This window comes from Ranitomeya imitator, chromosome 2 (genome assembly GCF_032444005.1).
Source record: "Ranitomeya imitator isolate aRanImi1 chromosome 2, aRanImi1.pri, whole genome shotgun sequence".
Lineage (NCBI taxonomy): Eukaryota > Metazoa > Chordata > Amphibia > Anura > Dendrobatidae > Ranitomeya > Ranitomeya imitator.
The window spans coordinates 326,176,339-326,320,517 of record NC_091283.1 but is presented as its reverse complement, the minus strand read 5'-3'; the positions used below and the strand labels follow the sequence as shown (position 1 = coordinate 326,320,517).

Genomic DNA, 144,179 nt, shown 5'->3' with positions numbered 1-144,179 from the left:
AGCTACAACTAATGCAGCTCTAAATGACTCCTTTACAATTTCTAACTAAATGGTATTATTCTCAATGGGTGGAGCCGCAGCACTGAAATGCTCTGAGCTGCTGGGACACTGCGCCTCCACAGTGTATAGACGGGAGGGAACTTGGAGATGACACACAGGTATATACTATACACAGGGGAGAAGACACACAGGTATATACTATATACAGGAGGAGAAGACATACAGGTATATACTATATACAGGATGAGATTACATACAGGTATATACTATATACAGGATGAGATGACATGCAGGTATATACTATATACAGGAGGAGATGACATACAGGTATATATTATATACTGGAGGAGATGACACAGGTATATACTATATACAGGAGGAGATGACATACAGGTATATACTATATACAGGAGGAGATGACATACAGGCAGGGCCGGCTCCAGGTTTTTGAGGGCCCCGGGCGAAAGAGTCTCAGTGGGCCCCCCCCTTTAACACATACCCCGATTTATGATGCACAGATACGGCAGAGAAATGTATAGTACAATGCCAGATTTCACTTCTTACATGAGTGACAGCTATTGTAAATTCTGCAGTGTATATATACAGAACAGGAGGAGTGGTACTGTGCAGTGTATATATACAGGAGGAAAGGTGCTGTGCAGTGTATATATACAGGAGGAAAGGTACTGTGCAGTGTATATATACAGGGGGAGAGGTACTGTGCAGTGTATATATACAGGGGGAGAGGTACTGTGCAGTGTATATTAACAGGGGGAGAGGTGCTGTGCAGTGTATATATACAGGGGGAGAGTGTTGTGAATTCTGTTGTCAAGCTCCCTCCTGTGGTCGTGAATGGTACTTCGGCGAGTTCTGTCTATGGGCTCCCTCTGGTGGCTATGAGTGAAGCTGCGGCTTCTGAGGTTCCTCACACAGGTGACATGGTTTATCCTTTGGTTGGCTGCTCTATTTAACTCCTCTCAGATCGTTACTCCATGCCAGCTGTCAATGTTTTTGCATTTGTTCAGTTCGCTCCTGGATCTCTCTGGTGACCTGCCTTCTCCTGCAGAAGCTAAGTTCCTGATAGTCATTATTTGTTCTTTGTTTTCTTGTCCAGCTGGTTATCATGATTTTGTATTGCTAGCTGGAAGCTCTGGGATGCAGAGTGGTCCCTCCGCACCGTGAGTCGGTGCGGAGGTCTTTTTTTGCACACTCTGCGTGGTCTTTTGTAGGTTTTTGTGCTGATCACAAAGTGACCTTTCCTATCCTCTGTCTATTTAGTAAGTCTGGCCTTCCTTTGCTGAAACCTGTTTCATTTCTGTGTTTGTGACTTTCATCTTTACTCACAGTCAATATATGTGAGGGGCTTCCTTTACCTTTGGGGAATTTCTCTGAGGCAAGGTAGGCTTTATTTTCCATCTCTAGGGCTAGATAGTTCTTAGGCTGTGACGAGGCGCCTAGGTCTGGTCAGGAGCGCTCCACGGCTATTTCTAGTGTGTGTGATAGGATTAGGGCTTGCGGTCAGCAGAGTTCCCACATCCCAGAGCTCGTCCTGTATGAGGTTTAACTATCAGGTCATTCCGGGTGCTCCTAACCACCAGGTCATAACAGGAGAGGTCCTGTGCAGTGTATATATACAGGGGGAGAGGTGCTGTGCAGTGTCGTGAGCAGGGCGTTGTTGTATCAGAAAATCTTTTCTGTTTTGAGTTTTTCTACGAAACAAAGACTTTTCTACATAAACAACGTTGTTTGGTTTTGCGGCCCTAACAGATCTGTGCTACAAAGTAACAGGCGGATCGGGCATTAATGAGGGACCTGATGCTGAATCCTTTCCACAAACCCTAATGACCCAATTAGTGCCCCGTCATTAGAACCTCATTAAACACCTCCCTGTCCTGAGTAGTCATGTACAGTATGGGGGGATCCTGCAGCCCACCCCCTGACTGCTCCATACCATACACTGCCCTCTGTCGCGCTCACTATTATCCTGTGCATTTCTCCTTCATCGTTGCCCCATGTTACACTTGTCACCCCCCACTACAGAGTAGCAGGGCAGCCAATGTCACAGGTCACCCCCTCCCGGATCCTAATGGCAGCAGGAAATGTCTGCTCCTCTATTGGGTTGGAACCTGATTTAATCAAGGAATAATGTGGATTTGTTGCCGGTGGCTGCAGGGGAAGGGTTAAGTGATTCCATGTCCTTGGAGGGAGCAGTGGCAGCTGCTGGGACAGACACAACCAATGTTGCTGTGACTGCACAGTGTGACCTGGAGGAGAGAAGCTAAGACTCCGGAGCAGAAATCACCCACATGCCAGCACTGGGCAGCGTCCCTCCAGTCACCAGCCTGGGGCCACGGGGCCCCAACGTACAGCCCACAGCTCAGTTTTATCCATGGCAGCAGCTCCCCTTCCTCCTGGCATCTGGTTAACCCCATTTATGCGGGTCGGACTGTTATCTTTAAGGTTTAGCAATAACCTTCATACAGATGGGAAGGGGTTAAGCTTCTTCCTACCCCACTGGTGCAGGTTTGGTGCAGCATGCATGTATTCTGGGAGAGCTGGGTGGCTGCAGGTTGCAGGCTGCACCCCACCAGCTGCTCCTCCAGACATCACCCACATTTTTAGGCAGCGGAGACAGACAGCAGCAGACTGAGCCACAAGTCCATCTGCAACCACTGCTGGATACCTTTGCACTCACTCAGTCACTGGTAGGAGCTCCGGAATTTGCCTGATAAACTTCAGCACTGCAGCCAGCCAGGGGCCAGAGCAGGAGAAAGTGCTCTCTCCACCCACAATGTCATACTGGCTGCGTTCTCTTAACCCCTATGTGTGCCTGCCTGGCTGCACTGACTGAGTGAGAAGATGCTTGTGTCAGAGCTGGCACATAGGGGTTAAGAGAACGCAGCCAGCAGTGACTTTGTGGGCGGAGAGAGCATGTTCTCCTGCTTTGCTCTCCCAGCTGTATCTATGACAACGTGAGTGGGCCCCCCTCTCTTCCCAGGGCCCCGGCATTTGCCCAGGTGCGCCGGGTGCTGACGCCGGCCCTGCATACAGGTACAGTTAGGTCCATATATATTTGGACAGAGACAACATTTTTCTAATTTTGGTTATAGACATTACCACAATGAATTTTAAACAAAACAATTCAGATGCAGTTGAAGTTCAGACCTTCAGCTTTCATTTGAGGGTATCTACATTAAAATTGGATGAAGGGTTTAGGAGTTTCAGCTCCTTAACATGTGCCACCCTGTTTTTAAAGGGACCAAAAGTAATTGGACAATTGACTTCAAGGCTATTTCATAGACAGGTGTGGGCAATCCCTTCATTATGTCATTCTCAATTAAGCTGATAAGAGGCCTGGAGTTGATTTGAGGTGTGGTGCTTGCATTTGGAAGGTTTTGCTGTGAAGTAAACATGTGGTCAAAGGAGCTCTCCATGCAGGTGAAACAAGCCATCCTTAAGCTGCGAAAACAGTAAAAAAAACCATTCGAGAAATTGCTACAATATTAGTAGTGGCAAAATCTACAGTTTGGTACATCCTGAGAAAGAAAGAAAGCACTGGTGAACTCATCAATGCAAAAAGACCTGGGCACCCACGGAAGACAACAGTGGTGGATGATTGCAGAATAATCTCCATGGTGAAGAGAAACCCCTTCACAGCAGCCAACCAAGTGACCAACACTCTCCAGGAGGTAGGCGTATCAATATCCAAATCTACCATAAAGAGAAGACTGCATGAAAGTAAATAGAGAGGGTTCACTGCACGGTGCAAGCCACTCATAAGCATTAAGAATAAAAAGGCTAGACTGGACTTTGCTAAAAAAAATCTAAAAAAGCCAGCACAGTTCTGGAAGAACATTCTTTGGACAGATGAAACCAAGATCAACCTCTACCAGAATGATGGAAAGAGAAAAGTATGGCGAAGGCTTGGTACAGCTCATGATCCAAAGCATACCACATCATCTGTAAAACACGGAGGAGGCAGTGTGATGGCTTGGGCATGCATGGCTGCCAGTGGCATTGGGTCACTAGTGTTTATTGATGATGTAATACAGGACAGAAGCAGCCGAAATAATTCTGAGGCATTCAGAGCCATACTGTGTGCTCAGATCCAGCCAAATGCAGCAAAACTGATTGGTCGTCGTTTCATACTACAGATGGACAATGACCCAAAACATAAAGCCAAAGCAACCCAGGAGTTTATTAAAGCAAAGAAGTGGAATATTCTTGAATGGCCAGGTTAGTCACCTGATCTCAACCCAATTGAGCATGCATTTCACTTGTTAAAGACTAAACTTCAGACAGAAAGGCCCACAAACAAGCAATAACTGAAAACCACTGCAGTGAAGGCCTGGAGGAGCATCAAAAAGGAGGAAACACAGCGTCTGGTGATGTCCATGAGTTCAAGACTTCAGGCAGTCATTGCCAACAAAGGGTTTTCAACCAAGTACTAAAAATGAACATTTTATTTAAAATTATTGAATCTGTCCAATTACTTTTGGTCCCTTTAAATACAGGGTGGCACATGTTAAAAGGCTGAAACTCCTAAACCCTTCATCCAATTTTAATGTGGATACCCTCAAATGAAAGCTGAAAGTCTGAACTTCAACTGCATGTGAATTGTTTTGTTTAAAATTCATTGTGGTAATGTCTATAGCCAAAATTAGAAAAATGTTGTCTCTGTCCAAATATATATGGACCTAACTGTATATACTATATGCAGGAGGAGATGACATACAGGTATATACTATATACAGGGGAGATGACACACAGGTATATACTATATACAGAGAAGGGGACACACAGGTATATACTATATACAGGAGGAGATGACATACAGGTATATACTATATACAGGAGGAGATGACTTACAGGTATATGCTATATACAGGAGGAGATGACATACAGGTATCTATAGGCATCTATATAAATAATCGCCAGTTGGGATTTCTGGGTGCTGTTCCTGAATCCCATAAGGCACCGCGCCCACAGAAATCAGTGCAGCCAGGAGCATTGCCCGCCCCTCTCTGTACAGATGAGGCTTCTGGTTACTATGAGACTGCGGATGGGATGCCTCTGCCGCTTGTAATGAGAGGCAGAAGTGCTGACATTACGTGTCCTGCAGCGGGGGCCCGGTAATAGGATGGGCGGTAGGAGCCGTGCGTGTCCTGTCCTCACTGATATCGTATATACCGCACAGTACACAGCACAGACCGCAGGCAGCATTAGCTACCACTACACTGATCTCTGTATACATAGAATAAAATGCTCTGCATTATATACGAGACTTCCCCCAATATCTCCTGTACGCCCCCCAGTGGACAGGTGTTGTCTGGTTACAGGGGAGTAGAGTGGCAACTAATAGCTGACCTTACTAAACCCGCAGAGGCTGCCTCTCCCAGCTTACACCCGCAGAGGCTGCCTCTCCTAGCTTACACCCGCAGAGGCTGCCCCCAGCTTACACCCGCAGAGGCTGCCCCGAGCTTACACCCACAGAGGCTGCCCCCCCAGTTTACACCCGCAGAGGCTGCCTCTCCTAGCATACACCCGCAGAGGCTGCCTCTCAGCTTACACCCACAGAGGCTGCCTCTAGCTTACACCCGCAGAGGCTGCCTCTCCTAGCTTACACCCACAGAGGCTGCCCCCCAGTTTACACCCGCAGAGGATGCCTCTCCTAGCATACACCCGCAGAGGCTGACCCCCCAGTTAACACCTGCAGAGGCTGCCTCTCCTAGTCTACACCCGCAGAGGCTGCCTCTCCCAGCTAACAGCACAGAGGCTGCCCCCAGCTTACACCCGCAGAGGCTGCCCCCCCAGTTTACACCCGCAGAGGCTGCCTCTCCTAGCTTACACCCGCAGAAGCTGCCTCTCCCAGCTAACACCCGCAGAGGCTGTCCCCAGCTTACACCCGCAGAGGCTGCCTCTCCCAGCTAACACACGCAGAGGCTGCCTCTCCTAGCTTACACCCACAGAGGCTGCCTCTCCCAGCTTACACCCGCAGAGGCTGCCCCCAGCTTACACACGCAGAGGCTGACTTTCTCAGCTTACACCCACAGAGGCTGCCCCCCAGTTTACACCCGCAGAGGCTGCCTCTCCCAGCTTACACCCGCAGAGGCTGCCTCTCCTAGCTTACACCCGCAGAGGCTGCCCCCAGCTTACACCCACAGAGGCTGCCCCCCCAGTTTACACCCGCAGAGGCTGCCTCTCCTAGCATACACCCGCAGAGGCTGCCTCTCAGCTTACACCCACAGAGGCTGCCCCTAGCTTACACCCACAGAGGCTGCCTCTCCTAGCTTACACCCACAGAGGCTGCCCCCCAGTTTACACCCGCAGAGGCTGCCTCTCCTAGGATACACCCGCAGAGGCTGACTGTCTCAGCTTACACCCACAGAGGCTGCCCCCCCAGTTTACACCTGCAGAGGCTGCCTCTCCTAGTTTACACCCGCAGAGGCTGCCTCTCCCAGCTAACAGCGCAGAGGCTGCCCCCAGCTTACACCCGCAGAGGCTGCCCCCCCCAGTTTACACCCGCAGAGGCTGCCTCTCCTAGCTTACACCCGCAGAAGCTGCCTCTCCCAGCTAACACCCGCAGAGGCTGCCCCCAGCTTACACCCGCAGAGGCTGCCTCTCCCAGCTAACACACGCAGAGGCTGCCTCTCCTAGCTTACACCCACAGAGGCTGCCTCTCCCAGCTTACACCCGCAGAGGCTGCCCCCAGCTTACACCCGCAGAGGCTGACTTTCTCAGCTTACACCCACAGAGGCTGCACCCCAGTTTACACCCGCAGAGGCTGCCTCTCCTAGCTTACACCCACAGAGGCTGCGTCTCCCAGGTAACACCCGCAGAGGCTTACCCCAGCTTACACCCGCAGAGGCTGCCTCTCCCAGCTAACACCCGCAGAGGCTGCCTCTCCTGGATTACACCCGCAGAGGCTGCCTCTCCCAGCTAACACCCACAGAGGCTGCCTCTCCCGGCTAACACCCGCAGAGGCTGCCTCTCCCGGCTAACACCCACAGAGGCTGCCTCTCCTAGCTTACCTCCACAGAGGCTGCCTCTCCCGGCTAACACCCACAGAGGCTGCATCTCCCAGCTTACACCCGCAGAGGCTGCATCTCCCAGCTTACACCCGCAGAGGCTGCCCCACAGCTTACACCCGCAGAGGCTGCCTCTCCCAGCTTAAACCCACAGAGGCTGCCCACCAGGTAACACCTGCAGAGGCTGCCACCCAGCACACACCCGCAGAGGCTGCCCCCCAGCATACACCCGCAGAGGCTGCCACCCAGCATACACCCGCAGAGGCTGCCACCCAGCATACACCCACAGAGGCTGCCCCAGCATACACCCGCGGAGGCTGCCCCCCCAGCTTACACCCACGGAGACTGCCCCTCAGTCTACTCCCGCAGAGGCCACCTCACCCAGCTGAGACCCGCAGAGGCTGTCCCCCAGCTTATTCCTCCAGTGGCTACTGCCCAGCTTGCTCCCACAGAAACTGCCTCCCCCAGTGACCGCGGCAGTGTCACAAGCGCAGGCCACGATCTGCACCTGTGCAAGTGACAAACACATCTCCGCTATTCCCGTGCATGCGCAGTAACAGCCACAACTGTGCGGTAATGACACGGCTGTTACTTCGCCTGCGTGGGGAATAGCGGTGACGTCTATGTTTTACTTGTGCAGCCGCAGTAACAGCCTTATGGCCACGAACTGCGCCTGCACAAGTGACAGATATACGTCACCGCTATGCCCAGTAACAGCCATAACTGCTCGGTATACCCGCGCATGCTTACTTATGATTTTTTATTACCTCACATGGCACAAACTTCTCCACAGTCCCATACTGTGTATCAATTTTGTCTACTATACTATACACAGGAGGAGATGACATACAGTTATATACTATATACAGAAGGAGATGACACAGGTATATACTATATACAGGAGGAGATGACACAGGTATACACTATATACAGGAGGAGATGACACAGGTATATACTATATACAGGAGGAGATGACATGCAGGTATATACTATATACAGGAGGAGATGACACAGGTATACACTATATACAGGAGGAGATGACACAGGTATATACTATATACAGGAGGAGATGACATACAGGTATATACAGGAGGAGATGACACGCAGGTATATACTATATACAGGAGGAGATGACACAGGTATACACTATATACAGGAGGAGATGACACAAAGGTATATACTTTATACAGGAGGAGATGACACACAGGTATATACTATATACAGGAGGAGATGACATACAAGCATATACTATATACAGGAGATGACATACAGGTATATACTATATACAAGGGGAGATGACATACAGGTATATACTGTATAAGGAGAGATGGCATACAGGTATATACTATATACAGGGGTGATGACATACAGGTATATACTGTAAACAGGAGGAGATGACATACAGGTATATACTATATACAGAAAGAGATGACATACAGGTATATACTATATACAGGAGGAGATGACATATAGGTATATACTATATACAGGGGGAGATGATATACAGGTATATACAGGGGAGATTACATACAGGTATAATAATAATAAATAATAATAATCTTTATTTATATAGCACCAATATATTCCGCAGCGCTTTACAGTTAAACAGTTTCAAACACAACAGTCATAAGTAACAACGTTAACAATACAATAATTAAAGCGAAATAAGACGACCCTGCTCGTGAGAGCTTACAATCTACAATGAGGTGGGGGAGATACAAAGTACAGGTTTGTATTTACAATGATGTATTAAGAATGATGGTCCAGCCATCTTCAGGGGGTGGGGAATAGATGAAGATAGTGAATGGGCTACACACACAAACATAAAATGACTTTGATTACTGAATGTGATAGGCCGCTCTGAACAAATGTGTTTTGAGCGAGCGCCTAAAACTATGCAAATTGTGGATGGTCCTAATATCTTGGGGTAGAGCATTCCAGAGGATTGGCGCAGCACGGGAGAAGTTATGGTGTCGGGAGTGGGAGGTACGGATTAGGGCAGAGGTTAGTTGAAAGTCATTTGCAGAGCGCAGCGGTCGGTTATGCAGATAGACAGAAATGAGGGAGGATATGTATGCGGGTGCCGCACTGTGGAGAGCTTTGTGGGTGAGAACAAGTACTTTGAATTGTATCCTGTAATGAATGGGCAGCCAGTGTAACGACTGGCGAAGAGCGGATGCGTCCGAGTAACAATTAGCCAGATGGACAACCCTGGCGGCTGCATTAAGGATGGACTGGAGAGGGGAAAGTCGAATGAGGGGGAGGCCAATTAATAGAGCGTTACAGTAGTCCAGGCGGGAGTGGATCAGGGCAACAATGAGGGTTTTTGTTGTTTCCATGGTGAGAAAAGGGCGGAGATGTTCTTTAGGTGTAAGCGGCATGAGCGGGCAAGAGATTGTATATGGGAGGTGAAGGAGAGATCGGAGTCAAACATAACACCCAGACAGCACGCCTGCTGTAGGGGTGTTATTATGGTGCCACACACGGAGAGGGAAATGTCAGATTTAGGGAGGTTAGTAGATGGCGGGAGCAGAAGTTGTTCAGTTTTGGAGAGGTTGAGTTTCAGTCAGTGGCGTTCTGTAGTACAGCGGGGGTAAGGTCAAGGGATGATGTGTATAGTTGTGTGTCATCAGCATAATACATCATATACAGGAAGAGATAACATACAGGTACATACTATATACAGGAGGAGATGACACACAGGTATATACTATATACAGGAGGAGATGACACACGTATATACTATATACAGGGGAGAGGACATACAGGTATATACTATATACAGGGGAGATGACATACAGGTATATACTATAGACAGAAGGAGATGACATACAGGTATATACTATATACAGGAGGAGATGACATACAGGCATATACTATATACAGGAGGAGATGACACACGTATATACTATATACAGGGGAGAGGACATACAGGTATATACTATATACAGGAGGAGATGTCATACAGGTATATACTATATACAGAAGGAGATGACATACAGGTATATACTATATACAGGAGGAGATGACATACAGGTATATACAGGGGGAGATGACATACAGGTATATACAGGGGAAATTACATACAGGTATACATCATATACAGGAAGAGATGACATACAGGTACATACTATATACAGGAGATAACACACAGGTATATACTATACACAGGGGAGATGACATACAGGTATATACTATATACAGGAGGAGATGACACACAGGTATATACTATATACAGGGGAGATGACATACAGGTATATGCTATATACAGGAGCAGTGTTATGATCCGGTGACCTTGGAGCCGCATGGAACTTTCTCTGGAGTTGGAGTAAACTGTACTGACCGCAAATCCTGAACTGCGGAGCGGCGTTGGAAGAGAACACACTCACAAGACGACTTCACTGTATTCAAACAAGCAACACTCGCTTTTAAATCTGCACTCACCTCTGCTAAACAGGCCTACTTCACAACCCTCGTATCTTCCCTATCCCACAACCCCAAACAGTTATTCAAAACATCAAAACATTTAACTCCCTCCTCCGCCCCCCACTGCCCCCTCCAACCTCCCTCATCTCTGCTGCGGACTTTGCCACACACTTTAAAAATAAGATCGACCAGACAAGGCAAGACTTTATTGTTCAACCACCACAACCCCTTTGTATACCAGACCAATGCCCAAACCCCATAACCTCCCTATCCAACATCACTGAAGGGGGACTTAATTGTCTCCTCTCCAAATCCCACCTCACCACCTGTGCGCTTGACCCCATCCCATCCCACCTCCTCCCCAACCTCACCACCACACTTATCCCATCCCTAACCCACCTCTTCAACCTATCACTAACTTCTGGCACCTTCCCCTCTGCGTTCAAACATGCCACAATCACGCCTATCCTTAAAAAGCCAACCCTCGATCCAACTGCTATGTCCAGCTATCGCCCAATATCGCTGCTCCCATTTGCTTCCAAACTCCTGGAGCAGCACGTCCATGCTGAACTCTCCTCCCACCTCTCATCTAACTTGTTGTACGACAATCTACAATCTGGTTTCCGCCCCCATCACTCAACTGAGACTGCCCTGACCAAAATCACTAACGACCTACTTACCGCCAAAGCTACTGGACAATACTCTGTACTCCTCCTTCTAGACCTGTCCTCTGCTTTCGACACAGTTGACCACTGCCTCCTACTACAGATCCTCTCCTCCTTTGGCATCAAAGACCTCGCCCTATCCTGGATCGCCTCATACCTTTCCAACCGCACATTCAGCGTTTCCCACTCCCATACTACCTCCTCATCCCACCCTCTCTCTGTTGGAGTCCCCCAAGGCTCTGTTCTAGGACCCCTACTCTTCTCAATCTATACACTTGGCTTGGGACAACTCATAAAGTCCCATGGATTCCAGTACCACCTCTATGCTGACGACACTCAGATCTACCTCTCTGGCCCAGACGTCACCGCTCTGCTGTCCAGAATCCCAGAGTGCCTATCAGCCATATCCTCCTTCTTCTCCTCTCGCTTCCTCAAACTCAATGTGGACAAATCTGAACTCATCATCTTTCCTCCATCCCACAAATCTTCCTTACTTGACCTATCTATCGCAGTCAATGACATCATGCTTTCCCCTGTACCCGAAGTCCGCTGCCTCGGAGTAACCTTCGACTCTGCCCTGTCCTTCAAACCACACATCCAAGCTCTTTCCACCTCCTGTCGCCTCCAGCTCAAAAATATCTCCAGGATCCATCCTTTCCTCAACCCCCAATCTACTAAAATGCTTGTGCACGCCCTCATCATTTCCCGCCTTGACTACTGCAACATCCTTTTCTGTGGCCTCCCTGCTAACACCCTTGCACCTCTCCAGTCCATCCTTAACTCTGCTGCCCGACTAATCCATCTCTCTCCTCGCTACTCCTCCGCTTCCCCCCTCTGCAAATCTCTTCACTGGCTCCCATTCCCTCAGCGTATCCAGTTCAAATTGCTAATACTGACGTACAAAGCCATCCACAACCTGTCTCCTCCATATATCTCTGAACTAATCTCTCGATATCTTCCCTCACGTGACCTCCGGTCCTCCCAAGACCTCCTTCTCTCCTCCACACTTATCCGCTCCTCATCCAATCGCCTCCAAGACTTCTCCCGAATATCCCCCATCCTCTGGAACTCTCTGCCCCAACACGTCCGACTATCAACCACAGTCGGATCCTTCAGACGGAACCTGAAAACTCATCTCTTCAGGAAAGCCTACAGCCTGCACTGACACCGCTGCTGCCTCATCACCAACGAAGCTACCGCCTCACCAACACCGGAGCTACCGCCTCACCAACACCGGAGCTCCTGCAACCCTCAACCTACTGTCTCCTTCCCCATAATCCTGTAGAATGTAAGCCCGCAAGGGCAGGGTCCTCGCCCCTCTGTATCAGTCCGTCATTGTTAGTTTGTTTACTGTATGGGATATTTGTAACTTGTATGTAACCCCTTCTCATGTACAGCACCATGGAATCAATGGTGCTATATAAATAAATAATAATAATAATAATAACTTAACACCGCAACTAGAAGTAGCCGTGGGGTGTGCCTAACAAATCCTAGACACCTCGACACAGCCGGAGGACTAAATACCCCTATAGATGGAAATAGGAATTCTACCTTGCCTCAGAGCAGAACCCCAAAGGATAGGCAGCCCCCCACAAATATTGACTGTGAGTAGTAGAGGAAAAGACACACGCAGGCAGGAAACAGAATTTAGCAAAAGAGGCCACTCTAGCTAAAATAGGAAAGGATAGGACAGAATACTAAGCGGTCAGTATTAAAATCCTTCCAAAAATATCCACAGCAGAAAATACAAAAAACTCCACCACCTAACTAAAGATGTGGAGCGTATATCTGCAACTCCAGAGAATCCAACAAGACTGAGAAAACACTGACACAGTCTAAGCTGGACAAGAGAAAACAATTGAATAGCACAAAATTATTGAGCACACAGCATGTGTGCCACAGAAACAAAAACCAGACACTTATCTTTGCTGAATTGGCAGCAAGGCAGGAGGAACCAGACAAAGATCCAAAACCTCCCAGAACCATGGACAACTGGCAAGGACTAAAGAATCCTGCACACCTAAATACCCCAGTCAGAACTGCAATCAGCAGAAACACCTGACCAGGACTGCAACTCAGGGACAACTGCATTACCACCTACAACCACTGGAGGGAACCCAAAAGCAGAATTCACAACAGAGCAGATGACATACAGGTATCTATATATATATAATTGTCTAAGGGTTTTTCCGTCTGTCTGTCTGTCCTGGAAATCCCGCGTCTCTGATTGGTCGAGGCCGCCAGGTTGCCTCGACCAATCAGCGACGGGCACAGACTGCCGCGAATTCGCCTCGACCAATCAGCGACGGGCACAGTATCAACGTAGATGTCATAATGGTTGCCATGGCGACGATGATGTCATAAAGGTTGCCTCGACCAATCAGCGACGGGCACAGTCTGCCGCGAATTCTGGAATCATCATTGTCCATATACTACGGGGACATGCATATTCTAGAATACCTGATGCGTTAGAATCGGGCCACAATCTAGTATACTATATACAGGAGGAGATTACACACAGGTATAAACTATATACAGGGGAGAGGACACACAGGTATATACTGTGGACAGGAGCAAATGACACAGGTATATACTATATACAGGAGGAGATAACATACAGGTATGTACTATATACAGGGGGGATGACATACAGGTATATGCTATATACAGGAGCAGATGACATACACTACATACCGGAGGAGATGACATACAGCGAGAATTTATGTGCAATGTAATCATTATAATTTTTTATAACTAACCGCAGTTAGTTACTATGCACGAGCAACGCCGGGCTCTTCAGCTAATCAGATTATAAAAGTGTGTTGTGTCAACAGGGTAAAAACTCATTTTATTAATTTGTGGACATGTGGTACGCTTTGAAGCAATCCTTAATTTAAAGACCAGGCTTCTTGAGACAGGTTTCACAATGGTAAGTTGTGTCCATTTGGATTCCCCTCATGGAGCATACTCTGCACCGTTTTTGTGATCTTCCTTTCTTTGCAGTTTGGGGAACCTGTCCTGGAAAATGTTGACCTGGCACAATACGGGCACTATCAGTTTCAGAAGTACCAGAACCATACCTTTCTGAGTGCCAAACATTAGGGCCCTGATGATCTGCAGATCAGAACAGCACAAATACATTGTATGGTGCCATCTATACAATGAGCACAGCCAACTTTTTGTACCATACTTCAGCTTTTTGCTTGGCACTGTATGGTTGGAGGAGCTGATCTGAGAGATCTACACCCCCCATGTACTGATTGTAATCCAGGTTACAATCTGGCTTTGGGACTCTTGTTGTGGTACCACGAACAGTGACAAGGGAGCTGTTGTCACGGTGTATGGTGGTGAAGATAAGGAGATCCCTTTTGTCCTTATACTTGACCACCAGCATGTTGTCGCTGCACTCAGCTCGGCTTTTGCCTTTTCTCTGCATTTGCCCAATTAGTGGCTTAGGGAGGCCTCTCTGATTTTTTCACATGGTGCCGCGTGCAACTGTACTTCTGACAGAGACAGTCTTGAAGAGTGGGATGCTGGTGTGAAAGTTATCAATGTAGAGGTGATAACCCTTATCCAGCAGTGGGTGCAGCAAATCCTACACAATTTTCCCACTCACCCCCCAGGGCAGGGTGGCATCCAGGGGGTTAATCTGGGTGTCCTTTCCCTTGTAGACCCTAAATCTGTGTGTGTACCCTGAGGTACACTCACACAGTTTGTACAGTTTAAATCCGTACCTGGCCCTCTTACTGGGCAGGTATTGTTAAAATTTTAGCCTCCCTTTGAAATTAACCAGAGATTCATCTACAGTGATGTTTCTTTGGAGGTTGTACGCCTCAGCAAATTTTCTGCTGAAGTATTCAACCACTGGCCGAATTTTTTATATAGACGATCAAAGTTCGGATCATTTCGCGGATGCAATCATTTTTAGATCTCTTCAGATCGTGTCCTTGTCATGGCCATACAGAATATCGGTGTACTGTAGAGAATATCAGTATTCCAGTATCGCCAAAGCTCTGGTTTTTGGATTATGCCCAGATGCAGCACAATTCCCCAAAATGTCATCATCTCTGCTGCATTTACAGGGGTCCATCTGGAGTATGATGACGTGCGATTTTTGGTGAAAAATAGATCGGCATAAAAGTTTTTCTGGGCCACCATAAGATTTATTATCTCCTCATTGAAAAATAATTTGAAGAAGTCAATGTCAGTGAGGCCAGTGGTGTCAAACTGGATTCCTGAGCTGCCGATGAAATCCGGAATGACGGGCTGATAATTTTCGGGGGGTGCAATCTATGTGGGATCGATTGTTGGAGGTGTTGCCTGGGTCCTAGGGCGCCTTTCTGGGGGTCCTTCCTAACTAGATGAGGAAGAGGAGGACTAAAGTAATGTGGGATCTTCCTCACTGGCTGAATCCGTGCTGGAGTCAAGGAAAGCGTATGCCTCCTCTGGTGAATAGAGTCTTAACAAATGGGCCATTTTTATTTTATCTTTCAAAACCCTGGGAATGTCTGTGCAAGTGCTGCTTTACACGTGTAATGTGTGGAGCTTGTGTATATCAAGTACCGTATATACTCGAGTATAAGCCGACCCGAGTATAAGTCGACCCCCCTAATTTTGCCACAAAAAACTGGGAAAACTTATTGACTCGAGTATAAGCCTAGGGTGGAAATGCAGCATTTACCGGTGAATTTCAAAAATAAAAATAGATCATTATTTCCCCATAGCTGTGCCCCATATAGTGCTCTGCACCGTTCATTGTGCCCCATAGCTGTGCCATATACGGTGCTCTGCACCGTTCATTGTGCCCCATTGCTGTGCCATATACAGTGCTCTGCACCGTTCATTGTGCCCCATTGCTGTGCCATATACGGTGCTCTGCACCGTTCATTGTGCCCCATTGCTGTGCCATATACAGTGCTCTGCACCGTTCATTGTGCCCCATTGCTGTGCCATATACGGTGCTCTGCACCGTTCATTGTGCCCCATTGCTGTGCCATATACGGTGCTCTGCACCGTTCATTGTGCCCCATTGCTGTGCCATATACGGTGCTTTGCACCGTTCATTGTGCCCCATTGCTGTGCCATATACGGTGCTTTGCACCGTTCATTGTGCCCCATTGCTGTGCCATATACGGTGCTCTGCACCGTTCATTGTGCCCCATAGAAATCTCTGCCGCCGCTGCTGCAATAAAAAAAAAAAACACATACTCACCTCCCTTGATTGCAGCTCCCGGCGTCTCGTTCCGGCGCCTCCATCTTCCCAGCGTCTCTGCTCTGACTGATCAGGCAGAGGGCGCCGCGCACACTGTATGCGTCATCGCGCCCTCTGCCTGAACAGTCAGAGCGCAGACGTCGGGAAGATGGAGGCGCCGGCCGGGAAGATGGAGCGGCGCCCGGCGGCTGGAACGAGGACAGGTGAATATGCTATACTTACCTAGTCCTGGCGATCCTCGCGCTGTCCCTCTGCCTGGTCTTCGGTGCTGCAGCTCTTCCTGTCAGCGGTCACCGGCACCGCTGATTAGAGGAATGAATAGGCGGCTCCGCCCCTATGGGAGGTGGAGCCGCTTATTCATATCTCTAATGAGCGGTCCCACGTGACCGCTGAAGAGGGGAAGAAGCTGCAGCACAGAAGCCCGTGGGACGGCAGGGACAGCGCGAGGATCGCTGGGACTAGGTAAGTATACCTCAGCGCCCTCACCCCCTCAACCGCCGACCCTGCCACCCACATTGACTCGAGTATAAGCCGAGAGGGGCACTTTCAGCCCAAAAATTTGGGCTGAAAATCTCGGCTTATACTCGAGTATATACGATATATCCACAGGTGTCCCTTCTAATTGGGCAGAAACTATCACCTCTAATAATCCTTGGACAGTTCTGACAAACACAGGAAAGTGCCCCTTTATGGAAGTGACAGAAAGTCTGTTTAGTCACTTTAGCTTCATAGTATCAGCTCTAATCCAATGGTGAGAGAGTGATTTACCCTGAAGAGTCACATATTGTGAGGTTGTTATAGAAATGTTATATTTAGGGGGGGGTTTGTGTTGCCTCCTTATAAGAATCACAATGATTTTGTTTCTTTTCAACTTCCTTTTCAAGGAAACTTGTATTACTCTCATAGTCCGGTGCCCCTTTTTTGGCCCCCACACACAGTATAATGTTCTCACAGTACCCCCATCCTCAATATTATTTTTGTTATCAAGATAACGGAATGGAGAAAATCAGCACTCACCCCTTTTAGAAGATACTTCAGTCCTTTTACTGGTCTATGTTCATAGACCAGTAGAACATGGATCAGTAGAAGTGCAAATTAAGTGTCTTTTTTTTGGAAATCACTGCACCTGCCACCACGCTGTTAGCACTTTTTAACTTTTTGTCATTGTGCTGAATCAAATGAAGTACTGAAATATCTTGTAAAAGGGGTGAGTGCTGACTTTCTTCATTCCGTTATCTTGATTATAAATAGTCTCACGTCTATGCACCACCCTGAAGATTTATTATCGTGGATGTTGTAACATTGGTTCAATGTGTCCATACACTGGGTAAAAACTTTTTATTTGGTGCCTCAACACTTCACTATAATTATTTTTGGAATATTTTCACACCTGTTTATTTGGTGTTTTTCATGTAATATATGGAAGCTTACATGGAGACATTGGCCTCATATATCTCCTGTCTTGTTCTTACCAACAATCTCTTATAAAAGCCTCAAAGTTCTGTGTGTGAATCAGACCTGAGATATAACGTGATAGAAGATTACAGTGCGGGGAAGACGGGAAACCTTCATATAGACGGCCGGTGGTGATGGAGTCAGTGACAGACTCTGGACAAATCTGTTTCTAGAGCCGTAGTAGAAGATGAAGATGTCGTCCTCATCATGAAGTAGTTATTTCTCATGTCACGTGTAATGAATATCTCCCGCAGTATTGTTAATGCCGATTCCAGTGTCGGTAAATGAGACGAGAATTAGCGTCATGGAAGATGAGCCTAAGAGACACGTATTCAGCTGCAACTCCGAGGAAATAACTGCTTGCTGTCTGTAGCCTAAATTACAGTTGTGGCCAAAAGTATTGACACCCCTGCAATTCTGTCAGATAATACTCAGCTTCTTCCTGAAAATGATTGCAAACACAAATTCTTTGGTATTATTATCTTCATTTAATTTGTCTTAAAGGGAACCTGTCACCTGAAATTGGGTCATATGGGTGGAGTTTTCGGGTGTTTGATTCACCCTTTCGTTACCCGCTGGCTGCATGCTTGCCTTGCTTGCCTTGCGCAGGCGTGTACTACGGAGGACAGAGAATGAACTTCAATCCAATATTTCGGCCAGCATGCAGCCAGCGGGTAACGAAAGGGTGAATCAAACACCCAAAAACTTCGCCCATATGACCCAAAACCAGTCCCGCCAAATTCAGGTGACAGGTTCCCTTTAAATGAAAAAACACAAAAAGAATTGTCCTAAAGCCAAATTGGATATAATTCCACACCAAACATAAAAAAGGGGGTGGACAAAAGTATTGGCACTGTTCGAAAAATCATGTGATGCTTCTCTAATTTGTGTAATTAACAGCACCTGTAACTTACCTGTGGCACCTAACAGGTGTTGGCAATAACTAAATCACACTTGCTGCCAGTTGACATGGATTAAGGTTGACTCAGCCTCTGTCCTGTGTCCTTGTGTGTACCACATTGAGCATGGAGAAAAGAAAGAAGACCAAAGAACTGTCTGACTTGAGGAACCAAATTGTCAATACTTTTGGCCACAACTGTATATAGATAACCAAAAGAACAACTTCACACTGGGCCAATAAAATTCACCATAAACTTTATTAGGAACAATAAAAACATATGTTAAAAGGTAGGTATATTACCACAAGCACAGGTAAACACGGTGTGTAGCCCAGGACGTAACCCCAAATAAACAATGTGTACATATATAAATAATTTGCTAAAGTTACTCTAGACATAATAGTACTGTGTGACCATGTACAAACAAGCACCAATAATACAAGTCAACAAATATAATAATAATACAAATGTATATCAAAGTAAATAAACATATAATTACCAATGGAGTACTCCTGGGGACCCACCACACCCGACGCGCGTTTCACAATGAAATGCTTCGTCCAGGGGTGGTTAGGTACTGGCCAGAAATGGTATATATACAAACGAGAGCCTATAGGATGAAGGAACCTTAGATTATGCTAATCGGAATCTCCTATGTACAGATAACCTGATTGGACACAATCAAAACTAGCATCACATTCACTCACAAGCAGTCATCACTGATAACCCAGAAGTGAAACAATCACTGCCAGGGCATAGCGCATTGCGCATAACAATCAAAGCCCACGTGGGACCAGTGTTGACATACCGACAGTAGCACAAGAGAGCGCATGTCCTTTATAATGTTAATATCTCTTACGGCAAAGCAAATATTGGTCACCTCGGCAACCATCAGGAACATCCAATAAGAGCAGCGGCCGTAAACCATACAAATAAAGAACTGACATGCACAGTAGATATAACCCACGTGGGACCAACGTTGCTATAACAATGGCAACACGCCGGAGTGCATGTTTCGTCATATCCGGCAACACAAATACTAGTTACCACGGCGACCACCAGGAAGATACGGTAGGTATAGCAACCGAAAAAAACGCTCAAGCGCATTTCCCTAAGGTACTCAGCATAATATCCGACAGCAAGAGTGCCTGTTACTAAGGAGACTGCAGTGACGAATATGAGGCACAAGCCAAAGCTAGAAATCAAAATGAGGATTACAAAAAAAAAAAAAGTGAAAGAATGTGAAAGTGCACAGTGAACCCGAAAAACATATGAAAAAAATAAAAAAGTAATATTGTGAAAGAAATTCAACATTAATGCATACAAATTAGTGACAAGGAACGCTAAGATCCAAATATATATATAAAAAAATGACATTGACACATTATGCCAAAAATAATTGTAAAGGCAATATAGCCACAAATGACCATATTATATTATTAATAAATACATACTGAACATAGTGTAAAAAGTCAATATATATATAAAAAAATGTAACCATAAAGATGCAATATAATATCTTATGAAAAGGTGCAAGAAAAATACATGGACACACAGTCACCAAAAAATATCTCTATGACAATTAGCCAAAACATTCATAATAGTAGAAATCCATTAGCATCACCAAAATGATTCTTGAAATAGTAAGTAGAAATTCCTCTCAGTTCCAAAAAACGATATCCAATAAGGCCCAAAGAGACCGAAAGGTGAAAGACCTTAAAAAAAATAATAAAAGAAAAGTTAAAACAAGCCAGATAAAAAAGCACGAACAAAAAACAGCAGATAAGACAAACCAGTTAAGGCAAGTATGACTCACTGTAAGTGATACCACCAAACCCACATACCCACATATATAAGCACAAATAGTGGGGATACCCAAATCTTGAGAACTCAGAGTATTAAGTGTTATGATCCGGTGACCTTGGAGCAGTATGAGAACTTTCACTGGAGAAGGTGGTCACTATACTGACCGCAATCCTGAACTTAACACCGCAACTAGAAGTAGCCGTGGAGTGTACCTAACAATCCTAGACACCTCGTCACAGCCGGAGGACTAAATACCCCTAAAGATGGAAATAGAAATACTACCTTGCCTCAGAGCAGATCCCCAAAGGATAGACAGCCCCCCCACAAATATTGGTGGTGAGTCGGAGAGGAAAAAACATACACAGGCAGAAAAACAGGATTTAGCACAGGAGGCCACTCTAGCTAAATAGGACAGGATAGGACAGAGTTCTGTGCGGTCAGTATTAAAACCCTTGAAAAATATCCACAGCAGAATATACAAAAACTTCCTACATCTAACAAAAGATGTAGGAGCGTATATCTGCAACTCCAGCGAATCCTACAATCAGAGCAGGAATACAAACAAAAACAAGCACACAGCAGTGTGCCACAGACACAAAAAACCAAACACTTATCTTTGCTGAATTTGGCAGCTAGCAGGAGAAGCCAGAAAGTGATCCAACACTTCACAAGGAATATTGACAACTGGCAAGGGCTAATGAATCCTGCACACCTAAATATCCCACTCAGAATTGTAATCAGCAGATACACCTGGCCAGGACTGCGACTCAGAGACAACTGCATTCCCACCTACAACCACTGGAGGGAACCCAAGAGCAGAATTCACAACACTACCCCCCCTTGAGGAGGGGTCACTGAACCCTCACCAGGGCCCCCAGGACTACCAGGATGAGCCAGATGAAAGGCACGGACCAAATCAGCATCATGGACATCAGAGGCAAAAACCCAAGAATTATCCTCCTGGCCATAACCCTTCCATATGACCAGGTACTGAAGCTTCCGCCTCGAAAAACGGGAATCCAAAATCTTCTCAACAACATATTCCAACTCCCCATCAACCAACACAGGGGCCGGAGGATCAACAGAGGGAACAACGGGCTCCACATATTTCCGCAACAAAGATCTATGGAAGACATTATGGATAGCAAAAGAGGCCGGAAGCGCCAGTCGAAAAGACACCGGATTAATAATCTCAGAAATCCTATAAGGACCAATAAACCGAGGCTTAAACTTAGGAGAAGAAACCTTCATAGGAACATGACGGGAAGACAACCAGAACAGATCCCCAACCCGAAGCCGGGAACCAACACACCGACGACGATTAGCAAAACGTTGAGCCTCCTCTTGAGACAACACCAAATTGTCCGCCACATGAGCCCAAATCTGCTGCAACCTGTCTACCACAGAATCCACACCAGGACAGTCAGAAGGCTCAACCTGCCCAGAAAAAAAATAAGGATGAAAACCAAAATTACAAAAGAAAGGCGAAACCAAAGTAGCCAAACTAGCCCGCCAAAACCTAGAAACAAACTAGGAACCTCTGTCGGACACAATGTTCTCCGGAATACCATGCAAACGAACCACATGCTGAATAAACAACGGAACCAAATCTGAAGAGGAAGGCAATTTAGGCAAAGGCACCAAATGAACCATCTTAGAGAACCGGCCACAAACAACCCAGATAACAGACATCTTCTGGGAGACCCGAAGATCAGAAATAAAATCCATCGAAATATGCGTCCAGGGCCTCTCAGGGACTGGCAATGGCAAAAGCAACCCACTAGCATGGGAACAACAGGGCTTGGCCTGCGCACAAGTCCCACAGGACTGCACCAAAGAACGCACATCATGCGACAATGAAGGCCACCAAAAGGACCTACCATCCAAATCTCTGGTACCAAAAATGCCAGGATGACCAGCCAACACGGAACAGTGAACCTCAGAAATCACTCTACTAGTCCATCTGTCAGGAACAAACAGTTTCCCTACTGGACAGCGGTCAGGTCTGTCAGCCTGAAATTCCTGAAGAACCCGTCGTAAATCAGGGGAAATGGCAGAAAGGACCACCCCCTCTTTCAGAATACCGACCGGCTCTAAGACCTCAGGAGAATCAGGCAAAAAACTCCTAGAGGGCATCAGCCTTAATATTCTTAGAACCCGGAAGGTACGAGACCACAAAATCAAAACGGGAAAAAAACAAAGACCATCGAGCCTGTCTAGGATTCAGCCGTTTAGCAGACTCGAGGTAAATCAAATTCTTATGATCGGTCAAGACCACAATACGGTGCTTAGCTCCCTCAAGCCAATGTCGCCACTCCTCAAACGCCCACTTCATAGCCAACAACTCCCGATTGCCGACATCATAATTGCGTTCAGCAGGCGAAAACTTACGGGAACAGAAGGCACACTGTTTCATCAAGGAACCAACAGGATCCCTCTGATACAAAACGGCCCCTACCCCAATCTTAGAAGCGTCAACCTCAACCTGAAACGGAAGAGAAACATCCGGTTGGCACAACACCGGAGCAGAAGTAAATCGACGTTTAAGCTCCTGAAAGGCAGAGACAGCCGCAGAGGACCAATTCGCCACATCAGCGCCTTTCTTTGTCAAATCGGTCAAACCACGGTTTGACCGATTGGTTTAACCATTGGTTTAACCACGCTGGAAAAATTAGCAATGAAACGGCAATAAAAATTTGCAAAACCCAAAAATTTCTGAAGGCTCTTCACGGATGTGGGCTGAATCCAATCATGAATGGCCTGAACCTTAACCGGATCCATCTCTATAGACGAGGGAGAAAAAATAAAGCCCAAAAAAGAAACCTTCTGCACCCCAAAGAGACACTTAGACCCTTTCACAAACAAAGCATTGTCACAAAGGATCTGAAATACCATCCTGACCTGTTGCACATGAGACTCCCAATCATCGGAAAAAATCAAAATATCGTCCAAATATACAATCAAGAATTTATCAAGATAAGTCCGGAAGATATCATGCATGAAGGACTGAAAAACAGATGGAAAAACAGATGGAGCATTAGAGAGTCCGAATGGCATCACAAGGTATTCAAAATGGCCTTCGGGCGTGTTAAACGCAGTTTTCCATTCATCACCCTGCTTAATACGAACAAGATTATATGCCCCTCGGAGGTCAATCTTCGTAAACCAACTAGCTCCCTTAATCCTAGCAAACAAATCGGAAAGCAAAGGTAAAGGGTATTGAAACTTGACCGTGATCTTATTCAAGAGGCGATAATCTATACAGGGTCTCAAGGAACCATCTTTTTTAGCAACAAAAAAGAACCCCGCTCCCAACGGTGAAGAAGATGGTCGAATATGCCCTTTCTCCAAAGACTCCTTAATATAGCTCCGCATGGCGGTATGTTCAGGCACAGACAGGTTGAAAAGTCGACCCTTAGGAAACTTACAGCCTGGAATCAAGTCAATAGCACAATCGCTGTCCCTGTGCGGTGGAAGGAAACTGGACTTGGGCTCATCGAATACATCCTGAAAATCAGACAAAAACTCTGGAATTTCAGAAGAGGAAGAAGAGGAGATTGACATCAAAGGAACATCATTATGAACCCCCTGACAACCCCAACTAGTCACAGACATGGACTTCCAATCCAACACAGGATTATGTACCTGCAACCATGGAAAACCCAGCACGATAGCATCATGCAAGTTATGCAACACCAGAAATCGACAATCTTCTTGATGGGCTGGCACCATGCGCATGGTCACCTGTGTCCAAAACTGGGGCTTATTTTTAGCCAAGGGTGTAGCATCAATGTCCCTTAAAGGAATAAGGTTCTGCAAAGGCTGCAAGGGAAAATCACAACGCTTGGCAAACTCAAAGTCCATTAAATTCAATCCACAAACGCCATGACAGAAAATGATGACAATGAGCAGATCAAGGACACAGATAACAAAAATTTAGGTTATACAGTACTGATGGTAATTGAACTGGCGATCCTCTTTGTCCGCTTAGGGCAGACAGAAAAGACATGAGAAGCGTCGCCACAATAATAACACAACCTATTTTGACGTCTGAAACCTTGTCGTTCCGTTCTAGACAGAATTCTATCACACTGAATAGGCTCAGGAATTTGCTCTGAGGATAACGCCACAGCGCGCACAGTTCTGCGCTCCCGCCAAAGCATCATTATTCCATTTAGTTAACACAGACCATTTTCTGAATTTCTGACAATACAATTCTGCCGCCTCTTGACCCTGAGACAGGGCCAACAAGGTCTTCTCAGCTTGATCTACAGAATTAGGTTCATCATATAATAATCCCAAAGCCTGAAAAAGGAGTCAATATTAAGCAAAGCCGGATTCCCAGATTCCAGGGAAAACGCCCAATCCTGAGGGTCGCAACGCAGCAGGGAGATTACGATTTTTACCTGCTGAATGGAATCACCAGAGGATCGAGGTCTCAGAGCAAAAAACAGTTTACAGTTGTTTTTAAAACTCAAAAATTTGGACCTGTCACCAGAAAACAAATCAGGAGTAGGAATCTTCGGTTCTAAAGCAGGAGTCTGAACAATATAATCAGAAATACCCTGCACCCTAGCAGCAATCTGGTCTACACGAGAAGCTAATTCCTGAACATTCATGCTTGCACCAGGCTCCTCAGCCACCCAGATATTAAGAGGGAAGAGAACACAAAACAGACTGGAGAAAAAAAAATGGCTCAAGACCTTTCTTCCCTTCTTCTGAGATGCATTTAAGTCATTGTCGGCCAGTTGTCCTGTTATGATCCGGTGACCTTGGAGCAGCATGAGAACTTTCACTGGAGAAGGTGGTCACTTGTTATGATGCGGTGGTTTAGGAGCAACATGGAACGAGCTCTGAAGGAAGTGGTAACTGTACTGACCGCAGTCCCGAAGCTCAACACAACACTAGAAGTAGCCGTGGGATGCTCCTAACACTCCCTAGGCACCTCGTCACCGCCTAAGAGCTAACTACCCCTAAAGATAGCAGCAGGAAAACTATCTTGCCTCAGAGAAAATCCCCAAAGGATAGATTAGCCCCCCCACAAATAATGACTGTGAGTGGAGAGGGAAAAGACATACACAGAATGAAACCAGGATGAGCACAGGAGGCCAGTCTAGCTTGATAGATAGGACAGGATGGAATACTGTGCGGTCAGTATAAAACACTACAAAAATCCACGCAGAGTTTACTAAAAATCTCCACACCTGACTAAAGGTGTGGAGGGTAAATCTGCTTCCCAGAGCTTCCAGCAAGACAGAATTAATTCATACTGATAACGCTGGACAAACATAGAAAGCACAGAACGGATAAGTCCACAATCTGTGAACAGAAAAGAGCAAGCAAAAACTTAGCTTTGCTGAACTGGTCAGAATAACAGGGAAATCCAAAGAGATGTGAATCCAACCAGGAACCATTTACAAGTGGCACTGGCTGAAGGAAGAGCCAGGCATAAATAGCCGAACAGAAAAGACGATCAGTGGAAGCAGCTGAAGACAGCTAACTCCAAGGAGCAGCCATACTACTTGAAACCACAAGAGGGAGCCCAAGAGCAGAACTCACAAAAGTGCCACTTACAACCACCGGAGGGAGCCCAAGAGCGGAATTCACAACAGTACCCCCCCCTTGAGTAGGAGTCACCGAACCCTCACCAGAGCCCCCAGGCCGATCAGGACGAGCCAAGTGAAAAGCACGAACCAAATTGGTGGCATGGAGATCGGAGGCAACAACCCAAGAATTATCCTCCTGACCATAACCCTTCCACTTGACAAGATACTGAAGCCTCCACCTCGAAAAACGAGAATCCAAAATCTTCTCAACCTCATATTCCAACTCTCCCTCAACCATCACCGGGGCAGGAGGGTCAACCGAGGGAACAACGGGCACCACATATCTCCGCAACAAAGATCTATGGAAAACATTATGAATGGCAAAAGAGGCTGGAAGAGCCAAACGAAAAGACACCGGATTAATAATTTCAGAAATTTTATAAGGACCAATAATCCGAGGCTTAAACTTAGGGGACAAAACCTTCATAGGAACATGACGAGAAGACAACCAAACCAAATCCCCCCACACGAAGCCGGGGACCAACACACCGACAGCGGTTAGCAAAACGTTGAGCCCTTTCCTGAGACAACGTCAAATTGTCCACCACATGAGTCCAAATCTGCTGCAGCCTGTCCACCACAGAATCAACACCAGGACAATCAGAAGGCTCAACCTGCCCAGAAGAAAAGCGAGGATGAAAAACAAAATTACAAAAGAAAGGTGAAACCAAAGTAGCCGAAATAGCCCGATTATTAAGGGCAAACTCAGCCAACGGCAAGAAAGACACCCAATCATCCTGATCAGCAGACACAAAGCATCTCAAATGGGTCTCCAAGGTCTGATTAGTTTGCTCAGTTTGGCCATTAGTCTGAGGATGAAACGCCGAAGAAAAAGACAAATCAATGCCCATCCTAGCACAAAAGGCCCGCCAAAATCTAGAGACAAACTGAGAACCTCTGTCAGACACAATATTCTCCGGAATGCCATGCAAACGAACCACATGCTGAAAAAACAATGGAACCAGATCTGAGGAGGAAGGCAACTTAGGCAAAGGTACCAGATGGACCATTTTATAGAACCGGTCACAAACAACCCAGATAACAGACATCTTCTGGGAAACAGGAAGATCCGAAATAAAATCCATGGAAATATGCATCCAGGGCCTCTCAGGGACCGGCAAAGGCAAAAGCAACCCATTAGCGCGGGAACAGCAAGGCTTGGCTCGGGCGCAAGTCCCACAGGACTGCACAAAAGCACGAACATCGAGCGACAAGGAAGGCCACCAAAAGGACCTAGCAACCAAATCTCTGGTACCAAAAATCCCAGGATGACCAGCCAACACTGAACAATGAACCTCAGAAATCACCTTACTCATCCATCTATCAGGAACAAACAGCTTCCCCACAGGACAGCGGTCAGGCCTATCAGCCTGAAATTCCTGAAGCACCCGCCGCAAATCAGGGGAGATGGCAGAAAGAATCACCCCTTCCTTAAGAATGCCAACCGGCTCAAGGACTCCAGGAGAATCAGGCGAAAAACTCCTAGAGAGGGCATCAGCCTTAACATTCTTAGATCCCAGAAGATACAAGACCACAAAATCAAAACAGGAGAAAAACAGAGGCCATCGAGCCTGTCTAGGATTCAGCCGCTTGGCCGACTCGAGGTAAACCAGATTCTTATGATCAGTCAAGACCACAACGCGGTGCTTAGCTCCCTCAAGCCAATGTCGCCACTCCTCAAACGCCCACTTCATAGCCAACAACTCCTGATTGCCGACATCATAATTGCGTTCCGCAGGCGAAAACTTTCTGGAAAAAAAGGCACACGGTTTCATCAAAGAACCATCAGACTCCCTCTGAGACAAAACGGCCCCTGCCCCAATCTCAGAAGCGTCGACCTCAACCTGAAAAGGAAGAGAAACATCCGGCTGACGCAACACAGGGGCAGAAGTAAATCGGCGTTTAAGCTCCTGAAAGGCCTCAACAGCCGCAGAGGACCAATTCGTCACATCAGCGCCTTTCTTCGTCAAATCAGTATGGGGCTTAACCACACTGGAAAAGTTGGCAATGAAACGGCGATAGGAATTAGCAAAGCCCCAAAATTTTTGAAGGCCCTTCACAGATGTGGGTTGAATCCAGTCATAAATAGCTTAGACCTTAACAGGATCCATTTGTATAGACGAGGGAGAAAAAATAAAACCCAAAAAAGAGACCTTCTGAACTCCGAATAGGCACTTAGACCCCTTCACAAACAAAGCATTATCACGAAGGATCTGGAACACCATCCTGACCTGCTTCACATGAGACTCCCAATCATCGGAAAAAATCAAAATATTATCCAAATATACGACCATGAATTTATCAAGATAATTGCGGAAAATATCATGCATGAAAGACTGGAACACAGATGGAGCATTAGAGAGCCCAAATGGCATCACAAGGTATTCAAAATGGCCTTCGGGCGTATTAAATGCAGTTTTCCATTCATCACCCTGTTTAATACGAACAAGATTATATGATCCTCGAAGGTCAATCTTAGTAAACCAACTAGCCCCCTTAATCTGAGCAAACAAATCAGTAAGCAGAGTCAAGGGGTACTGAAATTTAACCATGATCTTATTAAGAAGACGATAATCAATACAGGGTCTCAAGGAGCCATCCTTCTTAGCAACAAAAAAGAAACCCGCTCCCAATGGTGACGAAGAGGGCCGAATTTGCCCCTTCTCCAAAGACTCCTTAACATAACTCCGCATGGCGGCATGCTCTGGCACAGACAGATTGAAAAGTCGGCCCTTAGGGAACTTGCAACCAGGAATCAAGTTAATAGCACAATCACAGTCCCTGTGCGGTGGAAGGGAACTGGACTTGGGCTCATCAAATACATCCGGGAAATCCGACAAAAACTCAGGAACCTCAGAAGAGGGGGAAGGGAAGAGGAAATTGACATCAAAGGAACGTCACTATGTACCCCTTGACAACCCCAACTAGTCACAGTCATAGTTTTCCAATCCAGCACCGGATTATGTTCCTGTAACCATGGAAAACCCAGTACAACAACATTATTATTATTATTATTTATTATTATAGAGCCATTTATTCCATGGCGCTTTACATGTGAGGAGGGGTATACATAGTAAAAACAGGTACAATAATCTTGAACAATACAAGTCACAACTGGTACAGGAGGAGAGAGGACCCTGCCCGCGAGGGCTCACAATCTACAACATCATGCAGGTTATGCAACACCAGAAAACGGCAATCTTCCTGATGTGCTGGGGCCATGTACATAGTCATCTGCGTCCAGTACTGAGGTTTATCCTTGGCCAAGGGTGTAGCATCAATACCCCTCAAAGGAATAGGGCTCTGCAAAGGCTGCAAGGTAAAACCACAGCGCCTGGCGAATTCTAAGTCCATTAAGTTCAGGGCAGCGCCTGAATCCACAAATGCCATGACAGAAAAGGACGACAATGAGCAAATCAGGGTCACAGATAAGAGAAATTTAGGCTGTATAGTACTAATGGTAACAGACCTAGCGACTCTCTTAGTACGCTTAGGGCAATCAGAGATAACATGAGTAGAATCACCACAGTAAAAGCACAGCCTATTCTGACGTCTGAATTCCTGCCGTTCTGTTCTAGTCAAAATCCTATCACATTGCATAGGTTCAGGACTCTGCTCCGAGGACACTGCCATATGGTGCACAGCTTTGCGCTCGCGCAGACGCCGATCAATCTGAATGGCTAGAGACATAGATTCGCTCAAACCAGCATGCATAGGAAAGCCCACCATAACATCTTTAAGGGCTTCAGAAAGACCTTTTCTGAAAATAGCAGCCAGAGCCTCCTCATTCCATTTAGTGAGCACAGACCATTTTCTAAATTTCTGGCAGTATAATTCTGCCGCTTCCTGACCTTGACACAAGGCCAACAGGGTTTTTTCTGCCTGATCCACAGAATTAGGTTCGTCATACAATAATCCGAGCGCTTGAAAAAATGTGTCTACATTCAATAATGCTGGATCCCCTGTTTCAAGAGAAAAAGCCCAGTCTTGAGGGTCACCACGCAACAAGGATATGATGATTTTTACTTGCTGAATGGGATCACCTGAAGAACGGGGTTTTAAAGCAAAAAACAATTTGCAGTTATTTTTAAAGTTCAAAAACTTGGATCTGTCCCCAACAAACAAATCAGGAGTAGGAATTCTAGGCTCTAAAGCCGGGGTCTGGACAACATAGTCCTGGATACTCTGTACTCTTGCAGCAAGTTGATCCACACGAGAAAACAAACCCTGAACATCCATGCCAGAACATATATCCTGAACCACCCAGATATCAAGAGGAAAAAAAAGACAAACCAGAGCACAGAAAAAAATGGTTCAGAACTTTCTTCTCCTTCTTTTGAGATGCATTTAATTCATTTTTGGCCACTTGTACTGTTATGATGCGGTGGTTTAGGAGCAACATGGAACGAGCTCTGAAGGAAGTGGTAACTGTACTGACCGCAGTCCCTAAGCTCAACACAACACTAGAAGTAGCCGTGGAATGCTCCTAACTCTCCCTAGGCACCTCGTCACCGCCTAAGATCTAACTACCCCTAAAGATAGAAGCAGGAAAACTATCTTGCCTCAGAGAAAATCTCCAAAGGATAGATTAGCCCCCCACAAATAATGACTGTGAGTGGAGAGGGAAAAGACATACACAGAATGAAACCAGGATGAGCACAGGAGGCCAGTCTAGCTTGATAGATAGGACAGGATGGAATACTGTGCGGTCAGTATAAAACACTACAAAAATCCACGCAGAGTTTACTAAAAATCTCCACACCTGACTAAAGGTGAGGAGGGTAAATCTTCCCAGAGCTTCCAGCAAGACAGAATTAATTCATACTGATAACGCTGGACAAACATAGAAAGCACAGAACGGATAAGTCCACAATCTGTGAACAGAAAAGAGCAAGCAAAAACTTAGCTTTGCTGAACTGGTCAGGATAACAGGGAAATCCAAAGAGATGTGAATCCAACCAGGAACCATTTACAAGTGGCAATGGCTGAAGGACAGAGCCAGGCATAAATAGCCGAACAGAAAAGACGATCAGTGGAAGCAGCTGAAGACAGCTAACTCCAAGGAGCAGCCATACCACTTGAAACCACAAGAGGGAGCCCAAGAGCAGAACTCACAAAAGTGCCGCTTACAACCACCGGAGGGAGCCCAAGAGCGGAATTCACAACAGTCACTATACTGACCGCAATCCTGAACTTAACACCGCAACTAGAAGTAGCCTTGGAGTGTACCTAACAATCCAAGACACCTCGTCACAGCCGAAGGACTAAATACCCCTAAAGATGGAAATAGGAATACTATCTTGCCTCAGAGCAGATCCCCAAAGGATAGACAGCCCCCCACAAATATTGGCGGTGAGTCGGAGAGGAAAAAACATACACAGGCAGAAAAACAGGATTTAGCACAGGAGGCCACTCTAGCTAAATAGGACAGGATAGGACAGAGTTCTGTGCGGTCAGTATTAAAACCCTTGAAAAATATCCACAGCAGAATATACAAAAACTTCCTACGTCTAACAAAAAATGTAGGAGCGTGTATCTGCAACTCCAGCGAATCCTACAATCAGAGCAGGAATACAAACAAAAACAAGCACACAGCAGTGTGCCACAGACACAAAAAGCCAAACACTTATCTTTGCTGAATTTGGCAGCTAGCAGGAGAAGCCAGAAAGTGATCCAACACTTCACAAGGAACATTGACAACTGGCAAGGGCTAATGAATCCTGCACACCTAAATATCCCAGTCAGAATTGTAATCAGCAGATACACCTGGCCAGGACTGCGACTCAGAGACAACTGCATTTCCACCTACAACCACTGGAGGGAACCCAAGAGCAGAATTCACAACAATTAAGTTGGCAGGAAGGGAACAAAACTATTGTGGTCATTTAGGCCAAATGGTGTAATAGTCTCCATTTTAAAGATCCATCTGGCCTCCCTTTGAGCCAACATCCTTTTCCAGTTACCCCCTCTAAGTCCAATAAAGACTCTATCCCTTTGACAAGTAATCCCCTAGGGTCACACCCATGAAAGGCTTTAAAGTGCCACGGGATTGGTTTAAGGTTATGGAGATCATCTTCTGTAACGGCACCCTCAATAGCTAATACGTGCTCACGCACTCTCCTCTGAAGTTCACGTGTGGTCATTCCAATGTAAATATGACCACAAGGACAGGTAGCATGATACACAACAGCTTTCGTTGTACACGTGATGGTATGTGTAATTTGGTATACCCTGTCTTACCTGGAGTTAGAAAACTAAGTAGCGCTGTACATATTCCGGCAGGCCACGCATTTGCCACAGCTAGTACAGCCCCATTTGGGACTTTTAGATTCAAAGATAAATTTAGGACCAGGTCCTTTATGGTAACTATGAACTAACTGATCCCTCAAATTATATGATCTCCTGAAGGTAATTGTAGGGGTTTTACTGATACATTTAGCGATGGTATTATCCGTCATAAGCACGACCAGTGCTTTGTGATGGCCCTCCTAATCTCGTCACTCCTGGAATTGAAATCCAGGATACAACATACCTGGTCCATTCCTTTATCCGTTTTTTTGTTTCTGCAAAAGAGTATTTCTATCACTTTGGTAGGAACGACAGATTGTTTTCTTCCCGTAACCACGGTCTCTAAATCGTTTGCAAAGGTCCAAAGCCTGTTTCTCTAAAAGATCCTAATTTGAGCATATCCTCTTTGCATGTAGAAACTGTCCTTAAAGGTACCTTCACACTAAGCGACGCTGCAGCGATACCGACAACGATGTCGATCGCTGCAGCGTCGCTGTTTGGTCGCTGGAGAGCTGTCACACAGACAGTTCTCCAGCGACCAACGATGCCGGTAACCAGGGTAAACATCGGGTTACTAAGCGCAGGCCCGCACTTAGTAACCCGATGTTTACCCTGGTTACCATCGTAAAAGTAAAAAAAAACAAACACTACATACTTACCTTCGCTGTCTGTCCCCAGCGCTCTGCTTTCCTGCACTGACAGTGAGCACAGCGGCCGGAAAGCAGAGCAGTGACGTCACCTCTGTGCTTTCCTGCTGGCCGGCGCTCACAGCCAGTGCAGAGAAGCACAGCGCCGGGGACAGACAGCGAAGGTAAGTATGTAGTGTTTGTTTTTTTTTACTTTTACGCTGGTAACCAGGGTAAACATCGGGTTACTAAGCGCGGCCCTGCGCTTAGTAACTCGATGTTTACCCTGGTTACCAGTGAAGACATCGCTGAATCGGCGTCACACACGCCGATTCAGCGATGTCTGCAGGGAGTCCAGCGATGAAATAAAGTGCTGGACTTTCTGCAGTGACCAACGACATCACAGCAGGATCCTGATCGCTGCTGCGTGTCAAACTGAACGATATCGCTAGCCAGGACGCTGCAACGTCACGGATCGCTAGCGATTTCGTTCAGTGTGAAGGTACCTTTAGGCATATTTTTAATCAGATGATGTGGATGATGTGAAGACTCATGTAACAAAGAGTTAACGGACGTGCTCTTACTAAACAAATCTGTCTGTATGACACCTGTTATGATTAGGTAATTCAGTACCACAATGGACATAGAAGTCAGAGCACATACAGTGACCTGACAATAACCCAAAAACATAGAACGAGCTCTGAGACGTGGGAACTCTGCTGACCGCAATCCCTAATCCTCTACAACAACACTAGAGGCAGCCGTGGATTGCGCCTAACGCTCCCTATGCAACTCGGCACAGCCTGAGAAACTAGCTAGCCTGAAGATAGAAAATAAGCCTACCTTGCCTCAGAGAAATACCCCAAAGGAAAAGGCAGCCCCCACATATAATGACTGTGAGTAAAGATGAAAAGACAAACGTAGAGATGAAATAGATTTAGCAAAGTGAGGCCCGACTTTCTGAACAGAGCGAGGATAGGAAAGGTAACTTTGCGGTCAACACAAAACCCTACAAACAACCACGCAAAGGGGGCAAAAAGACCCTCCGTACCGACTAACGGCACGGAGGTACACCCTCTGCGTCCCAGAGCTTCCAGCAAGCAAGAAAAACCAAATAAGCAAGCTGGACAGAAAAAAACAGCAAACAAAAATAACAAAAGCGGAACTTAGCTATGCAGAGCAGCAGGCCACAGGAACGATCCAGGAGGAAGCAAGTCCAATACTAGAACATTGACTGGAGGCCAGGATCAGAGCACTAGGTGGAGTTAAATAGAGCAGCACCTAACGACTTCACCACATCACCTGAGGAAGGAAACTCAGAAGCCGCAGTACCACTCTCCTCCACCAACGGAAGCTCATAGAGAGAATCAGCCGAAGTACCACTTGTGACCACAGGAGGGAGCTCTGCCACAGAATTCACAACAGACACCATCGCCATCAACAATAATGGAGATATCTAAAAAGTAAATTTTTCTAGTATCATATTTAAATGTCAAATAATGTTCCTAGTGGTTGAATTCAGATCATTGATAAACACACCCTACTCTTCATGTGACCCTGGCCAAATCATAAGAACTCACAATAAAATCTTCACGGCCGGGGGTGCTGTACATTGAGTGCGGCAAGCCTGACGATGGCCATTTCGCGCCCGACGGGCGCTTCTATGGGTCAGTCGGACCCGTAGAAGCGCCCATCAGGCGCAAAACGGCCGTCGTCAGGCTTGCCGCACTCAATGTACAGCACCCCCGGCCGTAAAGATTTTATTGTGAGTGAATAAATTTACCTGTCTCGGAAGATCGGTGAGTGCTGCCTCTTTTCTCTTCTTCATTGGAATATTCCACATGTTTATTCGGCACAGCAACCGAGATCTAATGACTGGACTTCTACTGCAGGTGAGCAGTTCTCGGCTAATTTGTAGAGGCGGTGGTGCGGTCTCTTTGACTCTCTTATTCGATCAAATCATAAGAACGTCATCAAAATATCTCCACAAAGAGACGACCTTATGACTCAACCGATGTGGGTTGGTCTGAAAGATTTCCCGCTGCCATAGGCCTAAGAATAAATTTGCGTATGAGGGCGCACAAGACGCCCTCTGTTGTGAGTTCTGTGGTCGAGCTCCCTCCTGTGGTCATGAGTGGTACTTCGGCTGGTTCTGTCTATGAGCTTCCTCTGGTGGATGTGAGTGGGGCTGCGGCTTCTGAGTTTCCTTCCTCAGGTGACGAGGTTAAGTCGTTAGGTGCTGCTCTATTTAACTCCACCTAGTTCTTTGTTCCTTGCCTCCAGTCAATGTTCCAGTATTGGTCTTGCTCTCTCCTGGATCGTCTTGTGGCCTGTCTGCCCTGCATAAACTAAGTTCTGCTTGTGTTACTTTTGTTTGCTATTTTTTCTGTCCAGCTTGCTATATTGGTTTTTCTTGCTTGCTGGAAGCTCTGGGACACAGAGGAAGCACCTCCGTGCCGTTAGTCGGTACGGAGGGTCTTTTTGCGCCCTCTGCGTGGTTGTTTGTAGGTTTTTGTGCTGACCGCAAAGCTATCTTTACTATCCTCGGTCTATTCAGTAAGTCGGGCCTCACTTTGCTAAAACCTATTTCATCTCTGTGTTTGTATTTTCATCTTTACTCACAGTCATTATATGTGGGGGGCTGCCTTTTCCTTTGGGGAATTTCTCTGAGGCAAGGTAGGCTTATTTTTCTATCTTCAGGGCTAGCTAGTTTCTCAGGCTGTGCCCGAGGCGCCTAGGTCTGGTCAGGAGCGCTCCACGGCTACCTCTAGTGTGGTGTGATAGGATTAGGGATTGCGGTCAGCAGAGTTTCCACGCCTCAGAGCTCGTCCTATGTTATTAGTAACTATCAGGTCACTTTGTGTGCTCTTAACCACCAGGTCCATTTTGTTTCTGAATCACCAGTTCATAACAGCCCTCATCGCGGTACCCTGTGTTTGGAGGAAAATATAGGTTTTATTAGTAGATGTCAGGAAAAAAAAAGAATGTTGTAAAATAATAAAAATACCATTGCTGCTTGGGTCCCCACCAGTCTCTGTATTTTCTAATTAGAAAACTTGTGATTCCTACAGCTAATCAGCTGCCGAAGCAGTGAGTAACATAGGCAGTGATTGGGGGAATGGAGGAGATATCTTAGTCAGTAATTCAGTGTCAGGGCTAGCGGAACGCACCAAGTAATAGGGTGATAGATACAAGGTGCGTTCGCAGCCCAGCGTCCACCGTGCAGAGATACCTGCTGCAAGTAATGGCGGATGGACACAGAGCTCACACGTGGGTTAAACTTCACCCCGTGTAAAATGAAAGCGAGCTCTGTTGCCTCACAGAGTCGCACTGTACACAGGAACTAAAACCCTACCTAAAAGCTGTGCTTGCTCTGGAACTCTTCTGTGCTAACCGCACACGTGAAGGAGCCAGATGCTAAGGCAAGGCTAATTGCCCACACTGATGCTAGCTGCCTGCCTGAGTGTACAGCCCCAAGGCTAAACAGACTCACACCACTTATATACAGTGTGGCAGAGTATCAACTGCCAAACACAAACCTTTTATAGCTGTAGCAGTTCAGGAACTTCCTTGTAGACCAATAGGAGCTGCTACAGGACCTGAGCGTGTGACAACCCGACCTCCAATGAGAGGTCTTCCCCTGGGCATGCTCAGGAGGGGAAAAGCAGGACTTAGTCCCAGGAGCGCCTGCTCTCCGCCGAACAGCACTAATTATAATGGTTGAACCTGAAAGGGCAGCAGTAACCAAGCGTGCAGTATCTGTCCTGGCCAGGCGCTGGGACCAATACCTCCGCAGAGCAGGCTCCACTGCTGGAGACCGACATGGCTCGAGATTCCCCCTGTGCAGCGGCAGGAACTCTACACCTAACATTCAGCTTATGTTCCAGACCAAACAAGATTATACAATAAAACATCTACACGTTCTATCTTCTCATATGTTTCCCTTATTATCTCCAGTAATTGTATTGTTACACAGGATTTTATGATGTTACATCGGCTCCTCTTCTTTTCATTCAGTTCTCTACAATATCGGATCCTCTTGGTGAAGATCTTCTATATTAGAGAATTTTCCTGATTTACCAATCAAAGATGGATATGGACAGAGACAAGATGGTGGAGAGGATATTATACCTCACTCTAGAGATCCTCTTCCGGCTTACTGGAGAGGTGAGAGATTTTGATGAGGTCACTTTACATCATTCTTATCTATAGGAAAAAGAGATGGACAAAACTGGAGAGGGGAAGACTCTGGAAATGTCTATAGTGAGATTTATTATTGTGTCTCCCCATAACCAGGATTACACAGTAGTGAAGAAGACCGCTACTGAGTGCTGTCAAGACCCTGTGTCTGAGGGATGGGGAAGACCTCTGAGCCCAATCATGGGGCCTCCACATCACCCCCTGATACATGAGGACATCAATGACAAGAAGATACTAGAACTCACCTACAAGATAATTGAGCTGCTGACTGGAGAGGTGACACTGCTGGGACATTATACAGTAACGCTATGAAGGGATCGGGGAAATGATGGTATCATTGTATTTGTCAGGTTCTTATAAGGTGTCAAGAAGTCGCTGTATATTTCTCCATTGAGGAGTGGGAGTTTTTAGAAGGACACAAAGATCTGCACAATGACATCATGATGGAGGTTCCCCAGCCCTTTACATCATCAGGTAATAGACAGGACTAAATACACATGGCCTATAGTTATCTATCTGTATGTAATGAATGAATTCAGTCTCTGTATGTGTTTTCTCCAGATCTATCCAGTAAGAGGACAACACCAGAGAGATGTCCACGTCCTCTTCTTCCACAGGACTGTAAAGAAGAAAATCCTAATGTTCCTCAGGATCATCAGGTAGATGGAGAGAAGGTGTCAGGAGATCTCCCCTGTGATGTGTAGATGGCTGTGAAGGTCTTGTGCTTAGTCTTGTTTTATCCACCAGTATTATATGTTTTATACTTGTGTTATGAGAATGGTGGAGATGGCAGGATTAGAGCTGATCATAGATGTGACTTCTCCATCTGTCTGTGACTTTTACAATATTTGTTTCAGGGTGAAGATCTGACCCATATTAATACTACAGAGACAAATGTGAGGGGTGATGAGCGATGTAAAGAGGAGATTCCTACATATGACTACCCAGGTGAGTAGTGACCACTAAATGCAGAGAAGTGCGAGATTGTTCTCAGTCACTGGCTGTGGCTGCTTTATCGGTCTTGTAGTCCGGCTCTAGACCCCAACATTCTCCTCCACCCAAAACTGCACAAATTACTTTGGGCATTGAAAGCCCTTTTATATAGACCTTACAACCTGGAGGATCCACCTACCCTCTGGGATTAGGAGATGCTGACCCTTACCTGGCCAGATCAGTAAACTGCAAAGCCAAATGACAGCTTGCATAGAATGGGCTGACAAGTTAGAAAATCACTTGAAGAAAAATATTATGATGGGCCTGTAAGAGAAAATGGATGGTAATGATGTTGTTGGCTTCCTAGAACCCTGATATCTTACTGAATAAATCTCCCTTCTCTCCCTTCTATGCTGCTGAATGTGCTCATATGGTTCCTACAAGACCAGGTCCAGTCTTTCTGGACAAACTTCGGTTTTATGATCGACAACATTGAATGTGCAGTGAAACCAACTGAGAATTTCTATACAATAATAACAGAAATTACCTTTTTCTTAATTTTTCATTTCCTTTTTAAACTGACTAACTTCAAATAGGATCACAATAAAGTACATAAAAACCATTACTCCTGTGCCATGATATATCTCTAAGCTGTGCGTGGCTGATGGCTGTAATATACATTTATTCACGCCTGCAGGAGATGGGTTGGCATGGCTCAAGCCCTGGTGTCATGGATTCACCACACGTTATAAATTACATTCTTTTCGATCCTAAGGAATTCGGATTACTGCACAATCTCTCCTGAAATGGGGGGCGCTAATACTTTCTTTACTCTTCTGGTCAGGAGTCATAGCAGCTCCAATTGTCCACCATAAATGAGTGAAACTCCAGTTTAGTGTTGAAGCTTTCCCCTCAAACATATGTTGTTGGTAAAGATGCAACATAGAATTAAACAAATTTTCTTTTTTTACAGATTGATTCTGTATGATAGTTTGATTGTCCTGGGATCGGCCTGCCTCACTTATGTGAGTCTACAACACCCAGGTAGTCTTGACAAAAGGTGTACATTTCTTCTGCCAAATGTGCAAGATCTAACTTTAAGACACCTCAGCTCTGCTGTCACGATTGGACTGGCGAGTAAACTGGGACCAGGGGCACCTTTCCTGGCCCTAGCATTAGGGGGCGCCTTAACTCGCCCTGATCCCCTGGATACCTCAGATGGCGAGGATGCTGGGGCCCCCGCCCTTGCCCTGTCTCCTAACTGTAGCCCTGCGTCTGTCCCCTTCCCCTCCCGGGGAAGAGAGGAGCTACCGTGTACCGTAGTACCCCAACCCGACAAACAGGGGAACCAGGACAAGGTTAAAAGAAAACTCCACTCACACAAAATATACTCTCACAAATAACAGAGGTATTCACCAGGGTGTGAAGGACGGAGGAAAAAAATAAGGCAGGTAAAGATGAGGAATTTCCAAGTGTACAAACAAACCAAACAATAAACTCATCCAGGTCTCCAAACACCAGCTCCTCACTACTCCAGGTCTATCTAGCAAGTGCTATCTCAGACAAGGATCTGGCCAGAAGGCCTAGCTTTTATAGGAGAGAGGAGTGGGTAACTGAGCACAGCTGAAAGCAGGAATTTTCACATGGCCTATTAACTCCTGTCCTGCTGAAAGAAAACAAACACCTTTAACACGCCCGAAGAAGTACTTCTTCTCAGCGGCGAAGCAGGAGCCATCAGACGCTGTGGTCTTCTGGTACTGCTCTGTCATGGTAACTCCGTGACAATACCCCCTCTTCTATGAGGGACCTCCGGAACCTCAGGGCCAGGTTTATCTGGGTGAGCCGCATGTAAGGCCCGAACCAATCTGGCCACATGGACGTCAGAAGCTGGAACCCACATCCTCTCCTCAGAACCGTACCCCTTCCAATGCACCATGTATTGAAGTGACTGACGAGCAAGACGAAAGTCTAAGACCTTTGCTATCTGGAACTCCAGGTTACTATCGACAATGACAGGAGAAGGTGGCAGAGGTGAAAGTCCTGCAGATGCCATGTACTTCTTGAGAAGTGAATGGTGAAAAACATTATGGATTTTATAGTATAGAAATATATATATATAGTAGAAATGGAAGAAGAGAAGAGTTCCTCCTCCGGTAAACCAGAAAGGTGATCACCATTAAACGAACTAAACTGTGGATGGAACCCACATGCCCCGAAAAATGATGACTTACCGGTTGAATTCTGACAGCGATTATTAACTGCAAATTCAGCCAATGGTAAGTAGGCTGATTCTCAGACACAAAACATCTAAGATATGTCTCTAAATTCTGATTAACCCATTCAGTTTGCCCATTGACTGCGGGTGAAAAGCAGAGGAAAAAGACAAATGGATCCCCAGACAGGTACAAAACGCCTTCCAGAATTTGGAAATAAACTGCACCACCCAATCTTTGTGGGAATCCCATGCAGTCTTATTATTTCCCTGACGAAGATTTGCACCAGAGTTTTGGCATTAGGCAAAGCTGACAAAGCAATAAAATGAGACATTTTACTGAACCTGTCCACCAGCACCAGGATTACAATGTTCACTGCAGACACAGGTAGATCCGTAATAAAATCGATCGACCAATGAGTCCAAGGTCTGCTGGGAATCTCTAATCGTAGGAGAACCCCTGACGGACGAGTATGTGAGGTCTTAGAATGCGCACAGATATTGCAGGCGGCCACATACTCCTGAACATCCTTAAAAGCACCTGGCGACCAAAAACGCTGAGTAAGTAGATCTGTGGTGGCCTTATTCCCCAGATGTCCAGCCAGCACCATATCATGATGTTCACTGAGGATTTTAAGACGGAGAGTGACCGGTACAAACAGTTTACCAAGTGGAGCGTCAGCAACCTCTCTTTCAAGATTGGAGCATATAGACGCCATCACTACCCCTTTTTTTAAACTAGGTACCGGTTTGCACTTACCGCCTCCCCCAGGAAAGTAATGGGACAAAGCAACTGCCTTAACATTTTTGCTCCCTGGCCTAAAAGTAACAAAGAAGTTAAACCTGGTAAAGAATAATGCCCACCATGCCTGACAAGGTGTAAGATGTTTTGCCGACTCCAAGTAAACCAGATTCTTATGGTCAGTAATCACCATCACCAGGTGAACCGCTCCCTCCAAAAAAATGACACCACTCCTCAAATGCCCATTTGATAGCTAAGAGTTCCCTATTACCAATATCATAGTTTCTCTCAGCTGGTGAAAGTTGTTTAGAAAAGTATGCACATGGTTGCCATTTACCAGGAGATGCCGTCTGCAACAATACAGTCCCCACTCCCACCTCGGACACATCCACCTCCACAATGAAAGGCTGAGTGACATCAGGCTGAATAAGAATCAGCGCAGAAGCAAAACACCTTTTCAATGTGTCAAATGCCTCCCTGGCAGGACTGGACCACCTGGAGAAGTCTGTCTCCTTTTTAGTCATATCAGTGAGCAGTTTATCTACTACCGAAAAGTATTTTATAAATTTACGGTAGTAACTTGTGAAACCCAAAAACCTTTGTAAGGCTTTCAAATCCTCAGGACGATCCCATTCCAATACCACCAGGACTTTCGCTGGATCCATGCGAAAACCGGTGGCAGATAATACATATCCAAGGAAAAGGATCTCCTCAACCGAGAACATACACTTTTCAGGTTTGACTTACAATTTATTGTCATCAAGTATGTGTAGGACTTGCCTGACATGTTGCTGGTATGACTCAAGGTCAGGTGAATACACAAGATTGCCATCCAGGTAGAGAACAAACCTGCCTACTAGGTGACTTAAGGTACCATCACACTGAACGATATCGCTAGCGATCCGTGACGTTGCAGCGTCCTGGCTAGCGATATCGTTGAGTTTGACAGGCAGCAGCAATCAGGATCCTGCTGTGCCATCGTTGGTCGGCGCAGAAAGTCCAGAACTTTATTTCGTTGCTGGACTCCCGCAGACATCGCTGAATCGGCGTGTGTGACGCCGATTCAGCGATGTCTTCACTGGTAACCAGGGTAAACATAGTAACCCGATGTTAACCCTGGTTACCAGCGTAAACGTAAAAAAAAAAAACACTACATACTTACATTTCGGTGTCTGTTCCCCAGCGCTGTGCTTCTCTGCACTGTGTAAGCGCTGGCCGGAAAGCAGAGCACAGCGGTGACGTCACCGCTGTGCTTTCCAGCTGGCGCTCACTGTCAGTGCAGAGAAGCACAGCGCCGGGGGACAGACACCGGAATGTAAGTATGTAGTGTTTGGTTTTTTATTACGTTTACGCTGGTAACCAGGGTAAACATCGGGTTACTAAGCGCGGCCCTGCGCTTAGTAACCCGATGTTTACCCTGGTTACCAGGGGACTTCGGGATCGTTGGTCGCTGGAGAGCTGTCTGTGTGACAGCTCTCCAGCGACCACACAGCGACGCTGCAGCGATCGACATCGTTGTCGGTATCGCTGCAGCGTCGCTTAGTGTTACGGTACCTTAAAGATATATAACGATGCAGGAGGTGCTCACTGTGTGAGAGGTGCTCTGGAAAAAATAGCAATAATATGAAAAAAACTCCTGCACACTACTAGATACAAGAAAAAGTCTCTTGTTCATGCAAAATGTTTATTTTCAAACAGTAATGGTGAATTTCCAAATTTTTGTTAGGATATTCTGTACATTTCAAAACAATAATGGGATTTCCAAAAAATGCATTTCTCAAACTCCGTATTGACATAAAACCAAATCCTTCTACTCGATGACTGTAGTGTCCAAAAAATTGATGGAGACTGGATCATGAGACATTGTAAAAGTAAGGCCAGGTAGACACAAATTGAGGTCTCCATAGAAATTGCAAAGATTCCCCTTGGGGACTGCCATGGGGTCCAATATGGCACCCCCATATGCAAATATTTTTATGGATCACTTCGAACTAACATACGTTTACACACATCCCAGCTTCATATCTTATGTGATCTACTGGCGACGCTATATAGACGACGTCTTTTTTATATGGACTAGTGATGTAGAAAATCTTTGCAATTTCTATGGAGACCTCAATTTGTGTCTACCTGGCCTTACTTTTACAATGTCTCATGATCCAGTCTCCATCAATTGAAGTCTCGTCAAAGAAGTTAAAGGAGCAAATAGACGAGGTCCTTAAACACAAATCAGCGGGTGATTTTGCCAGTAAGGAAGAGAATCTTAAAACAGCAATAGAAAAATATAAGGCTGCACTTAAAGATAGGAAACATAAAAAGTTCCTAAGAGACCTCACTGAATTCAAAGAAAAGAGAGCTTACTTGTTCTCTGATAATAACATTAACAACGGTAGACCATCCACTACAGTTGATATATCTTCCTCTGATATTGAGTCATCAGACCCTGACTATTATTCAAGGGAAACCTTTAGACCCTATAGACGGTTTAAGGGGAAAAGGGAAGAGGGGCAACACAGCAAGATGGGGAGGATCAGAACGTGGAGATACGGGTGTGCCACCCTCTTCTGGTACCTCCTCTACAATACCATCTTTTTTAGAGAACAGAGACATACGCTATCACCTTCGGGGGCGAACAGTAACACACAAATGATGGGGTTTACTGATGATGTGATCTCAAGACGACATAAAAATGGTGAAGGGAAAAATTACATCATTAATCTATCGGATCATACGTTGACAGTACCGGAAAAAAACTATATTACAGGCTGGCCTTTCATTTGTCCCCACAACCAATTTTGATCCCTTCCTATGGGTGAAAGATATAAACCTATTTTTGAGAAAGCTTAGATGGAAAAAATTCTTTGCTCATAATGATCGGAATAAATGCCAGCAATTGGGGATTATGCCAGAGGACCTAGAGGAGGTACGCCTCCTAGCTGATCTGGCAGATGAGGGAGCCAGAAATCTGGGGGAAGGCCCGTTTACCGATCTGAAACTAAAAAGTATCAAAATGCCACCTTTGGGTGATCATGGGATTATAGATGCTTTCCAAAAATTGGTTGTGGAGGACATAAAGAGGATAAATCCCAGACATAGGCCTGCTATCCATAATATATCTGAGGAGGAAAAAAATGTTCTACAATGCCTCCAGTCTGATGCTTCATTGATAATAAAGCCATCGGACAAGGGGGGAAATACTGTACTGATGAATAGACCAAAGTATGTTAAAATATGTATGGACATCTTGTCAGATGAGATCACCTATGAGGTCATACGCCAGGACCCGTCCTCTGAGTATAACAAGAGATTGAATGACATCTTAACCAGAGCCCAGGAAGCCCACCTGATCTCAAGGAACGAATAAAATTTCCTCCTACCCAAAAACCCTGTAGTTGAAACATTTTATGCAACTCCAAAAATCCATAAGGGTTACCCACCTCTAAAAGGTAGACTGATAGTGTCGGGTATAGACGCTCTGGCCCAAAACAGTAGCGTCTACCTTGACCAAATTTTAAGACCGTTTGTTATAGCTCTGCCGTCTTATACGAGAGATACAACTGATCTATTAACCAAACTGGATGGCATTACAGTGGAACCAGGCACGACACTGTTCTCAATTGATGTCAAGGCCCTATACTCGAGTATACATCATGAGGCGGGGCTGAGAGCAGTCGAGTATTTCTTGAACACAAGAGGGAACCATTTTGTTCCACACAATGATTTTGTGGTGGAGCTTTTGGAATATGTCCAACGACATAATTTCTTCCTGTTCAATGGGAGGTTCTACCACCAGCTCAGGTGTTGTGAATTCTGTGGCTGAATTCACTTCTGTGGTCACAAGTGGTATTGCAGTCTCTGGGCTTCCTCCCTCAGGTGTTTTGGTGAGCTCGTTGGCTGCCTTGCTATTTAGCTCCACCTGAGTCTGTCTTCCTGGCTCCTTGTCAATGTTCCAGTGTTGGATCTGAGCTACTGCATCTTTCCTTGGGCCTGCTGCTCTGCTAGATAAGTGCTTCTAGTTTGTTTTCTGTTTTTTCTGTCCAGCTTGTTATTAACTTTTGCTGGAAGCTCTGAGAAGCAAAGGAGTGCACCGCCGTGCTGTTAGTTCGGCACGGTGGGTCTTTTTGCCCCTTTGCGTGGTTTTCGTTTTAGGGTTTTTTGTAGACTGCATAGTTCTCTTTGCTATCCTCGCTCTGTCTAGAATATCGGGCCTCACTTTGCTGAATCTATTTCATTCCTACGTTTGTCTTTTCATCTTGCTAACAGTCATTATATGTGGGGGGCTGCCTATTCCTTTGGGGTATTTCTCTGAGGTAAGTCAGGCTTGTATTTCTATCTTCAGGCTAGTCAGCTCCTCAGGCAGTGCCGAGTTGCATAGGTAGTGATAGGCGCAATCCACTGCTGCTTATAGTTGTGTGAGGATAGATCAGGTACTGCAGTCTACAGAGATTCCACGTCTCAGAGCTCGTCCTATTGTTTTTGGTTATTGCTAGATCTCTGTATGTGCGCTGATTACTGCACGCTGTGTTGCCTGATTGCCAGCCATAACACTCAGGGGCACCGCAATGGGTAGCCCCTGTGCGCCCACTTATGCTAATTTGCTCCTGGGCTGGTGGGAGGACACGGTGGTCTTTGGGGACGGGGATGCCGTCTGGGGGCCCCATATTCAATTTTGTCCTCTGGACAGGTGACGTACCTACCTTCCGTTCCTTTATGGAGTCCCTAAATGAAAATCAATTTTTTAAATTTACCTATGAGGTGGGAGGAAATGACATCACTTTTTTAGATGTGAAATTATCCATTGAGGAGAATGGCTCAATAAAAACTACCTTGTTCAGGAAACCCACGGCGGCCAATGGCCCATTAAGGTGGGAGAGCTATCATCCCATCCCGCTAAAACACGGGATACCAAAAGGGCAGTTCCTAAGGCTGAGGAGGAACTGCTCTGAGACCAAGGATTACTACAATAAGGCCAGGGACCTAAAACAAAGGTTCTCTGACCGTGGGTATCCTAGGGCTCTATTGGATGAAGCAAGTCACCATGCCAGAACAACCGATAGAGCCACACTGCTTCACCCACGGACGAGAGACAGTGAGTCTTCAAAAACGAGGCTAATAGGCACTTTCGATGACCAACAGACAAAGGTCATGGGTATACTAAGAAAACATTGGGGTATCCTATGAACGGATCCAGACCTTAACAGATGGATTTCCCCATACCCCTCGGTCACATATAGGAAGGGGAGCTCTATCAGAGATTTGGTAGTAAGTAGCCATTAAAATCCTCCCTAAACAAAAGAGACATGGCTAGCTAACAGATCGCTGGGGACCTTTAAATGCGGTCATTGCAGTTTCTGTAAATGTATTGCACCATCTAGTACATTTCAAAGCTCTGTTACGAAAAGAGTATATAAAAATAGGTATTTTGGAAACTGCAAAACAGAAGGAGTCATATATGTCTGCACTTGTCCTTGCTCCATGGACTACATTGGAAAAACGAAACGCCAGCTACGTGTTAGGATAGGTGAACACCTGGGTGACATAAGAAACAAAAGAGACTCCCCGTTAGCTAGACATATAAACTCCGTACACAATGGAGATGTGGATAGCATCACTTTTAAGATCATTGAGGTGGTGCACCCCTCAATTAGACAGGGGGATTGGGATAAGAAGATTCTTCAGCGAGAATGCAGGTGGATTTTTTGGATGGAGAACATGAGCCCTGGAGGTCTAAATGAGCAGCAGAAATATACCTGCTTCATATAAAACTGTTTCGTCTAAGGATTTTATTTCTGGTGGTTTACCCTCTTGGTCCAACTTTGACTGACTTAAGTCTGTATTGGCTGCAGGTTAGGCTAAGTTCACATTTGCGTTGTGTGGTGCTGCATCGGTGATGCAACGCACAACGCATGCAAAAACGCATGCAAAACGCAGCTTTTTGTGACGCATGCGTTCATTTTTGCATGATTTTTGGTGCAGAAAAAAATGCATCATGCAGCGTCCTCTGCGCCCTGACGCTTGCGCCAAAATGATGCATGCGCCACAAAACGCAAGACAACGCATGTCCATGCGCCCCCATGTTAAATATAGGGGCGCATGACGCATGCGTCGCTGTGGCTGTGCCCGACGCAGCACCGCACAACACTAATGTGAACGTAGCCTTAATGATATCTATGCAGCAGTACCTACACCACCTAAAAATTAGCATGGGTAAGCGCGCGGTTTTGAATGTATTAGCAGCGCCGATGTCTGAGCTAATTATGAGATGGATCTATCAAGTTCCCCTAAATGATGATCACTTAGACATGTTACGGTAATGGAGTCTATAAGTGATGCATGATCACCTCCAGTTATTCACATCTATTCTGAAGCCATTGCTGCTAGTTCCCAAATGGTCCCCTGATGAGCCCCTGTACCGGGAAGGGGCGAAACGCGTAGGGATAGAGACATGGGACATATTCATGTCATATTTATTCAGATAAGTAATTTATTTTGATCATAGCAGTTTATGTCCGATATTCCACGGCAGATCTTTTGTTAAGTGCAACAGAAACACACTCCCCCCTTACGCCGGGTTAATGCACGTTTGCTAGGTTGGGACGCCGCACCCATTTGCATGGGCTCCACAGTGGAATCAGTAATGATCACTGTTATGATTAGGTAATTCAGTACCACAATGGACATAGAAGTCAGAGCACATACAGTGACCTGACAATAACCCAAAAACATAGAACGAGCTCTGAGACGTGGGAACTCTGCTGACCGCAATCCCTAATCCTCTCCAACCACACTAAAGGCAGCCGTGGATTGCGCCTAACGCTCCCTATGCAACTCGGCACAGCCTGAGAAACTAGCTAGCCTGAAGATAGAAAATAAGCCTACCTTGCCTCAGAGAAATACCCCAAAGGAAAAGGCAGCCCCCCACATATAATGACTGTGAGTTAAGATGAAAAGACAAACGTAGAGATGAAATAGATTTAGCAAAGTGAGGCCCGACTTTCTGAACAGAGCGAGGATAGGAAAGGTAACTTTGCGGTCAACACAAAACCCTACAAACAACCACGCAAAGGGGGCAAAAAGACCCTCCGTACCGACTAACGGCACGGAGGTACACCCTCTGCGTCCCAGAGCTTCCAGCAAGCAAGAAAAACCAAATAAGCAAGCTGGACAGAAAAAAACAGCAAACAAAAATAACAAAAGCGGAACTTAGCTATGCAGAGCAGCAGGCCACAGGAACGATCCAAGAGGAAACAAGTCCAATACTAGAACATTGACTGGAGGCCAGGATCAAAGCACTAGGTGGAGTTAAATAGAGCAGCACCTAACGACTTCACCACATCACCTGAGGAAGGAAACTCAGAAGCCGCAGTACCACTTTCCTCCACCAACGGAAGCTCATAGAGAGAATCAGCCGAAGTACCACTTGTGACCACAGGAGGGAGCTCTGCCACAGAATTCACAACAGTACCCCCCCCTTGAGGAGGGGTCACCGAACCCTCACCAGAGCCCCCAGGATGACCAGGATGAGCCATATGAAAGGCACGAACAAGATCGGGAGCATGGACATCAGAGGCAAAGACCCAGGAATTATCTTCCTGAGCATAACCCTTCCACTTAACCAGATACTGGAGTTTCCGTCTTGAAACACGAGAATCCAAAATCTTCTCCACAATATACTCCAACTCCCCCTCCACCAAAACCGGAGCAGGAGGATCAACAGATGGAACCATAGGTGCCACGTATCTCCGCAACAATGACCTATGGAATACATTATGGATGGAAAAAGAATCTGGAAGGGTCAAACGAAAAGACACAGGATTAAGAACCTCAGAAATCCTATACGGACCATAGGAATATGACGAGAAGACAACCAAACCAAATCCCCAACACGAAGTCGGGGACCCACACAGCGTCTGCGATTAGCGAAACGTTGAGCCTTCTCCTGGGACAAGGTCAAATTGTCCACTACATGAGTCCAAATCTGCTGCAACCTGTCCACCACAGTATCCACACCAGGACAGTCCGAAGACTCAACCTGCCCTGAAGAGAAACGAGGATGGAACCCAGAGTTGCAGAAAAACGGCGAAACCAAGGTAGCCAAGCTGGCCCGATTATTAAGGGCGAACTCAGCCAAAGGCAAAAAGGACACCAGTCATCCTGATCAGCAGAAACAAAGCATCTCAGATATGTTTCCAAGGTCTGATTGGTTCGTTCGGTCTGGCCATTGGTCTGAGGATGGAAAGCCGAGGAAAAAGACAAGTCAATGCCCATCCTTGCACAAAAAGCTCACCAAAACCTCGAAACAAACTGGGAACCTCTGTCAGAAACGATATTCTCTGGAATGCCATGTAAACGAACCACATGCTGGAAGAACAATGGCACCAAATCAGAGGAGGAAGGTAATTTAGACAAGGGTACCAAATGGACCATCTTAGAGAAGCGATCACAAACCACCCAAATGACTGACATTTTTTGAGAGACGGGAAGATCTGAAATAAAATCCATAGAGATATGTGTCCAAGGCCTCTTCGGGACCGGCAAGGGCAAAAGCAACACACTGGCACGAGAACAGCAGGGCTTAGCCCGAGCACAAATCCCACAGGACTGCACAAAAGAACGCACATCCCGCGACAGAGATGGCCACCAAAAGGATCTAGCCACTAACTCTCTGGTACCAAATATTCCAGGATTACCAGCCAACACCGAACAATGAACCTCAGAGATAACTTTATTCGACCACCTATCAGGGACAAACAGTTTCTCCGCTGGGCAACGATCAGGTTTATTAGCCTGAAATTTTTGCAGCACCCGCCGCAAATCAGGGGAGATGGCAGACACAATTACTCCCTCTTTGAGAATACCCGCCGGCTCAGATAAACCCGGAGAGTCGGGCACAAAACTCCTAGACAGGGCATCCGCCTTCACATTTTTAGAGCCCGGAAGGTACGAAACCACAAAGTCAAAACGGGCAAAAAATAGCGACCAACGAGCCTGTCTAGGATTCAACCGCTTGGCAGACTCGAGATAAGTCAAGTTCTTATGATCAGTCAAGACCACCACGCGATGCTTAGCTCCTTCAAGCCAATGACGCCACTCCTCGAATGCCCACTTCATGGCCAGCAACTCTCGATTGCCAACATCATAATTTCGCTCAGCAGGCAAAAACTTCCTGGAAAAGAAGGTGCATGGTTTCATCACCGAGCAATCAGAACTTCTCTGCGACAAAACAGCCCCCGCTCCAATCTCAGAAGCATCAACCTCGACCTGGAATGGAAGCGAAGCATCTGGTTGACACAACACAGGGGCAGAAGAAAAACGACGCTTCAACTCTTGAAAAGCTTCCACAGCAGCAGAAGACCAATTGACCACATCAGCACCCTTCTTGGTCAAATCGGTCAATGGTTTAGCAATACTAGAAAAATTGCAGATGAAGCGACGATAAAAATTAGCAAAGCCCAGGAACTTTTGCAGACTTTTCAGAGATGTCGGCTGAGTCCAATCATGGATGGCTTGGACCTTAACAGGGTCCATCTCGATAGTAGAAGGGGAAAAAATGAACCCCAAAAATTAAATCTTCTGAACACCAAAGAGACACTTTGATCCCTTCACAAACAAAGAATTAGCACGCAGGACCTGAAACACCGTTCTGACCTGCTTCACATGAGACTCCCAATCATCCGAGAAGACCAAAATATCATCCAAGTATACAATCAGGAATTTATCCAGGTACTCTCGGAAGATGTCATGCATAAAGGACTGAAACACTGATGGAGCACTGGCAAGTCCGAATGGCATTACTAGGTACTCAAAATGGCCCTCGGGCGTATTAAATGCAGTTTTCCATTCATCGCCTCGCTTAATACGCACAAGATTATACGCACCACGAAGATCTATCTTGGTGAACCAACTAGCCCCCTTAATCCGAGCAAACAAATCAGATAACAGCGGCAAGGGGTACTGAAATTTAACCGTGATCTTATTTAGAAGGCGGTAATCTATACAAGGTCTCAGCGAACCATCCTTCTTGGCCACAAAAAAGAACCCCGCTCCTAATGGCGACGATGACGGGCGAATGTGCCCCTTCTCCAAGGACTCCTTCACGTAACTCCGCATAGCGGCGTGCTCAGGCACAGATAAATTAAACAGTCGACCTTTTGGGAATTTACTACCAGGAATCAAATCGATAGCACAATCACAATCCCTATGCGGAGGTAGGGTATCGGACTTGGGCTCATCAAATACATCCCGGTAATCAGACAAGAACTCTGGAACCTCAGAAGGGGTGGATGACGAAATAGACAGAAATGGGACATCACCATGTACCCCCTGACAACCCCAGCTGGACACAGACATGGATTTCCAATCTAATACTGGATTATGGACTTGTAGCCATGGCAAGCCCAACACGACCACATCATGCAGATTATGCAACACCAGAAAGCGAATAACCTCCTGATGTGCAGGAGCCATGCACATGGTCAGCTGGGTCCAGTACTGAGGCTTATTCTTGGCCAAAGGCGTAGCATCAATTCCTCTCAATGGAATAGGACACTGCAAGGGCTCCAAGAAAAACCCACAACGCCTAGCATACTCCAAGTCCATCAAATTCAGGGCAGCGCCTGAATCCACAAATGCCATGACAGAATAAGATGACAAAGAGCAGATCAAGGTAACGGACAAAAGAAATTTTGACTGTACCGTACCAATGGTGGCAGACCTAGCGAACCGCTTAGTGCGCTTAGGACAATCAGAGATAGCATGAGTGGAATCACCACAGTAGAAACACAGCCCATTCTGACGTCTGTGTTCTTGCCGTTCAACTCTGGTCAAAGTCCTATCGCACTGCATAGGCTCAGGTTTATGCTCAGATAATACCGCCAAATGGTGCACAGATTTACGCTCACGCAAGCGTCGACCGATCTGAATGGCCAAAGACATAGACTCATTCAGACCAGCAGGCATAGGAAATCCCACCATGACATCCTTAAGGGCTTCAGAGAGACCCTTTCTGAAAATAGCTGCGAGCGCACCTTCATTCCATTGAGTGAGTACGGACCACTTTCTAAATTTCTGACAATATACCTCTATCTCATCCTGACCCTGACACAGAGCCAGCAAATTTTTCTCTGCCTGATCCACTGAATTAGGTTCATCGTACAGCAATCTGAGCGCCAGGAAAAACGCATCAATATTACATAATGCAGGATCTCCTGGCGCAAGAGAAAATGCCCAGTCCTGAGGGTCGCCACGTAAAAAAGAAATAATGATCCTAACTTGTTGAACTGGGTCACCAGAGGAACGAGGTTTCAAAGCCAGAAATAGTTTACAATTATTTTTGAAACTCAGAAATTTAGTTCTGTCTCCAAAAAACAAATCAGGAATAGGAATTCTTGGTTCCAACATAGAATTGTGAACCACAAAGTCTTGAATATTTTGTACTCTTGCCGTGAGCTGATCCACACATGAAGACAGACCTTTAATGTCCATCGCTACACCTGTGTCCTGAACCACCCAAATGTCTAGGGGAAAAAAAGGCAAAACACAGTGCAGAGAAAAAAAAATGGTCTCAGAACTTCTTTTTTCCCTCTATTGAGAATCATTAGTACTTTGGGCCTCCAGTACTGTTATGATTAGGTAATTCAGTACCACAATGGACATAGAAGTCAGAGCACATACAGTGACCTGACAATAACCCAAAAACATAGAACGAGCTCTGAGACGTGGGAACTCTGCTGACCACAATCCCTAATCCTCTCCAACCACACTAAAGGCAGCCGTGGATTGCGCCTAACGCTCCCTATGCAACTCGGCACAGCCTGAGAAACTAGCTAGCCTGAAGATAGAAAATAAGCCTACCTTGCCTCAGAGAAATACCCCAAAGGAAAAAGCAGCCCCCCACATATAATGACTGTGAGTTAAGATGAAAAGACAAACGTAGAGATGAAATAGATTTAGCAAAGTGAGGCCCGACTTTCTGAACAGAGCGAGGATAGGAAAGGTAACTTTGCGGTCAACACAAAACCCTACAAACAACCACGCAAAGGGGGCAAAAAGACCCTCCGTACCCACTAACGGCACGGAGGTACACCCTCTGCGTCCCAGAGCTTCCAGCAAGCAAGAAAAACCAAATAAGCAAGCTGGACAGAAAAAAACAGCAAACAAAAATAACAAAAGCGGAACTTAGCTATGCAGAGCAGCAGGAGGAAACAAGTCCAATACTAGAACATTGACTGGAGGCCAGGATCAAAGCACTAGGTGGAGTTAAATAGAGCAGCACCTAACGACTTCACCACATCACCTGAGGAAGGAAACTCAGAAGCCGCAGTACCACTTTCCTCCACCAACGGAAGCTCATAGAGAGAATCAGCCGAAGTACCACTTGTGACCACAGGAGGGAGCTCTGCCACAGAATTCACAACAGATCACGTTCAAACTTGGACCTCCTTCCCTCAGAAGTGTCTCCCTATGTCTCTGATGAAGACGGCGATCAACCCGGATAGCCAGAGACATGGCTGCCTCAAGGGAGTCCGGAGTCTCATAGAGAGCTAATGCATCCCTTACTCTCACAGAGAGACCCTCGCAGAACTGACTACGGAGGGCTGGGTCATTCCACCTAGTGTCAGTGGCCCACCGCTGGAACTCGGAGCAGTAATCCTCCGCCAGACGGTCTCCTTGTTGAAGTTGGCACAGAGATGACTCAGCCAAGGAGACACAATCAGGGTCATCATACACTAAGCCCAAAGCCTGAAAGAAGCCCTCTACTGACTGGAGAGACTGTGAGTCAGATGGAAGAGAAAATGCCCATGCTTGCAACTCCCCCTGAAGGAGCGAGATAACAACCCCCACCCGTTGCTCCTCTGTACCAGAGGATACTGGACACAGCTGGAAAAAAGGTTTACAGGCCTCCTGGAAGACGACAAACTTGTCCCGCCCGCCAGAGAGCCTTTCTGGCAGTGCGACCTTGGGCTCCACAATGGTTTGTCTGGAGGGCCAGATCCCCACACCAGATGTAACAGAGTGCTGTGAAACCACCGTGCATAAATCCACCACATCCAAACTGAGCTGCTGCAACTGCCCTGTCAGCACAGTGATAGGATCCATCATGGATCAGAAAATGCTTTCGGTCTGAGATAATGTCACGATTGGACTGGCTAGTAAACTGGGACCAGGGGCATCTTTCCTGGCCTTAGCACTAGGGGGCGCCCTAACTCGCCCTGTTTCCCGGGATACCTCAGATGGCGAGGATGCCGGGGCCTCCACCCTTGCCCTGTCTCCTAACTGCAGCCCTGTGTCTGTCCCCTTTCCCACCTGGGGAAGAGAGGCGCTACTGTGTACCGTAGTACACCAACCCAACAAAAAGGGGAACTAAGACAAGGGTATACTCTCACAAATAACAGAGGTATTCACCATGGTGTGAAGGACAGGGGAAGAAAATAAGGCAGGTAAGAATGAGGAATTTCCAAACGTACAAACCAAACAACTGTGGCACAATAAACTCCTGCAGCTCTCCAAACACCATCTCCTCACTACTCCAGGTCTATCTAGCAAGTGCTATCTCAGACAAAGATCTGGCCAGAAGGCCTAGCTTTTATAGGAGAGAGGAGTGGCTAACTGAGCACAGCTGAAAGCAGGGATTTCCACATGGCCTATTAACGCCTGTCCTGCTGAAAGAAAACAAACACATGCCAGAGAAGTACTTCTCAGCGGTGAAGCAGGAGCCATCAGACGCTGCAGTCTTCTGGTACTGCTCTGTAACTCTGTGACATCTGCACTATTATAAAAAGTGAAATTGCTCTGACAGAAAATATTGGCCCTTAGTTTAGATTGCTAAGAGCCACCGAGCCACATACTCTAATTACCCCAAAAAGGTTTCACCACTAGCTACTCATTATTTATTGAAGAAGATTGTTGAGTTTGATCATGTCAGTAGATATGTTGTTGTCTATAGTCAGTTTTTGACTACAGTAGTTACTCTCCAAAATAATCTGATTTAACTACTTCCTGCAGCCAGTGTTGTATTCCAAATAAGGGCCCATTTTTCAAATCTGATGTGTATCACTTTATGTGGTGATAACTTTGGAATTCTTCAGAAAGGATAATAGGAAACTTGTGGACCTTACAAATTATTTTCAAAATTGTCTTGAATCTTCTGGTTCCCATGTCTCCTCCACTACCAGTGCTGCCTGCAGAATGAATAAGGCTGCTCCTGGTGACAGAAGGAAACGTCGCAGAAGCAGATACCAGAGGAGTTGAGACACACTATAGAAGAAGACCTAATGTGACAAAAGTGCTGAAAAGTAGAGCAGTAGAAATCCCCATGAAGTTAAACTATTTTGGAAATTATAACCCCGAATAAATTACTCTTTAGAAGTAGGAAATAATTTTACTCTTCCAACATATTCATTAATGATCTGGTAGAAGGTTTACACAGTAAAATATCGATATTTGCAGATGATACAAAACTATGTAAAGCAGTTAATACAAGAGAAGATAGTATTCTGCTACAGATGGATCTGGATAAGTTGGAAACTTGGGCTGAAAGGTGGCAGATGAGGTTTAACAATGATAAATGTAAGGTTATACACATGGGAAGAAGGAATCAATATCACTATTACACACTGAACGGGAAACCACTAGGTAAATCTGACAGGGAGAAGGACTTGGGGATCCTAGTTAATGATAAACTTACCTGGAGCAGCCAGTGCCAGGCAGCAGCTGCCAAGGCAAACAGGATCATGGGGTGCATTAAAAGAGGTCTGGATACACATGATGAGAGCATTATACTGCCTCTGTACAAATCCCTAGTTAGACCGCACATGGAGTACTGTGTCCAGTTTTGGGCACCAGTGCTCAGGAAGGATATAATGGAACTAGAGAGAGTACAAAGGAGGGCAACAAAATTAATAAAGGGGATGGGAGAACTACAATACCCAGATAGATTAGCAAAATTAGGATTATTTAGTCTAGAAAAAAGACGACTGAGGGGTGATCTAATAACCATGTATAAGTATATAAGGGGACAATACAAATATCTCGCTGAGGATCTGTTTATACCAAGGAAGGTGACGGGCACAAGGGGGCATTCTTTGTGTCTGGAGGAGAGAAGGTTTTTCCACCAACATAGAAGAGGATTCTTTATTGTTAGGGCAGTGAGAATCTGGAATTGCTTGCCTGAAGAGGTGGTGATGGCGAACTCAGTCGAGGGGTTCAAGAGAGGCCTGGATGTCTTCCTGGAGCAGAACAATATTGTATCATACAATTATTAGGTTCTGTAGAAGGACGTAGATCTGGGGATTTATTATGATGGAATATAGGCTGAACTGGATGGACAAATGTCTTTTTTCAGCCTTACTAACTATGTTACTATGTTACTCCATTGCCACTTTCCAGATATTTACACGCAGTGGATTTTGGAGAGTGAAAATTGCACTTTTGCCATTTTATTACCTACCACATAGTGCCCAGATTGTGCTCCAGGAAACACACACACCGTAAATTAAGTGGGTTCTTCTCACTATAATATAGTCAAACACATGGATGCTAAATGTGGTTTGGGCACACTGCAAGGCTCAGAAGCGAGGGGGAGATTTGACTTTTGAAGAGCAGATATAGCTGGATTGGTTTATGGAAGCCATGTTGCTTTTCAAGAGCCTTTGAGCTACTAATTATTTGTACACTTCTGTTTTTCTATTGACAGATTGTTTTTTGTGAGATAAATAGAAGTTTTTATTGGTATTATTTTTGCCTACATAACATTGTTTGGTAGCTTTGTATTCTGTATTTGGGAGGCAGAATGAAAAAACAGTTCAGACTATGAGGCTTTCTATTATGAGAACTGTCATTGTCTTGTTGAATAATTCAATATTTTTGCTTAACTTGATATTTTTCAGACAGTTTAAGTAGAAATGTTTAAAAATATAAAATTTAAAGATATTTTATTTAAAACTAATAATTGGTTTTATTCTTAGCAGATGATTGTACCAGCAGATCAGAGGGGCAGCTGACATCTTCAATTTTTAAATCAGATAATCTAAAGATCCCACAGGATACAACTGAAGTGAATGCCATTACCCCAGATATACCATCATCCCTTCACAGCAAATATCTATCATCTGATACTTTGAAACAGGTCCTGTCTTCCGATTCATTACCAACTACTAATGAAAATTGGAGACACAAAATAAGCATTCAAAAACAAACTTCTCACAAAGCAAATAAGCCATTTTCAGTTTCAGAATATGGAAATAGTTTTCCCCTCGAAAAGTCTTTTCTTAAACATCAAAAAATTCACACAGCGAAGAATAGCTTTTCTCGTTCCAAGTGTGGGAAATGTTTTAACCAGAAAGTGCCTCTTGATAGCCACCAGAGAATCCACACAAGGAAGAAGCCTTTTTCATGTTCAGAATGTGGGAAATGTTTTAACCAGAAATCAGATTTTGTTAGACACCAAAGAATACACACAGGAGAGAAGCCTTTTTCATGTTCAGAATGTGGGAAATATTTTAACAGGAAAACGAACCTTGACAGCCACCGGAGAACCCACACAGGGGAGAAGCCTTTTTCATGTTCAGAATGTGGGAAATGTTTTAAACAGAAATCAGGTGTTGTTATACACCTAAGAACCCACACAGGGGAGAAGCCTTTTTCATGTTCAGAATGTGGAAAATCTTTTAGCCGAAAATGTCTTCTTGATAGCCATCAGAGCACTCACACAGTGGAGAAGCCTTTTTTATGTTCAAAGTGTGGGAAATGTTTTAAACGGAAATCAGATGTTGTTATACACCAGAGAACCCACATAGGGAAGAAGCCTTTTTGCTGCTCAGAATGTGGGAAATGTTTTAGTCAGAAAGTGCATCTTGATAGCCACCAGAGAATCCACACAGGGGAGAAGCCTTTTTCATGTTCAGAATGTGGGAAATGTTTTATAAATAAGTTAACTCTTGTCAAACATCAGATAACTCACACAGGGGAGAACCCTTTTCCATGTTCAGAATGTGAGAAATGTTTTACAAATAAGTCAAGTCTTGTCAAACATCAGATAACCCACACAGGGGAGAAGCCTTTTTCATGTTCAGAATGTGGAAAATGTTTTAACCGGAAATGTCTTCTTAATAGACATCAGAGAACCCACACAGGGGAGAAGCCTTTTTTATGTTTAGAATGTGGGAAATGTTTTAGTCGGAAATCAGATGTTGTTATACACCAGAGAACCCACACAGGGGAAAAGCCTTTTTGCTGCTCAGAATGTGGGAAATGTTTTAACAGGAAAGCACATCTTGATAGCCACCAGAGAATCCACACAGGGGAGAAGCCTTTTTCATGTTCAGAATGTGGGAAATATTTTGCTGAGAAAACAAATCTTAAAAAACATCAGAGAATTCACACAGGGTAGAAGGCTTTTTCATATTCTTAATGTGGGAAATGTTTTACATAGAAATCAACTCCTCATAAACTTCTGAAAGGTCACACAGGGAAGAAGCCTTTTTCATGTTCAGAATGATGGAAATGTTTTAACCGAAAATTGTATTTTCTTAAAAGAGATTATCCACTGCTAGGATAACACTTTGTCATTCCTTAAGTTTGGCCTCGTTAAAGGGAACCTGTCACCCCGAAAATCCCGGGTGAGGTAAGCCCACCGGCATCAGGGGCTTATCTACAGCATTCTGTAATGCTGCAGATAAGCCCCCGATGTTACCTGAAAGAGGAGAAAAAGACGTTATATTATACTCACCCAGGGGCGGTCCCGCTGCTGGTCAGGTCGGATGGGTGTCTCCGATCCGCTGCGGTGCCTCCCATCTTCATTACAAGACGTCGTCTTCTGATATTCAGCCACGGCTCCGGCGCAGGCGTACTTTGCTCTGCCCTCTTGAGGGCAGAGGATAGTACTGCAGTGCGCAGGCGCTGGAAAGGTCAGAGGCCCGGCGCCTGCACACTGCAGTACTTTGTCTGCCCTCAACAGGGCAGAGCAAAGTACGCCTGCGCCGGAGCCGTGGCTGAAGATCAGAAGAGGACGTCTTGTAATGAAGATGGGAGGCGCCGCAGCGGACCAGAGACACCCATCCGACCTGACCAGCAGCGGGACCGCCCCTGGGTGAGTATAATATAACGTCTTTTTCTCCTCTTTCAGGTAACATCGGGGGCTTATCTACAGCATTACAGAATGCTGTAGATAAGCCCCTGATGCCGATGGGCTTACCTCACCCGCGATTTTCGGGGTGACAGGTTCCCTTTAAAATAAAAACACTCATACTCATACAGAGATTAGAGGATGATGTCGTACATGTTTTGGGCTATTTATGCTCATAAACAAACACTGGATCTTCACAGCCAGCAAATAAACAGTCTGTTTAACCCCTTAACATCCAATGTCGGGCAGAGTCCATCATCGGACGCCTCCCCCTGTTTGGTGCGGGCTCCGGCGATGAGCCCGCACCTTTTCCGACACATGACAGTTGATCTGATCAGTTAACATGTGCCCCTAACAGCCACGGGTGGAATCGCGATCTACCCGCGGCTGTTAACATGTTAAATGCTGCTGTCAAACTCTTGACAGTGGCATTTAATATGCTCATGCAGGAAGCGTGTCATTATCTCCTCCCATTGGCGCCCGTGTCACATGATTGCGGGTCGCCGATAGATTGGCATGACAACCTGGGGTCAGCAGGAGTCCCCTGTGGTTTTCATAGTCAGATAGCTATGAGCACCGCTCAGCGGTCGGCGCTCATAGCAAGTGAGCATATCTGCTACATAGAGCAGGGCTGGCCCTGCTCTGTGTAGCACAAGCAACCAGATCAGCGTCGGACTGGAGCACCTTGGACCCACCAGACAAAAGCATTCTTGGGGCTCGCTATGTAGCTACATAGAAATAAATACAAAACCACCAGTTGTGTGGTAAAACACGCTAATATCAAGGTATACTGTAATATACTTCACTTCCTAATTAGTGATGAGCGAGTATACTCATTACTCGAGATTACCCGAGCACGCTCGGGTGTCCTCCGAGTATTTTTTAGTGCTCATAGATTTAGTTTTCATCTCCGCAGCTGAATGATTTACATCCGTTAGCCAGCTTGATTACATGTGATGATTCCCTAGCAACCAGGCAACCCCCACATGTACTTATACTGGCTAACAGATGTAAATCATTCAGCTGCGACAACAAAAACTAAATCTCCGAGCACTAAAAAACACTCGGAGGACACCTGAGCATGCTCGGGAAATCTCGAGCAACGAGTATACTCGCTCATCACTATTCCTAATGTTATAGAAAGGGTTGGCGCCCACATCTAGGTGCAGACTTAATGATAAAGGTCCCCTGATATGTATTAACCAGTAAACCAATCTTTTATAGCAGTAGCGCAGTGGATGGGATTAATGACATCTCATCCTTATGCTGAGAAAATCCACAGCATGAATTGATTAATGCAGATTTGACATGAACAGTTTGTCAATTCTTGTTGCGGATATTCATTGCCAATTTTATCCTTTGCAATACAAAGGATCAGGTTAGTGGTAAAGGTGCAACATTACATAGTAGTAAATACAGCAATATCAGCACAATATCTGCGTGGATATTTCCGTTGTTAACTGCTGTGGGATTTCCATAGTAGAATTTCTGCAGCAAATACATTATGTGAATGTACCCACTAATAGTGCTGGAGGTCCTAGATCACTTATGTATGGTGTTATTAGTGAATTTTATGGAAATCTCTTTGCTACCTATAACTCCATGTCTTTTTATGAAGGGCCTCATTTTCTTAGTGAGGGGAATAAAACCTTTAGTCCGTCAGGGGTGACACAAGGAGTGGGCTCAGTCAGTCAGGGGTGATACAGGGAGAGGAGGCTCAGTCAGTCAGGGGTGATACAGGGGGAGGGACTAAAGTCAGTTGGGTGTGATACAGGAAGAGGGATCTCAGTAAGGGATGATACAGGGAGAGGGGCTCAGTCGGGTGATACATGGGGAGGGCTCAGTCAGTGAAGGGTGATACAGGGAAGGGTCTCAGTCAGTCAGGGGTGACACAGGGAGAGGGGCTCAGTCAGTCAGGGGTGATTCTGGGAGAGGGTTCAATCAGTCAGGGGTGAAACAGGGAGAGGGGCTCAGTCAGTCAGGAATGATACAGTGTGAGGGGGGCTCAAGCAGTCGGGTAATACAGGGAGAGGGGCTCAGTCAGTCAGGAATGATACAGGGGGAGGGGGCTCAGTCTGTCAGAGGTGACACAGGGGGAGGGGGCTCAGTCAGTTGGGGGTGATACAGGAAGAGGGTCTCAGTAAGGGGTGAAACAGGGAGAGAGGCTCAGTCGGGTGATACAGGAGGAGAGGGCTCAGTCAATTAGGAGTGATACAGAGAGAGGAGCTCAGTCAGGGGTGATACAGAGGGAGGGGGCTCAGTCAGTCAGGGGTGATACAGGGAGAGGGGCTCAGACAATCAGGGGTGATACAGAGGGAGGGGGCTCAGTCAGTCAGGGGTGATACAGGGAGATGGCTCAGTCAGGGGTGATACAGGGAGAAGGGCTCAGTCAGGGGTGATACAGAGGTAGCGTGCTCAATCAGTTGGGGTGATACAGGGGGAAGGGGCTCAGTCAAGGGTGATACAGGGAGAGGGGCTCAGTCAGGGTGATACAGGGGATAGGGGTCTCAGTCAGTCGGAATGATACAGGGAGAGGGGCTTAGTCAATCAGGAGTGATACAGGGAGAGGGGGCGCAGTCAGTTAATTTGATAGAGAGAGAGGGGCTCAGTCAGAGGTCATACATAAGGAGGGGGCTCAGGGGCAGTCAGGAGTTATACTAGGGACTCAGTCAATCAGGAGTGATAGGAGAAATAAGGGAATGAGGCCTTCATTCATCCCTAGGTGACTAAGCCCCCCTCTATCACCCATGACTAAAGCCCTTCTCCACTTTTAGTCACTCACTGTTAGGTTTGGCAGGGTCCCTCATTTGTATGTGATGATTAGGTAGTCAGGTGCATAGATCAGACTCACTTTTGTGCTGCACCACCAAGGAGCCGTTTGTCTCCCTCTGCTCCTCCTGGTGCGCGGGGAGGAGAGGGAGTGCGCTCTTTCTAAATCAGAGAATGGCATTTTACTTCAGCTGTGCCATACAGCAGAGGAGAAGACACAAACAAGACTAAAGCTGATTGGCTCCACTGCGGCCAATCAGTGTTAGACTTAACTACATCACTGCTCTCCCTGCTGGCTCAACACACTAGTGCAGGGAAGAGCAGTGACATGAAGACATCAGGATGGAACAGCGTTCTGTTACATACTGTACACATGATGAGTCGCAGTCTGCATGGGGACTATTGAAGCAAGTAAAAAAAAAGTTTTAAAAAATATGTAAAAAAATATAAAAAGTTCAAATCATCCCCCTTTCGCCCCATTCAAAATAAAACAAAAAATTCAAATATGCACAAATTTGGGATCGCTGCATTCAGAATCGCCTGATCTATCAATAAATAAAAAGAATTAATCCAATTGGTAAACGGCGTAGAGGGAAAAAATGGAAACGCCAGAATTACGTTTTTTGGTCTCTGCAACATTTCAATAAAATGCAATAATGGGCGAACAAAAGATTGTGAACACATCAAAATGATATCAATAAAACGTCAGATCGGCACACAAAAAATAAGTACTCAACCGCCCCAAGATCCTGAAAAATGGAGACGCTACGGGTCTTGGAAAATGGCAAAAAAATTATTTTGTTTTACAAACTTTGGAATTTTTTTTTCACCACTTAAATAAAATAAGACGCTAGGCATGTTTGGTGTCTGTGAATTCGTAATGATCTGGAGAATCAGAATAGCATGTCAGTTTTATCATTTAGTGAACATGGTAAAAAAATCCATAAAACAATTGTGGAATTGCACTTTTTTTTTGCAATTTCAACACATTTGGATTTTTTCTCCCTTTGTCCTAGTACATGATATGGTAAAATCTGCCATTCAAAAGTACAACTCGTCCTGCAAAAAAACAAACCCTAACATGGCCATATTGACAGAAAAATAAAAAAAGTTATGGCCCTGGGAAGAAGGGGAGCAAAACATGGAAACACAAAAATGGAAATACCCCTGGTCCTTAAAGGATTAATAGGGTTGATTACCAAGAAAATCTCAATAATATCCAAATAAGGGGTATACTTGAAAGCATCAATACACAAGTTTCCAACACTGCTGACATTATTCAATAATATCCTTGTCGATCCTATTGATAAGGAGCTGGAGATCGACAGGTGGCACTGTACACTAGACAATCATGGCCTATGTTGATTTCAATGGAAAACACATACAATTGCTCACAAATCTATCCTCAATGACAGTTGCTAAAGGAAGGGTGCTGAAACCACTTAGGAAAATGGCATTGTTTACTTTGAAAGATCCAAGTGACATGAGACCATTCTGTGATGCCCTGGTCATTCCCAGAATCCATATATCTGACTGGCCACCTGCTCCACCATTGCCACAGAGAGTTCCAGCTTGTTGCAATAGATGTTCAATGGATCAAGATCTTAACGACAATGCACCTAGACTGTAAATGAACTTGCCAATCATATGATACCCTGAAATTAATCTAGTCTTTCCTGATGAGACCGTTGTCAGATGCTTACTTATTACTTTAAGCATACAATTAGATATAGCTGAATAGAATTTTATGTTCCTCTCTCCCACTATATAGAATATCACAGTTCATATCTTAGAGTGGCATATAAATTGAGCTCACATTATATTACTTTAATATCCGACTGTATTACTTTACTTGCTATATATTCCATGGTAGGATCCGTAGGACTGAAAGTTTGACTTACGCCTGTAAAGACAGCCCCCAGTTACGTACTTGCATTGGGGTCTGTTTGTTTTGCAGTTTCCTTGTGTTCGATATATCTATAAACTATACCTCTTAGGCGCAGAAAGGTAGATGTTACTATTAGAGGTGAGCAAATATTTTAAAATTCTATTTGGATTACATGCGCCGAATTTGCAATATTCGCCGATTAATTCATCGAATATTTGTCAAACATAGCCAAATGCCATCATAGTCAATGGGAGGCAAAAACAAACGCATGCAAAACACCTTAGAACAGCCCCAAATGCTGCCAAGGCACATCAAATGAGGGGGAGACACCAGGAAAGTGGCCTCAATTCACCCACAGTACAAATTGCAGCATGAAACTACAGAAATCAGCCAGGTCTAGGGGAATAAGGGTTTGGGACAACATTTACAGCTTTCCAATGAACGTCACAGTAAGAAGCGGTGGGTGCGGGATCAGTGTAGGGCCCCTTTGCTGGGACACCTCTACCTGCTTTCATGCTGAGCCACACTCAGGTGGCACAAATATCAGTTTTCTAGACTACCATTGTCAGAAAAATGTAAGGATAGTAACACGGGTAGTTGAGTGCAAGGAAGTGGAGGCCTGATGGTCTTGGAGGCCTACTGTTACAGGCAACATGCATGAAGGAGACCCAACCAAGAGTCTACACATTTTAAACAATTAGTGGCAGACACCAACAATGTGGCATCAATTGCAATAAAGTAGAATTAGTATAGCGGGGACCGACACCTCTTCCACTACAGCCAACCCAGCAGATGGAGATTGTAACGGGCAAGGTGATAGAATCACTATTCCGTATCCCTCTGAAAGCCTGGAAGGGGTGTAACTAGGTGGCCTTCCAAATCCCTACTCGGACAAGTGTCAGCAGGCAAAAACTGTGACCCAAGGAGGTGCAAAGAGGTGGCACCAGATGCTACTCCATGGCTGACCTACAGAATGTGGCAGCTGATCCCCTAAAGCGGGTAAGCTGCTAAGGCCCAAAGGAGGGATGAAAAATGTAGGCAGGTACTGTAGAAACTTTGGAACCACGGGTGCAGATGGGACCGACTAAGGAACAGAAAATCAAAGCAGGTGGGGGGCTGGACTAGCTAATGGACAGAAGAGTGCAGATAGGTACAAGCAGACGGGCACAGACAGGTAAGAGCAGGCAGCTACAGGGTAAACAAGCAGACAGATGGACATGGGGAACCTGACAACTAGCAAGCATGCAAGACAAACTTAACAGCGTAGCTCAGGCACCTCCATATTGGAGGAGAAGCTTTAAACAGAAGGTGTCGCCCAGCTATAGGTTGGGAATACTTTAGGTTGATGCGAGCGGTCCCGTTAAGAGGAAGGGAGAGCACTAGTGCGCACTCTAAGCATAGTTCCTGGTCCTACAACTGAACCTTGATGAACACCGACACATAGGGGGTGAGATGAGGAGGTAATGTGTGAGTGGGAGACACTGAATGTCCTGTCAGGTACGAGGAGATCCAACAAAGGGCCAAGTCTGTAATGTCAACAGATCAGAAAGTCTGTAGTAAGAGGGAACGGTCCACTGTGTCAAAGACAGATGCCAGGTCCAGGAGAAGGAGGAGGACAAACTCACGTCGCTTTCATTTGGTGGTTAGTAGGTCGTTGGTGACTTTAGTCTGGGTATGATCAAGGTATGTTTCAATCAGGATGGAAGACATCAGTTGTTAGTGACAGGTTGAAGAGGTGGGTTATGCTTGTTATGAAGACTAGAAAAGTTTGGAATGAGTTGGGACGTTATTGTGCCAAGTTCTCAGGTGGTGAGTAGAGATGAGCGAGTAGTGAAATATTTGGACACGCTATACTTATAACGAGTAGGTCCTAATACTCTGGTATTCGTAATGAGTAGTGAGTCCAATGCAAATTAATGGAAAATGTGAGTAATTTTCTCTTGGACCCTACAAAGCGGTCTGGGGACCTGAGGATAAGGCTGAAATGGGTGCATGATTGTTTAAAAGCAGGTGGTAAAAAGCTGTGTGTTGGTTAACGCAGGAAGAAGCCACCCATCATCATCAGGGCTTCACAATTATAAGGGTTGGACTACTGTCCTTGTTGTTCCACTGCCACTGCACAATGTGCAGGCATAGTGTCTCCAAAAAATTAGCCCTAGGGACTGTATCATGGTTGACGCAGGAAGGAGGCCTCAAGGGCCAGACAATTACGAAGCTAGGACTACTAGCACGGTAGTTCCAGTGCCCAATGTGCAGGCATAGACATAGTGTTTCCAAAAATTAGCTCAAGGGGCTGTATCCTGGTTGGGGCAGGAAAGGAGGCCTCAAGAGCCAGACAATTATGAAGCTAGGACTACTAGCATGGTAGTTCCAGTGCCCAATGTGCAGGCATAGACATAGTGTTTCCAAAAATTAGCCCAAGGGGCTGTATCATGGTTGATGCAGGAAGGAGGCCTCAAGGGCCAGACAATTATGAAGCTAGGACTACTAGCACGGTAGTTCCAGTGCCCAATGTGCAGGCTTAGACATAGTGTTTCCAAAAATTATCCCAAGGGGCTGTATCATGGTTGATGCAGGAAGGAGGTCTCACCACAAGTGCCTCTGATGGGAAATATTAATGAATGTAACATTGTTTCTAGCTTGTTGACCAGGAGGTACATGTGGCAGACGCAGGAGTTGGATACAAATGTAAGAAGAAGGAAATGGGTTTGTATGGGAAGAGATGGACGTGATCACCAGTAGCATAAAATAATGCTTTGGGTGACTTTAGGTTGGGATGCTGTCATCTGGAGGGCTTAAAAACTGTGGTGAAATCCAGTCCTTGTCAAATTTTATCAGAGTCTGCCTGTCTGCATTCTCTGTAGTCAGCCGTGTGCGTGTATCTGTGATGATTGCCCCAGTGGCACTAAAAACATGCTCTGACATCACACTATCAGCAGAGCAGACCAGCACCTCTGGCCAACTGTGCAGCTTGGATACCCAGTAATCAAATGGAACAGAAGCGTCAGGAAGGACGCAGGTATGTTCATTTAGATACTCGTTGTTCATGTTGTTCAACTTCTGCCTCCTTGACATTCTTACCGGTCCAGCTAGCCCTTGCTGATGAGTCGGTTTATTAAAGATGGCCCAGTTTGTGGACATTTTCCCCCACCTCTTTTGGACCTGCTGGGCGTGTCTCGCCCCATTAATGCATGCTGTTGCAAAGAGCTGGTACCTCTGCAACCAGCGGTGTCTGAGTGTGATGTTGTCATCAAATGATCGACAAGTACCCTCTTGGAGGATTCAATTATGAAAGCCTTTGCTGACTGCAACAGTAGTGAATGAAATTTGTCCTTGTACTGTGGATCGAGAAAGGTGGCCAAGAAGTATAGGTTGCTGTTGAAAATGTGGATCACGCAAGGGTCTTGGGACAGACAGACATGAACTGTGCCATGTGTGCCAAGCTACAAAGAGGCAAATGTTCTGTGGCCCCAGAAGGAGGAATAATACCCATCATCTCCTCATACTGACTCTCCTCTACTTCCTCCTCTCCAGCCCACCCATGCTGGATAGACATGAAACTGGGGTTGGAAGTCCCCTCTGTAGCATCAGGGGTCCCCTTGGTACCACAGAAAAAGAAGTCCTCTCCCTCCTTGTCTTCCTCCTCATCTTCATTATCACTGAATCTTGCCTCATGATATTGGCTGGGCTGGGTAGGATCACCCAGTGTGAAATCTTGCTCCCTACCCAGCTGATGGGCACTCAAAGATTCCATGTTTAGATTATGCAGCGATTCTTTCAACGTACATAGCATTGGGATAGTAATGCTGATAATAGCCTGATGAGGTTGGTGCAGTGCTCAAAGTTATCAAGCATCTCACAAATGTCAGCGATCCACACCCACTCGACAGTTGTTATGTTTTGGCTGAGTTGCAGTCTGACGGGCATGTTTAAGCTGGTATTCAGCAAGTGCCCTCTGCTGCTCACTAATCCTTGCCAGCATATGATATGTTGAGTTCCTCCATGTGGGCAGGTCGCAAATGAGTCGGTGATTTGGCAAATTAAATTGTTGTTGAAGCGCTGCAAGATTGGCAACAGCGGTAGAGGAATGGCGGAAATGGGCGCAAATATGGCGCACCTCAAGTAGGTATGGCAAGTCAAGGTATGTTTTGATAAATTTCTGAACCACTAGGTTCAGCACGTGAGCCATGCATGGCAGGTGTACCAGCTTCCCAAGCTTTGAAGCCGCCACCAGGCTATGCCCGTTATTATAGACAACCAGACTAGGTTCGAGTTGCAGTGGGGAAAGCCACTGATCGGTCTGTTGTTTTATTCCTTGCCACAGCTGTGCTGCACTGTGTGGTGTTTGACCTAAACAGATCAACTTTAGCAGAATGTGTTGCCGCTTTGCCGATGTGCTCCTGCACAGCTATCAACTTGGGAGTGATGTGGAGGGTATTTCAGCATTGGATGAGGAGGCGGTGGAGGAAGAGAGGAGACAGAACGTATATGTTGAGGAGGAAACCATGATTGAAGTTGGGCCCGCTATTCGTGGCGTGGGTAGGATATGTGATGTTCCAGTTTGCTACTTTGTCCCATCCTCCATCAGGTTCAGCCAGTGTGCCATGTCAGAAATGTATCGTCCCTGTCAACAACTACTTGTCCACGTGTGTGTTGTTAGGTGGACCTTCCCGTTAATGGCGTTGGTGAGAGTACTCTTTACAATGTTTAACACATGCTGGTGTAACGCGGAGAAGGTACACCGGGAAAATAGTGACGGCTGGGAACAGAGTATCGTGGGGCAGCCACAGCCAAGAGATCACGGAAAAACTGTGTCCCCATAAGCCTAAATGGAAACATCTCCACAGCTAGCAACTTGACAATGTGTGCGTTTAATATTTGTGCTTGTGGGTGCGTGGGTTGGTATTTACGCTTCCTTTCATAGATCTGGGGCACCGACAACTGGACGCTTGGCTGGGACAAGTGAATGGGATTGTTGTGTCGTGTGTCTCTGCAACTGCAGCTTGTGAGCAGGAGGTATAAGCATCTGCTTCCTGGCCAGCAGATTGGAAAGGACGGATCACATACAACATGGTATTGGTTTGTCCCGCAGACACTGATTTGGTATCCTGTTGTTCCGCCCACTGACTAGGGTGCTTGCCTGCCATATGTTTCCGCATATTGTTGGTGATCTGGTTGCCTTTGCCCTGGCGTCTGCTCAGCTTTGTATGGCAGATGCTACAGATGACAATGTTTGGTTCAGAAGAACTATCCGGAAAAAAAATCCAGATGGAGGATGAACGCCCCCTTGCCTTGGAGCAGAGAGAGATTGCTCTTGGCATCAGTTGAGACACTTCACACTCTGCTCAAACCAGTAGCCCTTGGTGTCTTTGTTGGTGCTACGTATCCACCTTCCGCTGTGCTGGCTATGTGTACCAATGGTCGAGATTGGATCAGTGGACTCATCAACGACAACCTCGTCGTCCATGTCATCCTCCTTCCATGTTGATATTGTCGGCTGTCCAAATGGCAACTGTGTCTCATCATCATCAGCCTCCACCTCTTGAGCTGGTATATCACGTGGCTGAAAGTGGCTTTCTTCTGGCCGTGGGCTTTCAAATATTTGGCCATGAACAGATGATACCTCCTCACGTTCCTCTTCAATGTTGCGCATTGAGAGGCTAGAGGCAACCAAAGGATCATATGTACCAAACAGATCATTGGACTGGCCAAGCTTGGGGCCAAATGATTCCTGTGACTACTGAAGGGGGAGGAAGTAGGAACAGGTTGAGGATTGGATGACCTAGCATTCTGTGTATCGACAGTAGACTGTGTGTTCGTGGAAGATTGGGTGCTGCTAGAAAATTTTGTTGAGCCTTTATCTGCCATCCAAGACAGTATCTGCTCTTGCTCTTCTGGCTTCCAGACACGTTTATGTTTCAGACCAGGAATTTTCAAAAGGAACATAGATGCATCAACCTTCTTCTGTCTCCCAGACTCAGTGCCTTCTCAGGCACCACTGACAACCCCACGTCCATGTCCCTGTCCCTTCACAACAGGCGTTTTGGGAATTTGGGGTTTCTGTGCAATAGTTGCAGATGTTCAGGTGCAAATATTGGGGAACAAGGAGCAGTTTGTGATTTGTGGATGGTAGCACTACAGCCTATTACTGATTTGTGTTTTAGACACAGCACCGCAAGGGCCAAAAAATTGGCCTGAGGTTAAAGCTGAAGATTTAGCTTACCAGTCACAGTCACCACCGAAGACATGCATCTCAGTTGTACAATACTGTGCGTGCTATTCGGTGTGCAAACAGCACCGCAAGGGCAACAAAAATTGGCCTGAGGTTAAAGCTGAAGATTTAGCTCGCCGGTCACCACAGAAAACAGCAGTGCTGGCTGCGCCTCTGTTGTGCAGTACCGTGCGTGCTATTCGGTGTGAAAACAGCACCGCAAGGGTAAAAAAATTGGCCTGAGGTTAACACTGAAGATTTAGCTCACCAGTCACCACAGAAGACAGCGGTGCTGGCTGCATCTCAGTTGTGCAGTACCATGCATGCTATTCGGTGTGCAAACAGCACCGCAAAGACAAAAAAATTGTCCCGAGGTTAAAGCTGAAGATTTAGCTCGCCAGGCACCACAGCAGACAGCGGTGCTGGCTGCGCCTCAGTTGTGCAGTACCATGCGTGCTATTCGGTGTGCAAACAGCACTGCAAGGGCAAAAAAACAGAATTAGGCCTACCGGTAATTCGGTTTCTAGGAACCTTCCACGACAACGTAGGAGGATGTCTCCATTCCCTAATGGGGGACAGGAATTGCAGCGCCCCAGGGTCCTGGTCGTTGCAGTAGTGTCGCTCTGCCACTAAGGTGAGTGATGTTATGTCTGATTGCACTAAAGGAGTTCATCTGACCAGGTATCACAGTCACACATTACACTTCACACTCCGGCCACCAGGGGAAGCAAAAGGCAGTATGTATTAGGCCACTCCTCACACTAGTAAAACTGGGGGTTGGATAGGAAGTTAGTTAGAACGCAGTCTGGGAGAACTCCAGGGAGGACCTGTCAGGGGTGAGTTCCTGGCAGGTACCTAGCAGAAGGACAACGCAGAGGAGCCGCGCCTGCACTACCTTGCGGCGGCATCCTAAGGAAGGACACGAAGCGAAGGATACTGTGGAGAAGTGAAAAACGAGATTAGAGCACAAAGGAGAGCCAGTAGGAGTCGTGCCCCGAGATCGGCAACATCCTACTGAGGCGCGTAGCCGGTGGCCGGAATGCCGAGGAAGTAACTGACTCCAAGCATTACTTCAAACAGCGGCAGGACAGTTGATTATAGGTTGGCTGTCTACCATACATCACCTAAGAAGACATAGGGGGCAAGCGTGGAGAGGGGCGTCTCTAGGGTTCCAGAATAGCTCCGAGCCTTCCCGTCAAACGGGTGCGTTCTAGCCAGATATACTTGGGGGACGGAGAGAGAGAGAGAGAAAAGAATGAATACGAAAGTTGTGAGGACTATCCCGAATGCTCAGCAGGGAAGAACTACAACACACAGGCACTAGTTGGTAGGCACTGATTTCCACCTGCAAAGGGAACTCTGGATGTGCTTTCGGACCAGCCGGACTCAGCCAGCCCTGTTAGCAGTGCTCTGGATTGCGGATCCCGAAGTCATCAGTAAAAAGGTAAAGAGACTGCAACCGTGTGTCCTTGTTATTAAAGGCGCCTCACATCATCACCACCTACACTACTGGGAATCCCTGGGGACATACTTCACCTGTGGGAAGGTATTCCATCTAGCTGCCATTCCATCACCCCAGCGGACCCCTCAGCAGTGTCAGTCACCCTGACTGAATACCACAGATGGCGACACGAATCCTTGACAAACTTCATCACCCTTTCATTGGACGCCCCTTAGCAGGGTCACGGACCGGGTCCAGCCACCATTACAACCCTAGAACTGAGACAGAGAGGACCGGTACCAAGTAACCCGCGGCCCTGCGTCTGGGGGCGCTCCAGAAGCACAAGAGGTAAAAAGACCCTCCTACCTCCTATTCCCAGTGACTTATAACGGATACCATAGCACTAGCTACCTTAATGGTCCCAGGAATTTATCCAAGGAAATGGGAGGGAATTAGTGCTGTCGTGGAAGGTTCTTAGAAACCGAATTACCGGCAAGTCTAATTCTATTTTCTCTAGTCATTTTCCACGACAGCATAGGAGTACCAACCAATTATGCACTAGGGGGATAATAGCCTGGAGAACTTTCTGGCCAAAGACTAGATCCCGATTGGACAATAAGTCCAATCTGTAGTGTTTGGTGAAGGTATGAGGTGAAGGCCATGTTGTGGCCCTGCAGATCTGCTCAGTGTATGCGCCCATGAAACTGAAGTAGATCTTTTAGAGTGGGCCTTGACCCCGATCAGAGGTGTCATGTTCTGGGACAGATATGTTTCACATATGGCCCTCTTGATCCCATTGGAGATGGTACTTTTTGCCACCTTCCTCCCCATATTCTGACCTGACAGATGGACAAACAAATTCGGATCAACTCCTAAGGGGCTGGTTTGCTGAAGGTAGTGTAAAATAGTCCGCCTAACATCGAGAGTATGGAACTCTTCTTTTTTTGAATTTGCCAGATTCTGGCAGAAGGAAGGGAAGATAATGTCCTGAGATCGGTGAAAATCGGACACCACTTTCGGAAGAAAAGATGGATCAAGACAGAGGATTATAGAGTCATCTGTAATTATTAAATAGGGTTCTCTAATCGATAAGGCTTGCAGCTCTCCCACACGTCTTGCTGTGGTTATCGCCACTAGGAAGGCAGCTTGAAAGTATGAAAGGAGTTGAGGAGTACATGAAGACAAAGGCTCGAGCGGCTGGCGTGTGAGCCTCCTGTGGACTAAAGTCCCATGAAAGTACAATGCGTTGTTTCCTGGGATGTGATCTGAAAGCTGATATCATGAATCTCCTGATCCAATGTTGGATGGCTAGGTCCTGGTGTAAAACAGAGCTGAGAGCAGAAGCCTGGACCTTCAGTGTGCTAAGTCTAAGGCCTAACTCTAGTCCCCGCTGAAGGAAGTCCAATATTTGCAAAATATTTGGATGAAGCGGATCTGGACTATTAGGAAGGCAGAAAGAAGAAAATTTTGTCCACACTTTATTATAGATCGCATTAGTAACTGGCTTCCTGGATCTTTGCAAAGTAGCAATTACAGCATCCGAAAGCCCTTTAGTACTCAGGACCTGGGCCTCAGTAACCAGGCAGCTAGGTTCAACTTTTGAGGGTTTAGATGTTGAAGGGGCCCCTGAAGAAGATGTCTTCTAACGGCAGTCCGTCTACCTGTAACTCGATGATGAGGTTGAACCAGCTTCTTTTTGGCCATACTGGAGCCACTAGTATGGTTGAAACCTGGTCCACCTGAATCTTCCGAAGGGTTTTCGCCAGTATTGGGATTGGCGGGAAAGCACAGGCCAACTGAAAACTACATGGTGTGACGTCTGAGAATGACGAAAAGTGAGTGGACCCTGTGGGTCACGGTGCTGACGCACCCAAGGGCGAGCGAACCCGGGATGCAAACCCCTATACAGGGATAGTTGGGATCAGGCCCAAGGGGGACAAATACCGCAACAGCCGGTACCAAGAGGGACGGCTCTGTAAGAGACAGGAGAGGGTGGGTGGGAGTGAAGAGGGAAGACTAACAGGACTATATGGAAAAGGAAGCGGGAAACAAAGAACGGACTACAGGAGGCAGGGCTAGAAAATGGAGGGAGACAAGAGGATAATACGGGGAAGTAGCCTGCGAGGGCAGACCAGACTGGAGCGGACAAGAAACAGAACCAGACAAGGCCCAAACTGAGTACAAACTGCACACAATAATCAGGCACCTCCATTATGGAGGAGACGCCTGATATAACCCAAAGAACTACCTGATTGGAGGACCCAGGAGCAGAGAGGACGCGGAAGGGGTTAAGAGGAAGAAGTAGCGCGCACCCGCATCCTAAGGCGCATGTGCGGAGCAGGCACAGGACGGAGGAAGGAGGAAGCGCGGACACCACGCCGGAATCCCCGAGCAGCAGGAAGAGGAACCGGGGAAGCGGCACGATGCTGAGAGCGGCAAGTGAAGACGCAGCGAGAGGAGCCGACAGGAGAAGCGGCCGCAGCGTCAGAGAAGGCCGGTATAACACATGGCTGTACAAGGGTGTCCACTCCTCTGGAGTTGTCCCTGGGATTCAGGGAAAAAAAGGCTTGGACCTGTGTATTTTGGCCTGAGGCGAACAAATCGATTTCTGGTAGGCCCCATCTGTCCACCAGCATTTTGAAGACTCTTCCGTTCAGGCTCCATTCTCCTGGTTGAATGTCTTGGCGACTCAGGAAATCCGCCTGCAGGTTGGAAGACCCCTTTAAATGGACGGCTGTCAGGGAGAGAAGGTGCTTTTCGGCCCAAAAGAATATCTGGTTTGAAATGCCTCTCAGGCTGTTGAATTTTGAGCTTCCCTGATGTTTGAAGTGAGCAACTGTGGTCTTGTTGTCTGAATAATCTTTGACGTGATTTCCTGATATTAAATTGTCTGCAGCCAGGAGGGCTTCCTCCACTGCCTTCAGTTCCCTGAAGTTGGAGGACCTGGCGCTTGTCGACTGATTCCAGTGTCCCTGGAAGGAAGTATGTGATATCATGGCCCCCCAGCCTCGTTTGCTGTCATCGGTTGTAATTGTCACCGGGGGGATTGTGACCAGCTCACGCCCCTGCGAATATTCTTGGAGTTCAACCACCATGCCAGGGATGCCTTTACACGCTCGGGAGTGTGTACTCTTTTGTTCACAGAGCCCAGATTTCCCGAGGATGTGGGCTTGAAGGATTCTGGAGTGGGCCTGTGCCCAGGACACTGATTGAATACAAGCTGTCATGGAGCCTAAAACCGACATGGCTTTTTGAAGAGTCGAGGATCTCTCTTCTCTGAAATCTGTAATTTTCCTCAATATAGCCCGGCGATGATCTTCCGGGAGCAAAGTCTTTTGTTTTACAGAGTCCAATAGAACCCCCAGAAACTTCCTTGATTTGGAAGGTTGGAGCTGGGACTTCTTCAGATTTGGGAGCCACCCTAGGGTTTTGAGAGCATCGAGCGTCCTTGAAACATGATCCCTGAGAGTCTGAGCTGAGGGGGCTATTAGTAACAGATTATCCAGGTAAGGTACAATACAAACTCTTTGTCTCCGGATATACGACACTGCCTCCGTCATTATCCTGGAGAAGACTCTCGGCGCTGAAGAAATGCCGAAAGGGAGCATATTGAATTGCAAGTGTTTCACCTGCTGGTTGTACTGTATTGCAAACCTGAGATATTTTTTGTGCCTGGGGTGAATCGGCAGATGGCAGTACACATCCTTTAGGTCGATAGTTGCCATGAAAAAAATGCGGACCTATCAGGGGAATGGCAGATTTTACTGATTCCATTTTGAATCTGTGATAAAGAATGTGCTGATTGAGGTCTTTTAGATTTATTATGACTCATGCCCCCCCTGATGGGGGGTACTGGGGAGATTGCATTTGATCTTAAGAGATCCCCAAGGACTGCTATCATCATTGTGTGTGCTCCCTGGGATGTTGTGGAGGTAATTCTCAGATTCCGGGGGGGAGAAGATACGAACTGTATAAGGAGGCCCTCTTGGATGACATTGAGGACCCACTGACAATTGGTAATAGCCCGCCAACGGTGGAAGAAATTTGCGAGCCTCCCCCCACCGGAATGGAGTCATTGTTTGTCCTGCTGGGGTTGCTGCTGCTGGGGAACGAGGATATTTCTCCCCTTCCCTTTGGCATAGCTCCATCTCCATGTCTTTCCTTTACTCCTTGTCTGGGAGGAATGAGATTGGGAGGCACGAAAAAAACGCTTCCGGCTCTGGAAGGGCCTTTTCCCTATCCATGGCCTTTTCCAGAGCAGGACCAAACACATAATCGCCTCTAAAGGGAATTGAGCATAGCTTAATTTTTGAGGGGACATACCGCTCCACATCTTGAGCCAGAGGGCTCTTCTGGCAGAATTAGACTGGACTAAGGATCTGGCAGCAATCCTAATTGACTCCATGGATGCGTCAGCTAGAAAGGCAGTAGCCTTTTGGAGAATGGGCAGAGAGTCCAGTAATTCCCCTCTCGAGGTACCCTGTGAAATATGCTTTTCCAGCTCATCCATCCATTGGGAGAGGGTTCTGGCCACACAGGTGGAGGCTATATTAGATTTTAACCCCGAGGTGGATGTTTCCCATGATTTCCTCAATAAGCTTTCTATTTTCCTGTCCATCAGATCCTTCGGCAGTGTGGAATCCTCAAAGGGGAGCAAAGTTTTTTTTGCTACTCTTGCCACCTGTATGTCCACTTTAGGTACGTCCCATGTAGGGGAACCACCTTCTAAGGGAAATTTATGTTTAAATTCTGAGGGAGTGGTCAGATGTTTCTCAGGGAGCTCCCACTCCTGAGATATTAGATCCAGGATGTTTTTATGCACCGGGAAACCCATTTGTCTCTCCGACTTCAGCCCTCCAAACATTTCGTCCTGTATGGACTGAGGAACTGAGTCCTCCTGCAATCCAATAGTGCTATGTACAGCACTCACTAGGTCTTCTATATACTCAGAAGAGAAAAAATATTTTCTCGTCTCCGTAGTCTTAGATGATGAAGATTCTCCCCACTTCTCTGAAGATGAGGAATAAGAGTGCTCAGACTCAGAGCCGGAGTCCTCAATCAGAATTTTCGTTTTTTTAGAAGGAGATGGACCCGGCTGTGGAGGTGGCGGAGGGGGAGGATTGAAGACAGCTAGAGAGGACTGGACCTCATGTTCAACCAGGGCACGGATTTCTTCAAGGAGAGAGGGCTGTTCGGCTCTGACAACTTTATCAGTGCACCCCTGACAAAGCTTCTTCTCCCATAGAGAGGGAAGCTTCAAATTGCAGATGGCGCATTTGGGAGTCTTTTTGGCTGGGGCTTTCTGGGCAGACTTATCTCCCTGCACAAGAGGGAGAGTGGTGTAAGAAGGAACCCCTACCATTACCTGTGGCCTCGGACCCACCCGGCATCAGACTTACTGGAGCTGGGGCAGTGCTGGGTTCTGCAGATGCAGGGCAGGAAGCACCTTTCATACTGAAGGCATCAGTCTTACCTGGAGGTGTCTTCAGGCAGGTTTATAAAGAAATAAACCCTGACCCTAGCGCAGATGAAGAAATTTCCCTCCTCCTCCCCGGGTCCGAGAGAAGGCCTCCACGTGCATTGGCGTGCTCCATGCGGCATTCGGAGGTCCAGAGGCCGCAGAAGGCTGAAAATCTGGAAGTGTATGCGTTCCAGCAGGTGGAATGCAAGGTCCGGAAGTGACGTGTGCGCTGCGATGACGTCACTTCTTGGACGCCGAACACCGCTGTTGAGGAGGAAAAACCAGTGAGCTCATGGAGGCCACCAGCTGGGGATCACTGGCCCGCTTTACCCCCCATGGAGGCACAGGTGGGCCAGGAAGGTTCCGAATCCCAGAGACGGGTGCAGCAAAGGAGGAGGAAGGCAGAGCTCACGACCACCACTGCTTGGCAGGAAAAAAAACAGGTACAATGCAGTCGACAGCAATGCAGCATACGAAAACCTCTCCATGCTCCATGGGGGACAGGAAAGACACTGGCGAATAGGTGGGAGGGGCATTTTAACCTCTTGTGCTTCCTGTCCCCCATTAGGGAATGGAGACATCCTCCTATGCTGTTGTGGAAGGTTACTAGAGAAAATTGGCCTGAGGTTAAAGCTGAAGATTTAGCTTGCCGGTCACACTGCTGCCTGTCTCCCTGCACTACAGTCACCTACTACAGTACAAATATACTCCAAGTAGCTCTCACAAGAGCTTTTGTGTTTTTGAGATGATTTATGGACGATAAGCAAAAGCACAACTCTTCTAGCAGCTGCTCACACTCTCCCTACGCTAGCACTAGCTGTGTTCTGAATACAATGTGCAGAAAATGGCGGCGGCAGGGCTTATATAGAGCATATGAATCATAGGCTATGACGCTGCGCGGCCAGCCAATCATAGTAATGCCACAACCAAGAAGGCTTCGGCATTACTGTGATTGGTTAACATGCTGGGTGGGAGATCCGAATATTGCGAGGCTAGTAGTGAAGTACTCGATATGTACCGCGAGTACCGTATTACTCGCCTAGTACCGAATACTTGCAAATATGCTTGCTCATCCCTACTTAAAGCCTATTTACCAGATGAATATGATAAATACATCATGAATATGAAAATTAATTACTATTTTTTCTAATAATAAACCAACAAAACTCATGACAAGGAGGATCAAAGAGCAAAAAGCCAAATCAAGAATTGCACTAATTAAAAATGAGGAAAGAGAAAGACATGAACACGCAAAAGATAAATCAAAAGCATTTGCAAAATACTATGAGGCATTATATAATACTAGATTGTGCCCCGATTCTAACATATCGGGTATTCTATAATATGTGGGTAATATATAGCACAGGCTACGTACTATATTGCACAGTGACGTAGTATATAACACAACCGACGAAGTATATAACATAGCTACGTAGTATATAACAGAGCTACGTAGTATGCAACACAGCGTACGTAGTATATAGCAGAACTACGTAGTATATAACACAGCCACGTAGTATATAACATAGCCACGTAGTGTATTGCACAGGTATGTAGTATATTGGTCAGCCACGTAGTATATAGCAGAGCCACGTAGTATATAACATAGCCATTCAGTATGTAACACAGCCCACGTAGTATATAGCAATGTGGGCACTATATGCGTGGTTAAAAAAGACTTTAAATAAAAAATAAACATATACTCATCTTCCGAAGGCCCCTTGAAGTCCTAGCGCCCGTGTGCGGTGCACGCGGCAGCTTCCGGTCCCAGGGTTGGTATGAGTGCAGGACCTGTGATGATGGTTTGGTCACATGACTGACGTCATGGCAGGTCCTTCTCGCATAGCATCCTTGGCACCGGAACCTGCCGCTTGCACTGCCGAGGACAGTGTGCGACATTGGAAGGTGAGAATAACCTTTTTTTTATTATTATTGTTTGTAACATTAGATCTTTTGAACTATTAATGCTGCATACGCAGCATCAATAGTAAAAAGTTGGTCACACATGGTTAATAGCTGCGTTAACGGAGTGCGTTACACCGCAGTCCGTTAACGCTGGCATTAACCCTGTGTGAGCACTCAGCACTGACTGCAGGGCAGTAAAGCAGTGGCCATTTCGCTGCCAGACTATGGCCGTCGCTGATTGGTCGTGGCAATGGTCATGGGCGTTTTGCCACGACCAATCAGCGACTTGGATTTCCATGACAGACAGAGGCCGCGACCAATGAATATCCGTGACAGACAGAAAGACAGACAGACAGACAGAAGTGACCCTTAGACAATTACGGTATATAGTAGATAAAAAATGACAAACAACTCATCCAACAGAAAAAAAGCATAAAGAACTTTATTAAGAACCTTCAGTTACGAAAATTAGATTGTGAACAACTAGATAATCTAAACAAACCATTTACAGAACCTGAAATAAAAGAAATTATAAGTAAGCTAAAAAACAATTAGGCCCCAAGCCCAGATTGGATCAGTACCGAATATATAGCATACACAAACAAATTAACCCCTCACATACCTAGAGTATTCAACAACTTTTTAATTGAAGGAAACATTCCAAAAGAAACGGTAGAGGCAATTATAGTAGTCAGTAGTCCTCTCCCCTCTGTACCAGTCTGCCACTGTAAACTTGTTTACTGTAAACTATATCTATAATTCTGTATGTAACCCCTTTCTCATGTACAGCACCATGGAATTAATGGTGCTATATAAATAAATAATAATAATTATAAATAATAATAATAGTCATACCAAAAAACAAAGGTGATCAAATATTAGTAAAAAATTACTGGCCCATATCACTACTAAATTCGGACATCAAATTATACCCAAACGCTATTGCCAATAGACTAAAAAAAAAATTACCCCAAATTATACACCGAGACCAAGTAGGATTTGTATATGGTAGACAGGCCTCTGATGCTAACAGAAGGCTTATCAACCTCATTAGCCTAGTAGAGGTTGAACAAATGCCTTCTCTGCTCCTCATCCTGGATGCAGAGAAGGCATTTGATAGGATTCATTGGGGATTTCTCACTTTCACCCTTGAAAAATTTGGCTTTAGTGGTCCCATCATGAATGGAATAATGGCACTGTATAAAAATCTCTCAGCTAAAGTAATAACAAATAACTATGCTTCGGAAATCTTTAATATCACCAATGGAACGAGACAAGGTTGCCCTCTCACCCCCATATTATTTGCAATAGTAATGGAAACATTTGCAGAATAAATCTACTAATTAAAGGTATTTCAACAAAAGTCAGAAACTACAAAATAAGTCTATTTGCAGAAAATGTAATTCTCACCATAAGTAATCTTCCGGCACCATTGCATCTTTTCCGTACCGCTCAATCCTTTCCATTGTCCATCTACCCACAGGTGGAGATCTTTGTTGAAATGAATTTGAATGAGATAATCTCACAAAAGCCTGAAGAAATGCCATCAAGGAACTTTCATCTTTTAAAGATATAGTGATAAAGAGAGCGGACAAGGGTGGAAATATCGTTTTATGGCCAACAATTGCTTATGAAAAAGAGGCATTCAAACAGTTAAACTCCTCAGCCTGTTATAGGCGTCTTAGTTCAAATCCCTTTACACTATTTTAAAAGAGAACTGGTAGACGTTCTGGAAGGAGGGGTTGAAAAAGGCGTGATTACAAATAAACTCAAAGATTCTTTGATACAGGGCTGTCCAGTTACACCAACGTTCTATCTTCTCCCTAAAAGTCACAAGGACCCCAAAAACCCACCAGGGAGACCAATAGTCTCAGGGATATGGGGTCTTTGTGAACCCCTATGTAAATATATTGACTACTATTTGCAAGGATGTGCTGAAACTCCATCCTATACAAGAGATACGACGAATATTTTGAGGAAATTGGAAGGGGTTCACTTGGAAGAGGATACGCTTCTGGTAACCTGCGATGTGGAGTCCCTGTACACTTCAATAGGACATGACCATGGGATGAGGACAACAAAATTCTTTTTCACCATGACTAATTTGGACCCTGATTTGATTGATTTTATCCTAACCTTATTATATTTTGTTTTGACACATAACTTTCTTGTGTTCAAGGACCACCCCTTCCTACAGCGCCGGGGCACTGAAATGGGGGCCACTTGTGCGCCCTCATATGCAAATTTGTTCCTGAGGCTGTGGGAAAGGGAAGCAGTCCTTGACACACCGGGTCATAATCACCTCATCTGGTGGTCACGTTATATAGATGATATTTTTTTCAACTGGCAGGGCTCCACATCGCAGCTTGAGAATTTCCTTCAACTTCTTAATAGTAATGATTTAAACATCAAGCTTACATGGAAATATAGTAAAACAAAGTTAGAATTTCTTGACATCCTGATTCTAAGAAAAGCAGACGGCACGCTGGCCACTGATGTTTTTTGTAAAAGTATAGCGACTAATGCATTATTGCATGCTGCTTCATCCCATTTGCCACAGTTGAAAAAATCCATACCAGTGGGTCAATTTTTGAGAATACGATGTATTTGCTCCGATAATCTTGTTTTTCATCAACAAGCCAAAAGCCTTTCAAATAGATTCATAGAGCGTGGCTACAAACCAAGAGATATTAAGAAAGGCTATTCTAGAGCCATTAACACTAATAGGCCATCTCTTTTGACCTATAAGTCAGATAAACGAAATTGTGGTAATAATGAGATGAAACCCCATTTTATCTCTACTTTCAACTCAAATTGTAAACAGATGAAAGAGATATTGACAAAAAATTGGCCTATCCTTCTAACGGATAAGGACCTTAGATACCATCTCACACGTACACCCTCAATTATGTGGAGAAGATCCCGTAATTTAGGTGACATTTTAACTCAAAGTCACTATGTTGTGCCAAAAAATAGTCAATTTCTATTTGGAAGTAGAGATCCGCCATGGGGTTCATACGCTTTTGGCACATGTTCAATCTGCAAATACATTCCTAAAACTACCCAATTTGTAAATACCAAAGGCGATAAATCTTTTAGGATTGTTCAGCATATCTCATGCCTCACAGAATCAGTTATATATCATCTTACATTCCCGTGTGGTCTGATCTACATAGGAATGACTACCAGAACCCTAAAAGTACGTATACAAGAACATATAAGAGACATCCTAAGTGCTAAAAAAAACTGAGACAGACTTTGAAAATTTAAAGAGTATTCCTAGACACTGCTATGAATCACATGACTGCAACCCTAAAGGCTTGCGAGTTTGTGGAATCGATCGAGCTTATAGGGGCAGAAGGGGTGGTGATATCAAACGTAAGCTTTTACAGTTGGAAGCAAAATGGATGGTAACATTGAATACAGTGGCTCCCTCTGGCCTTAATGAATATGTTAGCTTCAAGTCTTTTCTTTAAGCGTCTAATAAAGCGTTATTTTAACTGGTTCCCTATTTTTTGTTTTTTATATTGTAAATTATATGTACTAATTGATACTTTTTAACTAGCTTTTCAGATTTGGGGTCATTCCATCTTTTCCCACTATCAAAAGATTTCCTTTTACCTTGGTGATGTTTGTGTCGGTGTCTGGCGTTGTGAAGGTCCGGTTGGTGCTCTGTCTTGCTGTGTACTTCTGGGCTGCACCAATAAGAACCATATGAAAAAGAAAAAGAGGAGAATTGTTATTATCATCTTGTTTTTCTTTATTATTCGTGTTTTTACAATTATATACAATATTAGAACTATTTTGGAGTCTTGATACCTGTTATCTTATAATCATTATGCTTGTTAATTTCTATATTCCAGTTTTGACAATTGATGTTTGTATAACTTTGATATATTTATTGAAGCTATTTGATGCTCGTATATTTTTGATATATTTATTACAGCTCAGGGTTGTTTTAGATTTTCGGGTACATCCAGACGCACGTACATGTGCACTGCTTTGGTCTGGCGTTTGGCTTGGCGTCCGGTTACTACAGTAACCGGGGGGAATGACATTGTTCCTCCCTCCGGTTGCATGCAGTGCTGGCTGCTTGGGTCGGCTGCCTGTGAGTGAGGCATCACAGTCCGGTGCGCCGATTGGTGCAGTCCTGCATGACCTTATAGAAACAGTCACATGTGACCACATCGAGCAGTTTCATTGGTTAAAACTTCAAAGGTCCTTGCGGGTACGCTTACCATTATTTAAATTGTTCATGTAACTTGATCACATGTTTCTATTAGAGCCTTCTATTAGTAAAGCCCTTGGAAGGTCCTTGGATTATAAAATCATTATGCCAGCTAACGTGATGCACGCTGAAGTACATCGGTACTGCCCGCTTTTAGCTCTATCACTTTGTAAAGTTACACACCGGTCCTTCACTTGTTCTAATTATTTGCACTATATAGGGAACTCCTTATTTTGTGTTAAGCACGCCTCCTGTTGATGTCCTTTTGGCAAAACGCGCGTCGAGGTGCCCAACAGCGCGGCAGCAAGGGATATCCACCTTTTCCAGCTATGGCCACAGGTACTAGATGAACGCATTTGATAGCATGTTTTGCCACTGTGTAAACACAGGCTGGTGATTGAACCTGGGCAATGGTTTAAAAATATTAATGACTTTTTCTCTTAATAGTATTGTATAACAAACTATTGTCCTTCGGTTCAGTCACTCTCTTAGACCTGTTACATAACTTAAAATCTTAAATATATTCATGGCTATCTATATGTCCCATTACAGATATATATATATCCTCATACCAAGGATGTTCATACTTGTTATCCTTAGTACTCATGGCTCAGTGGTTGCCCTTATGTAGCCCGGCTGTTGTGGCTTTTTTTGTCTCAGATTGTCCTTTGTGCATCTCACATGTATAATGTTAAATGTGATTCTGTCTATTACCTGATATAATTAATAAATTGTATTACTTTTTGATATATACAGATTATTCTATTGCTTCTTTTGTATTTATATAGTTAATATGATATATATAGTTAAATGATTATACATCTGTTGATGTTTTAAGAGGCTACAAATCTATTTGGGAAAAGAAATTATAGGTCTATTATTATCAACCTCATTAGTAGAGGTTGAACAAATGCCTTCTAGATGCAGAGAAGGCATTTGATAGGACTCACTGGGGATTTCTCACTTCCACCCTTGAAAAATTTGGCTTTAGTGGTCCCATCATGAATGGAATAATGGCACTGTATAAAAATCCCTCAGCTAAAGTAATAACAAATAACTATGCTTCGGAAATCTCTAACATCACCAATGGAACGAGACAAGGTTGCCCTCTCTCCCCCATATTATTTGCAATAGTAATGGAAACATTTGCAGAATAAATCTACTAATTAAAGGTATTTCAACAAAAGTCAGAAACTACAAAATAAGTCTATTTGCAGAAAATGTAAGTCTCACCATAACTAATCTTTTAGAATCACTTAGAGAGATAACCAAAACAATAGATGAAATTTCCAATTCTTATTTCATAAAATCAACCAGAACAAATCACAAATTTTGGACTTATGTTTGGATGAGGAACAAAAGGATAATATTAAGAAAGAATTGAACCCCTTAATCCCATATGATGTACTATCCCGTCGAGGTGACCTGGGACTTAATTCCCAGTGACGGGATAGTACGTCATAGGCGATCGCCCGCGCTCATGGGGGGAGCGCGGCTGATTTCCGCCCGGTGTCAGCTATCGCAGCTGACATTCGGCACTATGTGCCAGGAGCGGTCACGGACTGCTCCTGGCACATTAACCCCCGGCACACTGCGATCAAAGATGATTGCAGCATTCCGGCGGCACAGGGAAGCATCGCGCAGGGAGGAAGCTCCCTGCGGGCTTCCCTGAGACCCTTGGAGCAACGCGATGTGATCGCGTTGCTCCGAGGGTCTCCTACCTCCTCCTACCTGCAGGCCCGGATCAAAAATGGCCGCTGGGGGCCTTCCGGGTCCTGCAGGGAGGTGGCTTTCAAGCGCCTGCTCAGTGCAGGTGTCGGGAAGCCTCCCTGCAGTGCCTGTCAGATCGCTGATCTGACACAGTGCACTGCAAAGTGTCAGATCAGCGATCTGTCATTTTACTGTGATGCCCCCTGGTGCAAATTAAAAAAGCAAAAAAAATATTTATATATATTTATGTGTAAAAAAAAAATAATTCCTAAATAAAGGGAAAATATATATATATATATATATATATATATATATATATATATATATATATAATACATATATAAAATAAATACATTTTTTTATCTAAATAAAAAAAAAAAACAATAGAAGTACACATATTTAGTATCGCTGCATCAGTAACGACCAGACCTATAAAACTGTCCCACTAGTTAACCCCTTCAGTGAACACTATATAAAAAAAAAGCAAAAAACGACGCTTTATTATCATACTTCCAAACAAAAAGTGGAATAACACGCGATCAAAAAGACATATAAATAAACATGGTACCGCTGAAAACGTCATCTTGTCCCGCAAAAAAACGAGCCGCCATACAGCATCATCAGCAAAAAAAAATAAAAACGTTATAGTCCTCAGAATAAAGCGATGCAAAAATAATTATTTTTTATATAAAATAGTTTTTATCACATAAAAGCGCCAAAACATAAAAATATGATATAAATGAGGTATCGCTGTAATCGTTCTGACCTGAAGAATAAAACTGCTTTATCAATTTTACCAAAAGTGGAACGGTATAAGCGCCCAACCCAAAGGAATTTCATTAATTGATGGTTTTTGTTCATTCTACCTCACAAAAATCGGAATAAAAAGCGATAAAAAAATGTCACGTGCCCGAAAATGGTACCAATAAAAACGTCAACTTGTCCCACAAAAAAACAAGACTTCACATGTTTGTGTGGACTAAAATATAGAAAAATTATAGCTCTCAAAATGTGGAGATGCAAAAACTATTTTTTGCAATAAAAAGCATCTTTTAGTGTGTAACAGCTGCCAATCATAAAAATCCGCTAAAAAACCCGCTATAAAAGTAAATCAAAAACCCCCATCATCACCCCCTTAGTTAGGGAAAAATAATAAAATTTAAAAAATGTATTTATTTCCATTTTCCCATTAGGGTTAGGATTAGGGTTGGGGCAAAAGTTAGAATTAGGGCTACAGTTAGCGTTGGGGTTAGTGTTAGGGTTGGAGTTAGGGTTGGAGCTTAAATTAGGGTTAGGGTTGGGGCTAAAGTTAGGGTTAGAGCTACAGTTAGGGTTGGGGCTAAGTTAGGGTTAGGGTTGGGGCTAAAGTTAGGGTTAGGGTTGGGGCTATAGTTAGGGTTAGGGTTGGGGCTAAAGTTAGGGTTGGGGCTAAAGTTAGGGTTGAGGCTAAAGTTAGGGTTGGAGCTAAAGTTAGGGCTAGGGTTGGGGCTAAAGTTAGGGTTTGGATTACATTTACGGTTGGGATTAGGGTTGGGATTAGGGTTAGGGTTAGGGTTAATCCCATATGATGTACTATCCCGTCGAGGTGACCTGGGACTTAATTCCCAGTGACGGGATAGTACGTCATAGGCGATCGCCCGCGCTCACGGGGGGAGCGCGGCTGATTTCCGCCCGGTGTCAGCTATCGCAGCTGACATTCGGCACTATGTGCCAGGAGCGGTCACGGACTGCTCCTGGCACATTAACCCCCGGCACACTGCGATCAAAGATGATTGCAGCATTCCGGCGGCACAGGGAAGCATCGCGCAGGGAGGAAGCTCCCTGCGGGCTTCCCTGAGACCCTTGGAGCAACGCGATGTGATCGCGTTGCTCCGAGGGTCTCCTACCTCCTCCTACCTGCAGGCCCGGATCAAAAATGGCCGCTGGGGGCCTTCCGGGTCCTGCAGGGAGGTGGCTTTCAAGCGCCTGCTCAGTGCAGGTGTCGGGAAGCCTCCCTGCAGTGCCTGTCAGATCGCTGATCTGACACAGTGCACTGCAAAGTGTCAGATCAGCGATCTGTCACTTTACTGTGATGCCCCCTGGTGCAAATTAAAAAAGCAAAAAAAATATTTATATATATTTATGTGTAAAAAAAAAAATAATTCCTAAATAAAGGGAAAATATATATATATATATATATATATATATATATATATAATACATATATAAAATAAATACATTTTTTTATCTAAATAAAAAAAAAAAAAATAGAAGTACACATATTTAGTATCGCTGCATCAGTAACGACCAGACCTATAAAACTGTCCCACTAGTTAACCCCTTCAGTGAACACTATATAAAAAAAAAGCAAAAAACGACGCTTTATTATCATACTTCCAAACAAAAAGTGGAATAACACGCGATCAAAAAGACATATAAATAAACATGGTACCGCTGAAAACGTCATCTTGTCCCGCAAAAAAACGAGCCGCCATACAGCATCATCAGCAAAAAAAAATAAAAACGTTATAGTCCTCAGAATAAAGCGATGCAAAAATAATTATTTTTTATATAAAATAGTTTTTATCACATAAAAGCGCCAAAACATAAAAATATGATATAAATGAGGTATCGCTGTAATCGTTCTGACCTGAAGAATAAAACTGCTTTATGAATTTTACCAAAAGTGGAACGGTATAAGCGCCCAACCCAAAGGAATTTCATTAATTGATGGTTTTTGTTCATTCTACCTCACAAAAATCGGAATAAAAAGCGATAAAAAAATGTCACGTGCCCGAAAATGGTACCAATAAAAACGTCAACTTGTCCCACAAAAAAACAAGACTTCACATGTTTGTGTGGACTAAAATATAGAAAAATTATAGCTCTCAAAATGTGGAGATGCAAAAACTATTTTTTGCAATAAAAAGCATCTTTTAGTGTGTAACAGCTGCCAATCATAAAAATCCGCTAAAAAACCCGCTATAAAAGTAAATCAAAAACCCCCATCATCACCCCCTTAGTTAGGGAAAAATAATAAAATTTAAAAAATGTATTTATTTCCATTTTCCCATTAGGGTTAGGATTAGGGTTGGGGCAAAAGTTAGAATTAGGGCTACAGTTAGCGTTGGGGTTAGTGTTAGGGTTGGAGTTAGGGTTGGAGCTTAAATTAGGGTTAGGGTTGGGGCTAAAGTTAGGGTTAGAGCTACAGTTAGGGTTGGGGCTAAGTTAGGGTTAGGGTTGGGGCTAAAGTTAGGGTTAGGGTTGGGGCTATAGTTAGGGTTAGGGTTGGGGCTAAAGTTAGGGTTGGGGCTAAAGTTAGGGTTGAGGCTAAAGTTAGGGTTGGAGCTAAAGTTAGGGCTAGGGTTGGGGCTAAAGTTAGGGTTTGGATTACATTTACGGTTGGGATTAGGGTTGGGATTAGGGTTAGGGGTGTGGTTAGGGTTATGGTTGGGATTAGGGTTAGGGGTGTGTTTGGATTAGGGTTTCAGTTAGAATTGGGGGGTTTCCACTGTGTAGGCACATCAGGGGCTCTCCAAACGCGACATGGCGTCCGATCTCAATTCCAGCCAATTCTGCATTGAAAAAGTAAAACAGTGCTCCTTCTCTTCCGAGCCATGAGCCCAAACAGTGGTTTACCCCACATATGGCATATCAGCGTACTCAGGACAAATAGCACAACAACTTTTGGGGTGCAGTTTATTCTGTTACCCTTGGGAAAATAAAAAATTGGGGGCGAAAAGATCATTTTTGTCAAAAAATATGATTTTTTATTTTTACGGCTCTACATTATAAACCTCTGTGAAGCACTTGGTGGGTCAAAGTGCTCACCACACATCTAGATAAGTTCCTTAGGGGGTCTACTTTCCAAAATGGTGTCACTTGTGGGGGGTTTCAATGGTTAGGCACATCAGGGGCTCTCCAAACGCGACATGGCGTCCCATCTCAATTCCAGTCAATTTTGCATTGAAAAGTGAAATGGCGCTCCTTCCCTTCCGAGCTCTACCATGCCCCCAAACAGTGGTTTAACCCCACATATGGGGTATCAGCGTACTCAGGACAAATTTTACAACAACTTTTGGGGTCCAATTTCTCCTGTTACTCTTGGTAAAATAAAACAAATTGGAGCTGAAGTAAATTTTTTGTGAAAAAAGTTAAAGTTCCAGGATTTATTTGGAGCGGTAAAAGACAAAGGGATGCTAACGCCACACTGCAAAAAAAAATAAAAAATGGAGGCTTAAGTGTACAAATATCACAAACTACTACCTAACCAAATTAATCAAAGTAAAAAATGGATCAACAGTAATGATAACACAGGAGGGTATTACTTGAAAAAGTGTTCAACAATAACAAATCATTAAAATCTCTAATTTTAGCCCATATCTTAGATTCATCGCTTCAATTGCCACAATTTCCAACGCTACAAGCTTCAATTAAATCATTACTACTACTAAACAAATAACTAGTAGATCATCACATCCAGGATGAAATAAAAAATATTCCAAAAAAAACATTAGACTTGAACAAAGAAGACCCAGGAAAACATACTCAGAAGGGAGGTAAGAACATTTCTAAAACAATCCACAGCGAGGAGATTGGAACAAAATAAAATCCTCTAAACTGCATGCTCACAAACGCCAGAAGCCTGACAAACAAGATGGAAGAACTAGAAGCAGAAATATCTACAGGTAACTTTGACATAGTGGGAATAACCAAGACATGGTTAGATGAAAGCTATGACTGGGCAGTTAACTTACAGGGTTACAGTCTGTTTAGAAAGGATCGTAAAAATCGGAGAGGAGGAGGGGTTTGTCTCTATGTAAAGTCTTGTCTAAAGTCCACTTTAAGGGAGGATATTAGTGAAGGAAATGAGGATGTCGAGTCCATATGGGTCGAAATTCATGGAGGGAAAAATGGTAACAAAATTCTCATTGGGGTCTGTTACAAACCCCCAAATATAACAGAAACCATGGAAAGTCTACTTCTAAAGCAGATAGATGAAGCTGCAACCCATAATGAGGTCCTGGTTATGGGGGACTTTAACTACCTGGATATTAACTGGGAAACAGAAACCTGTGAAACCCATAAAGGCAACAGGTTTCTGCTAATAACCAAGAAAAATTATCTTTCACCATTGGTGCAGAATCCAACCAGAGGAGCAGCACTACTACTAATACTATCTAATAGACCAGACAGAATAACAAATCTGCAGGTAGTTGGGCATCTAGGAAATAGCGACCACAATATTGTACAGTTTCACCTGTCTTTCACTAGGGGGACTTGTCAGGGAGTCACAAAAACACTGAACTTTAGGAAGGCAAAGTTTGACCAGCTTAGAGATGCCCTTAATCTGGTAGACTGGGACAATATCCTCAGAAATAAGAATACAGATAATAAATGGGTAATGTTTAAGAACATCCTGAATAGGCAGTGTAAGCGGTTTATACCTTGTGGGAATAAAAGGACTAGAAATAGGAAAAACCCAATGTGGCTAAACAAAGAAGTAAGACAGGCAATTAACAGTAAAAAGAAAGCATTTGCATTACTAAAGCAGGATGGCACCATTGAAGCTCTAAAAAACTATAGGGAGAAAAATACTTTATCTAAAAAACTAATTAAAGCTGCCAAAAAGGAAAAAGAGAAGCACATTGCTAAGGAGAGTAAAACTAATCCCAAACTGTTCTTCAACTATATCAATAGTAAAAGAATAAAAACTGAAAATGTAGGCCCCTTAAAAAATAGTGAGGAAAGAATGGTTGTAGATGACGAGGAAAAAGCTAACATATTAAACACCTTCTTCTCCACGGTATTCACGGTGGAAAATGAAATGCTAGGTGAAATCCCAAGAAACAATGAAAACCCTATATTAAGGGTCACCAATCTAACCCAAGAAGAGGTGCGGAACCGGCTAAATAAGATTAAAATAGATAAATCTCCGGGTCCGGATGGCATACACCCACGAGTACTAAGAGAACTAAGTAATGTAATAGATAAACCATTATTTCTTATTTTTAGGGAATCTATAGCGACAGGGTCTGTTCCGAAGGACTGGCGCATAGCAAATGTGGTGCCAATATTTAAAAAGGGCTCTAAAAGTCAACCTGGAAATTATAGGCCAGTAAGTCTAACCTCTATTGTTGGTAAAATATTTGAAGGGTTTCTGAGGGATGTTATTCTGGATTATCTCAATGAGAATAACTGTTTAACTCCATATCAGCATGGGTTTATGAGAAATCGCTCCTGTCAAACCAATCTAATCAGTTTTTATGAAGAGGTAAGCTATAGGCTGGACCACGGTGAGTCATTGGACGTGGTATATCTCGATTTTTCCAAAGCGTTTGATACCGTGCAGCACAAGAGGTTGGTACACAACATGAGAATGCTTGGTCTGGGGGAAAATGTGTGTAAATGGGTTAGTAACTGGCTTAGTGATAGAAAGCAAAGGGTGGTTATAAATGGTATAGTCTCTAACTGGGTTGCTGTGACCAGTGGGGTACCGCAGGGGTCAGTATTGGGACCTGTTCTCTTCAACATATTCATTAATGATCTGGTAGAAGGTTTATACAGTAAAATATCGATATTTGCAGATGATACAAAACTATGTAAAGCAGTTAATACAAGAGAAGATAGTATTCTGCTACAGATGGATCTGGATAAGTTGGAAACTTGGGCTGAAAGGTGGCAGATGAGGTTTAACAATGATAAATGTAAGGTTATACACATGGGAAGAAGGAATCAATATCACCATTACACACTGAATGGGAAACCACTGGGTAAATCTGACAGGGAGAAGGACTTGGGGATCCTAGTTAATGATAAACTTACCTGGAGCAGCCAGTGCCAGGCAGCAGCTGCCAAGGCAAACAGGATCTTGGGGTGCATTAAAAGAGGTCTGGATACACATGATGAGAGCATTATACTGCCTCTGTACAAATCCCTAGTTAGACCGCACATGGAGTACTGTGTCCAGTTTTGGGCACCGGTGCTCAGGAAGGATATAATGGAACTAGAGAGAGTACAAAGGAGGGCAACAAAATTAATAAAGGGGATGGGAGAACTACAATACCCAGATAGATTAGCGAAATTAGGATTATTTAGTCTAGAAAAAAGACGACTGAGGGGCGATCTAATAACCATGTATAAGTATATAAGGGGACAATACAAATATCTCGCTGAGGATCTGTTTATACCAAGGAAGGTGACGGGCACAAGGGGGCATTCTTTGCGTCTGGAGGAGAGAAGGTTTTTCCACCAACATAGAAGAGGATTCTTTACTGTTAGGGCAGTGAGAATCTGGAATTGCTTGCCTGAGGAGGTGGTGATGGCGAACTCAGTCGAGGGGTTCAAGAGAGGCCTGGATGTCTTCCTGGAGCAGAACAATATTGTATCATACAATTATTAGGTTCTGTAGAAGGACGTAGATCTGGGGATTTATTATGATGGAATATAGGCTGAACTGGATGGACAAATGTCTTTTTTCGGCATTACTAACTATGTTACTATGTTACAATAAGGATTCTGAAATTGGCATTACCATATGTAACATTAGATGAATGGGAAAAAAAGGTGTCAGTCACTTAGAGGACACATATTAAGGCCGGTTTCACACGTCAGTGGCTCCGGTACTTGAGGTGACAGTTTCCTCACGTACCGGAGCCACTGACACACGTAGACACATTCAAATCAATGCATCTGTGCAGATGTCATTGATTTTTTGCGGACCGTGTCTCCGTGTGCCAAACACGGAGACATGTCAGTGTTCGTGGGAGCGCACGGATTACACGGACCCATTAAAGTCAATGGGTCCGTGTAAAACACGTACCGCACACGAATATTGTCCGTGTGCAGTCCGTGTGCCGTGCAGGAGACAGCGCTACATTAAGCGCTGTTCCCCCCACTGGTGCTGAAGCCGCCATTCATATCTTCCCTGCAGCAGTGTTTGCTGTAGAGAAGATATTAATAATCGTGTGTAAAATCAAGATCCATGTCCCCATAGGGGTGGAGCCGCATATTCATTACTGTAAATGAGCGGCCCCACGTGATCGCTCATACAGTAGAAGGTGCGGCCAGGACAGGAAGCAGGCGCCAGCGAGGGAGCCAGGTGAGTATTTTAAGAAGAGCACAGGGGGTGGGAGGGGGGTGGGGACCTGGATCTTGATTTTACACACGATTATTCATATCTTCTCTACAGCAAACGCTGCTGCAGGGAAGATATGAATGGGGCTTCAGCACGATGCAGGGGACAGCGCTAAACTTTAGCGCTGTCTCCTGCACGGTGCGTGTGGTACCCAGTGGGCACTGATGTGCCACACTGATGTGCCACAGAAACGCACGGGCACACGGACGCGGATAATTCCGGTACCGATTTTTCCGGTACCGGAATTATCTGGACGTGTGGGACTGCCCTAAGAAGGAACTAAAGAATTATTACCTTTCTATATACTACAAGAAAAATATAAATTGGATGATATAGAGTTCGTAAAATACTTGGACATTAAAAGATACATAAACAAAAAAACCAGAAACAACTACTACACATACCTAAACCAATAATCACTTTGAGCGAGCAACCTAAGAATGAAATAAAATGGAAAACATGTAGTATATATAAACTTTATAATAGCGACATTGATCTTAAAAAGACAACTAACATGTCAAACTGGGAGAAAGATTTGAACTTTACTCAGGATTCAGAACAATGGAAAAAATCTATTAAAACAGTATATAAATTCAATACATTCGCTACATTGCATGAAACTTATTATTCACTGATCACAAGATGGTACTTTACCCCAGTACAGCACAATCAGTCACCTTTGTGCTGGAGGGAATGTGGGGAAAAAGGAGACATCAAGCCTATCTTTTGGGAATGTACCTTGATTAACCCTGATGTTCTGTTCGGGTCATAGTGACCCGAACAGACTTTTTGCGGCCCTGTAGATTTTTTTCTGTAAGTCTCTAAAACTTGAGACTCCTTGACTTTTCCTCATTTGGGGGGACCTACCTATGAGTATTTTTTTTTTTTTTTTTTCGTTTACTTTTTGCTACACGCAAAAAGTTACACTTGTTGTGTTTGGGTCATAGTGACCCGACATCGCTTTTTACAGCTGTGAGGCCATATTTTCAGTGAAATAGAGGAGTTATAACCTCAGTTGGGTCTATTTATTGCATCTACTATTATATATCAATTGATTTATTTCCTAAATTATTTCAATGGGGTCGTACACGCGCTCTACCGGGGGTATGCATTGAGATCTGCGCACCATAAAAATGGCTTTATATTGATTATTTTTGGTGCGCAGTCTATTCTAAAATGTAGAGTGCATCCGGAGAGATCACTAGGTGTGCACTACACGTGTATATTATGCGCAGAACGGACTGCTCAGAACGCGCTAAGACATTTTTTTTGTAAAGTAAGTCTGTCTTCCTGGCTTATCTGCTTGTTTTCAGAAGGGTTCTTATCTTCTCTGCTCTTATCAGTAAACATATGCTAGCCCAGACATGTTACCTTTCAGTTTCTTTGGAGAGCAGCTGTGTACATACCTCTGTTCCAGGATATCTCTGTTCCAGGCAGTATCTTTGTTTTCTACAGGTATGTTGCTTGTTATGCTTTTACTAATCAATTCTATTGATAGATTGTATATTGTAAAGGAATACTTTTATTTTATTACATGTGATTAGTGTTATTACTGTGTAATACACTGCTCTACACTTAGCATGATAGATTGCTGGATATTGAGCACTAGTATGCTTTGATGTAGTATAGAAGCTCTTATTGTTTTTGAAGCTGTTTTTTTTTCTCAGACTTTATTATTATTGTTTACTTACAAAAGTTTTTTTTTATTACAAAATATGTGTAGTTTTCTATTTTCGTTTTTCTCATTGATCTGTTTTTTTTCAGAAAAAAAAAAAAAGATTTCTAGTTCATTTTTCTTTTTTTTTTTTTACTACCAAACATGTTCACAAACAGTCTAGTAAGCAAAAAGTATAAAAAAAATGGAGTTAGAGTGTCTAAAATCAAGGTTTAATAAGCCGGGTCATAGTGACCCGGAACACTACAAGTGTATAGTAAATGCGAACAAAACAGCAGGGTTAATGAAACATGGAAAAAAGTGGAACAATCGATACAACAGATTACACACAATGATATAAGACTCTCTCTACAATTAACAATTCTAACAATAGGGGTAAATGATATACCAAAAGAAAATATCTATATAGTCTCACATATAATAATGGAAACAAATCACTTAGGCAACGTTCACACTAGCGTTATGCAAGTTTGCGTCGGGCGACGCAGCGGCGACGCATGCGTCATGCGCCCCTATATTTAACATGGGGGACGCATGCGTTTTTTTTTGTTGCGATGTGCGACGCATGCGTCTTTTTTGCCGATAGCGTCGGACCAAGAAAACGCAACAAGTTGCATTTTTCTTGCGTCCAAATTTCGGCAAAAACCGACGCATGCGTCGCAAAACGCAGCGTTTTTGCATGTGTTTTGCTGTGTTTTTGCGTGCGTTGTGCGTTGCGTCGCCGACGCAGCGGCGCACAACGCTAGTGTGAACGTAGCCTTAATTGCATCCCATTGGAAAAGGAAAGACCCTCCAAAAATAGAGGACATCATAGAAGAATAGCTACACATAATGTCTACTAATTTAACCACGCCATAAGACACAATAGATTTCCCAAATACTCAAAAATTTGGGCCCCCTGGAATAAAGAATTCACAACACCATTCACCTAGTCCCCTCTAATCACAAGAGAGAAGGGGAAAAAAAAAACAGATTCTCTGATGTGACCTCCTGGCTCACGCACAATATTAGCAGCACAAGAGTTATATGCTGAAATGTGCCCTGGTGTCACACACTGAGCAAAAGCGACTGATCTGCTGGAAGGTTTCACAGCCACACGGGATCCTATGTATCTGAACTAGCTATCAGCCGCCTAGATAACGTTCTGACCTTCCTGTAGCAGGAGCGGCCTCTCTGCTACACTGACAAAATGGCGCTAAAACAACATGTCCGCTCTTTATCTGGAGAGGGACGTGTGACTTCAGCAGCCAATGACACGAGCCCTTGAGTCTGGACGTTGTGGATGGTATATGCGCACTGATTGGCTGCCGGAATCTCCACACATTGAGATAAGGGGAAAAACACATGCGCCGCTCCTCTAATATCTCCACACCCACTCCCCTCATCAAACGTGTCCCCTCATCATACAGCAGCACTGTCCTAGGCAAAGTCATAACAAAAGTATTAGTGGAAACGCGATGATTTACCGAACTGTGACCGAAGTTTGCCGACTTAGAGTAAAAATAAAAATACTCAAGAAAGCGAACATGAATCTGAATGTGCTACGTTCTGCCGAATTTGAGATTGGCGAATGTTTTCTGAACAAGTTTGCTCATCTCTACTCATATACACACGTGGCTCCGCTTCATACACCTCATACACACACAGCTCCTCTCAGCACACACACTGCTCCGCTCCATACACCTCATACACACATGGCGGCTCCGCTCCGTACTCCTCATACACACGTGGCTCCGCTCCATACACCTCATACACACATGGCTCCTCTCAGCACACACTGCTCCGCTCCATACTCCTCATACACACATGGCGGCTCCGCTCCGTACACCTCGTACACACACGGCTCCGCTCCGTACACCTTGTACACACATGGCTCTGCTACATCCACACTGTAAACCCCTCCTGACCCCACACATAATCTTCCCCTCATCCAGCACCATGACAACCAGCACAGCAGAGTCCTGCATACACTGAGGCCCCTGACCATGTGACCCCTGACTCCTCCCCTCATGTGAGGTCATCACAGGTCCTGTGCGCACAGAACTGCCATATGTGGAGTGCAAATTGCAGTTGGAGGTAGGTGCTGGAGGCTCCATTATTCTCTATGTGGAGTGCGGCTCTGCGGGTGGAGGTCGGTGCTGGAGGCTCCATTATTCTCTATGTGGAGTGCGGCTCTGCGGGTGGAGGTAGGTGCTGGAGGCTCCATTATTCTCTATGTGGAGTGCGGCTCTGGGGGTGGAGGTCGGTGCTGGAGGCTCCATTATTCTCTATGTGGAGTGCGGCTCTGTGGGTGGAGGTAGGTGCTGGAGGCTCCATTATTCTCTATGTGGAGTGTGGCTCTGTGGGTGGAGGTCGGTGCTGGAGGCTCCATTATTCTCTATGTGGAGTGTGGCTCTGCGGGTGGAGGTCGGTGCTGGAGGCTCCATTATTCTCTATGTGGAGTGCGGCTCTGTGGGTGGAGGTCGGTGCTGGAGGCTCCATTATTCTCTATGTGGAGTGTGGCTCTGTGGGTGGAGGTCGGTGCTGGAGGCTCCATTATTCTCTATGTGGAGTGTGGCTCTGTGGGTGGAGGTCGGTGCTGGAGGCTCCATTATTCTCTATGTGGAGTGCGGCTCTGCGGGTGGAGGTCGGTGCTGGAGGCTCCATTATTCTCTATGTGGAGTGTGGCTCTGTGGGTGGAGGTCGGTGCTGGAGGCTCCATTATTCTCTATGTGGAGTGCGGCTCTGGGGGTGGAGATCGGTGCTGGAGGCTCCATTATTCTCTATGTGGAGTGTGGCTCTGCGGGTGGAGGTCGGTGCTGGAGGCTCCATTATTCTCTATGTGGAGTGCGGCTCTGCGGGTGGAGGGATGTGGTGATTCCCCATTACTGGCGCATTAATACTAAAAATATATTGCACAGGGGATATCGCAGCCAATTCCCACAAGAAAATTCCTGGAAACATCGGCTCATCTTCTTCTCATTCAGGTCTCTACAATATCGAATCCTCTCAGTGAAGATCTTCTATATAAGAGAATTTTCCTGATTTACCCATCAAAGATGTATATGAACAGAGACAAGATGGCGGAGAGGATATTACACCTCACCCTAGAGATCCTCTTCCGTCTTACTGGAGAGGTGAGAGATTCTGATGACGTCACATTACATCATTCTTATCTATGGGAATAACAGATGGACAGAACTGGAGAGGTGAGGACTCTGGAAATGTCTGTAGTGAGATTTATTAATGTGTCTCTCCATAACCAGGATTACACAGTAGTGAAGACCTCTAGTGATTGCTGTCAGGACCCTGTGTCTGAGGGAAGGGGAAGACCCCTGAGCCCAATCACAATGCCTCCATCTCACCCCCTGATACATGAGGACATCAATGACCAGAAGGTCCTAGAACTCGCCTACAAGATGATTGAGCTGCTGACTGGAGAGGTGACACTGCTGGGAATGCTGGGACATTATACAGTAACACTATGAAGGGATCGGGGGATGACGGTATCATTGTATGTGTCAGGTTCCTATAAGGTGTCAGGATGTCGCCATCTATTTCTCCATGGAGGAGTGGGAGTATTTAGAAGGACACAAAGATCTGTACAGGGACGTCATGATGGAGGTTCCCCAGCCCCTCACATCACCAGGTAATAGACAGGACTAAATACACACGGCCTGTAATTATCTGTATGTAAATAATGAATTCAGTCCCTGTATGCCTTTCCTCCAGATCTATCCAGTAAGAGGACAACACCAGAGAGATGTCCCCATCCTCTTCTTCCACAGGACTGTAAACAAGAAGATCTCAATGTTCCTCAGGATCATCAGGTAGATGGAGAGAAGGTGTCATGAGATCTCCCCTATGATGTGTAGACGGCTGTGAAGGTCTTGTGCTCAGTCTTGTTTTATCCCCCAGTATTATATGTTTTATACTTGTGTAACACAGGTCGACACAAAAAAATATTCTTTGTAATCATCGCAGTGACATTGTACTTTTCTGAATCCTCTTTTTGTCCTGATTTTAAAAATGTGTATAGTTTTTCTATAGCATGTATAGTTTCCATGGAGCAGCGTCATTATTATAAGGTATAGAAAATATACTGGCGACATTAAGAAATCAGTAATCTGCATATTAGAAAACAATGCTTCACTTTACAAAACAGTTTTTATTGAACCAAAATAATTTCATATGCAAAATAGAAACCAAAATATGAGCAGAAATTAAAATTGCTTGACATTAGACTGTCGTTGATACAATTTTTCCGGGTTGTCCCTATATAACATCCGACAGTGATCTGCCATCATTAAAGGTACCGTCACATTAAGCGACGCTGCAGCGATATAGACAACGATGCCGATCGCTGCAGCGTCGCTGTTTAGTCGATTTGTGGTCTCTGGAGAGCTGTCACACAGACAGCTCTCCAGCGACCAACGATGCCGACGTCCCCGTGTAAACAGGGTAAACATCGGGTTACTAAGCACAGGGCCACGCTTAGTAACCCGATGTTTACCCTGGTTACCATTGTAAATGTAAAAAAAAACAAAAAAAACACTACATACTTACATTCCGGTGTCTGTCGCGTCCCCCGGCGTCAGCTTCCCTGCACTGTGTAAGCGTCGGCCATAAAGCAGAGCGGTGACGTCACCGCTGTGCTCTGCTTTACGGCCGGCCGGCGCTGACACAGTGCAGGGAAGCTGACGCCGGGGGACGCGACAGACACCGGAATGTAAGTATGTAGTGTTTTGTTTTTTTTTTACATTTACAATGGTAACCAGGGTAAAAACAAAAATACTCAAGAAAGCGAACATGAATCTGAATGTGCTACGTTCTGCCGAATTTGAGATTGGCGAATGTTTTCTGAACAAGTTTGCTCATCTCTACTCATAGACACACAGCTCCACTCGGTACACCTCATACACACACAGCTCCTCTCCGCACACACACTGCTCCACTCCATACACCTCATACACCTGGCTCTGCTCCATACACACACTGCTCCGCTCTATACCCACACTGCTCCGCTCCATACCCACACTGCTCCGCTCCATACCCACACTGCTCCGCTCCATACCCACACTGCTCCGCTCCATACCCACACTGCTCCGCTCCATACCCACACTGCTCCGCTCCATACACACACGGCTCCGCTCCATACACACACGGCTCCGCTCCATACACACACGGCTCCGCTCCATACACCTCGCACACACACGGCTGACGGCTCTGCTACATCCACACTGTAAGGCTATGTGCACACGTTCAGGAATCCGCACTCCACATAGAGAATAATGGAGCCTCCAGCACCGACCTCCACCCGCAGAGCTGCACTCCACATAGAGAATAATGGAGCCTCCAGCACCGACCTCCAACCGCAGAGCCGCACTCCACATAGAGAATAATAGAGCCTCCAGCACCGACCTCCACCCGCAGAGCCACACTCCACATAGAGAATAATGGGGCCTCCAGCACCGCTCTCCACCCGCACTCCACATAGAGAATAATGGAGCCACCAGCACCGACCTCCACCAGCAGAGCCACACTCCACATAGAGAATAATGGAGCCACCAGCACCGACCTCCACCAGCAGAGCCACACTCCACATAGAGAATAATGGAGCCTCCAGCACCGACCTCCACCCGCAGAGCCGCACTCCACATAGAGAATAATGGGGCCTCCAGCACCGACCTCCACCCGCAGAGCCGCACTCCACATAGAGAATAATGGAGTTTCCAGCACCGACCTCCACCCGCAGAGCCGCACTCCACATAGAGAATAATGGAGCCTCCAGCACCGACCTCCACCCGCAGAGCCGCACTCCACATAGAGAATAATGGAGCCTCCAGCACCGACCTCCACCCGCAGAGCCGCACTCCACATAGAGAATAATGGGGCCTCCAGCACCTACCTCCACCCGCAGAGCCACACTCCACATAGAGAATAATGGAGCCTCCAGCACCGACCTCCACCCGCAGAGCCGCACTCCACATAGAGAATAATGGAGCCTCCAGCACCGACCGCCACCCGCAGAGCCGCACTCCACATAGAGAATAATGGAGCCTCCAGCACCGACCTCCACCCGCAGAGCCACACTCCACATAGAGAATAATGGAGCCTCCAGCAACTATGTGGAGTGCGGCTCTGCGGGTGGAGGTCGGTGCTGGAGGCTCCATTGTTCTCTTTGTGGAGTGCGGCTCTGCAGGTGAAGGCAGGTGCTGGAGGCACCATAATAATAATTTTTTTTAATTATATAGCGCCAACATATTCCGCAGCACTTTACAATTAAGCGGGGACATGTACAGACAATAAATTCAGTACAAGTTAAGACAATTTAAACAGTGACATTAGGGGTGAGGTCCCTGCTCACAAGCTTACAATCTAAAAGGAAATGGGGGACACAATAGGTGAAAAGTGATTGTTATTTCAGGTCTGGCAGTTATAATAAATAGGGATTTTCATATAAAGCTGCATGATCCGGTCATCAGCCTGTGTGTATAAGTGCAATAGTCAAGTATCAAGTGCAGTTATCGTGTGCATGGAGGGTGTGGAGACAGATGAATAGTAGGGTGCAGATTCAGAATAATATTTGGAAGGAGGGAACAGGACAAAGTTAGTTTACTGAGTAGTTGATGTGGTAGGCTTGTTTGAAGAGATGGGTTTTTAAAGCGCGCTTGAATAGGTCGGGGCTAAGTATCAGTCTGATCGTCTGGGGAAGTGCATTCCAGAGAGCTGGCGCAGCACGAGAGAAGTCTTGGAGATGGAGGTGCGAGGTTAGGATTACGGGGGATGTTAGTCTTAGGTCATTTGTACAACGGAGGGCACGTGTAGGGCCATAGACGGAGATGAGAGAGGAGATATAAGGCGGTGCAGAACTGTGGAGAGTTTTGTGGGTGAAAGAGATGAGTTTATACTGGACCCTGTAGCGAATGGGTAGCCAGTGTAATGACTGGCACAAGATGGAGGCATCGGTGAAGCGGCTGGACAGAAATATGACCCTGGCTGCCGCATTCAAGATGGATTGGAGAGGAGAAAGTTTGGAAAGAGGGAGACCGATCAGAAGAGAGTTGCAGTAGTCCAGACGAGAATGAATAAGAGCGACAGTAAGAGTCTTAGCAGTTTCAAAGGTGAGAAAAGGTCGGATTCTGGAGATGTTTTTAAGATGCAGGTGACAGGAGCGAGTGAGTGATCGGATATAGGGAGTAAAGGAAAGTTCGGTGTCGAATATGACCCCAAGACAGCGGGCATGCTGCTTGGGAGTTATGGTTGAACCCTCCAGGGTAATTTTGATGTTGGGTAGAGTGAGGTTAGTAGAAGGGAGAACACAAGAAGTTCAGTTTTGGAGAGATTTAGTTTCAGATAGAGGGAGGACATGATGTTAGAGACAGCAGACAGACAATCCTTGGTATTTTGAATTAGAGTGGGGGTGATGTCAGGGGAAGAAGTGTATAATTGGGTGTTGTCAGCATAGAGATGGTACTGGAACCCAAATCTGCTGATTGTTTGTCTAATAGGGGCAGTGTATAGAGAGAAAAGGAGGGGGCCTAGGACTGAACCCTGCAGAACCCCGATAGTAAGGGGACAAGGAGAGGAAGAGGAGCCGGCAAAAGATACAGTGAATGAGCGGTCAGAAAGGTAGGAGGAGAACCAGGAGAGGGCTGTGTCCATGAGGCCTATAGAGCGGAGCATAGTGAGGAGGAGCTAGTGATCCACCTTGTCAAATGCGGCAGAGAGATCCAGGAGAATCAGCAGAGAGCAATGACCTTTGGATTTAGCTGTTATTAGATCATTAGAGACTTTAGTGGGGGCAGTTTCAGTGGAGTGTAAGAGCGGAAACTAGATTGTAAGGGGTCGAGAAGAGAGTTATCCGAGAGATAGCGGATTAGATGGGAGTGGACCAAGCGTTCTCTTTATTCTCTATGTGCAGTGCGGCTCTGCGGGTGGAGGTCAGTGCTGGAGCCTCCATTATTCTCTATGTGGAGTGCGGCTCTGCGGGTGGAGGGATGTGGTGATTCCCCATTACTGGCGCATTAATACTAAAAATATATTGCACAGGGGATATCGCAGCCAATTCCCACAAGAAAAATCCTGGAAACATCGGCTCATCTTCTTCTCATTCAGGTCTCTACAATATCGGATCCTCTCAGTGAAGATCTTCTATATAAGAGAATTTTCCTGATTTACCCATCAAGGATGGATATGGACAGAGACAAGATGGCGGAGAGGATATTACACCTCACCCTAGAGATCCTCTTCCGGCTTACTGGAGAGGTGAGAGATTCTGATGACGTCACATTACATCATTCTTATCTATGGGAATAACAGATGGACAGAACTGGAGAGGTGAGGACTCTGGAAATGTCTGTAGTGAGATTTATTAATGTGTCTCTCCATTACCAGGATTACACAGTAGTGAAGAAAACCTCTAGTGAGCGCTGTCAGGACCCTGTGTCTGAGGGATGGGGAAGACACCTGAGCCCAATCACAATGCCTCCATCTCACCCCCTGATACATGAGGACATCAATGACCAGAAGGTCCTAGAACTCACCTACAAGATGATTGAGCTGCTGACTGGAGAGGTGACACTACTGGGAATGCTGGGACATTATACAGTAACAATATGAAGGGATCGGGGGATGACGGTATCATTGTATGTGTCAGGTTCCAATAAGGTGCCAGGATGTTGCCATCTATTTCTCCATGGAGGAGTGGGAGTATTTAGAAGGACACAAAGATCTGTACAGGGACGTCATGATGGAGGTTCCCCAGCCCCTCACATCACCAGGTAATAGACAGGACTAAATACACACGGCCTGTAATTATCTGTATGTAAATAATGAATTCAGTCCCTGTATGCCTTTCCTCCAGATCTATCCAGTAAGAGGACAACACCAGAGAGATGTCCCCATCCTCTTCTTCCACAGGACTGTAAACAAGAAGATCCCAATGTTCGTCAGGATCATCAGGTAGATGGAGAGAAGGTGTCATGAGATCTCCCCTATGATGTGTAGACGGCTGTGAAGGTCTTGTGCTCAGTCTTGTTTTATCCCCCAGTATTATATGTTTTATACTTGTGTAACACAGGTCGACACAAAAAAATATTCTTTGTAATCATCGCAGTGACATTGTACTTTTCTGAATCCTCTTTTTGTCCTGATTTTAAAAATGTGTATAGTTTTTCTATAGCATGTATAGTTTCCATGGAGCAGCGTCATTATTATAAGGTATAGAAAATATACTGGCGACATTAAGAAATCAGTAATCTGCATATCAGAAAAAAATGCTTCACTTTACAAAACAGTTTTTATTGAACCAAAATAATTTCATATGCAAAATAGAAACCAAAATATGAGCAGAAATTAAAATTGCTTGACATTAGACTGTCGTTGATACAATTTTTCCGGGTTGTCCCTATATAACATCCGACAGTAATCTGCCATCATTAAGTCATTCCCAAAACCCTAGTAGCGGTGCTCCATTACTTTAATGTTCTGGTGAAACCGCTCGCCTTGTTCATCGCTTACATCCCTTAGATTTTAAGGGAAGAAATCTAAATGTGAATGCAAAAAGTACATTGCCAGATGCATGCGACATCCAAGACACTGGCATGCATTTAGCAGTTCCTCAACACCTTCAACATATTCTGGAGATTTTTCTTTTCATAAGACGTTTTCACAGATCCACATGAAGCTTTTCCATGATCTCAATTCCTTATTTCAAATTCCTTCAAACACATCATCACTCATAACCTCTCTGATCTGAGGACCAACAAATACCCATTTATTCAGTGTTGCTGGTGAAATGCTGGAGAATTTCCGTGAAATGTACTGGAGCCCTTGTGAATTTGTCTTTGCCATGGCTTTCACAAAGCTTTTAATCAATCCCAACTTTATATGTAGTGGAGAAAAAAGATTATGCTGAACATTGTCTCTACCTGGAGCATAGATGTTTCTCTGTCTTTAATCACGACGAACATAATGCTCTACTGTATTTCTACTGTCCCATGAACACAAGAAGCAACAATATTTTGGGAAACCTCTTTGCAATCCCATTAGCAGACCAATCAGTTTCAAATCTCCACAGGTATTCCATTGATGATGCTTATATTGTATAGCATCCAAAACAACTAACAGATTTTCATAACTTTCCTTTAGATGACATGAGTGAGTAATGGGATTGATGGTTTCGTATTTCCATTGTGAAGCGACACTGTTTTCAAACTTCTCTGGGATAAGTCAATAAACAATCACCAATCTGCTACAAAATACTCTTGATTCAGTTATTCTAAGAGGCCATTCGCATTGGGTTTAACAGGTTAACAGCCCCAGCAAGCCCTAAACTGTCAGTGACACAAGCTGCCAGCAAGAGCCCCAAGAAATAGCCACTCCCAAATCAGAGTCACAAGCCATCAAACAAAGAACTGCTTAAATCTTTGTACCAGGAATAGCATAAGGTCACCCAAAAGCAGTGGGAAAGATAGGTGGAAAGCATGCCAAGACTGATGAAAGCTGTGCTTAAAAATCATGGTTATTCCACATAATATTGATTTCTGAGCTCTTCCTGAGTTAAAACATTAGTATTGTTGTTTCTAAATGATTATGAACTTGTTTTTTTTTTTTTTGCATTATTTGAGGTCTGCAAGCAATGCATTTTTTTGTTATTTTGGCCTTTTCTCATTTTCAGAAAATAAATACAAAATGCATTGCTTGGAACTTTGGAGACATGTTGTCAGTAGTTTATAGAGTAAAAGAGCAATTTACATTTTACTCAAATATACCGATAAAGAGAAAAATCAGACAAACTGAAATTTTAGCAATAGCTGTATGTAGATATTTCCCCAGAGATGACAGAGGCAGCTTGTATTTAGAACTGATTTTACTGGGGGTAATCTGGTAGATAACTATATACAGTTGTGAAGTAACTGGGTCAGCCTATTCCTTACAGATGAACATTTGCAGGCAGCTAGTTTGTCAGTGTGATATTGGCTGCTTTCAGGTTCTCTCTCTGTGGAGACCCTCACTCAGTTACACCTCAGTGGCTGTGATGTTTTCTTCCCTCTGGAGCGACTTGCCCTCCCGGAAATACAGTGAAAATCCTCACAATGGCTGCTGTTCATTGCCTTCCCTTTTATCTCCCTATGGCAGGGCTCAGATCCCTGTAGAGCCTGTCTCCTGTCAGTTTCACATACCAGTCCTTGCTGCCATCCAGTGGCGGACAGCTTTGGGCCCCTGTGCAAGAAATTTGTCTGGGCCCCCCGCCCTGCCCAGCATGCTGCTTATGATGAGTGCAATCTGGCTCCGAGCAACAAACCAGATTGCCCTCATTATCAAAGATTAAGATTTGGTTCTGCTGGTTCCAGTGCAGTCAGACTTGCAGTCAGGTGACAACTAGTGTTCGCTGTCAGTGAATAGAACACTGCAGACTCTCTAGTTGGCACATGACAGCAAGTGTGCGAAGTGCATCCTCTTGGTTATGTGATTACTGTGGGAACCGGCAGAGCCTGACCATGTACCTATATATTGTATTACATTATATGTCTGGTATCTGATAAAATACTACAAATAAAAGTATGGAATCGTGTAGTAGACTGCATTATTCCATACATCAGTATCATGTAAAAGACGTACTACAGGGAGGGCCCCCACACAGCTCTCCCTATATACAATTTGTGCCCTCACAGAGTCCCCGATGAAATCTGGAGGTAGGTCAGCTGTATATTGCGACCTGCGGACCAGTGTTTCCGGGTGTTTTGTTATCACAGATAGCCCGGTCCGATTTCCACATTTTGCCCAGGTCTGTTATATATGAGCCATATACTAATCTGTGTACTAGATGTTACGTACTATACCACTGATGGCGAACCTTTTAGAGACCGAGTGCCCAAACTGCAATCTAAAATCCACTTACGGTATTTATTGCAAAGTGCCAACACAGCAATTTAACCGGAATACTGTGGTTTTAGATTAGAAAATCTCCTACATTAGCACACCATAGCAAAGAGCTTGTAAGCACTGCACTCCAAGCCAAAGATACTAGCCACCGATTGCAGTGGAGGTCTGTTCTTGAGAATGAAGAGGATTTTTATTCCAAAGTAATATTGCCAAGTTGTTTGTTTTTTACAGCCTTTTTGCAATTGTAACCCTTTATCATGATGAGAATAACCCTTTAAGCCAGGCATGTCAAACTATATTCACATATTCCTCCATACAGTGAAATGGGCCTCACATAGTGCTCCATACTGTATAATGGCCCCACATGATGCTCCATACTGTATAAGGGCCACACATGATGCTCCATACTGTATAATGGCCATATATGATGCTGCCTACTGTGCAATGGCCACACATGATGCTCCATACTGTATAATGGCCACACATGATGCTCCACACTGTATGTGATGGCCCTACATGATACTACATACTGTATAATGGCCACACATGATGCTCCATACTGTATAATGGCCACACATGATGATCCATACTGTATAATGGCCACATATGATGCTCCATACTGTATAATGGCCCCACATGATGATGCATACTTTATAATGGCCCAACATGATGATGCATACCGTATAATGGCCCCACATGATGATGCATACTTTATAATGGCCCCAAATGATACATACAGTATAATGGCCACATATGATGCTCCATACTGTATAATGACCCCACATGATGATGCTTAATACTGTATAATGGCCCCACATGATGGTACATAGAGTATGATGGCCCCACATGATGCTGCATACAGTATAATGGCCAAATATGATGCTGCATACATTATAATGGCCACATATGACGCTGTATACAGTATAATGGCCACACATGATGATGCATACAATATAATAGCCCCACGTGATGCTGCATACAGTATAATGGCCAAATATGATGCTGCATACATTATAATGGCCACATATGATGCTACATACAGTATAATGGCCCCATATACTGCTCCATACTGTGTAATGGCCTTGCATTACAAAAAAAAATACTCACCTCTGTCCGTTCCAACACTGATCTAGTCTCTTCATATATCAGTCCTACCTGTGGGCATGCGCACCATCTCGGCAATAGTGCCGCCGTCACTCTCCTCAGATCGCGCACCATCCCCGTCCTCAGCAAGAGCGTAGACTGATGGAACGGCGTGCGGCCTGATGGGAGAGTTGGGGTGCATGTCCACTGTCCAGCTTACATCCGGATTAGCTGCGGATTGAATGCTGCGTACAACAGCAGAGCCACGTAGTATATTGCCCAGCCACGTGGTATATTGCCTAGTCACGTAGTATATTGCCCAGCAACGTAGTATATTGCCCAGCCACGTAGTATATTGCCCGGCCACGTAGTATATTGCCCAGTTACGTAGTATATTGCCCAGTTACATTGTATATTGCCCAGCCACGTAGTATATTGCCCAGACACATAGTATACAGCAGAGCCACGTACTATATTGCCCAGACACATAGTATACAGCAGAGCCACGTAGTATATTGCCCAGACACATAGTATACAGCAGAGCCACGTAGTATATTGCCCAGACACATAGTATACAGCAGAGCCACGTAGTATATTGCTGTGACTTATTGCTGCAGCTTCAGCTTACATGCAGATCGGGTGACGCTGGAGCCGGGACCTTATCTGTATGTAAGTTTATGGTGCAATAAATCTCAGCACAGTACATACAGATAGATCCTCTGCAGAAAGCAGATAAGAAAGCAGGTATTAGGCTAGGTTCACACTAGCGTTGCGCCGCCCTGCGTCGGCGACGCAACGCGCGACGCACGGTAAAACGCGCGCAAAAACGCGCGCGTTTTGCGACGCGTGCGTCGTTTTTGACGAAAATCGGACGCACAGAAAATGCTACATGTAGCGTTTTCTTGCGTCCGACGCTAGCGTCGGAAACGACACACGTGGCGAAAAACGCCACCAAAACGACGCACGCGTCCCCTATGTTAAACATAGGGGCGCGTCGCCGGCGCAACAGCGACGCACATTGGCGGAACGCCAATGTGAACGTAGCCTTAGATGAAGCCTGTCACATACCTCCTGCCCCAACCCCCTGGCTCGCTCTCTGCCAACTTCTTCTCTCCTCTCCAGGCCTCCAGCAGAGTGAAACAGGCGCGCAGGTGACGTCAGATCAGCAGACACACAGCCTGCTGTCTGCAATGGGGGATACTGGCCGGCACTTGTACACTGCTAATACAGTGCGGGCCCGGGCCTGCATCGATCTACAGCGGCAGCAGAAAGCCCCTGTCTGCAAGGGCCCCCCTCCACCTCCGGGCCCCGGTGCGGCTGCACCGGTTGAACCGGCGGTAGGTCCGCCCCTGCTGCCATCACCATCCTTTTCTGACTGACTCAAATCTTACCGCCTCATAACAGTTAGCTCCTCCCCATAACATGTGACTTTCCGAGAAACAGTCATTGGTTGACTGCACTGGCAATACTCCTTCCCATAAAACTCACTAAAACCTTTACTAATGATGTTCCTATAAGAGAATTCACATTTAAGTAAGACAAACCAAGAAATGGGAATAACATAGAAAAACCACAAACATTGAAAATGCAGAAATAACGTAATAACAAAAATACTTCGATCTCAGAAAATTTGTGATAGAGCAAAACTAAGCATATTTTTGGAATCAGCACATCAAACTCCAGAAAACAGACATATTACCTTTGCTGATGATATTTTTGTGTTGACCAGTGTAATGAGAATGGTGGAGATGGCAGGATTAGAGCTGATCATAGATGTGACTTTTACAATATTTATTTCAGGGTGAAGATCTGACCCATATTAATACTACAGAGACGTATGTGAGGGTGGATGAGTGGTGTAAAGAGGAGTTTCTTACATATGACTACCCAGGTGAGTAGTAACCACTAAATTCAGAGAAGTCACAGATTCTTTTCCGTCACCATCTGTGGCTGCTTTATCAGTGGTGTAGTGTAGCCGCTCCAGAGTCGCCATTTTGCTTCTAGACCACGGCATAGTCAACCACCCAAAACTGTTCAAATGACTTTGGTTATTGAATTCCCTTTTCTTAAGAACTTACCACCTGGTAGATCCAACTGAAGTGAAAAGACGCTGACCATTACATGCCCAGATTTGTAAACTACAAAGTCAAATGACACCGTACGTAGAATGTGCTGACAAGTTAGAAAATCACTTGAAGAAAAATATTATGATGGGCCTGTAATAGAAAGCAGAGGGTAATGATGCTGTTGGCTTCCTAGATCCCTGAAATCTTATTGGAATCTTCTTTCTCCCGTGCTGCTGAATGTGCTCATATGGTCCCTACAAGAGCAGGTCCAGTCTTTCTGGCCAATCTTCAGTTTTATGATTGAACTAGCTGTACTACCCGGCTTCGCCCAGGTTAATACCTGCTGTTAGCAAAATAGTATGTGTTAACAAAAATTTATTCTGCACACAAAAACCACAAAACAAAAAGCTAGAAATGTGATTATTAAAAATCAAAAACTAAGCTAATAGAAGCATTTCACAACATGTATTTCAACACCAGAGATATTCCACACAGATTTAACTAAATTGGCCAAGTAATGCTTATTCGAGAGCCTTTTGATAAACAACATTCTTAGTTTTTCCTTCAGGTGCAAAGACTAACAGATTTTTGGCTGTTCCAACTCTTGAACAGACCACATAAAGTTGACCATGAGAAAAGCATGGAGATTGTAAATCGATTCCAACTACTTTCAAGGACTGTCCCTGAGCCTTGTTGATGGACATAGCAAATGCCAGTCGAACAGTAAACTGGAGGTGTTTTAAAATGAAAAGGCAAATCAGATGGAATGAGAGGAATTGTTTGAATGAAAACATCTCCTGTGGCACATCCTGTCAAAATGGTTGCCTCAATTACATGTGAAAACAGGCTCTTAATCAAGAGTCTTGTTCCATTACACAGCTTTGGTGGATCCAAACTTCTCAATAGCAGAATAGGTGCTCCAGGTTTTAGAAACAGGTTGTGAGGAGGAAGTCCTTGTGGCTCCAAGGAGTTGAGGATCTCAGTTGGATAAAATTATGGTTGAGCAGGGTCTATTACTGTATCCACTGACTTGTAGGTTGTGCACACACCTGGAAGGAGATTTAGAATTTGAAGATTGATCTTGTTGACGATGTCATTTTTGGGAGCAAGAATAGCCCCTTCACACAGCCAGCCGGAATTTTTGAAGTGGAGTTGAATGTTTGGAAAAACCTTTGCTTTCAACTCCTCAATGGAAGTCACGATACAACAAACGTTGCTTGGGAAGGTGATCTGTCCAGTGGTTTAGCCAATTGAGTGGTAAACCTGTCCTTGAACTTTAAATGTCGGCATAAATCCTGTTGTAGACGTTTCTTTTGTTGCACCAAATGATGTCATTTGGAAGCAGTAGTTGTACTTCCTGATGTTGTCCAAGAAATGCTTTGATATTGCACTGGTACCTGTCATCAGAGACTTTAGGGGATCTGGTGGTGACAGGAGAGATGGAAGTTTTATCTTGCCATTTGCACAGCATAAGCCTGGTTGTTCATCTTTCCATTTCAGAGCACTGCAGTACATGCAGACCACATCCATTTTTCCTATCTAAACTTTAGGATTATGCTGATAGTTTATGTCTGACTTGTAACAAAAGGCAGCATGTTTCAAATCTCCAACCATTTCCTGTGCCCTGGTGGAAGAAATAGCAATTCTCTTAGTGGCAAGTCGGCCTTCTCTCTGCTGAGATGACTCATTGGCCCTTGAGGAAGCAGCTCTTCTCTTATCTGCAAGCTTCGCTTCCCTCTCCTCAAAAAGTTCATTGGCTCTTGAGGAAGCAATTCTTGTTCTCTTGTCTGCAAGCCTCACTTCCCTCTGCTCAGAAAGTTCATTGGCCCTTGAGGAAGCAGTTCTTGTTTTCATGTCTGCAAGCCTCCCTTCCCTCTCCTCAGAAAGTTCATTGGCTCTTGAGGAAGCAGCTGCTGTTCTCATGTGTGTCAGCCTTGTTTCTCGGTCTTCACATTTTTCATTGGCCCGTAATGCAGCTTTTCTTTTCGCATCAGCTGACATTCGTGCCATGGAATTCCTTTTCTTATGAGGCATTATTGTGGTAAAAATAGTCTGTAACTGGCAGTTTCTATATCCTCTCACATAGAGTTAATGTGACTGACATCAGCCTTTCCACCAACACACCCTAACTGACATGCTATTACCTCACCCAAGCTTTTTTTATACTGAGAATGTCCTTTGCTGCCTGTATTAACCAATCGGAGCTCAGATTAATTAACTGTAGCAAAATAGAAGCTGAGCTGTGATTGGTTGCTATTGGCAGCCTGATAAATCCCCAGCCAACAGGAAGCCCTCCCCCCTGGCACTATATATTAGCTCACACATACACGTAATAGACAGGTCATGTGACTGACAGCTGCCTTAATACCTATATGGTACATTTGTTGCTCTTGTAGTTTGTCTGTTTATTAATCAGATTTTTATTTTTGAAGGATAATACCAGACTTGTGTGTGTTTTAGGGCGAGTTTCATGTGTCAAGTTGTGTGTGTTGAGTTGAGTGTGGCGACATGCATGTAGCGACTTTTGTGAGTGAGTTTTGTGTGGCGACAGGCGTGTAGCAACTTTTTGTGTGTCGAGTTGCATGTGACAGGTTAGTGTAGCAAATTGTGTGCAGCAAGTTTTGCACGTGGCGAGTTTTGTGTGGTGCGTTTTGAGTATGTACAAGTTTTGTATGAGGCCGCTTTTGCATGTGTTGCAACTTTTGTGCATGTGGCAATTTTTCCACGTGTTCAAGTTTTGCGTGTGGTGAGTTTTCCATGAGGTGAGTTTTGCACGTGTGGCGAGTTTTGCGTGAGCCTAGTTTTGCATGTGGCGAATTTTGTGCGTGGCGAGTTTGTTTCAAAAAATTGTTATTGAAATTTTCAATAACAGTACGAAATTTAAATGTAGATGTACTCCCTCGCAGGGGAGTCTATAACTGAGAAATATATGAACATAAACTTATTTTAAACGTAGGGGAAGACAATACCAAGACAACATAGGGAGGAAACATTAAGGGAAAGGGGGACTGCATTTACATCTTAAAATGTATCAATCATTGTCCCCGCAGGTTCCAACCCCTATGAGGACAGGCGTAGAGTCTGACTCAAAAGTAGATTAGGCTGCAGGTCCATCCATGGACTCCATATCTTGAAGAACTGATCCCACATGTCATTTCTGGTAGCCTCAATGCGTTCATAAAGCATGATTTTATTCATCCTATCCTTAACCAATTATAGCGACAGCGTGGGGGACCTCCACTTCGAAGCGATGTGAATTTTAGTAGCCATAAAGAGGAAAGTAGCCAACTTAAATAGACTTTTAGGAAGAGTTGGGTGTCCCGCCCCAAGGAGGAAAACAGAGGCGTCCAAACTGGTTTTTCTCCCAGCCAATTGGTCCACCAGAAGATTAATCTTTTGCCATAAATTGGATACCACTGGGCATGTCCACCACATATGTGTCATGTCCCCAGGTAAGTTACATCCCCGAAAGCATAAGTTTGAGACATTCGGGAATATGCTATGGAGTTTAGTTGGCACTAAATAGGTCCTGTGAAGGACTTTGACCGAGGTCTCTACTAATGAGGATTGATGACTGCCCTTGGACAACGTGTCGCAGCACCTCCTCCAAATCTCCACCGACAGCTCGACACCCAACTCCTCCTCCCACTGTCCCATGAATCTCAGCTTCTCCCGATCATGGGGCGGGTTTGTAATTGAATAGAGCAATGATATCGTCCCTCTGCCCATAGGATCAGAAAGGCACTTTTGTTCAAAACTGGAGACAGGATCGGCGCGTCTGCCATGTGTCAAACTCCCAGCAAAGTGTAAAACTTGATTAATGTTCATTGCTTCTCTAATCGGGGGTTCAAATTTCCTTATGAATTCTGCTCTATCCATCAGAACATTGAATGGGTTACAAAGGTGTTTTATTGTAGTAATCCCCCTTAATATCCACCACGCGAACAAATGTGAATTAAGACCTGGGGTAAACATCGGGTTACCTAGTATAGAGGTCAAAGGTGAGGGATCAGATTGCAATGAGTGTTTGAATCTAACTCTTCTCCATAAATTGAAGGAGTGAGCTGTATAAGGTGCTGTTAGAGAGAGTTCTTTAGGGAATTTTCCCGTAGACCACACCAGGCCTGGAAGTGAAAGTGGCTTGATAAGATGCGACTCCATGTGAACCCACCTTGGTTTGTTAATTTGGGCGCAAATATTTGTTAGTTGTGCTATTTGTGCAGCTTTGTAGTATAGAGATAGGTTTGGAAGCGAAACTCCTCCATGTCTCCTATGAAAGAACATTAATTTTTGAGGGATTCTAGCTCTTTTGTTCTGCCATATAAATTTAGAGATTGTAGCGTGAAGGCTAGAGAACGTTTTGGCTGACATTGGTATCGGGAGAGATCTAAACAGGTGTGCGTGGCTAGTTTTGAGTGGCGACTTTTGTGTTTTGGCTTTTATGTGGCGAGGTTGGTGTATGTGTGGTGAAACGTGTGCTGAGGGTGGTATATGTGTTCAAGCACGTGGTAGTGTGTGGCGCATTTTGTGTGTGGTGTGTATCCCATGTCGGGGCACCACCTTAGCAACTGTACGGTATATACTCTTTGGCGCCATCGCGCTCATTCTTTAAGTCCCCCTTGTTCACATCTGGCAGCTGTCAATTTGCCTCCAAAACTTTTCCTTTCACTTTTTCCCCATTATGTAGATCGGGGCAAAATTGTTTGGTGAATTGGAACGCGCTGGGTTAAAATTTCACCTCACTTTTCAATGAGTTTTAAAACTGACACACAGTAGCTCCAAAGGTCCACCATAAATAAGTGCAACTGCGGTTTAGTGTTGGAGCTCTCTCCCAAACATTATTCTGTGTGGGTATTTTTTTATATTTTACAGGTTCATTCTGTATGATAGTTTGATGTGGGATCGGTCTGCCTCACTTATGTGAATCTGTAACTGTCTGGTAGTCTTTAAAAAAAGGTCTCCACTGACTCTTCCAAATGCCCGAGATCTACTTTTAAGACACCTCAGCTCTACAGTACTATAAAAAGTTCTCTTCGAATGTCTAGAAACTAATCTGTCAGAAAATATTGGCCCTTAAGATAGTTTAATTGCCCAGAGCCACAAAATCCCATACTCTAATTACCCCAGAGAGGTTTCACCACTGGTTACTCATTCATTACTTATGAAGACTGTTGAGTTTGATAATTTCAGTAGATGTTATGGTCTATAGTCAGTTTTTGACTATAGCCAGTTTTGTGTTCCTAATCAGGACTCATTTTTCAAATCTGACGTGTGTCACTTTATGTGGTGATAACTTTGAAAATTTTTCACAAAGAATAATAGAAAACAAATGGACCTTACAAATGTTTTCCCTTCCCCCATGACGGCACACCTGAGAGAGGGGATCCGCCCAGCCAGGACAGGAAACCCTACTGAAAATAAAAGGGCGGTACCTCTCCCTCGCTTCAGTTGGGTTTCCTGTCCTGACAGGGACCCTCTTACTGAAGACGGCGGTTCACTTACCCAGGTCCCGTCCCGGCGTGGAAGAACAGGCAGCGCCTGTGCGTCGGGTTCGGGGGTCTGGAAGCGCCGTCCGCAGGTCCTCCGGGTCTCTGCGTCCGAGCGGGCGTTGAGCAGCATGGTCAGAGGGCTGTGTTCCCTTCCATGGCTGCCACGCCGCCCTCCCCTCTCTGCCGGCGTCCAGGTGCGGTGGCCGCTTCCGGGTCGCTCGCCTGACGTCACGTGCAAGGCACGCTGGGAATGGGCGTGCCCGCGTGGCGTCGGGGGCGGGCGCCGGATCCAAGATGGCGGCGCCCATGATGAGAACGCCGGCCGGTGAAAGGGAACTCCGGCGGCACGGCAGAGAGTGGGAGGGGGTTAATTTGGGCACCGAAGGAGGCGGGGAGTGCAGTGGTCCCCCCATAAAAGGGGGTTAGACCACAGAAGACGCGCTCATGTCCATAAACTTCACCATGGAAGTAGGACAACAGGAGCAGCAGCAGCAGCAGCAGCCGCCTTCACAGCAGCAGCAGCAGCAAATGGAGCTCTCACCAGATGCCTTGCCGAGCCACCAGCATACCAAGAGCAGCCGCTCAAGTGGTAGGAACAGCAGTCGTTCTGTCCGGCAGGATTCGTCGGCGTCCAGGAGGGACGCTTCACGTGCATCTGTCCAGCCTCCAAAATCGGTACCCTTGATTGTCGGTGGTGGTGAGTGATCTACGTGAATGTAACCCTTATGGTAACAGGGTCCATTTTTGTCTGTTTTGATCACTAGGGGTCCAGGAAAGCGGTTGGTAAAACAAAGAACCGAGAGTGTTCCCTTTGTAGAAACCCGCTTGCAGTTCAGTGGCAGAAGGATCTCTGTGCTGACTGCATTACGAAAACCATACAAGAAGAGACCCCTAATTTTGCCACTAGCCTAAAAGCCATAATACAGGCTGAAATAAAAGACTCCTTAAAATTGGCCCTTAGCGAACCAAGAAGGAGAAGCCGTAAAGCGTCCACAGACTCAGATGCCTCTCAGAGACAGGGGAGTCATAAAACATCCCGGTCTCCCTCTACCTCCTCGGCCTCTGTCCAGTCTTCAGATTCCTCCTCGGACAGTGATTCAGGAGGTCGTCCATGTTTCCCAACTGAGGACGTAGATAAACTGGTCAAAGCAGTTAGATCTGCAATGGGGCTTAAAGAGGAGAAGACACCTAGGTCACTAGAAGATGTCATGTTTGGTGGCCTAGAAGAGAAAAGGAAACGCACGTTTCCAGATAATGCAAAAATAAAAGCATTAATTGAGAAAGAGTGGAAAAAGCCCGAAAAAATAGGTTCCTTGCCCTCTTCATCCAAAAGGAGATATCCTTTTGAGGATAAAGACTCCGAGTCCTGGGAGAAAATCCCTAAGATTGACGGGGCAGTAGCCAAATGTTTAAAAAAAATCATCCCTTCCGTTAGAGGACTCTGGTGTTCTCAAAGACCCGCTTGATAAGAAAGCAGATAGTTTCCTGAGACACATCTGGGAAGCCTCAGCGGGGGGCCTTAAGCCGGCGATTGCGGGAACATGTACGGCCCGTGCCCTAATGGTCTGGCTACATCAGGTAGAAGATCAACTGAAAAACAAAGTACCCAGAACTGACATCCTTGCAAATATTTCTTTGCTACAAGGAGCAGCAGCTTTTTTGGCAGACTCTTCTGCGGATTCCGCAAGACTAACAGCTAGAGCCGCGGGTTTGTCCAACGCGGCAAGAAGAGCCCTCTGGCTCAAAGGTTGCCCGGGGGATTTGCCATCTAAACACAAGCTGTGTTCTATCCCATGTGACGGCCAACTTCTCTTCGGTAAAAAACTTGAAGACATCCTGGAACATGCAGGAGATAAGAAGAAAGGTTTTCCCAACATCCCTAAAGATCCTAAAAAACCTTTTTTTCGGAGGAGAAGATATAATAGAGGTCGCCCCCCAGGGGAGAGGAAAAATTGGGACTTTAGAGATAAAAGAGAATCGGGCTATATGTTTAAAGGCCCCTCCACATCGGCAAAAAAATCCCCCCAATGACATTACGCCAGAAGTGGGAGGAAGACTCTCCCTCTTCTTTCCGGCCTGGGTAAATATCTCCCCCAGTATCTGGGTCACGAACATCATCAGAGACGGCCTAAAAATAAAATTCGTCTGTCCTCCCAGAGGAAACTTCATAATAACTCCCCGACGGAAGTCTCAGCAGGAACAATCTGCCCTAGAAACCGAGATCTTGGGACTTGTCCACAAAAAGGTTCTTCAGGAAGTCCCGGTTCAGGAAGAAGGAGAGGGGTTTTACTCCCCCCTCTTCTTGATCCAAAAACCGGATGGTTCTTGGAGAACTATTATAAATCTAAGAAAGCTCAACCAATCCATAGAGAACTACACTTTCAAGATGGAGTCTATAAACACGACCATAAAACTTCTCTTCCAGCACTGCTTCATGGCAGTAATAGACTTAAAGGATGCTTACTACCATATACCAATACATCAGGAATATCGGAAATACTTGAGGGTAGCTCTCTATATTCAAAATCAGGTAAAGCATTTTCAATATACAGCTCTTCCATTCGGCCTGTCTACAGCCCCCAGAGTTTTCACCAAAGTGATGGTGGAAGTGATGTCATACCTCCGGTCCCGGGATGTAGTAATTGTCCCATATCTGGACGATTTCCTGGTAATAGGGAGGTCAGAGTCCCACTGCACTCATCAAATATCAGTGGTAACATCAACTCTAATGGAGCTGGGTTGGATAATAAACATCCCCAAATCCAGACTACTGCCAGTAAAAATACAGTCCTTCCTGGGGTTAATACTGGACTCCGAGCGTCAGCTCTGCCTCCTTCCACAAAACAAAGTGGACAAGATAATAAACCTGACCAGTACAGCAATACGTCAACCCGCAATGACTCTCAGAAAGGCGATGTCCCTTCTAGGCTCGTTAACATCGTGTATACCGGCAGTAGAATGGGCACAATTCCACCTAAGACATCTACAGTGGGAAGTTCTCTCAGCTCAAAGACTGTTAAGAGGGCATTTAGAAGGAAATCTATGTCTCTCCCTGAGCGTAAGGGATTCCCTAGCTTGGTGGACTGTAGAACACCACCTGACAAAGGGGGTCCGGTGGAAAAATCCGGTCATAGACATCATCACGACCGACGCAAGCGGTACAGGTTGGGGAGCTCATCTGAGATCTCACTCTGTACAAGGTACCTGGTCCATAAGAGAAAAAAACTATGGATCAAACGAAAAAGAGCTATGGGCAGTGGAGAAAGCCCTAAGACATTTTCTCCCTTTACTCCAGGGTCACCATACTCAAATCCTGACAGACAATCGAGCAGTGGTGGCGTATGTCAATCATCAGGGAGGAACGAGGTCCAAAGGCCTCATGAATGCGTCAAAACTTCTCTTCCAACTGGCGGAACAACACCTGTTATCTCTGTCGGCACTACACATCAGGGGCATAGAAAACACTCAAGCAGACTTCCTGAGTCGCAGAGGCTTAAGACAGGGGGAATGGTCCTTAAACCCCCAAATATTTCAGCAAATAGTCCAAGCCTGGGGCTCACCAGAAATAGACTTGTTTGCCAATTCTCACAACAAAAAAGTCAGAAAATTCTGCTCCTTGAATCCAAGAGAACATCCCTTCGCAGTAGATGCCCTACTAATACCTTGGAAGTTTTCTCTAGCCTACGCATTCCCCCCGATAGTGATGATCCCAGCTGTGATCCGGAAGATCAGAGAGGATCAGGCGAAAATTATCCTCATAGCTCCATTTTGGCCAAGGAGACCATGGTTCTCCCTTCTAAGGCAGATGTCGGTAACAGATCCATGGATTTTGCCAGAAATTCCGGACCTACTAACCCAGGGCCCAGTAACCCACTCTCAGGTGAAGGGCTTCCATCTGGCAGCCTGGAATTTGAGAGGGCGTTACTAAGTCGCCAAGGATTCTCACCAGGTTTAATCTCCACCCTGTTGAAAAGCAGAAAACCCATAACTTCTACAATCTATGGTAGGACATGGAAAAAATTTCTTGACTTCCTGGGTGAACCATTGGGGGAGGTGGCTCCAGTGGGTCCTATCCTAGAATTTCTGCAAGCAGGATTACATCTTGGGTTAGCAACCAGCACCCTTAAAGTTCAGGTTTCAGCCTTGGGGGCCCTGTATAACTGTAATCTTGCCTCAAATAGATGGGTTTCACGATTTATAAAATCTTGCAGTAGATCTCGGCCGGTCGTTATCCCAAAAATCCCTCCTTGGGATCTAAATTTGGTCTTAGAAGCTCTAACTAAACACCCTTTCGAGCCCTTACAGGAGTTATCACCTAAGTTACTTACCCTTAAAACAGTTCTTCTAGTAGCCCTAACATCGGCACGTAGGGTAAGTGATTTGCAAGCCCTGTCAATATCCCCTCCTTATACTCAGGTTTTTGATGACAGGATCGTTCTAAGACCAGACCCGGCTTATCTCCCCAAGGTGGTTCAAAAGTTCCATAGGAGTCAAGAGATTACCTTACCATCTTTCTGTAGTAATCCCAAAAATCCTGGGGAACAAAAGTTCCACATGCTAGATGTGAGAAGATCCATGTTACAATATATATCTATGACTAGTCAGTGGAGGAAAGACCAAACCCTATTCATAGCCTTTCAGGGTAGCAAAAGAGGGTGTGGGGTAGCTAAAAGTACTATTGCTAGATGGATTAGGGAGGCCATTAGTTTATCCTACTCTGCGGGTGGCACTCCGGTTCCTGAAGGCATCAAGGCTCACTCTACCAGAGCCATGGCTACCTCCTGGGCGGAAAAGGCTGAGGTATCAATTGATCAAATTTGCAAGGCCGCTACCTGGTCCTCACCCTCAACTTTTTTCAAGCACTACCGGCTAGACCTTTCCTCCTCTGCTGACCTAACCTTTGGTAGAAGGGTACTCCAAGCGGTGGTCCCTCCCTAAGGTTTCATTCTACAAAAGTCTCTCAGGTGTGCCGTCATGGGGGAAGGGAAAACACCAGGTTTTTCCGGAACCCATGACGGCACCTGTATATTCCCCCCCTTTATCACCCTTTCGGTGTGCACTATTGTTTTGGGTGCTTTTTTAGTTAATATGATGTGGTGTTGGATTGCCATGTGTACTAACCAGGGGGGCCTCTCATGCTCTGAAAACCAACTGAAGCGAGGGAGAGGTACCGCCCTTTTATTTTCAGTAGGGTTTCCTGTCCTGGCTGGGCGGATCCCCTCTCTCAGGTGTGCCGTCATGGGTTCCGGAAAAACCTGTTACCAGTAAGTAACCCTGGTGTTTTTCCAAATTCTCTTGAATTCGACAATACCCTATATATGGTTGTACACTACTGTCTGGGCACATGGCAGGTTAAGCAGGGAGGGAGAGCCATGTAGCTATTTGAATGCAGATCTACCTGGAATAGTTTTCAGAAACAATGTATTGGGGCACTGTTCCCGCCTCTGCACAGGGGAAATCTCGGGCCTTCTCCGCTGCGGTCTCCCATTCTTCTCCTACCGCAGTGGAGACTGCTCAACGGAGACGTCTGTCCCAGCGTCTCGCTCAGTCTGACTCTGTACAAAGAGTTACTGCTGCTTTTCCTGCTTCTGCCATTGAAGTCAGTGCTGGGCAGCGGCGAGCAGACGCTTCTGGGACTAAGTCCTGCTTTTCTCGTTCTGAGCATGCCCAGAGTAAGATCCCTCAGTGGAGATCGAGGGTCACATGATCAGATACTGCAGCTAAGGCCATTGGTCATTCAGGAAGGTCCTGTAGGTGCTCACGCTCTGTGGCAGCCTCTCATTGGTCCTTCTAGGAAGGTCCTGTACGTGCTGCAACTATTTAAGGCTCACATTGCCGCACAGCTATGCGATAGTATTGCTTTATGTGCTTTGCGCCAGTGTGGTCACGTAAGAGTGTGTTTAGGGACCCGGCTGAAATAAGCCCCTAGAATGCTGGCACCTCCGGCGAGGAGTTTTGTGTGCATGCGTGTGCGTGACCACTGACTGCTCTCTGTTTGGGCAGTTAGCCTGTGCCTCTGTGAAGTCTAACAGGGCACAGTGCTTTGCTTTCACGGCTACTCGGTGAATTAACTGAGTTAGTCCATACCGCCATATAGTGCTGCCATTTGCTAGCAGCAGGTTCTCCTGCACGGTGTACCCCGGGCTGCGAATGCACCAATATCAATAAAAACATCTATATTTACTCGGTGCGTTCCGCTAGCCCTAACACCCTGCGCACAGCGCACCGGATTTGAATTATGTATGACCTGAAAATCAGGGAGGTGCCGGCAGAGGTGTGACAGGACTATCCCTATATATAATGTGATGGTCAAAAGAAGATGGCACCTTGTAGCAACTTCAAGCATGGATGTGGTTGAGAAGCCACAGCAGCAGGAACCTCAGCCACAGACACTGTCACCACAGCAGCAGCGAGACTGAACTTCAGAATGGTGAGTGATCTTTGTGAAAGTTCACCATGTTAAATAGGTCCCTTTTCTCGGAAGATACTGACAACTGGGTAAGGGCCATTAGGACAACCATAGGTATCGTACATTCTAAAACCCCTACTACAGTTCAGGGCATCATGTTTGGTAGTTTAAAACAGAAATGGAGGTGCTCATTCCCAGTCAAATGAAAAAATTAAAATGCTCATTATAAAACAATGGACGAGACGTGATAAAAAGGGTTCGCTACTGCCTGCATCAAAAAGGAGGAACCCATTTCACGAGGAAGAAACAGGCTTATGGGAGAAGACCCCTAAGATTGATGTAGCAAAATCCTCCAAAAAATGCCACCTTACATTTTGTGGATCTGGGAACTCTTAGGGACCCCCTGGACAGTAAAGCTGAAATTTTTTTAAAACAAACATGGTAATCTTTAGCAGGGGCATTAAAGCCAGCAATAGCAGCAACCTGCACGGCCAGATCTATGATGGGCTGCTTACAGCAACTCGATGATCAGATCTGGAATAACACTCTGACATAAAAGATGCTGGCAAATCTCCTGCTAATGCAAGATGCTGCTTGCTTCCTTCCTTGTGGATGCTTCCTTGGACGCAGTCAGGTTAGCGGCCAGAGCAGCGAATGTAACAAACGCTGCCTTGTAGCTCAAATCTAACCGGTGGATGTCCACCGGCTTGTTTTTGACCACTCCTCCAAAAACATTTCCTCGTTCGTCCTCAATACCCCACCCCAAGTCGCCTGACCCTTGGGAAACGCTCCCCTCCCAAAGCTAACGGTGCATTGTATGGGTGTTTCCCTCATGCTGAGACCCATCACCTATGATTGCAAGTGAGACCCCCTGTGGTGATGGCGCCCGTGGGTCTACTATCCCCATCCACGCAATGGGCCTAGTTGCTGGCAGCACAATGGATTGAGACCTTGAGATATAGATGAGATTGATAGAATGATTGCTTTACATTTACCTTTAGGTTTACATTAGATCCGTCCCGCACGTCCTCCTTTGCTTGCAGTCACTGAATGAAAACATTGATTCCTGAGGCTAAACTGACGAGCAAGCTAATCAATAATAAAACACAGCAATCAAATCTCTAATAAAACAATATTGACACAACTGGTGCTCCGTGCTGGAAAAGTCTGCATCTCCTAGATCAGTGGACTCTGCTCTACAGGCACTGGTCCAATAGTCTTTAGTCCGTGTCCAGTTCCTCACAGGCACCTTCAGGGTAATAGTCAACCTGAAGGGACTGAACAAGTTTCTGGTCTACAGACCCTTCACGATGGAATCCATAAAATTTGAACATCTTCCGCGTCCTCTGGTTGTGACGTTCAGGTCAGAGGATGCAGAGACCTGGAAGACACAGCGGCGCGCAGCAGTGGAACGAGGACAGGTGAATATCGCAAGTGCCGGGGGCCTGAGCCTGCAGCGACACCGGCACCTGGCTCCCAGCGATGAGAGGTGAGTGTCATTATTTTTTTTTTTTTTTAAATCACAGCAGCAGTAGCAGCATATAGGGCATATTATTCTGTGGAGCATCTTATGGGGCCATCAACCTTTTGTGCAGCATTATATGGGGCATAATATGGGACCATCATTAACCTTTTGTGCCGCATTATATGGGGCATATTTTAATATGGGGCCCATCATGAACTTTATGGAGCATTATATGGGGCTCCTTATTCAATATGGATATTCAAAAACGCTTAATCTACTGATGTCTCAATTAATTTTACTTTTATTAGTATCTATTTTTATTTTTGAAATTTACCAGTAGCTGCTGCATTTCCCACCCTATGCTTATACTCGAGTCAATACGTTTTCCCAGTTTTTTGTGGCAAAATTAGGGGTCTCAGCTTATGCTCGGGTCGGCTTATACTCGAATATATATATACGGTAATTATAAATTAGTGGCAGATAGATGGATAATTAGATTCATTATGCAGTGTGATAGGTCTGGACCGATACCAGCCCCAAAAATGCCTCCTTGGGATCTAAACCTGGTCTTGGAGGCTTTAACGAGCTCTCCCTTTGAGCCCTTAGACAAATTACCATTCAAGATACTCACCCTGACAACGGTAATATTGGTGGCCTTAAGATCAGCCCGTAGAGTCAGTGACTTACAGGCTCTATAAATTAACCACTTGTTTACACAGATCACTTAAGATAGTTACCGTATTCTTCGTATTATAAGACACACCGGATTATAAGACATACCCCAAATTTTGAGGAGAAAAATATAATTTTTTTTTTTTAAATATGTAACATGTATTCCCATTAAAACTATAAAGTTTAATACCAACTATTTAAAAAAAAAAACACACCAAATCCCAGTGTAACAGAATAAAGATCTACTCCATACCAATAACCTAGCAGTTTACCTATGATTAGCTGCTGACCCTACCTATCAGTGGATGTTGACACCCTATAGACACGAATATTTGGCACCCCCACTCAGCGGCGGCTATTCCTAACTCACCCTGTTAAATACCTATTAAACTATAGGTGGGAAAACAATAAGCAGCAAAAAGAGGCCATGAGGCTATCTGCTGGAAGCTAAGATTTTCTTGGGTTAACTCCCGCATATACTTCTTTTTCTGTTACCCAGGGCCGGCTCCAGGATTTTGTGGGCCCCGGGCAAGAGTCTCAGTGGGCCCACATACCACGATTCATGATGCACAGATACGGAGGAGAAATATTGATATACTACATAGGGCCTAGCCTTCCCCCTCATCCTTCACATAGGCAGATATGCACACACAATACGCAGACATACACACACATCTACAGTACGCAGACATACACACACACACACAATACGTAGACATGCACACACACAAATATGCAGACATGTGCACACACACACACACAAATACGCAGACATGCACACATACACAATACGCAGACATGCGCGCACACACACAATACGCAGACATTCGCACTCACACACAATACGCAGACATACACACGCACACAATACGCAGACATACACATACAGTACGCAGATATGCTGCACACACATACAGTACTCATACATGCGCACACACACACAGCACTGACATGCACACACACAATACGCAGACATGCACACACACAATACGCAGACATGCGCACACACACACAATACGCAGACATACACATGCAATACGCAGACATGCACACAAATACAATACGCAGACATGCACACAAATACAATACACAGATATACACATACAATACGCAGATATTTACATACATATATTTGAAGACAAATTCACAAAAATACATAAATATGTACAGTCAAACACACTGATATACACAGATATGCACATCATACAGGCAATACACAGACATACAGACAGACACAACACACAAGCCTCACTCACCTCCCCCAGGCTTGTCACCCATCAGGCTCCTCTGGCATGTGGATATGGAGGGAGTGCTGCTTGAGCGATGGCCGTCACTTAAACAGACATGGCCACCCACAGTGCACGCTGCAGCTGTGTCTGTTACTAATGATGCGGTCAGGCAGACACTGTGCCTTTTAACTTTGCTTGTGTGTCCGCCCGGCCGTGTCATTACTAGCAGAAGCAGAGACATCGCTGCAGAGTGCACTGTGCGCGGCCATGTTTATTTAAGTGACGGCTGAGCTCAAGTAGTTGCGAAGCTGCTGGGGGAGCAGCCCGGGCTCCCTGGTATCCCGGCCACGAGTGGGCCCCCCCATTTGTTCAGAGCCCTGGCAGTTGACCCGATACGCCGGGTGCTGACGCCGGCCCTGCTGTTACACAATTTTGTGAATACTGATGGGTATTGCTTATAGCTGATATGTGGTTCATGATGGGTTCACTGTTTTGAATTAGGCCTTTTATCTTGTCATTTTATGGCTTTATTTTTCCCCATTCTGTCCTGTTATCTTTGAGTCCTATGGAGTACAGGTTTTGTTCATACATGAAGCGGCCATTATAACATAGGGTCATTGCTTGATGTACGTTACTGCATTATAAGCTACATATATTAGCACTTTATGATGGGGGAATTATTTTCTGTACTATAGCCTTCTTTTTTTTTATTAAGTACTTTCCTTTCATCTCTTTTTGCTGCTTATTGTTTTCCCACCTATAGTTTAATAGGTATTTAACAGGGTGAGTTAGGGATAGCCGCCACTGAGTGGGGGCGCCAAATCGTGTCTATAGGGTGCCAACTTCCACTGATAGGTAGGGTCAGCAGCTAAGCATAGGGAAACTGCTAGGTTATTGGTATGGAGTAGATCTTTATTCTGTTACACTGGGATTTGGTGTGTTGTTGTTTTTTTTTTAAATAGTTGGTATTAAACTTTATAGTTTTAATGGGAATACATGTTACACAATTTATTATTTTTCCCTCTTTGTATTATACAAATGGTGGTGCTTCTTGTAATCCATGAGTCTTATTGCTTACTGGGGGTGGTAGCTGCGGTGAAGCGGGGTCCAGCAGTCGCTGCGGCAGGAGTGGGGTGATGCTACAGGCCGCAGGCTGGGATGAGGGGGTGTTCCAATGCGCGGCGCACTGCTTCAGGTGTCCAGTGCTGTTGCAGGGGTCTCCGGTACTGCGGGGGCCCTGCTGACATTTTGTGAAAGGCCAGGGCCCCCACAGTTCCATGGTTTTCTATGCAGTGGACTCTGGGGAAAATGGCCTCCAGGAGGCGGCACATGCGCAGATGGAGATCTTGGCACCAAGATCTCAGGAGATGAGATTTCAGCGCTGAGATCTCAATCTCCTGATATCTTGGTGCCGAGATCTCCGTCTGCACATGTGCGGCCCCCCGGTGGCCATTTTCCCGGAGTCCACCGCATATGAAACCATGGAACTGCGTGGGCTCTCTCCTATCACAAAATGTCAGCAGGGCCCCCGCAGCACCGAAAAACCCCGTAGCACCGACACACTCCCTCATCCCACCCAGCGGCCTGCAGCGTTACCAGTAAGGTGTATCTGCATTATAAGATGCACCTCCATTTTCCCCTCAAATTTTGAGGGAAAAAAAGTGTGTCTTATAATCTGAAAAATAGGGTATGTTGAGACCAGACCCAGCATATCATCCAAAAGTGGCATCTATATTTTATGGGAGCCAAGAAATTGTTCTCCCCTCTTTCTTTAGCAATCCTAAAAATGCAGAGGAGCAGAGATTTCACACGCTATATGGTAAACGGGTCTTGGTACAGTATTTAGCCATATAAAAACAGTGAAGAAATACTGAATCCTTATTTGTGTCATTCCAAGGAATTAGGAAAGGTCTTAAAGTAACAAGGGCAACCGTAGCTAGATGGATTATCGACGCCATTAGCTTTGTCTACTCCTCTAGTAATATACCAGTTCCAAAGAACTTGAAGGCTCATTAATAATAATAATAATAATAATAATAATAATAATAATAATAATAATAATATTTATTATTATAGCGCCATTTATTCCATGGCGCTTTACATGTGAGGAGGGGTATACATAATAAAACAAGTACAATAATCTTGAACAATACAAGTCACAACTGGTACAGGAGGAGAGAGGACCCTGCCCGCGAGGGCTCACAATCTACAAGGGATGGGTGAGGATACAGTAGGTGAGGGTAGAGCTGGTCGTGCAGCGGTTTGGTCAATCGGTGGTTACTGCAGGTTGTAGGCTTGTCGGAAGAGGTAGGTCTTCAGGTTTTTTTTGAATGTTTCGATGGTAGGCGAGAGTCTGATATGTTGTGGTAGAGAGTTCCAGAGTAGGGGGGGATACACGAGAGAAATCTTGTATGCGATTGTGGGAAGAGGAGATAAGCGGGGAGTAGAGAAGGAGATCTTGTGAGGATCGGAGGTTGTGTGCAGGAGAGTACCGGGAGACGAGGTCACAGATGTATGGAGGAGACAGGTTGTGGATGGCTTTCTATGTCATGGTTAGGCTTTTGTACTGGAGTCTCTGGGTGATGGGGAGCCAGTGCAGGGATTGACAGAGGGGAGAGGCCGGGGAATAGCGGGGAGACAGGTGGATTAGTTGGGCAGCAGAGTTTAGAATAGATTGGAGGGGTGCAAGAGTGTTAGAGGGGAGGCCACAGAGCAGGAGGTTACAGTAGTCAAGGCGGGGCATGATGAGGGCATGGACTAGGGTTTTTGCAGATTCTTTGTTTAGGAATGTACGGATCCGTGAAATATTTTTGAGTTGGAGGCGGTAGGAAGTGGAAAGGGTTTGGATATGTGGTTTGAAGGAGAGATCGGTGTCAAGGATTACCCCAAGACAGCTGGCTTGTGGGACTGGGGAGAGTGGGCAGCAGTTTACTGTAATGGATAGGTTCGTTGGGGAGGTCGTGTGAGATGGGGAAAGATGATGAATTCTGTTTTGTCCATGTTAAGTTTTAGAAATCTAGTGGAGAAGAAGGATGAAATAGCAGACAGACATTGAGGGATTCTGGTTAGTAGGGTGGTGATATCTGGTCCAGAGATGTAGATCTGTGTGTCGTCAGCATAAAGATGATACTGAAAGCCGTGAGATTCTATGAGCTGTCCCAGGCCAAAGGTGTAAATGGAGAAGAGCAGGGGTCCTAGAACTGATCCTTGCGGGACTCCGACAGATAGGGGGCGAGGTGAGGAGGTGGTGTGTGAGTGGGAGACGCTGAATGTCCGGTCAGTTAGGTATGACGAGATCCAGGATAGGGCCAAGTCTGTGATGCCAAGGGATGAGAGGGTCTGCAGCAGCAGGGAATGGTCCACTGTGTCAAAGGCAGAGGACAGGTCCAGGAGGAGGAGGATAGAGTAGTGTCGCTTGCTCTTGGCGGTTAATAGGTCATTGGTGACCTTAGGGCAGTTTCAGTGGAGTGGTGTGACCGGAAGCCTGATTGAAAGCAGTCGAAGAAGGAGCAGGAAGATAGATGGGAGGACAGTTCAAGATGGACATGTTGTTCCAGTAGTTTTGAGGCAAAGGGGAGAAGTGATATAGGGCGATAGCTAGATAGAGAGGATGGGTCAAGAGAGGGCTTTTTGAGGATAGGTGTGATTGAGGCATGTTTAAAGCTTGAGGGGAAAACGCCAGTTGTTAGTGATAGGTTGAAGATATGGGTTAGAGTTGGGATGAAGACTGTGGTGAGGTTTGGGATGAAGTGGGATGGGAGTGGGTCAAGTGCACAGGAGGTGAGATGAGATCTTGAGAGTAGAGTGGAGAGTCCGTCTTCTGTAATGGTGGAAAAGTTGGTTTTGGGGGTGGAGGGCTGGGTAGTTGGGAGGAAGGGTTCTGGGGGTTGTTTACTAAAACTGTCTCTGATGTTCTCAATCTTCTGCTTGAAAAATGAGGCAAAGTCTTCAGCTGAGATGAGTGGGGAAAGGGAGGTGCTGGGGGGGCGGAGGAGAGAATTGAAGGTGTTGAATAACTGTTTGGGGTTGTGAGACAGGGAGGATATGAGAGATGAGAAGTAGGTTTGTTTTGCTGTGGCGAGCGTGGTTTTGAAAGTAGTGAGGGACTGTTTGAATGCGATGAAGTGCTCGTTGGAGTGGGATCTTTTCCATCTGCGCTCAGCAGCCCTGGAAGCTCGCCTCAGTTCTTTGGTCAGGCTGGTGTGCCAGGGCTGTCTGCTGATTTTGCGAGCTTTGGTATGTGTGAGAGGGGCAAGAGATTCCAAAGCTGCAGCTATTGTGGTGTTATATAGAGCGGCAGCATCATCCGCATTGTGTAGGGAGCTTATGTCTGTGAGAGGGAGGAGGGATTCAGAGAGTGGGTGAAGATCAAGGTGTTTAAGATTTCTGCGAGGATGTGAGAGTTTGTGGGGTGGGGGTTGTAGACAAGGAGTGGAGAGGGAAGAGAATGTGAGTAGGTTGTGGTCAGAAAAAGGAAGAGGTGAGTTTGAGAGCTTAGATAGGGAGCAGAGGCGGGTGAAGATGAGGTCCAGTGTGTGACCATCTTTGTGAGTGGCTGTAGAAGACCATTGAGCAAGGCCGAAGTTTAGTGGCGGCTGAGAGGGAAGTGTCAATGGGGATGTTGAAGTTGCCCATGATGATAGTGGGGATGTCAGCGGCGAGGAAATGGAGTAGCCAGGTGGTGAAGTGGTCAAAGAAGGTGGTGGCTGGCCCTGGGGGACGGTAGATGACAGCCAGTTGGAGGGGGAGTAGATGCGCACGGAGTGCACCTCAAAGGAAGGGAGGGTAACAGAGGGTGGCAGTGGGATTGGGGTGAAGGGGCAGTTATCTGACAGGAGAAAACCAATTCCTCTGCCATGCTTGCCGCTGGGGCAAGGGGTGTGAGAGAGGTGGAATCCACCATAGCAAAGCGCGGCTGGAGAGGCTGAGTCAGAGGGAGGTGGAGCCGCGTATTCATTACTGTAAATGAGCGGCTCCACGTGACCGCTCATAGAGTACAAGGTGCGGCCAGGACAGGAAGCAGAGAGGGAGCCGGGAGCTGGGTGAGTATTTTAATAACAGCTGGGGGGGGACGGCGCACAGGGGGTGGGAGGGGGTTGGGGACCTGGATCTGGATTTTACACACTATTATTCATATCTTCTCTACAGCAAACGCTGCTGCAGGGAAGATATGAATGGCGGATTCAGCACCAGTGGGGGGGACAGCGCTTAATGTAGCGCTGTCTCCTGCACGGCACACGGACAACGTCCGTGTGCGGGACGTGTTTTACAAGGACCCATTGACTTTAATGGGTCCGTGTAATCCGTGCGCTCCCACGTACACTGACATGTCTCCGTGTTTGGCACACGGAGACACGGTCCGCAAAAAATCAATGACATCTGCACAGATGCATTGATTTTAATGTGTGTACGTGTGTCAGTGGCTCCGGTACGTGAGGAAACTGTCACCTCACATACCGGAGCCACTGACGTGTGAAACCGGCCTCAGATAGTGCTGTCAAGGGCTCTGTAAAATCCCATTACCTGTAAGTAACTAAGATATTTCCATTGGCAGATGATGGACTTGTGTGGGGACTTTTGTTTTTGCGGGATGAGAATAAACTTTTTTTGGTATTATTTTTGCCCACATAACATTGTTGGCTTTTTATTCCTTGTTTGGGTGGCAGAATGAACAAACAGTTGTACACCGCTCCATCCTATGAGGTTTTCTATTAGACTGTGAACTGTCATTGTCTTGGTAAATAATTCAATATTTTCACATAGCTTGCTATTTTTACGGACTGTTTAAGTAGAAATGTTAAAATATCCGTGTTTTTTTTTTTTTTTAATTAAAAAATAATTCATTTTATTCTTGGCAGATGACTGTACCAGGAGATCAGAGGGACAGCTGACATCTTCAATTTTTAAGTCAGATGATCTTGAGATCCCACAGGACACGGTTGAAGTGAATTCCATTGCTCCCGATATACCATCATCCCTTCATAGCAAAAATCTGTCACGTGATTCATTACCGACTACTAAGCAAAATCAGAGTCCCAAAATAAGCATTAAAAAACGAATTGCTCCTAATGCAAAGAAGCCAATTCCTCATTCAGAATATGGAAATAGTTTTCCCCTAGAAAAGTGTTTTCTTAAACGTAAAAAAAAAAACACAGAACAAGAAAATCTATCCTTTGCTAAGTGTGGGAAGTGGTTTAACCACAAATCAGATCTTGTTAGTCATCAGCCAACTCACACAGGGGTGAAATCTTTTTCATGTTCAGAATGTGGGAAATGTTTTAACCAGAAATCGAATCTTGTTAGTCACCAGAGAACTCACACAGGGGTGGAGACATTTTCATGTTCAGAATGTGGGAAATGGTTTAGACAGAACTTAGGTCTTATCAAACATCAGAGAACTCACACAGGGGAGAAGGCTTTTTCATGCTCAGAATGTGGGAAATGTTTTAGCCTAAAATCACATCTTGTTTGCCACCAGCTAAATCACACTGGGGAGAAGCCTTTTTCATGTTCAGAATGTGGGAAATGTTTTAACTGCCACTCAAATCTTGTTAGTCACCAGCGAATTCACACAGGGGAGAAGCCTTTTTCATGTTCAGAATGTGGGAAATGTTTTAGTCACAAATTAGGTCTTAGCAAACATCAGAGAACTCACACAGGGGAGAAGCCTTTTTCGTGTTCAGAATGTGGGAAATGTTTTAACTGCCACTCAAATCTTGTTAGTCACCAGCGAATTCACACAGGGGAGAAGCCTTTTTCATGTTCAGAATGTGGGAAATGTTTTAGTCACAAATTAGGTCTTAGCAAACATCAGAGAACTCACACAGGGGAGAAGCCTTTTTCGTGTTCAGAATGTGGGAAATGTTTTAACTGCCACTCAAATCTTGTTAGTCACCAGCGAATTCACACTGGGGAGAAGCCTTTTTCATGTTCAGAATGTGGGAAATGTTTTAGTCACAAATTAGGTCTTAGCGAACATCAGAGAACTCACACAGGGGAGAAGCCTTTTTCGTGTTCAGAATGTGGGAAATGTTTTAACTGCCACTCAAATCTTGTTAGTCACCAGCGAATTCACACTGGGGAGAAGCCTTTTTCATGTTCAGAATGTGGGAAATGTTTTAGCCACAAATCAAGTCTTGTTGGTCACCAGCGAACTCACACTGGGGAGAAGCCTTTTTCATGTTCAGAATGTGGGAAATGTTTTAACCACAAATCATATCTTGTTAGCCACCAGCGAACTCACACTGGGGAGAAGCCTTTTTCATGCTCAGAATGTGGGAAATGTTTTAGCCTAAAATCACATCTTGTTCGCCACCAGCGAACTCACACTGGGGAGAAGCCTTTTTCATGTTCAGAATGTGGGAAATGTTTTAGACAGAAATTAGGTCTTAAGATGCATCAGATAACTCACACAGGGGAGAAGCCCATTTCATGTTTATAAAGTGGGAAATGTTTTGTAGATAAATCAACTCTTGCTATGCTACACATAAGAGAACTCGCACAAGGAGAAGCCTTTTTCCTGTTCAAAACATGGGAAATGTTTTAGCCGGAAAGTAAATCTTGATATCCTCCAGCAAACTCACACAGAGAAGAAGCCTTTTTCCATTCAGAATGTGGGAAATGTTTTATACAGAAATTAACTTTTTATTTTTTTATTCTTTTTATTGAAAGATTCCGCAGGATAAGGTTACAAACACATAACAATGCAGTGTAAGGTCAGAATAATCCATACAGTCGCCTTCCACAATAACATGGATGTAACATCACACTCTCAATAATAGAGTAAATAAATAAAGAAAAGCGAACATACAGAATGGAGCATAGCATTTTGAGACAATTTCCATTGCAAAGCATTGCACACTCAAATTAACAGGTTCTTTCTCAGAATTCAGAACTCATACCAATTTGGGTCATAATAAAAAAAATAAAAAAAACACTCCTTAAGTCTACATATACCATTACTTTCATATACTGGAAGGGATATACATCAGGGTACGTGTCGTGAGATAGATGGAGTCATGGCATTAGGAGCGGTGCATTAAGGGTGAATCACACCATCTCTCCCATATCTTATGGAATTTCTGGGGACATCCTCTATATCTATATAATATATTCTCATATAGTATTATATCATTCACTATTTTTTTCCACTGATTAATAATAGGAAGCTCCCCCCTCCCCCCCCCCCCCCATCAACCTCAGTGCTATTGCTTTCCTAGCCATAAATAGAACTTCCCAGAGAAATATTCTGTCATAATGCACCCACTATTCTTCCATTGTAGATAGTAAGCTCTCACGAGCAGGGTCGTCTTATTTTGCTTTATTATTGTATTATTAACGTTGTTACCTATGACTGTTGTCTCTGAAACTGTTAAACTGTAAAGCGCTGCGGAATATGTTGGCGCTATATAAATAAAGATTATTATTATTATCTACAATTCCCAAGATACACAATTCTGGACTATAATCAATTGGTATCCCAAATATTTGTCCTAATTTAGTTATCGGTTCACTCCAGTATCTTCGTACTATCCTAGAATTCCAAATAAGATGCCAGAAATCTGCTCCAGACTCCCTGCACCTATGACATTCATCAGTTACCAGTCTGCCAAACCCATGTAGTCTACTCGGGGTCAGGTAGGATTGTTGAAGTATATATAGTTGAATTAATTTTATTATTTGCGGCTGGCGACACAATCGAATGTGTCTCTAGAGCATCATTCCACTGATTATCAGTGATGAAGGGGATTAATTGCCACCATTTACTCTCTACAGCAAGTTGAGTAGAGGCAATTCTGGAGTTTAGAATAAAGGTGTATAGGGAGGATATTGCGCTACTTGAGTTGATAGCACTCCTATCAAAGGATATCTTGATATTCGCATCCTAGGATATGGAAACTGGTGCGTTATGGCATGTCTCATTTGCAAATATCTATAAAAATCGCTATGGGGATCCCAAACTTTATGTGAATTTGTTAAAATGATAATAAAATTTAATCTTCAAAAATCTGATTGAGCCTTGTTATTCTGTATTACTTCCAGAAACTTGGATCTTGTAAATTTTTGAGGTGTGGAAATTCGGGATTATCCCATTTGAGTTTCTCCTACTTGATCAATGAATTTCATAATAAGCTTACTTTATCGGTCGTCCATGACAGCACCACGGATAGAGGGGATCCACCCTTCAGGAACAGGAAACCTACAGATACATAAGGGCGGCACCTCTCCCACGCATCAGTTGGTTTCCTGTTCCTGGAGGACAGGATGCCATACAGATCATATCTGTATTTCATCTGATACCCAGGCCGGCTGTCCGACTCGGGTAGCGAGGGGGTCTCCTACCTCGGGCAGTGCGGGTCCCTGGAAGCACCACGGTGGGTCCGGGTAGGGATCCACGTCAGTGAGCGGAGCAGGGGAGCGGAGTCCGGAGGACATCCGTCTCCAAGTGCCAGCAACGGTGAGTATTCCACTTCCCCCTCCGCCCCCCAGGGGTCCGTGCGGTCTTCCTGGAGCCTCTGTGGCTCCTGCGTCCTGTCGGTCATCCTGCCGGGGGGCTTGGCGTGGCGGGTCGGCCGGTGGCACCATGCCCGGGCTTCCCTGCATGTCCCTGTGCGTTCTTTCCGATACCGGAAGTGATGCGGGAGGGGGCGGGGCCTAAACCGGAAGTCAGACGCCGGCCGGCTTCTGCTGCAGACGCCGCTGTGCTGTGGCCACGAGCAGCGGTGGAGGGCGGCCGGGGGCTGTGGGGGGGCTGGCGGCCACGTGGGGAGGGGGGGTACAGCTGGCCACACACCTAACAATCCGGATCCGGAGGAAGGGCTATATATAGCCGCACAGAAGGCTGCAGTGCTGCTAATGAGCCCATCTGCAGCAATGGATGAGCCAGAAGCTCCAGTCAGTCTGCAGGAGCAGGACAGAGCCTCAGAAAGGTCCCATGCTAACCCCCAGCTGAAGACCCGCGGACGCAGTGATCAGCCCAGTCGCATGACTTCGTCTAGACTGAAGGATCCGGTTCGTTCCCCCAAAGATCCGGTACCTACCGCTGCTGCCTGGGTAAGAGATCTTCGTGAACGTGCCCTGATGCAGTCTTTTCCTTAGGGGAAAAAGTGCGCTGGTAAAGCAACGAATAAGGAGTGTGCACTATGTAGTCGCCCTTTGCCAGACGCCTACCCTAAAAGACTATGTCAGTCGTGTGTGCGACGGACGGTAGGGAGTAAGGAAATGTATATACACATGGTATAGCGGTAGTACTGGTTAAATTACATGGGGTTTTTTTCCGCTCTCATAGGTGGCGGAAGAATCTCCCGATTTTACTTCAGACCTTAGAGAAATTATCAGGAGAGAAGTAAAAGATTCCTTAAAATCCTTGTCCCAAAGGGAGCCTTCCAAGAAAAGAAGGGAGCCTAGCGTCTCAGATTCGTCTACTGCCCCTAGAAAAGAATATGATTCGGAAGCCTCTGTGTCCTCTGCGTCCTCTTCAGAGGAGGATGCTAATCGATTCTGTTTCCCGCTAGATCAAATAGACAGACTGGTTAAATCAGTCAGATCTACCATGGGGGTGGCTGATGAAAAACAAGAACTTTCGGCGCAAGACCTAATGTTCGGCGGTCTAGACCCAAGGAAACGCAAATCATTTCCACTTAATGACAGGGTTCAGAACCTTGTCAAAAGAGGGTGGAAAAAGCCAGAAAAAAGGGCTCCCTACCACTGGCTTTTAAGCGGAGATCTCCCTTTGATGACTCCTTAGTGAACACGTGGGATAAGGCACCAAAATTAGACGCAGCAGTGGCTAAAGCTTCTAAGAAATCCTCTATTCCCTTCGATGACAGGGCTTCCTTAAAAGATCCTCTTGATAAGAAAGCAGATTCGTTTCTTAAAGCGGCTTGGGAGATGTCGGCTGGTGCTCTAAGACCTGCAGTAGCTGTGACATGCGCAGCCAGATCAATGATGGTCTGGCTGGACCAACTAGGGTCTAATCTAGAAGATGGAGCCTCTAGGGAATCCATATTAAAATCCCTACCGACTATCCAGAATGCCGCTGCTTTTCTCGCAAATGCATCCGCAGATTCTGCAAGGATGGCAGCTAGGGCTGCAGGGTTATCGAATGCAGCACGCAGGGCCCTATGGCTGAAGTGTTGGACGGCGACATTCAGGCCAGGTCCCGTCTTTGTTCTATCCCGTGCGAAGGAGAATGCCTGTTTGGTCCGGTTCTAGACGAACTACTAGAGAAGGCCGGTGACGAGAAAAAGAAATTTCCCAGTCTACCGACCACTTCTTACAGGCGTCCCTTCACAGGGAAAAGATTCTTACGCAGAAGGCCAGCCAGGGATCAGGGCAGATGGGACGAGAAAAAGAAAAGAGGTACAGGATTCATGTTTGGAGGTGGGGGAACGTTAGGAGCCATCCCGTGAGATCAAAAAGCCACCCCAATGATTAGTCGCCCCGGTGGGAGGTAGAATATCTGCCTTCTACCCAGCCTGGTCCAATATATCCAGTAGCAATTGGATTTTGGGAATAATAGCTATGGGTCTACGGCTAGAGTTCTCCTCTATCCCTCATAATTTCTTCAGGGTTACCCCACTCAGGTCCTCTGCAGCAGAACAGATGGCCCTGAAAACGGAAATTCGCGACCTGCTCAATAAGAAAGTCCTATCAGAGGTTCCGGAAGGAGAACGGGGTAGAGGATTCTACTCGCCTCTATTCCTAATACGTAAACCAGACGACTCCTTCAGAACTATTATCAACCTTAGGGCTCTTAACAATTTTTTGACCATACAACTGTTTAAAATGGAGACTGTTAACACCGCAATAAAACTGTTTCAAAACTGTTTTATGGTGGTGTTGGATTTAAAGGATGCCTATTACCATATTCCAATTTATTCAGGACACCAAGGATTCCTGAGGGTAGCGGTCTGGTTAGATGGGGTGGTCAGACATTTCCAGTATAGGGCTCTCCCCTTTGGTATATCGGTCGCCCCCCGTGTATTTACTAAGGTCATGGCTGAGGTAATGGCCCACCTACATGAGTCTGACATTCTGATAATCCCCTACCTGGACGATCTCCTCATAGTAGGTAAAACGGGGGCACTGTTTAGAACAACTACAAAAAGTAATGTCTGCCCCTGAGCGTCTGGGAAACCCCACCATGTCCCTTAGGAAAGTGATGTCTCTGTTAGGGTCTCTCTCTTCCTGCATTCCAGCGGTCCGATTGGCCCAGTATCATACAAGGATACTTCAGAACGAGGTGTTATTACAACAAAAAATTTGGGGGGGAGGGGTCACCTAGAGAGCCAGCTGACCTTGTCCCAAAACACTATTATATCCCTCGAATGGTGGCTAGACCGAAATAACCTATCCACGGGGGTTCCCTGGGAATACAACGTAACCCGTATAATCACCACAGACGCTAGCCCTTCTGGTTGGAGGGGCTCACATGGGTGAGATTATAATCCAGGGACTTTGGGACCAGCTTCAAACGGAAATGTCCTCTAATTTGAAGGAGTTAATGGCAGTGGAGCAGGCAGTTAAAAAACTCCTTGTCTGTCTGCAGGGCCACCACGTGCGGATATTCTCTGACAATCGGGTCACCGTGGCATATATCAATCATCAAGGCGGAACCCGTTCCAAATCCCTAATGAATGTGGCAGATCGTCTATTCCAGCTAGCAGAGCAGCACTTCCTTTCGTTGACAGCTCTTCACATAAGAGGAATAGAAAACACTACGGCGGATTTCTTAAGCCGCAACACCTTGAGGCAGGGAGAATGGTCACTAAACGACGCTATCTTCAACCTCATTGTGGAAAGGTGGGGTCAACCGGAGATAGATCTTTTTGCCACCAAAGGAAACAGAAAAGTAAAACAATTCTGCTCTCTGAACCCCAGAGAAAATCCTCTGTCAGTAGACGCCCTCCTCATAGACTGGAACTTCAGGCTAGCTTACGCCTTTCCTCCCCTATCTCTACTTCCTCTGGTGGTGAGGAAAATCAGGAAGGACAAGGCCACAGTTATAGTAATTGCCCCTTTCTGGCCCAGAAGGACGTGGTTTTCATGCCTCAGGACCATGTCGATATCTGACCCATGGGTCTTACCAGACATCCCGGATCTCTTAACCCAGGGCCCAGTCTACCATCCTCGGGCGGTTGGCCTTCATCTGACGGTGTGGATTTTGAGCGGGCGCTGTTAAAAGATAGGGGGTTCTCTCCGGGCCTCATTAATACTCTGCTGAAGAGCAGAAAAATAATCACCACAAAAATTTGTCAGGATTTGGAAGAGATTTCTTCAAAACTCAGGGGTAGTAGCTGGTCAGTCAACACCAATAGACCAGATTTTGGAATTCTTGCAAAAGGGGTTACATATGGGGTTATCCCCAAATACTCTTAAAGTACAGGTGTCAGCCTTAGGGGCCCTCTTTGGCTGCAATATTGCCGAAAATTACTGGGTCAGCAGATTTATCAGCGCAACAAAACGGTCTAGGCCAATGGTGAAGAATAGGGTCATGCTGTGGGACCTAAACCTAGTCCTCTCAGCCATGACAGAGGCCCCATTTGAGCCAATTTCTTCAGCCTCTATTAAAAAATCTCTCTTAAAGTAGCCTTCCTGGTGGCCCTAATGTCAGCTCGTAGGATAGGCGTTATCCAGGGTTCCCCCTTATGTGCAACTTAGGGATGATAGAGTGATACTGTCCCCTGATCCAGCATATCTTCCTAACGTAGTGTCCAGGTTCCACAGAACACCGGAAATAGTTCTTCCATTTTTCCTCCCTAATCCTACTAATGATAAGGAAAGGAAACTACACACTTTAGATGTAAAAAGATGTATCCTAGAGTATCTAGCAGTGACTGATCCTTGGAAAATAGGTAACGCCTTATTCGTGTCCTATCAGGGTAGCAGGAAAGGTCATAGAGCATCAAAAGCTACATTAGCTAGATGGATCAGGGAGGCTATCTCTCTGGCATACGTCTCAAAATGCAAGCCTGCGCCTGAAGGTCTAAAAGCGCATTCCACTAGAGCTATGGCGGCCTCGTGGGCGGAGAGATTAGAGGTGTCGATCGACCAAATATGTAAGGCTGCTACTTGGTCTTCTCCAAACACTTTGTGTAACCATTATAGATTAAACCTGGGTGCTTCCTCGGACCTGTCTTTTGGTGTAAGGGTGCTGCAAGCTGTAGTTACTCCCTAAATAGTTACTCTCTGTAATTCTCTCTGTGGTGCTGTCATGGACGACCGATAGTCTTAGTTACTCACCGGTTAACGGTGTTTTTCGGAGTCCATGACAGCACCCGTAAATACCCTCCCGTCTTCTTAAGTTCTGGGTGTACACCTCTTCCCTTTTTCTTTTATATAGTCCACTGGGGGTGGATAGTTAAGTTGTGATATTATATATGTATATATAAATTATGTCATTAACCTTGGTGGTCCTCTTGTGCTCTGTAAACCAACTGATGTGTGGGAGAGGTGCCGCCATTATGTATCTGTAGGTTTCCTGTTCCTGAAGGGCGGATCCCCTCTCTCTGTGGTGCTGTCATGGACTCTGAAAAACACCGTTAACTGGTGAGTAACTAAGACTTTCTCGCCACACCCGTATCGCCAAGCTTTGTGCTCACCCCTTCTGACACAGCCTCCCCTGCTGCACTCTCTTACGGTGGCTTCCACCTTTCTCACTCACCCCGCCCCAGCAGCAAACATGGTGGAGGAGTTGGTTTTCTCCTGTCAGATAACTGCTCCTTCACCCCAATCCCACTGCCACCCTCTGTTACCCTCCCTTCCTTTGAGGTGCACTCTGTGCGCATCTACTCCCCCTCCAACTGGCTGTCATTTACCGCCCCCCAGGGCCAGCCACCACCTTCTTTGACCACTTCACCACCGAGCTACTTCATTTCCTTTCCGCGGACATCCCCACTATCATCATGGGCGACTTCAACATCCCCATTGACACTTCCCTCTCAGCTGCCACTAAACTTCTATCTCTCACTTCCTCCTTCAGCCTCACTCAATGGTCTTCTGCAGCCACTCACAAAGATGGTCACACACTGGACCTCATCTTCACCTGCCTCTGCTCCCTGTCTAAACCTCTCTAACTCACCTCTTCCTCTGTCTGACCACAACCTTCTCACATTCTCTTCCCTCTCCACTCCATGTCTACAATCCCCACCCCACAAACTTTCACACCCTCGCAGAAATCTTAAACATCTTGACCTACATTGATTCTCTGAATCCCTCCTCCCTCTCACAGACATAAGTTCCTTACACAATGCGGATGACGCTGCTGCTCTATATAACACCACAATAGCTGTATGTTTGGAATCTGTATCTAACACATACCAAAGCTCGCAAAATCAACAGACAGCCCTGGCACACCACTCTGACCAAAGAACTGAGGCGAGCTTCCAGGGCTGCTGAGCGCAGATGGAAAAGATCCCACTCCAACGAGCACTTCGTCGCATTCAAACAGTCTCTCACTACTTTCAAGACAACACTCGCCACAGCAAAACAAACCTACTTCTCATCTCTCATATCCTCCCTGCCTCACAACCTTAAACGGTTATTCAACACATTCAATTCTCTCCTCCATCCCCCAGCACCTCCTCCCCACTTACAGGTCCTTCTCAAAAAATTAGCATATAGTGTTAAATTTCATTATTTACCATAATGTAATGATTACAATTAAACTTTCATATATTATAGATTCATTATCCACCAACTGAAATTTGTCAGGTCTTTTATTGTTTTTTTTTTTTTTTTTTTTTTTAACGTCATTTTTATTGGTTGTTTTTTGTTTTTTTTTTAAAACAAATAAGTACAATACATATTGCAAGTGTTACTTTAAATTATTACACAGAAATAAAACACTCGTTAATCTTTATAACACAAATAATATTAACATGTCCCCTAATGTCCACATCTAACCCACTTCAATGATTGGAGTCCGACAATCAAATCTAGAACATACACCAACTGATGCCTTTATCATGTGACAAATTTTAATTTATCCAAACTACCACTTAAATCTTCTAACAAATACCAATCTGAATTAACAAAGGGCCTCATTATCTCTTGAATTTCCCCTGTCGACAATAGGGATTCTATGAACACTCTCCATTTTTTGAAAAATCTTTTCGTCATCTTATCTTTATCCCTTTCTGCTTCTCTTTTTTCTAAATATAGGACAGCCATTAGTCCTGCTTTAATCTCTTTTATCCCTGGGAGTAAACTAGCCAACCAATATTGCAAAATTAAACGTTTTGTCACCAAAGCAATAGTATGGAACAGATCATGTAACTGTCCCCCTCTTGTTTTGCCTGTCGTATAATGAAACAACCAGCACATCGGGCTAGAGTCTACCCAAATCCCACACATCTGTAGATACATATCCTGAACCATGGTCCAAAGCTCTTGTGTCTTGGGACACGACCACATGCCATGCTCCATATCTGTTCTTGATGCGCTACATTTGGGGCAACTCATCTGCCTATCAGGGTTCTGTGGAGTTGGCGGTATATTAAAGCCACATATTATTTTATGCATTATTCTAAATTGGCTATCCCTCCATTGCTCATTTATGATATGTTCCCTTACCAATTTCCATCCATGTAGTATTTTATGCTCAAGTTCCTCATCTTGCATGAATTTTTCCCATTTGCAAAACACTTTGTCTGACCCTGATGGTCGTAATACATCTCTCAACGACCCATATATCGAGGAGATCGATATTTCCTTAATGTCTTTAGTGACTAAGTCTCCCCACACATCTGAGTCAACCTCCTTCCTTACATCTTGTAAGAGATCTAGTACATAATGCTTCAGTTGACTATATAGCATCAAATGGAATCCCGGTAGCTCATATTTGTCTAATACCTCAGATCCCGTCAGCCACCGACCTTCCTGTAAATGTAGTAAATCTTCTAGTGTCTGTACTCCTTTTCTAGACCATTCTATGAATAATTTATTTTCCCTTCCCAATTTAAAGGCTGGAAATGACCAAGGATTCAGGTGCTTTGACACTCTCCATGACATTTTCAGTTTTTTCCTTACTGCTTTCCATGTAGCAATAGTGTCTTTACAAATAACCGAGTGTTTAATATTTGGTGGTAAGTATGACAGTGGCGTGTGAAGCAATGCTGTCAAATCCCATGAGCCACAAAATTCCGTTTCTAGTGTATAATCTGTATAGCGTCCTGTCTTTTTAATCCAATCAACTACATTCCTCATTAAGCACGAGAGATTATACCCTCTAATATTCGGCAACCCTACTCCTCCTCCCTCTTTTGGACGCATTAGTGTTCTCATAACAAGTCTCGCTTTTCTCCCCCTCCAAATAAATTTAGAGAAAGCCCTATTCAATTTGAGAACATCGACGTGTCGGATTAGCATTGGAATAGTCTGCATTGGATATAATAATCTCGCAAAGCTTGTCATCTTAATTAGATGACAGCGGCCTAGTAGTGAGAGGGGTAGATTTCCCCATCTTTCCAATTCTTTCTCTATTTTGTCAATAATAGGCTTATAATTTAGGTCATATATTTGTTTCGGCGAACTTCCCAAATGTATTCCCAAATATTTTACAGATGCTGTCGCTTTCGGGATGCCCATTATATTATTTCCCTGACCACGTTTCACATTATTTCTCATGAACAGAATTTCACATTTAGTCTTGTTTAATCGAAAGCCCGAGAATTCCCCAAATTTTTCAATCTCTAATAGTAACCTAGGGAGATCTTCTTCTGGATTTCTCATGAACAAAATTATGTCATCTGCAAACAAAGCAGTTTTGACCACCTCCTTTCCCACCTTTATCCCCTTGGAAGAGCTATGATCAGTTAGGTACCTTGACAAGGGTTCGATTGCTAGATTAAACAACAAAGGAGATAAAGGGCATCCCTGCCTTGTTCCCTTCTTCAGCTCAAAGGCATCGGAAAGAAACCCCGTTGTATATACCTTTGCCTTGGGGTTATGGTACAATACCTCCAGAAATTGCCTAAATGGGCCTACTAGGTTTATTTTGTCTAGTACTTGACCCAGCCATGGCCACCTCACATTATCGAATGCTTTTTCTGCATCTAATGTGACCATTGCTGGATCCTCCCCCTTTTCCAATTGTTTGTTCCTAACCATGTCTAACAACAACATGGCTTTTCTTATATTAGCAACGGCTGACCTTCCCTTTACAAAGCCTGTTTGATGTTTCGATATTAATCTTGGCAGTATTTTAGCCAACCTATCTGCCATAATTTTTGAGAGGAGTTTGACATCTTGATTTATCAGTGATATCGGTCTATAACCCGAGGGGTCCTCTAAGTCTTTCCCTCCCTTTGGGAGAAGTTTTATGTAAGCCGTATTCATAACTTCTGACATAGTTTCTCCTTGTAAAATACGATTATATAAATCTTTAAGTGTGGGAGTTATTTGCTCACTCATTGCTTTATAGAAAGAACCATTAAATCCATCGGGTCCAGGTGCCTTATTGGCTCCCATCCCCTTTATTGCCATACTAATTTCTTCTTCCGTAATGCATCCATTCAATTCTTGTAGTTCCTCATCTGTCAATCCGGGAATTTTAATTTTGTCAAGCCATACATCCCCTGCTACGTCCTGTCGTCCCTCCTCTTTGTACAACTTGGTGTAAAATTTGCCCAATTCCTTATTTATATCTTTGGGGTCCATCAGGCGTTGCCCTCTTGAGTCTCTAATTGCCATTATAGATGCATAAGCATATCTTCCCCTAGCTAGATTAGCCAATATTTTCCCTGCTTTATCCCCATATCTATTCAACTCTATTTCCAAGTTACTTTTATATAATTGTTCCCTTTTTTCCGCCCACTCTTCAAAATTTTTTTTGGGCTCGTATCCAATTATTTTTATCCTCATCTAACAGTGAGTTTTTATACGTTATATACGTGGTCCTAACTTCACTGCTTGCCATTAAGAACTGGTCTTTTATGCGCTTCTTTAATCTCTGTGTGTGAGCTATAATGTTTCCCCTTAGTACCGCCTTTGCAGTTTCCCAATATAATCTAGAATTTGATTTATGTTCTCCGTTATGAGATGCAAATTCCGTCCACCATTCCCTCATCCGTTTCACAAAATCATGATCTTTTGTCATGGTCTCTGGGAAACGCCATAAATAGTCTGTCCCTTTCCGATGTGTGTCAGCCAAATCTAGAGTAACAGGGCTATGATCCGAGATCACCATGTCCTCAATATTAGTATCTAGCATTTTATGTAATACCTTGTCTGAAATAAAGAACATGTCTAATCTTGACCATGTCTTGT

The 144,179-nt window shown here is 45.2% G+C and overlaps 1 protein-coding gene across 1 annotated transcript; it reads left to right on the top strand.

The window, feature by feature from the left end:
* The first annotated feature begins 37,035 nt into the window (after nt 1-37,035).
* On the top strand, nt 37,036-133,897 carry LOC138666484 (zinc finger protein 850-like). The gene is made up of 19 exons (XM_069754702.1): nt 37,036-37,181; nt 37,311-37,490; nt 37,565-37,688; nt 37,776-37,873; nt 38,072-38,162; nt 57,067-58,486; nt 68,291-68,421; nt 68,807-68,898; nt 96,646-96,705; nt 97,596-97,745; nt 97,875-98,051; nt 98,134-98,257; nt 98,341-98,438; nt 102,727-102,876; nt 103,006-103,185; nt 103,268-103,391; nt 103,475-103,572; nt 109,381-109,471; nt 130,769-133,897. Exons 1-19 carry the CDS (start codon nt 37,104-37,106, stop codon nt 132,349-132,351), a joined length of 5,049 nt encoding a protein of 1,682 aa, XP_069610803.1. The 5' UTR covers nt 37,036-37,103; the 3' UTR covers nt 132,352-133,897.
* The last annotated feature ends 10,282 nt before the right edge of the window (nt 133,898-144,179 follow it).

Excerpts from the sequence above, each read along its gene's own strand:
- LOC138666484 (XM_069754702.1), top strand. The coding sequence starts at position 37,104 with ATGGATATGGACAGAGACAAGATGGTGGAGAGGATATTATACCTCACT. Across the intron at positions 96,706-97,595 it reads AGTGCAAATTGCAGTTGGAG|GTCTCTACAATATCGAATCC; the intron begins GTAGGTGCTGGA and ends CTTCTCATTCAG. Across the intron at positions 98,439-102,726 it reads ATGTTCCTCAGGATCATCAG|GTCTCTACAATATCGGATCC; the intron begins GTAGATGGAGAG and ends CTTCTCATTCAG.